Source organism: Coturnix japonica, chromosome 1, assembly GCF_001577835.2.
Source record: "Coturnix japonica isolate 7356 chromosome 1, Coturnix japonica 2.1, whole genome shotgun sequence".
Taxonomy (NCBI): Eukaryota; Metazoa; Chordata; class Aves; order Galliformes; family Phasianidae; genus Coturnix; species Coturnix japonica.
Genome location: NC_029516.1, coordinates 121,817,659 through 121,961,837, shown reverse-complemented (window position 1 = coordinate 121,961,837; position 144,179 = coordinate 121,817,659). Strand labels below are relative to the sequence as shown.

The window sequence follows — 144,179 nt, the reverse complement described above, 5'->3', positions numbered from 1 at the left end:
GAGACTAAGGGAACTGGGTCTGTTTAGCCTTGAGAAAAGAAGGCTGAGAGGGGACTTGATCCAGGTTTATAAATACCTGAGGTGTGGGGGCCATAGTGGCGAGGCTGGTCTCTTTTCAGTAGTGTGTGGGGATAGGACTAGGGGTAATGGAGAACGTACAGCATAGGAAGTTCCGCATGAATGTGCGCAAGAACTTCTTTACAGTGAGGGTGATGGAGCACTGGAACAGGCTGCCCAGGGAGGTGGTGGAGTCTCCTTCTCTGGAGATATTAAAGACCCGCCTGGATGCCTACCTGTGTGATGTGGTGTAGGGAACCTGCTTTGGCAGGGATTGGACTAGATGATCTCTAGAGGTCCTTTCCAACCCTACAATTCTGTGATTCGTGATTATACACTTCTTTGGCACTGAAAGCTTTGTTCATAAAATGCAGTTTGATTTCCATTGCCCACGCCCTTTGCAGCAGGTAAGCTGCGATACTATTTGTGGCCATGCCCATCTGTAGGCAAGGCAGAATCCGGCCATCCTTAGGTTAACTAATCTGCAGAACCACAGTGAAGTGTGTACACACAAAATCTGCAATCATTAAGTACGTATAAATATTAACTGCGCATTACAGAGGAGGAAGTTGTGGAGAATGGAAACCAGGTATTGTGCACACATTTGCATAACAAAGCCAGAGCTGGGTATAGGAAAAGATTTCTTGCAATCTACTCCTGTCTTCAGCCAGCTGTCTGGGAAAAGCAGCAACCAAGGAGTTTCACTGCCTAGTATCAGCCATAGCTGCTGCCCTGCTCCTGCCCAGGCTCTGAGGTTTGGCTTCCCAAGCTTTCATCAGTGCAACAACATCCTTTCTCTATGATGTCTGATGTGGGAGCCCTGGAATTAATGTAATGGAAGGGAGGGGACGAGTTGCAAGAGCGTACGTTTCCCCTGCAGAGGCCTGCAAAGAAATTGGGTCACCTGGTTGGGCCTGGCAGCAGGGCTTCATCCTGCCAAAGCACCTCAGCCTGTTTTTAGCAGCCTCAGACTGAAGCCTGTCGACCTCCACAGGATCTTTCCTTGGCTTAAATTTCTGGGTTTTTGAGCTGGGTCAGTGAGGGTGGCCTTTTCAAGCTTTCTGGGTTTCAATTCATGAGAATGGATGGTTTAGAAGCAGCCTCTTCACAAGCTGCTTTACAAATCTTTATTACTCGTGCCCTGAGAAGGTAAACAAAGCTTTTAGTGAAATGTGGTCTCAAGAAGCATCACTGCACAGCCACAAATAGATCCATTCTCTTCTCTGAGAACTCAGAGAATATGTAGTTCATTGCAATTAAATTGTGGTTGGGAAGAGATTCATTGTGGATAAACGGTACTTCCCACAGATGGATATGAAGCCACCACCGTATTTCTCACATCTGCTTGAAGGCAGTCCAAATCTGAAGTCACTATTATGTGTGTATAAATATATATATATATATATTGCTTTTTGTACCATACGTGCCCCAGTGGCCCTTTACAGCAAGTGGTATGGACTTCCAGTGACCACAAATGGAGATGCTGAGAGGGATGAGCCATTTATCAGCCACTTCAGTTTCATACACAAAGTTAAGGAGGATGAATACAGACAAAAGAATTTATAGCAGGCTGCAGAGAAGTCCTGAGCTGTTTTAAGCCTGAGGTGCTGGAGGGTCTGAGGACTCACCCAACCATGCACAGTGGTCTGGTTGGGAGCCAGGGATGAGTGTGCAGCTCAATGCCTTGTCCCAACCCCTGCCTCAGAGAGCTGTGAAGTGGGGAGCTGCAGCCTGACAGCTCTCCTCGGGTCTGGCAGTGAGAAGTGGATACAGAGATAGGGCTCAGAGAAGTGGGTATGCTCAGCCAAGTGCCTGGCTTTCCACTGGCTCACACTTCCAAAGCCACATTGCTCTGTGACTGCATAGTGTCATCAGGCAGATTTGGCCTCATTTCTAGCTAACCAGGAATAGTGGAAGAAGACAAGAAGCCCTGAAGCTGTTTCAGCCCCTCCAAACCATTTTCAACGCAAATAGGAGGGCCATGAAAAGAGTTCACACTTTATGGTGTGAAAAACTTACCTTGTCCTGAAACAAAGACACTCAGCTTTCTTCAACTTCATTGCTTTTTTTAAAAAAAGGAGTTTGAAAAACAGAGGTCTGGTTGGAATCTGGAATACGAAATCAAAGTGTTTTAGTGTGGGCAGTTACTTCCAGCTCTGCCTTCTCTCACCCCACCTGCAGATGGGCAACACAGTGAGGTGGGAGTGCAGTAAATGCTTTGGTATTACTGTGTTCAGATTTGGCACCTGGCAAGAGCTTTAAAGGTGAGAAAAGGAGAGATGGAGGGGGGGGAGGGGGAGGAGTGCCTGTCATGGTTTAATAATTTTGTAATTTTTGCTATCAGTATTCCACATCATAACATCATACAAAGCATGAATAATTTTACTGAATCTGCAACTTACAGAAGAAGACTACATCTCCCAGGGAACAACACGATTCATGGTCACGGGACCTGGACTCTATATTAACTCTGTCACAGAACAGACTGACGTCTTTCGAGTTCTTGCGTTCAGGGGAGTGTGTGGGAGCCTTCAGCCGTTCGCCTAGATTCACAGTAGGCCTCTCGTTACGGGACTCATTCTCTCTCCTATTTTGCTTGATTCGTTAGCTCAATTTCAATTATATTGTATGTATTATTTGTTATCCGTATTTTCGATATAGTATTTAGTAAATAAGTGTCCTCCTTAGATCGTTGCCGCTGTTTTCTTTTCCTAATTAACTTTTTCCCTTCGGCCTAGGGCCCGCCCGGGGCCTACGGCCCCCTGTCACGGACGCAGGTGGGATTCTTCTTAGTTCAAAACCGTGCACAGATGCAATTTCATTCGTCTCTCCCTGTAGCGCAATATGGAAGATATACAGGAAAGTCAAAATCCAAAGACCATCATCAGGTGTCAGGTATTCACCAGACAGCAAAACAGGAGGGGAACCAATTTCGGCAAGGAGAAATTGTGTGCTGACCTTGGGGCCACAAAGAGAGACAGAGACAGGCAGCAAACTGAACAAGAAAGCAGGCAAACCAACCCAAACCTGCACAGGCCCTGTGTTAGCAATCCCTGAGTGCCATCTCAGCCTGGGAAGCACAGAGAAGGCTCAGAAAAGGGAGTGAGAAGCCAAGGACAAACAGAAGGAGGGGGAGAGCAGTATGTGTCTCCCAGTGGAAACCTGCTTTCCTTTGCTCTGTGTGCTTTTCCCATCTCACTGTACCAAGCTCGCAGCCAGTCGATTAGATCGCTCTCTCCTCCTTGCCATTTGTATGTCACTTCTCCGCTTATCTCGGATCTTCCCCAGGGCTGGGAGCATATCTGCATGTACACAGCCTAGCCACATTGCAGCACAGAGGTTAAGAAGAATAGAGGAGTGCTCACAGAGAGAAAACAGAGCAAGTAGTGAATTATTTTTATTTTTTTTTTCCCTTTTGAGCAATGAAAAAAAAAATGTGTGTGTCTGAACTTGTTACATTCATCTGTATAAGTGAATTGAAAGTCTGCTGCCCTCGGTGCTGTCATTATTCCCATGTACCTATTTCTCTAACCTCACTTACCCTGTGTAGCTAAGTATGATGCCCTTTTACTGGAAATAAGCCCTGTCCCTGTCAGCTTTGAGAAAGATCATTGTAATTTTTGCTGTAGGGGAAAGAAAGAGGGAAATCTGTGCCTGATGTGTTAGCAGACAGTAAAACTTAAGGGTCATAGGAAGCCACAAAACTGTCAGAGATGATTAATTCAGTGGAGAAAGTAGAAGCCTGAAAGTTTTCCTGTTTCCTCTGTGCTGTCAACTTTCTTTTTGCTTGATGCAAGGGACAGCACGTGATTAGGAAAGAAATCTGACATGCGAGGTCCCAGGGCATGGAGACAACTGGGATGCTGGGCTGTGGTAGGGCAGCGTGCTGCCGATCAGGACCCATCAGAACATGTATGACATGTGCCTGCCCGACATGTCCCATCCTGTGAAGTGACATGCTGGATGATGGTATATGTAGCCTTTTGGCTGGTCAGAAAGGATCCTATTTACATATTGTGTCCAATTTACAATAGGATACAAGCTGTGGCACCGCCATCTCACCTCTCAGTTCATGATTTTGGCTCTCTTCGGGGCAGCACCAAGATTAGTTGCATGAACTGTGCAACAAGGACAGAGACTTATGGCAAATATAAATGAAGCTGCAAGAAGGAAATCTTAATAATCCCATAGACAGTGGGATTTCTCAGCAGCATATTTGATAGAAAGAAAGGAACGTGCACATTTGGATCAAAATAATTTCTCAGTTGCTGACCCTGCTCTGGGGAAGGAATAGATTCCATTAGACTGAATACACCACGTCTGCCTCCTCTTGCTTCCACCCTCTATTCCCTCCAGCACACAGCTTAAAAATCAAACATCTCCATTTCTCTATCAAGACCTTGTGCAGCCCTGCTCCTGAAAATACCTTTCCGGTCTCCCCTTTCCAGCACTTTATCCAAATAAAGCCATCAGCATCTTTTAATTCTGTTTCTCACTCTCTATCTGCTGCCATCCATTTTGTAGCTCACCATGCATGAAAAAGCTTATCCTCTCTCCTCTGAAGCTCACACCTGTCATGGGCCTGACAGCTATTGCAGTAATATGGCAGCAATAATACACCAGATCTTAAAGATGTCCATGATGTGCAGGTGTACAGAAGAATGCTGTCAAGAGAATGCAACCACAGGGCTGTGGGGTATTCTCCTTCCTCTCAATTCACCCTTTTTTTTCCTAGTTTCTGTATTGCTTCTTCATTCTTTCAGTGAACTCTTTGAACCAGGGACCCTGTCACTGAAGAGGGCTTAAAAAGAAAATAATAATGGAGCAAAAAACCCCAAAACCCAACAAACAAGAGTGTCAAGATTTGGTCTTACTTGGTGATAGAGCAGAAGTTATTGTGTGAGAAACTAGGGCAAGGATTCTCAATGCTATGTCTGTGCTCAACACAAAATGGAGAAGAGGCTGGTTCCAGCTTGGAAGCAAAGTAGAAATGTTCATATCCAAGCAGCTGAAAACCATGACCTCTCCTTCGCCTTTGCAAAAATCCCCTGTGTAGCCAAGTCCACATTTCCACTGGGATTGTCCCTGAACATTCCAACCTCTGAACTGTGTCCAGACACTGTATAGGGGTCTGACTTGGCCAAACATCTTTATGGAAAATGCTACTGATAAGTTGCATGGGTAACTGGAAGAACAGTGCTCAAGCCCATGGCCTGCTGCTGTTCATTTTACCAGTGCAACCATGACTATATTGCAGCCATTTCTCAGGATTTATTTTCCTTGTCTTTACTTTTTCTTGACAGACTCACACAGTATTTTGTTGTACATCAAAACGTAGACACTCACATACCAGTGTCCAAAGGAATCATAGAATCATAGAATGGCCTGGGTTGAAAAGGACCACAATGATCATCTGGTTTCAACCCCCCCACCATATGCAGGGCTGCCAACCACCAGACCAGGCTGCCCAGAGCCACATCCAGCCTGGCCTTGAATGCCTCCAGGGATGGGGCATCCACAGCCTCCTTGAGCAACCTGTTTAATTGTGTCACCACCCTCTGTGTGAAAAATTTTCTCCTCATCTCTAACCTAAACCTCCCGTGTCTCAGTTTAAAACCATTCCTCCTTGTCCTATCACTGTCCACCTCCTCCTTTTTAAACGCTCCCTTCAAGAACTGGAAGACCGCAATGAGGTCTCCCCAGAGCCTTCTCTTCTCTAAGCTAAACAAGTCCAGTTCCCTCAACCTTTCCTCACAGGAGAGGTGCTCCAGCCCTCTGCTCATCTTGGTGGCACTCCTCTGGACCTGCTCCAAGAGCTCCATGTCCTTCCTGTATTGAGGGCCCCAGGCCTGGACTCAGTACTCCAGATGGGGCCTCACAAGTGCCAAGCAGAGGGGGACAATCACCTCCCTCTCCCTGCTGGCCACCCCTTTTTTAATGCAGCCCAAAACACAGTTGGCCTTCTGGGCTGCAAGCACACACTGCCAGCTCATATCCAGCTTCTCATCCACCAGGACCCCCAGGTCCCTCTCCACAGGGCTGCTCTCAAGGAGGAGTCTGAAAGAAGTGCTATACTTAGAAGCAAACCTGTGCTAACATGAAATCCTACAGAACACCACATGCATGGCAGCTTCCTCTCCGACCATCTAAGGTGCTCTCATGCACATGAGACTTATTTCCCCAAAAGACAAAAAGAAGCATCCTTTGACAACAGGCTCTACGACATATCACACGTTAACTCATGGCTTCTGTGACTTTACATAGATACATAAACAGGAACAGAGACACATACTCAAAACACTGTTCATAAAAGAAGCAGCTGAAGAGACAGTGACCATCATTTTAATCAGATAGAAAGATTTCCTAAGCCAAGATCTTGGTCTGCCAATCTGCATTTGGCAGAAGAGCTGTCGGATGAGAGGCATAAAGAACTATCATCTGTGTTTGCTAGTGAATGAATGTAAGCAAAATACTTTATAACGGACAATTTCAACACCTACACATGATCAGAGTAAGCTTCAGGAATCTGAGCATGCACTGGGATATGAAAATCAGCTGATGAGAAGTGATCTTTAAGGCAGTATATCAAAACCTTGGATACAAACCTCCCTGCACCCCTGACTGTGAGCTGTCTTACTTGGACTGGCTTCAGGTGCCTGTCAGAGCACCCCATGGCTGGGGTCTGGAAAGCAGAGCTATGCCATACTCTGCATCTGCTCGGTGGCTTAGATGTAGCTCTTCCTATAAGTTCATTTTCATTCATTTTTTTCCTGCCATGACTGATTTCTGTCGTTATTCGTTCAGTCATGCAACAATAACTGAACGTAAGCTGGTTATTTGTCTGTTCTATATGCTATCCCATACATAAGAAATGTCTTTACCTTTATGAAAGCTCAAAAGGCATGAAGCAGCATCTATTAAATTGGTGACAAAAATAATATATAGAATGTGGGGGGAATAAAAAAGAGAATTCTCCATTTATGAAGACTGAAGTCCTAGCATTGATATTACTCATTTCATCTGAATAATTAAGCAGTAATGACAATGGCATAGGCTATTTCAGGCAATTAATTATCAGCTCTAGGGGTTGATGGCCTGTGAGGAAGCTAAGGGACATTAACCTCTGCTGGCTATTAGTCATTCTGATATTGCCATGTGCTGACTCTATTGCAAATTCCTCTCATTTTTTAAATACACAAGTTCAAAGTTACACTAAAAGCATCCGCAATGTAATTATGGTAAGGGAGCCAGATATCTCTGCAGCAATAGCAAGCAGCAGCATCAGCGCTGTGATGGCACAAAGGTCTCCTGAGGATATCTTGACTCCTCCATAATCCCTGGGGCTATGGAGTTGCTGAGGAAGGACTAGAAGGCTTTCTGTTATCTAGGATTCAAGTTAGACCCCTTCCTTGCAGCAACTTTATATACATCCTGTGCCTGCCATTTCAAAGTGCCCTGAGAAACAACTAGAAGGGGAAAAGTGAGTGCTTTTCTTAGCCTGTGCATGAGTTTCAGCCCTTCAGGAATGAAAGAAATAGGGGGAGGATGGAAGACACTCGAGAGGTTTAACTGTTAGCCCAGTCATCAGGGCAAGGGCCACAGGAGTTCATTAGACATCTTAGGTGAGAGCCTAGGAGGTGGCTTAGGACAGGGCTGGGAGAATTAACATCCAAAATGTGAAACAGAGTAAAATAGACTAAAGGCAAGCATTGCTGTCTGCTGGACAGGGACTCCCTCCTGAACCAAACAATAAGAGTCACAGTGGTTGCAATGTGTTACGAACAAGTTCACTCCTTCCATCCAGTCTGGCTGATGTGTTTCTCCTCTGGAATTCCCATTCTAAGATACATATGCATATGTATGTATATATAAATGTATCAGATAACCAAATGTTTAAATAGCTTTTGTAAAGGGCGTTTGTGAGGCAATTATTTAGTTATTTGTTTTAATTATAACTGGTTAACTGGGAACATCTGATCTGTCCTTCTCACAGTGTTCCCAGACATGTCCCTTTGCAGCCTGTAAAACTGCCCCTACTCTGGCCATTCAGCACAGGTGAGACAGAGCTTCAAGATCATTTCTGTTTCAAAGTGCAACCTCAGAAGTCAGACAGAGGCTAATTACACCATTCAGTAACACAAACAAGCATAAAAAGACACAGTCGCCCAAGTCTGCAATAATCAATTTAACATGGGTCAGTTGGCCATTAACAAAGAAGGAACCAGAATAGTAATTTTTCTCTTACTGGCAGAAAGTTTACTTGATTCATTTTTGTATTCATGTTTGGCCTTGGGAAGGTGGCCAGGGTTTCTTATAATGGAATGATACTGCATGTACCTGTGGTCGGTGGAGTCACATTTTTTACTGGTGCAATTTTGCTGCAGAGAAAAGTAGTCCAGTTCACATGAGATTGCTTTATTGCTTTTTTCACTTTACATGGACTCTGTTGAAATGAGAGTGTGAGAACATGCATACTAACCTGCGTGTATCACTCCTATGTATGATGAAATTCTTATATGGTGCAGAGTTTACTCATTTTGTTGCATCTTGCTTTATCTATAGGCCAAAACTATAATTGTTTTCTCATTGTTAAGAAGAGAACAAGGGATGCCATCAGACGTACTGTACTGATGGAGCACTAGAGACAAATTGCAAATAAACATTTCTCTGCAGCCCATGTTCTAAAAGTGTGTGCAGTTTTCACACCAAATTGCTCTACTGGGCTGTAAGTCTGTGATCTACTCTATGATTCCTCTTTAGTGCTGCAGAATGCAAGCAGTGAGTTGTAAGGCCACCAACCACTCAACCTGCCAGTACTAGAGTGGAGCAAGACCAAGCCGTGCCCTGAAAACACTCCATGCTGCACTATCATTTCTTTGCCAAGAGTGTTGTCTTTTAATATTGTTGACAAGCTTTCCAGGCTTATCATTTCATTTTTCTCTACTATATGGCATTTGGGGAGGTATGGGACTAAGGGAGCTGGCCATGAGTTTTCAGAAGGAAACAGAGAGAGTGGAGGACATGAAAGCTCAGCCTGACCTTACCAGCCCTGTGAAGTCAGCTGCCCTGTGTCCCTTTCAGCTTTAATTGAGGCTAGCAATATATGCTTACCTCAGCCCAAATCTTCTCTCAATCCTTTACTGCTGTGATGAGTGCAATGAAAGTGCTCAAGCTATTATGTTCATCCATTAAAAAAGGAAAAGGAAGGGAAGGGAAGGGAAGGAGGAAGGAAGGAAGGAAGGAAGGGAAGGAAGGGAAGGGAAGGAAGGGAAGGGAAGGAAAGGGAAGGGAAGGGAAGGGACGGAAGGGAGGGAAGAAGGAAGGGAAGGAAGGGAAGGAAGGAAGGGAAGGGAAGAAGAAGGAAGAAGGAAGGGAAGGGAAGGGAAGGAAGGGAAGGGAAGGGAAGGAAGGGAAGGGAAGGGAGGAAGGGGAAAGAAAAGAAAAAGAAAAGAAAGAAAAAGAAAGAAAAGAAAAGAAAAGAAAAGAAAAGAAAGAAAGAAAAAGAAAAGAAAGAAAAAGAAAAGAAAAGAAAGAAAAGAAAAGAAAAGAAAAAGAAAAAGGCTCCACTTTTAATGGGAAATATTTTTGCAGCTGGTTGGGTTTCCCTGGCACTTAGATTTATGTAGAGGTTTCTGTACTACTTATATTTTCTTATCCTGAAGTTTGATGGCCTTGATATTCAGAACAGCTTCACCTGTCCATACTACTCTCATTAGTCTACTGCCTTCAGACTTACCAACTAGTTCATCAGAAGAAATCCCCTTTAAATCTTGGATGACAGCCTTCACTCCTTCTTTTCTTGTTTTTCATTTCATGTTAATGTTATAACACTGATATGTCTTCCTCTTTTATTGCTACATAGAGTAAATTCAGATTCATTTCAGAAAAAGATGCAGTAGATGCCTTGCACACAAGAGGGCAGATCTGCTTCTCCTTTCATACTTAGTAGTTCCCATTCACCTGTAACTTCACATTCACCCTCGTCTGGAGCCGAGTACTGCAGAGAAAGCGCTGCAGTAAAGATGGGGTTTGGTCTCAATAGACACTGCCATTGAGGGGTGGTCTAAAGGCCTTTCATTCTGCTAAAGCAGTGCCCTTAGAGTATAAGCACTCAATATTAAATGCTTCTTTATGTTATTATCACAATGGTTATCTCGCCTAACCCCTGGATTTACAAACTTTAAGAAAAATAGGCAGGGTTTGCACTTGGGTTTTCCATGCCAGCCACCACCTACAACCTCCCCCTTCCCCAGTACAACTTTAGGGGCTCAGACCAAAGGGACAAGTTTACGACCACTTGGCTGAGTGAAACCTTCTGACAGGGAGTAAATAGCCCCAGCCCAGAGATGGGCTGAGCACTCTGCAGTTCCCTCACTGCCTGGGGTGTCAGGCCAGTTTCTGAGATACCCCTGAGGCTGTATGCAACCCAGCAGAAAGAAAGAAGCCTACTTCTTCTCCTATGAAGTTACCTTAAACAAAAGGCCCTACACGATGATGCTAAGCCACAAAGCTACATTGGCTTCACCATGTGGTACAAAGAAAGCCTATAAAAAGAAGTAAATTTTGAAGAGCAAGAGCTTATTTTTTAAAAGAGAGAATGCATTCTATAGCAAACACTTTTATTGCAGCACATAGAGTCTTCTAGTGGAAAGAATTAACACAGTGTTTGCCTCCTGAATGCCCTTGGACTAAATCTGAAGTCAGTGAGTGGGTAAATCTGGGCTTTTCAAGAGAAGAGCAGAGGTCAGATAAGTTCATCTTTAAAAAGAATAAGAAAACTGGAACAAAAAGAGAACTGACCACAGCTTATCTGGATACATTTCCCTTGCACTATATGTTGCCTTTTGATTCTGTCACATCTCATATATTTCATCTGCAGAAGCAGATTTTTGCTGTCACCAGTGTCACTTGGTAGCTGTCCAGGGAAAGGCCACCTGTTGGAGACCATCTCAACACGAGATCCAAATGCCAGCTTTAAAAAATAACACAGGGATATGGGTAAAACCACTCATGTCAGACGTAATTAGAGATTGACTGGGATATTGCTGGAAGAGCCTCTGGAACTTTCCAAAATGCTGGACTGCTGATTGCCAAACGTGTTTGCTTTTCCATTTAAACAGTCAATGAAGCTGCATATGTGGAAAGACTGATGAGCTACTTCTCCTGTCAATCACAATTAGAGAAGTGCCAATCATGTTAAGGAGTAATTAATCATACATTAAATTAAATGAATGACACATGGTCTCATACAGTGCACTCTCCAATTGGCAAAGCCATCTAAAGACACTCTCCTTTGCTCTCTACAGTATGCTTGTTTGGCCCATAAGTACATACTAATTGATGAAATTAATTAAATTATGGCAGTGCACTAAAGTAAACAGTATTCTTGTTATCTGCTAGATATCTTACAGATCCTTCTGCATAGTCAGGGCATTAATTCATCTATCTTGTAATTATTTCATATTTATACATATTCTAATATCGGTAAGTATATATGTGAAAAGCTGCTGAAAAATCACTCTATGGGCTCACAACTATTCAATGGGGAGGAAAAAAGGAGTTTGTGTAAATGTGTTCCCTGAGCAAGCCAGCAATGGAAGACAGCTAATCAGTAGAGCTTCAATGGGGTTTTCATTCCATTAGATAAGGAATATGCATCAACAGGTACTGAAGTGAAATATCCAAAAGTTTTCTTAGCCAGGGCTATAAGGTGCCTCTCCTGCAATCATGAGAGTTTTGAATAATGTGTATGTAATTTTTTTAACATTTTAATAACAATAGTGGAACTTGTGAGATTGCATACACCTCTGGACGTGTATATAATAGTGAATGTAGGGAATGTAAAAGCAAGTAATACAAATTAGAACATATACTGTGTAGCAAAACGAGAGAAAATATGGGTATCGTGGCTAGCTGTTGGCAGAGCACTTGGGGCTGTTCACCTGTGCTTACCAGCTTATCAGCTTTCCTCAGCAATTGCTTTTGTGCACTGTTGGGTGCTGTGCTGGCTGGCTCTGCTGAGAAGCAGGACAGCCTGTTTTCCATCTACCAGGAGCAAAATACTGTGATACCATCCAATTGCTAGAGGGAGATGGCAAACTAGTCAAGATGAGTGAGAATTCTTATTAGTGTTAGCAAAAAAGAAAAATGACCTTTTCTGATAGTAATTTTGTAGAGATCTCAGAGCACCATGCAGATCCCAGAAGCGTGGGAAACATGCTGGTTCTGTGTCAGCAGCAGCCTAACTTGAGCTATTGAGCCTGACATTACACATTAGCAAATAGAAAATAACAAAAGGCCTTGAAAATGGAAGAAGAAGCAGAGTCAGAGAGTTTAATTAATGCTGATCCACAGAGCTTTATGGAAAATCAATCTGTTTGTAAAAAAGAAGTCTGATTTCCTTTCTTGACAAGATTACCAGTTCGCATGATAAAGAAGCTTGACAGAAGAAGAAATATGCTTGGATTCTCCTTAAAGGAGCTCTGTGTGACACATGGGCTAGTGCTACCAATACAACACACTAAATGCCTTAAACTATTAAATTATTTGTCAAGGGGTCATTTCTTGTATTGTTCTGCAGGGATTTATATTAGAGTTGAACTTTCTCAGTTGAGAAGCATATAACATTTCTAGCAACATGGATGAATGATGAAGAGATGCACAATGATGAGGAAGGGACAGTAATGCAGAACGACTCCCATCTGGGCTTCAACCCTTATCTCCAGACTGGGGCATCCATGAGCAGTTCTGGGTGTGCCCTCCATCAGATGCAGGGTTACAGACAAAATGTGGTGTGATGCCATGGCCAAATGGGGTTGCACATCAAAGAACCACAACAAGACAAAATCCAGACCATCATCATGAGTTGGGCAACAGCATCTTCAAGAACAACACCTCCCTTATGGCAGCTTGAGAGGTGACACCAGACAAGGAGCAGCAGTTACCTGGGGCAGTGCCAGCAGCCTAGATCCTGGGTATATAATCAGAGGTGCAGAGAATTAAATTTAGCTCCGGTGTCAACATAGATACCAGCAAGTAATTTTGGTGTCCTGATTTTCACAGGGACTTGAAAGGGTACAGAGCTCACAGCAAAGACCCACCAAGATGAACGGAAGGCTGGAAAAACTGCCTTGTTCTCTGAGACAGGAAGAATCTGCTAATTCTTCAAAAGAACAGGCTGAATGTTAAATCCAAGTGAATTCAGATCTTCAGATCAGTGACAGATATTTTCAGCTGCAAGACTTACTTGCTGGAACAAGTAACAAAGGAAAATGCTGTACTTGACATCATTATGTGTCTCTGAGTAAGGGCAAATCCTTCTGGAGAACCTGTACTTCTTTTTTTTTTTTTTTTCCCTGGGTAGATTATGGCCTTTGTTGTGGAGCAGATGAGATGTGCGTTATCATCAAGAAGTTGCCTCAACACATCAGGTTGGAACAAAGGTCATGTTCCTACCAAGGCAATGTGGGTCACAGCCACATAGTGAAGTTCATTATATGTCACTGTAGTGCCTACTGCTGAGTCCCTGGGGCCAGTAGTTCATTTAAATAGTTGGCTGGATTTCTTCCCGCTGGTGGCTGTGTCACAGTGGCTGCAGAAAGTTTGCTCATATGCCTGAATTAGACCCAGGTGTGGGAGAGGGGGTGGCTGTAAGAGCATGTGCTGGAGATTTGTTTAGATATCTCGGATCACACTCTGCAGTGCAGAACAGACACACATCTCCATCCAGCCCAGTGCTCTTACCTGTTTACTTTAGTGCTGCTATAAGCCAAACATGCTCCTGCTTCTCATCAGTTGCCTCATAACAGCCCCTCCTGTTGTCAGAACCCAGCTCTTGTACTTGATCAAGAGAACGTGGTTGGTTTGGGCTGCTCTCAGTTGGTTTTCCCTCTCATTTGTCAGACATGAAGTTTCAAGAGACTCAGTAGGACCCTTCTGATAAAGGTGAATTTGCTCAAATGAAATAATTTCTGTAAGTATCTTTATCTTTAAGCTGCAAATGTCTTTTTACCCAAAGTGATTGTTTAGTGTTTGCACAGTCAGCTTCATACACACTGAGGAGCGTTTCAGACCTGTTGTCTTTAACTGTTGATGGGATTTGCAGTGATGTTTGTGAATTCCAGCTTCCCAATTTACCTCACTGAGCTCCAAGTTTAAACACTGTAAATAACTGAAATAAAATATCAACATCACACAGCTAAACAGAGAAAGTTTGCAGGGTATCCTGCACTACATTCTTCTCCACTTTCCACTGGAAAAAGAACAAGTAGGGTAAAATATATAGCAATATATTGGTCTAGAAAACATTTGCTTTGCCTTGACTCACATATAACTTATGTAGAGCATGCAGTTGATTCAGAGAAGGCCTTAAAATGACCCATTAATCCAAATTCACTTGGAACTAGAATAGCTGTAACTGATCTGCTGTCACAACAGCAGTACACAGAAGTCATAGGAACAGACAGAGAAGATAACACTGCTAAAAAGTAGCTGTTTTCCCACAGAGTCCTCGGGCAGCTACAAATGTTTTCATAGCTTTCAAAGAGATATTGGCAAGATAAAAAAAGTATAATAGACAAAATAGAAAAGACAAGGTTTCCTTATCTCTGGTAGCTTTTGCCACCATGAAGAATTTCCTCACTAATTACGGGGTACCAGTACTGAAGTCTGGTGTGGAGCCCTCAGTACAGGAAAGACTTAGAGATTTTGGAAAAGGTCCAGAGGAGGGCTACGAAGAATGATCAGGGGGCTGCACCTCCCCTATGAGGACAGGCTGAGGAGTTGGCTTGTTCAGGCCTGGAGAAGAGAAGGCTGCAGGGTGACCTCATTGCAGCCTTTCAATACCTGAAGGAACTTACTCCCAGGAGGGGAGTAAACTCTTCGAAAGGGCTGACAATAGCAGGACTAGGGGAAATGGTTTTAAGTTGAAGGAGGGAAGATTTAGGTTGATGTTAGGGGAAGTTCTTTACTAGGAGAGTGGTTAGGCCCTGGAACAGGCTGCCCAGGGAGGTTGTGGATCCCCGTCCTTGGAGGTGTTCAAGGCCAGGTTGGCGGGGCCCTGGGCAACCTGATCTGAGTAAATGTGTATGTTTGGTGGCCCTGCCAGGCAGGGGGGTTGGAACTACATGATCCTTGAGGTCCCTTCCAACCCGGGTCATTCTGTGATTCTGTGATTCTGTGATTCTGTGATTCTGTGAAGCAGAAAACAGGGATTATTAACTTGAAGTTTGTTAGCCTTGACCAAAGTTAATATAGAAATATTTTCTTTTATACCAGAGGGGTTTTTTAATCCCCAAAATATTAGTTCATATCAGCCATCAGTCCCAGAAGTATCTGCAGCCATAAGATTGCTGGAGATGCTTGGTCTACTGGGGTCCTGCGTCTTCTGGTCTTGGTATGAGGCTGGGAAACTCTCCCTCAAAGTGACTGCAGCATGTACAGAGCTCTCTGTCTTTGTCACACTCTTTCAGTGGGGGAATTCACATGTGGTGGCCTGAGTGTCCTGTTACCATTTGCTCTTCTGTATGGGTTGCTCTCATGGCTCACCTACACTGAGGCTCTCCAGGGGTTTTCTCATCTTCACTTGTATGACTTTTCTGCTACAGGCCAGGGTTTCTGTGCTGTCTGAGAAAGCCCTCTGTGAAAAGAATAAAGGAACACACAAACCATCAGCACAATAAGAATGTGCAGCTTGCAGTCATCACCAGGGTTTTTAATTGTTTCATAGATCTCCTCCCTACTGCACAACTTGCTTGGATGAAAAGGGCTACCCTTGTCTGGGCTGCTCACATGGAAGCTTCTTTGTTTGTAAGACCCAACCCCTCTCGAAGTCAAAATAAAGACAGTACATTCAGTCATTAAAATTATATTCCATTCCCCAGGGCAACAACCCAAGACTACAAAAATTCACACAAAGCCTTCAAAAAAGAAGAACAAAAAACAGCAGCCTCATTACTTGTCAAGTAAGAGCTATGATTTTGTTGAGACTTGCTTAAGAGAAACATTATCAGATCTTGTTTTGTTCTCTCACCAAGGAATGAATGCATAAATATAGGCATAAATTATCCAAGTATTCGGTATTTAGGATATGCCAGATCAGAAGTGTCCATTACTGCACTTTTCACTCTGTTCCTCAAAACAATGCTCCTATGCTGGGCTGCCTAATGATCTACAGAGTGCTGGCCTGCTGGTCACATGAAGGGACTTTCTTTTCCATCATGAAAGATGTTTCATGTCACAGCTATGAACCGCAAAAGTGAGAGCTAGGAAAGCTCTTCAGAAAGCTCTCTCAGTTGAGATGGGAGACATCTGGATGTTTACAGCTCTTGAAAAACTCAGCAATAAGCTTCAGAAAAAAGGCCAAAGGATGGTGGATACATTAATAAAGATGTTTTTCCTGGAAATATACTTGCTGGCTTGAAACTACCCTCTCTGCAGGCAGAGATGCTCAGTGTGCAGCATTCAACAGGCGCTTGGGCATCACCTTCTGATTGTTGAAGTGAGTTATAGGACAGAGGGCTGTAGGGGAGATGTGCCTATGGAGATCCTATAGATACCTAATCCCAAGTGGGCTTCCTCCAACCATATCCCTTATTATTTTAATTTTTTTTTGGCTTCTTCAAACGTGCAACCAGAAGTATAGGGATGTAGATCAAAATGCTATTTCCTTCCCATTTGCCATTCTTTCTGCTGCTCATACTGCATAGCACATCCAAACCTAGCTAACTGTGACCTTTTATAATATTCCTGAATTTCTCACTCAGGCATACCACACTTTTCTTTCTTTAGATCAACATGATAGTGGTTTTTGGAGGTTGGGGAATGCATACCTGTTCTTATGGCAACATGTATCTTTTCAGCCACTTTGGAAGACAGGTAACTGAAATGATTGGACTTTTGGTCATATGTCATTATAGTTTCCTCCACATGAAAAAGGAAATTGTTTTCTAGAATAACAGCATACGTGGACAGGCCATGATTATGAACCATTTCATGACTCTATTTTCCAAATCTGCTATAGTTTATGGTTTAGACAGATTATGTTTGTAGTGCAGAAGCCTTGTTCCCTTGATACCTTTCCCAGGCAGATAACCTGCAGTAAGAAATAACACAGCGGGTGGAGCAAACTCATTTTATTTCACAAGGACTAATGAACAGCCATGGTACAGCACGAATCTTTGTGGCCTCCATTTAGCTTATATGCAGCCAAATGCCATTTCTTAAGGGAAATTTCAGACTAAAAATCAGTCCTATGGACCATTCAAAAACAGTGAATGCACAGAACACTGATCACTTTCCTTCTGGACTGCGTGTTGGCCTTTTTGTGCATTCTCTCTAATTTACTGGTGAAGATTTAAAAGCAGTCAACAGAAATATCAAAGCAGAAAGCTGTCACCATGTCATTTAATCCTCATCTAATGTCTCAGAGCACTGTGGTGTAATTAGCTGAGACGGTGCAGACGATTGCTGTGCAGGTATTGGATTACGACTTTATGGAAGAAGCAAGCAGGAGGAAAAGATGAATTAGTAGAAATGTACGAAGTAAAGCAGCTTAGTTACCATGCTTTGTAACCAGAAAAAAAGAAAATCCAATAAAAGCAGAAAACAAAACATACAACTCAACCGTTCAGTAAAGCCAACATTAAATAGGATTTTTTTTTTTCAGTATATTAATTTAAATCACTTCTTCAGCTGAAGAAAATAATCTGTGTCCTCCAATATTAATATTTAAAGAGAAAAGCCCAAGAACAGTTCCCTCATTCACTTCCATGGCACAGCAAAGGTCTGAACAATGATCAAATTCATACGCTAACTTGTATATTCCATGCAACCTTTCATGTATTTGTTCCTAATGTCTATCCAAAATGCTATATGACTAAGTGCCAAAGCCTTTATTTTTCTGAAGTCAAAGAGGCTGGGATCTTCTTCCTTCTGCACTGACTGAGTTTATCCTGGAAGATCAGAACTGAGTTCAGGGGTATATAGGTCTTTTGCTCTACCGTTGTCTAACCAGGTAAGAGATATGGGGTTTGTTGATGATGATGAGTGTTTGATCACACTGATGTCTGACTCATCACCATGTAGCCCTTCCCCTCTTGACTCTTTCTTACACAAGGACCAGAGACAACCATTTCATATTAATCATCTCTTACTTTCCCTTCTATCTCTCTGTTCTTCTGTCTTGAATATGATGTGGCATTCCTGCCTGGATTTGACATAATGTTTGCCTGTGAAGACCATTAATCCAAGAGACAGGACAATCTCCCATCTCATTTTTTCTTCTGCTTGAAGACTATTCTGCTGCTCCCAGCCTCTCCCCTAACCCCATCTCAGAGATAACAGCCTCTCCCTGGGGGCTGCGTGGACTGGCTAGGCCCCCAGAGGGAGACACCCTGACTCCATTTGGCGGGTCAGACGCTGTGCAGGTATGAACTTGGCACAGGCAAGAACTGATCCACCCACCCTTCCTTTTCTCCTCCTGAGGTCACTGTGCTTGTTTTGCTTGCAGCTCCTGAGTGACAAAACTAACATGGCTCTAGAGATAAGGCAGAAAATTACTGAGTAATTGAGGACTGAGAAAATCCAGGGGTGAGATGGAGAACCAGGCAAGAAACTCCAGAGCTAGCAGCCAGCAGGGAATTTTGGCAATAAAACTCCACAGTTCTCCTTGGGTTTGTATAAACTTTCTACTTTTATATCCATGAAAGTGACTCACAGCTCCCGCAGAACTGGATTTCAGGATGACGAGGCAGAACCTGGCAGATAGCCATCTTGTGCTGCTCCTGTTCTTGCTCAGCACTATTGCTCTCCTCTCTCATGGCACTTGCTTTAAAACACTAGAGCTGGTTCCGGGGAAAGTTTGGAAATGCTAACATGAAGGTAAAACTGGGAACATACCTCTAAAACAAATTTCCTAATTAATTTGATATAGAGGAGTTTAGTAAGGTTTTTGGGCCCTGGGCTCAGCAGAATGCTGCAAGACTTGTAGGAGTGAGCTGAGAGTTAGCTACATAGATGTTGTTTATCACGCAACCACTAGGAGCCTTTGATCACTTTCATATACATTGGAAGAGGGGTAGTGCTCTTAAATATCTGTGGGTTCTACTTTCCTACAAGAATCAAGAAAATAAGCAGCTAGTTGGAGAGAAAACAAAAAAACCCTAGAAGCACGTAGAGTTGAGGCTGTCACCAGGATAGGTGTCAGAGAATGCACTCATATGCCTCAGACAAAGGGGAGGTGGCAATTTGAAACTGTCCGTTATTTGAGATTGCTGAGTCTAAAGAAAAGACATAAAAGTACTTATCCACTGTATGTTTGATAGAGTAGAAGGATCTAGTTCTTGTTTTTAACTTCTAAAAGGCCTCTGCTTGTTGTATTTGGTGTATGAGTATATATTCCAGCATTTTTTTAGATTTAATATCTTATAGAATATTAACCTCAACATATCCTTACTGTAACTCATCTATATTCTAATATTTAACATGGTCGGAAAGGTACTAAAGGATGTGTCAAACAAATGTAAAGATTTATTATTAGCTTCAAATCTGTTACTCACCTGCAAGACAGAAACACTGTTCTTTATTGTGTGTTTCTGGTCTCTGTCGGGGTTCCCAGGCACCGTGGCAATACAGATAAATAATAACTGCATCAAGTGACAAATGGTACAAGTGCCAAAATAGTTTGTACCAGCTGAGTAATGCTTTTCCCTCGTTTTGCAAAATTTTTTATTCTTTTTTTAAGAAAAATAAATGGAAAAAGGTAATAGAAACATCCAGGTTATTACTTTGGTTTAAAAAGTCTTTTTAAAGTAATAATTAAGATATAGAACAAATGTGTTTTAGGAAACCCTCTGAAATGGCTGATGAGAACTGTGCAGCTGTGCTGCCCTGCTGAGGAGCAGAGCTCCCCTAGATGCAGTGCTAAGGGTGAGGAATCAAGTCAAGAGAAAACGGCCTCTGGGTCAGCTGAACCACAGCTCTGGTAAGGTCCTAGTTGTCGAAGCCTCCATTCACTCCAGTTGTTTTCCCAAGAAACTAAACATTCATTTCAATAATCAAATATTTCAAATATATCAACCAATATATCAAATATATGGATGGTTGGTGTTGATTCCCAGTGTCTGGACAAAGGAAGTGAGGATTTACACAGTCACAAAATCAAATAAAGTCTTTCCTTTATAAGTGCATACCCATATCCCAGTTCTTTGTTGTGGTAGAGGATTACTCTATGATGTTTTCATCAGAAACTCAGATGGCTTAAAGAGAAGGCAGCCAGATGTGCTGCATGCACTTTGACAACGTTGCTCATTCACCATTTCATCCAGTGGTTAAATAATCTTTAAATCTTTTACTCCAGGTCCTGAACGCATGGGACCAAACAAGACCATCAGCTTCCAGTTTTCAAATTAATGCTTTCAGTCCTTGTGATAGATAAAGAAAGCCATTAAAGGCAACAACTTGTCCATCCCTTCTCCCACAGCTCCAGCCCTTCCCTACACAGCAAACTGAAGCAGCAGGAGGCCATTAACACAATCCAGAGGCACGCTTTTAATCTCTAGTTTGTTGAAATCTGCCTTGTTGTTTGTCTTTTTCTTAACAGTTGGCATTGGCAATAATTAATGCTGCCAATGATTTCCTTATCAGGACAGATGTTTCTTTCTTCTCTGGAGCTCCATCAAGGCCCAGAGAAACCTTCCCCTATGGCTCTGCCTCTCACTCCTCACTCATAGGAAGAGCAGCTTAGGTAAGTGAAGGAAATGTTACATCCCTCTCAGGAGCAGAGAGGGATTTCCACGTGGGAAGGACAGAAAACAAGCAGTTTGGGTCAACTGCAAATAAGGAGTCGAGGAACTCCAAACACCTTTCTTCTCCATTCCCAAAGAAATTTGGCTCAGATGTTGCTGATAAACTCTCCTACAAACAAATGCTGATGGCAGACAACTGGTGGCAGAACTCAGAGCAATCTAATGTAAGCTGAGCCACAGCCTACAGAGGCTATCAGAATCAGGTCTTTCTCAGTAGAGTATATCCTGCCTATGGGTTAAAACTCCTCACTTACACTGATACAGTAATTGGGGTTAAGGTGGGCCCTACATGGGGCAGATCTCCACCTGCTTCTTATATTTTTGCCTGCAAGGTGGGGTGTCCAAGAGAGGTATTTCTGACTGTCCATTTGCAGCAGGATGGTTGCTAGCTCCTTTTTGCCTCCCAAGCTCTTCAGAAGTGCCAGATCAGATTAGAGGATCTGGCCTATTATTTTTTGATTACTGTCCCAAGGATAGAAGAGCACCCTCTTCACCTGTCAGCAACTATCAGGTCACAAGTTGGCCAGTTTACCAAACACGAAAACAATTTGCCAACAGCGAGGACTTAAACCCTAAAAGGAGAGGACCTGCTTTAGTTGGCAACCTCATCATCGCCCTGAACAAAGGAGAGATATAGGGTATCAGTGCTTGCTTTTAAGTTGTCCTGAGTGCTAACTTGTTTCTGATTCCTGGCCGTCTGTCTTTTGAATCTTACTTGCCTACTGCTAACAACTGCTCGGTGAGTTAATACTTCTTAAGAGCTGCTATCAGTCATCCACACCACCCAATCTGGAAAGCACATATGAAGTTTCTGATAGCTCAATCCTTATCCAGATGAATCAGTGGAATTGTGCCACTGGTAGTAAAGGGCAGAGGGTGAAAGCCAAAATTATTTTGCTTCCCGTTGTCAGGCAATGTCTTAAACATTCAAATGTGCTGAAAGGGCTCAGATTTATTTCATTTCAAATGATGGCAGTGACACAGGGACTAAAATTCCCATTTATCCCTGATAGTATCTTAGTACATTTTCTTCCTTCCTTCATATGGAGAACTCAGAAATGCCAGCAGAAGATTAATAGGGTCTGGAAGTTGCATGGAGGTGTGGGGGTGCAGACAAAAAGTTTAGGAAGGCCAGCAGGGAGCTGCCACTGTTGCCCAGGATGAGTCCCTGGAGCCCTTCTCCTGAACTCTCCCAAACTTGGCAATACTCCTCCACTAAGGAGATGCTTTAAATGAGAAGGGGACTTCTAGGGCATCAAATTTTGCCTTCAGCTGTGATTCATCTGGGAACAGTGCCCTCCATTTGCCCCTACAGCACACTTCAGAAGAGAGGCTGGGCTTGGCTGCCTGAAGTTCACACAGTTATAACAGGAACATTTTTTATTCTTATTAAGGAAATGAGCTGTGTGGTTATTTAGGGTGTTGGTGGGAAAATTCACCAGCCCTGATATAGAGACCTGCAAGTCAGGGAGCTGATTCAATTGCAAACACAGAGGTGACTCACACAGTGTGAGGTGCCAGGGGGTATCCCAATTTAGCCACAACAATACAGTCATCTCAAGCTTCTGTACCATAGAATCACTCATAGATAAATTGCTGGGGTTGGAAGGGAACTCAAGGACCATCCAAATACAACCTGCTGCTGTGGGCAGGGCTGTCCTTCCCCCACCCCCCTTCCCCACCAGCTCTGGCTGCCCAGGTCCCCAACCAACCTGTCCTTGAGTGCCTCCGGGGGTGGAACACCACAGCTTCTCTGAGCAGCATGCTTGTCCTCTCTGCCTGACCCATATGAGAGCAGTAGAGAACCCATTGTATATCAAACAGCACTACGCAAATCAGTGTGGGCAACAGCCTGGAGACCCAAGGGCAGAGGTGACTACTTTGGCCTCTTTTTTCAGAGATGCATAGGTTTCTCCATTGTATTATTATCTAAGGGATGTCAGATGAAGATAAGTTCATTCTTCCCTTCTTTGGTCATGCCCACAAACTTTAGACATAACTTTCTTGTATACTGCATTAAGTGACACAAATCCCACAAAAAATGACGCAAGCAAAACAGATTACCACCATATTTTAGAACTTTCTTATAGGATCAAGTCACGGATCAAAGCTATTTACAAACATCTATTTATCCTCTTTCTCCATCCACCCATTTGCTTTCTATTTTTGTTCTTATCTCTTAATTTTCTCTTCTAATGACTGCCAAAAGGGCAGCTACATACACTCTTCCCTTCACCATAGCAGCCCCTGATGCACCACATTTAGCCCTCAGGTGTGATTTCCAGCAGGTGAAGAGGGAGTAAGCACAGACAGGGACAAGCATACGCTTTGTAGCAATGTGGCAATGCTGAAAAGCAGTATCCGCAGTGTTGATCATATCAAGGCAGTGTTACCAGGAGACATGCACACACGCTGTTAAAGTCTCCTCATCCTTGGAGAAGTGGTGGGCGTAACACTCTACATCACTCTCACTCACACATGAAGGATGAGCAGCCTAACAAGGTCACATTTCTTAGAGGCACGCATATTTCCATCTGCTCGGGCTGGTGGCAAGCAAAGTGCCTGGCATGCTGCGAGGCATTCTAATAAGGAATTGTTTAGGAGGGAGCAGCTAGGCAAAACTGAAGAGACAAGTGGTGGTTATACACTGCACAGTTGGATAGTCAGAAATACATTAAATCAAAACGCCACGTATTTACCAAGCAAACCAGTAAAGGCTCCTTTCGGTTTTCAAGATCTTAGGCTGCAGAACTGTTTGTGCTTACTGTTGAGACTTTTCTAGACTTGTAAAACCTTGACTTTATGAATGCAGTTCTATCTGGAGAGTCTCAAATAGGAGAAGCAAAGAAACACAATGATGGTTTGGGCTAAGGCTTGAACTTCTTTCATAGTAACCAAAGATAGAGAAGACCTCTTTGATGAAAAAAATGGATATTGTTATTAGGTGAGAAGTCATATGAAAATTTAACTGTAACCACTTTTTTACTCTAAAGTCATTTGAGATGAAGCTTTAGTTCCACTTGTTTCACATCCTAGTCTCAAGGATCTCCAGAGTACCACTGGTTCAAAACCTGTTATCCTGTAAGTTCTGATTTCTTGAATCTACCGTGATACTGGAAATGAAGATATTCATTAGGTTCAATGTTAAAAACATTTTCTTAATTTTGGCTACATAAAACAACTGACTTTTAGACATAGATGAGGTATGGTGGATTGCAAAGGAATAAATGATAATAGTCTGTATAAATCATGACATTGTCTTCTAAAGTTTTACTTTTTTGGCTTCTAGAAATATTGACTAACTAATATGAAACGGATATGAGAGTAGATAATGAGGAATGTAAAGATGAAACTTAATCAAATGATTAGTTTTCCTTTTGGGCATCATTAGGATATATTTTGTGATATTTGGTTAGAAGTAAACCTTACTTCACCCTCTTTCAGGATAACAAAGTTTTAAGGAAATGGCATTCTTCTCAGTTACTTCCTGAGAAGTGCAGCTCTTGTTTTAACACATACTGACATTTTCAATCAACAGTTATTTTTTATCCATATAAAGCTTTCTTCAGGATTTGTGGATTTGGAATGTTCCAAGAATGCATCTATCAAAAACACATGTTGAGCTCAACTAAGTTTTGCTGAGACTGCCATCTGAACTTTAGTCTGCAGGAGATGTTTCTGCTTTTGGGGCTAGGGTTCCCTCCTCCCTGCCTGCCTTCGACACTGGTGTGAATTGACAAGGAATGGTATGGCCCAAAAGACAAGCTGGACATGAGAGTAATAGTTGGTGGTGCCAGAGGAGAGCCCACCAACACAGCATCAGAGAGCCTGAGAAAGCCACATCCCCTGCAAGGGGCTGACTAATTGTCCATCTGCATGGCTGGACATAAGTCACGGATGGACCATGTAATAATGTAGTTCTTCCAAAAATCACTCAGCCATCCTCCAGCCCCTGGGCTGTATGGACATTTATCATAGAATTGTATAGTCATATAATCATTAAGCTTGGAAAAGACCCCTAAGATCACCTAGACCAACTGTCCTACTAGTGCAATAGCAGAGGTTAGAATGAGGCCAGGCTGGTGAGCATGTCTAGGCAGTGGCAATATCTGTCATCATAGGCACTTCTGAAATCGGGAACTGGAGACAATGGGCAAGGATCGGTCCAGAATTCTGTATGCCAACTTGATCACCTGTGCATGCCCAGTGAGTCTCCACAGCTCGGGGACTGCAGCAGGAAGACTGAGGAGTAATGACTGTGGGGAAGCCCCATGCCAGCCAAAAATACACATTTTGTTCAGAGCCAATGATATTGGCCAACACTGACTCCAGTAATGCACTGTATCATCCCACCAAGGGTCTTCCTGGAAATCCTTTTCATTCTCCCAGATGAGGCTTATAGATAGCATGAGTTGTCGTCATTGGTGTGCACTGACAGTACACAGGTTGCTGTAAGTTGGACATGGCATAAAATTTCAACCATGCCAGAAGCAAGATGACAGTGTCTAAAATTAGGAGCAAATACAGACAGAAAAGAACTACCTAACTCATTTTCTGCCAATGCTAGCATATAAACATGTATTAAGAATATGTCTGAGGATGGTTTTTAAAGCTAGTGTTGGTCTTTTACTTTGCTTAATTAACAGATAATGACAGACACATGCCAGTGGATAACCACGGAGTACCTTAATCAACACCAAAGCCTTACACAGTTCCTAATGGTGTAGTTGACTCACATGAAGAGAACTATCAGCAGCAATTCAGCACCTCTGAAGAGGGCTTGATAAGCACGAGAGAGCTTTCTCAGAAACTCCACTCCTGGGGAGGGACAGCAAAGTTTGGCTCTGCAAGAGCAACCCCAAGGTCAGCAGCAGCAGTCTGTGCCAAACTGTGGGGTGCTTTGCGTGGCTTTTCAGCATTCTTTTTGTTCGGTTTGGTTTGCTTTGGTTTCACAATTTGCAAAGACCTGGGTTTCTGATTCTCTGGAAGGCTTCAGAAGACCCAACCTCAGGAACAAATCATGTCAGGCTGCTCAGAAACCTTAGTGGCAACTAGGAAGATAGGCTACTCCTGAGGCAGTAGGCTTCCCTGGACTGAACTCACCAGGAAGGGAAAGGGGTAAAAAGTCCCTGGTGCCAGAGGTCCTGAATGGCAGACTCTGACCTGTGTGAAGCCATTTCACAATTTAATAGCAGCCCTCTACTTCTGCCTTTTTACAGAAACATGAGATATAGAAGGTGCCAATATGTAACATCATCATCCTTTAACTTGCTAACAGTGAGTTGCTAACGTGAGTTCATTAGCAGGTCTTACAAAAAGTCCTTATTTTACACAGAACATGAGACTTTGCTGATAGAATCTACGCTAACTGGAATCTTTTTAAAAGCAATGGCCACATCTATTTTTCAACAAATATTTTTAATTACTATAGAAATACAAAGCCAGTGAGGTCCACGGCTCAATTGCGTGAGGTGCTGCACAAAAACAACAGAAAAAGGAATGCTTGCAGCCCCACTGCACAGTTAAATACCAGCCTGCTCTACATTTAAGCTGGGGATAACCATCCCCCTGCAGTAATCCTCCTCTGTGGATGCCTTTAAAAATATGTCCTGTTATGTGCTTCGGTTACAGTTATGAGGGAAAGACTTCAGAGGAAAAACTCCTACAGTTTTTCTCCTTAGTGTGAGATGTCCTCCTTCCATAAACACCTCCTAAGCCTCTCTAGAAGTACAGATCAGTACATCATCTGAACATTATAAACTGACCAATGGTCTGTTCATCCGAACAAGGACTCTCCCAGGCTGTGCTCAGAATAATGTCACTCCCCATGCAGACGGCATTCTCAGTATGTTGTTCCCTTACTAATGAGATGGAATGCTTCCTGTTATTTGAATCTCTCAGGCAGACTGCATGTCATCTTATCAAGAGAAAAAAAGTGAAATCATGCTATGGCCCAAATGTAGCAGAAGATTTCTGCTGAGCTCCTTCTCCCAGTTCTCTTGCACTGCTACCACTGTTTGTGGGGGCTACTGAACCAACTGGAGAAATAGTTGAGTTATATTCTTTTTTCTTCTTTCGTAAGAGTATTTTTAGGGGTGGTTTGGTCCTTCCACCACAGACCCACATAGAACTGTAGCAGCCACACCAATCCAGCTGCACTCAGGGATGTGGTGGCAGGGGTGAGCACCAAGGGAAATAGCAGGGAAAAAGAAAGATTGAGTTTTTCTGAATTTATTACCTGTGTAGTGATGGGAAAGGAGCCTTTGAATGAACAATGTATGCAGGAGACTGGAAAAGGGCAAACAAATAACCCCATGAAAATCTCCTGAAAGCTTTCCTTTTGGGAAAGTTTGGATGCACCAAACACAGAAGAGAAGGCCTGAACAAATAAGCAATTCAAACTTTTGAGGCAGCAATCGCAAAAAGATATCCTTGTGAAAGAGGAAGATGTGATGTTTATAGGGCCCACCCCCGGAGAAGCTAAGCATTGGCGGCCTATCTGATCTTCAGGTTGCCCTATGCTACTTCTAATCTCCATGTGAGATAGACTGAGATAACAAATGCCACTAACACACCTTCAGTGAAATATATATATGTATACATATATATACATACATATATATGTGTGTGTATGTGTGTGTGTGTGTATATATATATATATATATATATATATAATGACAGCTTAATTCATCCCTTTTTCTTTATTTTCTAGCCACTGAAAAAGTTTGATATCTCAGGCTCATCCTCACAGTGCTCACAAGGTAAATGGGACAGGCCAGAGGGTGATGGGTTGCTGTAGACAGACTAGGTTACAGCTGCCACTTTAAGAGTCAGTACTTGTTGGCCCAAAATGAGATAAATGCAACCTGACAGCTTTGTTCAAGGCCACAAGTAGCCTGCCACAAACCCTTCCTATGGAGATGTCCCATGGAGGTACTGTTGCTTCAATGCAGTTTACAAATCCTGTACATGACCTGCTATACTTCTCAGGTCTCCTCACACTCTTGCTCCTGGTCATGTGCCTGTAGCTTTAACTTCAGTTCTGAAGTGCTAAAGAGCTGTAACAGGCATTTCTGTGACATATACATGTGTCTGGAAGTCTGGGTCCCAGAGCTGATTATTTATAGGCTGCTTGACATGCCCAGCTCCTATTTCTGAAGCAGGCACTTAACATTTGTAACCACTGTGACCCATATACATCTCATGCTGCTTAGGTTTTCAGTTCTCTTGTGCTGACTCTGCATGGAAGATATCACGTAGAACCAAAATGTGTTTTTGTAGCAGCAATGAGCCATGAGCAGAGGGTTAATTATTGTTAGTGACAGATCTGCAAGGCCGCAGCTAGGTGGCTGACCCTAACAGCCCTTGGAAAGAGGGGGCTCTGTAAGCAGAAGCAGAACTGTACTGGGAAAGTGTGTAGACCAAGGAGATATATATAAGGCAGACCCCAAGAAGGAACTTTGGGGTATTTTTGCATGACCGTTTTGGACTGAGATTCCAAAATTCCCATCTGGACCTACCCAAGTCATTCCCACAACAGGTGAAAGCAAGGCATGAGGACAAAGTCAGCAACTAACAGTTTTTGGAGAGGGCTCTGAAGATTTTGGAGAGTGCACTCCAGGTGATACAGGTCATATGCTCTTCACATGAACACTATATCTCCAGGTCAAAAGGGACTGAAAAACAACCAAAAACCAACACCAAGTCTCCCTCACCTATTTCAGTCTGCTTAGTGGATTTGGCCTTTGAGATAAAGAAAAGAGCAAGAAGAAAACAGTGAAAGCCAAAACAAGAAAGCTCGCTTAATTCTCCAAATATGGGTTGCTTCATAGCTGAAATTCCCCAAGCAAACCAATGTTTCACTAACAAACAAACAAACGGGGAACATCAGTCTTCCTGAAAGCACGTGGATGAAAATCCCATTGCTTCTTCTCTCCCCTTGTAGCAGGCTGAACAGAATGATCATTTTTTGTGAATACTGGAGTCACCTCACCTAGCCACGATGCATGGGAATGCCAAGGAGCTACCAAAGAGAAAGGGGGTTCAGCCAGCTCCCTGCGCAATGACTGTGCCAAAACCTCAGCAGTTCCCCACAGTTCCATGTTTTGGTCCTGCCCCACCAAACCTGTATCTGAGAGCTCTCACCAGATAACTCAAATAAAGTGAGAATTCAAATTGTGCAGAAGGTCTCCTGATTTACCTGGAACAGATCACTGAGCACATGATCATGACCCCTGGCTTCAGGAAAACATTCAGACGTGCACCACCATCCATACTATCCAAGGTAAGTCATCACTTCCCAGAACTGAGCATAAGTGTCTTCCTCAAGCTGTGAGCTCAATATCCAAGGCTTGGAGGTTACCTTAGAGGTAAGGTGTGGGATGGACATATGCTCAGGTACCACGAATTTTTCTTCCCTCTCCTTCACTCATCTAGGCCAACTCCTGGAGGAAGAGGCAAGTCTAACCTTGAAGAGATGCTGGAGAAGGTGATAGACTCGTGAGATAGACTCAATGATTTCCATGGGAAAGTGTCTATCCCCATGGCAGCCTGCCCATTTGATAGCTACATTGCTCATTTAGCAAAATCCCACTGCACACAGCTGCACAACATGAAGCCTAGTCACAGATGGAGGAAAATGAAGTGAAGAACAGTGAGGCACTCATGGAAATTGGTGGACAAGGTGATGGGCCTGATCTCCATTTGGACTCAGCCTTAAGGTCTGTTCTTCTCAGCTGCAAGGCCTCCTCCTTCCCCTAAGATTGGGCTGAGACTTTCCTTGTGTTAGAGGCCACAAAGAAAAATGATGGGCCTCCAAAGGGCATCTGGGGAGTGAGTGGTTCCTTGGGGAATGAGGTCACCACCATCTGCAAGGACAGCAGTGACACACAAGATGAAAACTGTCCTACAGTGAGTCTGTAGCAGTGTTTGCCTCTTAAATACCTATTAATTCATCCTTAAAGGCTCAAACCAGGCAAGCATGTGATATACAAGGACTCCTCCTGGCAGTTCAGGTAAACTATGTGCATATAACCTTTATTTTAGTGTCTTATTTTACGAGTCTATTGACTTAGCATATAAATCACAACTTTTAGTAACATAAAGTGAATTTTCAGGCATTAGAATGCAATCCTGATTACTGTTCATCTTCAGTACTTCAAATTAAGAGGCCAAACTGACATTCACAAATAATACTGTTTTAGCTGGACGAATATTTAAACATAAAGATTCTGATTCTCCTTTATATGAGGATCCTAAAGTGATAGGAAAAACAACAACAACAACAAAAACCAGCATTTAAATCCATCTCAACACCTAAACATTGTAATTAAGAGTATTTTTTATAACATATCTAATCTTGCAAAAGATGGTTTAGTGGATTTAGTTAAAAATATCTAAGAGATAAAGTGAATATAGTTTGCCTGTTCTTAAAATGCAGTTCATAATTCCTGTTCAAGCACTCATCTGTAAAAGCTGCTTTCCATTTCAGTGAACTTTCTACTACAGAGAGGAAATAAATGATTTCTCCGCATGGCTGAGCATCAGGTTTCTTTGAGCAGGAGAGGAGGCTTGTAAATGCTTAGTGTTTATGATTGCTCGTCTCCATCAGGTGTATTTCTGACATGCAAATAACCTGCCATCCACTGGCATTCTTTAAGTAGCTCTGCTTAAAACCTTCTTCTGCAACCCTGTGTCTGCCCAGCCCATTGTGTGCACGTATTTGCTTCATTTCAGGAGGCTGTGCAATTTGTTTGGTGCTGCACAGCTATTTGAGTAAGAAAATTACGATGGCCAAATAAAAGCTCACTGCTTAACTCAGTTGGATTGCAAGAAGTTTGAAGGACAGGGACAGAAAAGCAAAGCTAAGCTAACTAATTGCCCCCAACAGTGGGAGGTAAGGGGGTTATTGTGTGTATGAAGAGTGACAAAACAGATGAAAAAGGTATCTGTGGATCCTTTTCCTCGTTTGAAGATAACTTGGAAGAGCACTGGGGCAGATTTTGGACTGAATGTTGACTTGGAGCAAATCATGTTCTTCACTAGTTCCTACAGTTAATAGCTGGTGGGTTTTGTCTTGTTTTATTTTAGTGGTGTTCACTGTTTAAACAAGTGAGGATGTTTAAACAAGTGAGTTTTAAACAAATGAGGATGTCCTCATACTTGTGGGTCAACTGGATTGTGCCTGGGGCTCCACAGACTGTGCATGGCGCCTGAGGATCTCACTCCAATGCTGATTTAGGTTGCAGTGTCTACATGAACTCAGATGGTACCTTCCCCTTTGTACATTTGACTTTGCAGCAAAGAAAGTAAAAGCACTGCATTGTGCAACCAGATTTACACCATGAAAATTCCACATTCCCGTCTGGCAGCTCAGGAACAATTTCAAGCTGAAGCTGGGGGCTATTCTCTATTTGAAATACTTCAGGGCTACACCGCTTCTAATCCTCACTCAGCAGAGAGAGGCCCTGCATGTAGCTTTCCTCATGTGGCAGCCCTGACTGTTGGGCCTCCCTTATAAAGTCACCCCATCTCAGAGCCACAAGATGGCTGAGGCTGGTGGGGCCCTCTGGATCCTCCTTGTTCAACTCCTGCTCCAGTAGGGCCACCCAGGGCAGGGTGTTCAGGCCCACGGCCTGGTGGTTCATGGAGGTCTCCCTGTTGTCCATGGCTGTGCTGTTGTGCCAGATCTAGGCGGGAAAAAAAATGTAAGGAAGGAAGGAAGGAAATTAACAAGAACAAAAAAAGGTTGCCAGTTTCTCCTGAGTGTCCTTGGGGTCCATGGAGGATCTAGGGTTAAACAAGACCCACACTGGAAGCAAGGGGTGCAACTCCCTGGGTTGGCCAGGTCAGAGCAGCACAACCAGCAGTACTTCTGGCATGTCACTATTCATCCATGCAAAAATAACTGAGTTCAGTTAATATTACAGTGCAGCCAGTATTACCGCACTTTTCTGAAAGGCAATCCAGCCATGGCAGCTCTGCACAGCTCAACACGGGGCTCCCATAAATAATTTGTATTGCAAACCTTCACCTCGCTTTTTATCTTTGTCACGGTGACTGGAATGCAACCCACTACCATCTGCAATTACACTTCACGCGTCACTAAAACCACAAGGTATGCTTTTTACACCACTGATGTCCACCTCTCCGCCCAGCAGCTCTGCTCATAAATCTCACTTCTTTCCAAAGATGTTAAGACCCGTTGGCAACATCTGAAGACCTGCCAAACGTTTGCCTGAAATATTAATATATTGTTGAAAACAGAAGCCCTTGACAAAAGACATATCTGATGTTTCCAAGGAGTGTCTGGTGAGTTAAGAGTATCTGGAACGTGTCTGTTGTGAGCATGGTTGGAAGAAGTGGTTCGGAAGAATCTTTTGCAGCAGGAAGCAGTTTTTGCAAGGACCTCACTTCACTGAAAGGAAGCTGCTGAGAGAAACTGTCCTTAAATAGCTGTTATGTTTATTGCCATTGCGTTGATTATAATAATATCAATCTGAGTTACCACATTCAAGCAAGATGTGGTGTATTCCAAAGAATGCAGAGTGAGCTGCCCTCAGCAGGCTGATGGCCCCATAGCTTTATCAGCTCCTTTACCACACTGTGTGCTGCATGATCCCTAGCACTGACTGCATAATAAAAGCAAAACAAAAAGAAACAAACAGCTGTACATATTTCTAAGATCCACTGCAAGCTCTGTATAAGCTATGAAAACAAGTACAGCCCAAACAGTGAAATAAAAATAGTGACAAAAATAATCCCAATCAGACAACCCAAACCAACAGCCTTTTCTTGGGCACACAGCAGTGATCCCAACCAAAGCCAGGGACATCGCTTAGGGCAGGGGCTTCCTGTGGAGAAAAAGCCCATTCCCCAAGGGATCCTTGCTCATCTCAGTACGCCCACAGACTGACCTAGAGTTTTTATTCTGAAGATTATATATACCCAAAATGTAGTTACTGAATTGCTGCCTTTCCCTCAGTCACACAGCTGACCCCAGGGTGTTCATGGTTTCTTATCAATGGACTGAACTAATGGCTCGAGTAAAAAGACAGAAACACTTCAGCTGAACTGATGAATATTGCATGGGCGCTACAGGTGTTTAAGAGGGGGTTTCCTTACAGCTCTGATTTTTATTTTCACTATAAAATGGTGCTGTGAACAGTAGCATGTGTCTTTTTGCTAAATGATTCAGTGCCTTTGTGAAAAGGCCCAGTGAGCAGCTTTGGTAAACCTCATCCAGAGTGGTGACAGACACAAACTGTACCAAATGGATCTTGCTGAGTCAATATTGTCTCTAAGTTTCACCTCAGCCATTGGCAAAGCAAACTCTGGGGAGCATATCTGGTCTAACTCACAGGAGCTCAAATGAATCAGAGAGTTTAAAACAGCTCCCATTATCTGAGTCTCTACGGCTTTGTTCCACAGGGATCAGTTCTGGGTCCAGTCTTGTTCAACATCTTCATCAGTAACCTGGATGAAGGGATAGAGTTCACCCTCAGCAAGTTTGCTGATGATACAAAGCTGGAAGGAATGGCTGACACACCTGCAGGAAATGCTACCATTCATCAAGACCTGGACAGACTGGAGAGCTGGGCAGGGAGGAACCTGATGAAGCAAGAACAAGTGTAGAGTCTTGTACTTGGGGAGGAATAACTGCATGCATCAGTACAGATTAGGTGCTGACCTGCTGGAGAGGAGCTCTGTGGAGAAGGATCTGGGGGTCCTGGTGGACAACAGGTTGGCCATGAGCCAGAAGTGTGCCCTGGTGGCCAAGAAGGCCAATGGGATCCTGGGTTACATCAAAAAGAGACTGGCCTACAGGTCAAGGGAGGTGATCTTCTCACTCTACTCTGCCCTGGTTAGGCCACATTTAGACTACTGTGTCTAGTTCTGGACTCCTCATTCCAAAAACTACAGGCATCTATTAGAAGTCCAGCAGAAGGCAACAAAGATTATAAAGGGCCTGGAACATCTCCCACATAAGGAAAGGCTGCACAACCTGTGTCTGTTCAGCCTGAGGAAAAGAAGACTCAGAGGGGATCTGATTAATGTTTATAAACATCTGAAGGGAGATGAGAGGCAAATGGATGAGGCCAGGCTCTTCTCAGTGGTGTGTAGTGATAGGACAAGGAGCAATGGCCTAAAACTTGAACATAGGAAGTTCCATACAAACATGCAGAAGAACTTCAATATAGTAAGGGTGACAGAGCACTGGAACAGGCTGCCCAGAGAGATTGTAGAGTCTCCGTCTATGGAGATATTCAAGAGCCAACTGGATGCCTACCTGTGCAACCTATTGTAGGGTTCCTACTTTAGCAGGGGGTTGGATTCAGTGATCTCTTGAGATCCCTTCCAACCTCTGTGATTCTGTGTCTGCCTGCGTGTGGGCTTGTTTTTATGGCCAAATCTTTATCCAACCACTTTAATAGTTGTGGTGCTAGGGCTCACATCTTATAGGCATGGTGAGATTTATTGATCTGAGGTGTCAACCAGTGTCTCATCTATTAGACAGACACTGAAAAATTGCTAGCAGACATTATTTACATATTGGAGAATCATATCTGAAGGTTGGCAGTTTGAAACACAAATGGTTTGTGCCAGATGGACAGTTTGGTGACTCTCTGGAGAAATCATACTGAGTTTTTCAGCTAGATCTGGAAAAGACAACTCATTATCTAAAGTCATATGATGTTAACAGGTAAAGCATCATGCAGCTAGGGAGTCAAAGAAACACAGAATGATAGAATCATAGGATGACTTACATTGGAAAGGACCTTAGAGATCATCTACTCCCAAAGTCCTGCTGCAGGCACAGTTGCTGACCTCAAGGCTCTGAGTGAAGTTGTACAGTCAAGGACCAGGAGAAGGATCACTCCTGTGACATACAGTTCTACTGGCAATTGTGACATAGTTCTAATGACAATTGCCAGGAGAGAGCCCAACTCATTCTCCTTTCTGCTGATTGGCTCCTCTTTAGAAAGGAAAAGGTTCAGCCACTGTGGCACCGGAGGAACCTGCTCATGGTCTGGGAGAACAGGGAAAAGAAGATAAATACTTACATAGCACTAACATGCAACACTACTAGGACATGTCTAGTTTCACCCTGAGGATAAGGCAGAATACTCACACTTTTTACCCCTTGCATTCAAGACCTGATTTGCAGACCTTGAAAACTTTCCGCTGAAATCCATGGAGTTTGGATCACACCTTTGATCTACTCAGTAGCCTGGAAGGGGGAAAAGTTACACAGACTTTTCTTCCTAAAAAAAGATCCAGGAAAATTGCTCAGGCAGGAAGAAGAAGGATATTGTTGTGTGGAAGATGTTTTATGTATTTTTGTTTTGTTTTGTTTTTCCACAGCAGCTCATGCCTGGATTATTTTTAATGTTACATTCCTCTGTATGTTGTGATTTCCAAGGAGAACAGCCTGTGGCCTGTTGGACCCACAGATCATTAATGGAGCAGCAGTATCTTCTGCAGACCAGTGCAGCTCGTGGCCATGCTCCCAGCAGAATGGAGAATGAAGGGGTCATCAGGGAGGGAAAGCATAGAGCCCTGTGCACACACCTCTCATGTCTCTGCTGAACAAATGCCACTGTTCATGGTTGGAGGAGTTTGATAGCAGAGCTTGCAAACTCCTCATGGTCCATGGACCATCCCAGTGGCTTGTGAGAAAGCTCAGACAAAGAGAGTGGTTTGTGGCTCCTGATTTTGGCTAACAGGAACCACACTGCTGTCTGGTTGGATCCTGGTCCAAAGTCAGCCTCATTGTTCTGTTTTGTGTCCTGGCTGAATTAATTTGCTACTCAGTTTTTGAGAAACCCAAGAGAATTGGCTCTTGGTGTGAGAGTCCTACCAGCCAGGATGCTGACATCTCTTAAGCACCACATTTGTTTCTTTTTTCATCCTTATGTGCTTAGGAGCACATAAATACATTTAACAGGAGCTGTCCTAAAAATAACACCTTTGAAACAGTTGGAAAATCAGGATTTGTATTTTTTAATGATTATCTTAAGCAGCCCTGTTTTATGATCTGGTCTTGGGAAACAAGGTAGGCAATCAGGCAAATGAAAAGAGTTTTTACACCATGTTGCTTCTAAGATAAGAAACCTTTTAATGACATTTTTATTAATTACCTACCATAACTTCCAATCTCTTGGCAGAGCCTCAGTAAAACCACTTCTCATTATGGTCTTTTATTCAAAATACATCGTTAAGGGATAAGGAAGCATGAAGTTGCTGCTTTCTCCCCACTAGCAGCCACTCCAGCAGTGTCCCCCTGGACACCAGGTCTGCTGTGTCAACAACTAGCCAGGAGAGGCTGGGGATGGGGATATGCCACAGCAGCACTGAAGGGGCTAGGAGGACAGAGCAGAAAGCTGTCACTCTCACTGCTGCTGGTAACCACTATCTGCAGTCTCCTGGGATACAGGGGACTTATAAAGCCTGCGGCTCTTCTGAGATCACGGTGCAGCTGTCATGAAGCTCCCTTACAGCTCTCCTCTTTCTCACAGGAGAGATCTTTAGGGAGAGCAATGTGCCAGTAAACACAATGTCAGTAAAGAAAAAGACCATCTGAGTGCAAATAAGAAGAGTCAATGCTTCTTTAGCTGTGGTCAATCTCTAAGCATCTCCATGAGCTAGATGTTGCCAACACTAAGCCCAGCTCTTGTGCTCTGCCTCTCACAAATAGGTTTGCTCATGCAGAATCAAGCACTGGCAGGAATAATATCAATAGTGGATATTAGAGGAATACACACAGACACACTAGGAAACAGCAAATGGTCTGGAGCATGCCCTTGGGTGCCCATTTAAAAATGAAAATTCAGAGTCTCAGTCCTTCAGCAGCCATCAGCTGAATCAGCCTAATACCATATCCTCAGGATATGTCAGCATGGATCACACTGAACATCGACCTTTCTAGTCTCACACTGTAAGCTGGCTCATTATTCCCAGCTAATACAATTATCTCTGCTCCTATTTTCTACACAGTCTCAATACTACACACAGACATTTCAAACTGATAGTTCAATTAAATTTTGGCAGACGAGGTTATTTCAGTTCCTGGATTATCCAAGGATAAATCTGGCACTTGTGCTTTCAGAGAAGGGAATAGATTCAACTGATTTTTGTGGGTCCCTTCCAATTCAGGATATTCTACAATTCTACGCTCTATGTGGGGATTAATATTTCACATAAATGAAATTCATCAGCATCTGAAACCCTGAAAAATCATGATCCTTTCATGCATTTTGAGTTGGACATTCCAGAATAAAAGCCATCAAATCATTTGTGGGAACCTTCTTTTAGGAACATGAGGAGACCTGGAAATTCAGCTGTTCCTCTGTGCTAAGGGAAGATCATTGAGAAGTTAACACAGTACCAATGCAGCCAGGATCTGCTTGGCTACAACTTTTACTAGACAACCAAAGAGCACTATTTCTGTGCGTTATATTGTGTGACTAGAGGTCAACCACAGCCACTAGTAGGACTGGCATGGATCAGATGACAGACAAGGACACACTAGTGACCTGACCAGTGCAAATCAGGCCCAATGAATACGTTGCTCCCTGCAAAGAGGATGGATTAGACCATCCCCACCATTAACGCTCCCACAATGGGACACCCAAATTAGTCAGTCAGCCATGCAAGCTGACTGAGAGGGAGATACTGCTGAACAGAATACAGGACTTTGTACAGTATGCATGGGACAGAGAATTTAAGGACTGTATAAAACTTCCTACCAATTTTCAGGGGGCTGTGGAAATGTATGAGTTTCAATAAGGGATGCCAAGAGGAGAAATGAGGCATCAATGTGACTCGGGAAAAGAAAACATGAGGAAGTGGAAAAGACCACTTTCCAGAGATATTCTGACCCTGAAAATTATCCCTTCCAAGTTCAGAAGCGTCATTATCATCATTTAAAATGACCCATGAAGCTCACAGAGGCTTTGAATCTTTTATAGAATGGTCCAGCACTTGCATTTTTACTGAATCATAGCCTCTTTGAGAATGGAATGATGGTGGTTTGCCAGTTATCCTTAAATCAATCCTCCAGCCAGACAGGCTTGAAGATAAAGTAAGGAATGAATTTATTCAGGAATCCAAAGATCAACAGTGCAATCTCCTTATTTAGAGGCAGCTGTACAGAAACAAAAGAGGACTTTGCTTACAGCTGCAGACAGATTATTCTGTTTTCTGTTTAATCAGTTAAAAAGCTCTCATCATGCTTGCACAACTTTCTGCTAGAAACTCATATTTAAGCAAAATCTGATCCAGAGCAAGTATTTCATTGGAGGGACTCTTGTTCACGGACATGCATATCCTTGCATATCTCTCATGTCTGATCATACATCTTGTATTTGATGCCATCACCTAATCTATGAAGCACTGATGTTACCCACTGGATAAGTGGGATCTCCTCCTCCAAGTCGTTTCAGGATGACAATAAGATGAGTATGCTTGGCATGAACTATGTCCTTGCAATACCCTGTGAGGACATTTTCTTACCTTTTTTTTCCCCTAAGTTTTGGTCTCCAGAAGGCAAAGCCAACTACAGAGCTCTTTCAGCGCTGGGACCTAGTGTTGTTTTAGGATTTACTATGATGATGCATAGAGTTGAACATTACCTTTTCCCTACAAGCACTTCAGTGTGCAAGGCAGAGATAACAACTTCTCCTTCATTCTACTTGCTTGTCTCCCTCTGCTTCCAGGCTCTGCAATGCCAGGAGACCTTTCTTTTTGTATTTCTCTAGGTTTGGAAGCTATCAAACATGTTCAGGCCCATGAACTGCATATCACAAGCAATACCTGCTGCTTGCACAGGGGCTAAGAAAAACATCTTCTTTTTTTTATATGCACGGGAGCACATTCTTTCTGAAAGCCAGAAAGAAGCACTGCTGTCAGCTGAGCAGAAGCCAAGTTTAGTGCAAGCACAGAGTAAGGAGAGGCACGAACCTCTGGAATCCATCCCGGCAGGGTGCTCTGTGGAATATTTAATGCCCGTGCCCAAATGTTAAATGGCAGGTTGGTTTACAGAAGAGCTGTCCAAGTGATGTTTGGGCTATGCTCGACAGCTGCCCTTTTCTCCAGCTGCTGGCATACCTGGTAGTTGATTTATCGATTGGAGTTGCTTTCCCCAAGCCTTCTGCTTTCAGAACACGGCTGTGCTCCAGCAGCTGTGGAACAATGGCTGCAGCTCACTACTCAGTGCACAGCCCCTGACAAAACTGTGCCAGGCACATGCTGTTGTGCACAGCTTCGTGAATGAGGAATGAAGCAAGAACATTCGTCTACCAAAAATGAAAAGGAGCCTTAGGGAGCCCAGGCTGAACAGGGAAGTGTGAGGGTGATGTGAAAGGGGAAAACTGGCGAGATGAAAGTAGTGCCAGAGTGCACTGAAGACATGGGTGTTAAACATGCCAAAGGATCTGTGGGTTGCATGGTTTGAGCAGAAGGGGGTGGCTGGCAGACTGGTACCCAGGGCAGAAGAGGAGTAAGAGGTATAGACAGTAAAAGCTAAGATAAAAAGAGGTGGTGGAACTTGAGAAAATAAAACAAAAAGTCTGCAATGCTAAATATTACATTGGATGATGGGTCTGTGAAGCACACAGCTGACAATTAGAAAAGGATCGCAAAATTCATAGTCAGGATAGATGCAAAAACAGAACTCAGAATTTGCAGGATGGATACATGTCACTGTCCTCCCATTATATTTTATGTAGGCATATCTTTTTTGCAGTATAAAAATGGCACTACAGTGTGTTTTCTTCCTATCAGAAAATCAGAGCACACTTTGCGTATTGTGATCAGTGTGCAGCTAACAACTAAACTGCTTCAGCTGACAGGGCATACATAGCAATGATGTGTCACTTCCCTGCTCAGCATGCTTTGAGTTTGGTTTCTGTGCTCGGACACTTAATAGCTAAACATGCCTGTCAAAGCCTGTAAATTAACACTTGGCCATATAACTAATTATTTACGTTTGAATCCCTTTTGGAAAACCTGAGCAGCTCTGATCACTATACACATAGTTCTGTTCAACTGAGGAGCATGAAATGCTGCCATCAGGTTAAATGTCAGCTTCTCTGTGCAACCTGAGAAACAATCTTGGCCATAAAAGCGGGGTGCAAATTTTAATATGCGTAGTTCCTTTCAGCAATGCGAGTTGTCACAAAAGGCAACACCGGAACAGCTCAATTATTAACATGACCTGTTAAAAACTTCCTGTGTGATGGGTGAGAAAAGGTGCAAAGTTTTGACTTGACAAAGAGCAAAAACAAGCGTTTGAGGCTTATTATAGTCACAAGATCTGGAGAAGGGGAACCAGTGAGTGTCAGGTTTAATACTCGCTTTGGCACATATGCCCAGACTAATCAAGACCCTCCAGAAAAATTCTTCACATTGTGCTAAGTGGCCTAAAAGTTATGTGGTCCCCTTGGGCCGTGCTTCTATCAGCATTGCAATGAACAGCTAGCAAAGATTGAATTACCAGTTACCCAGCTGGGTAGGTCTCCAGGGGAAGCTTGTACACTACAGAGCCAGCACCTGCTGTTTATAAACAAAATTTGTTAGCACTGCTATGCTTGTTTCCAGTTTCACCAAGGCAGTGTCAAAGAGTGAGGCCACCTGCCCTGCTCCCTGCTGTGCGAAGATGATACAAGGTTTGGACATTTTGTGAAAGATGTTAGATTTTTCACCATTGCCAGCTATCTCATCACAGTGTCTTCTATTTTTTGAGCTGTTTTGGGAAGTGTCTTTGAAGGTAATACAGTGGTCATACTAACTTTATAGCTGAATTCCTATCTAATATGTTCTAAGAACAGCCTAGGGAGTGTGACGTAGTTCACAGTTTGGCTGTGAGGTGAGCAGAACTGTTAATGAAATTGGAAAAATCCCCTCCCCTCCCTTCACCTCCTATCCCCTCCCCTCCCCTCCCATCAACTACCCCTTCCCTTTCCTTCTTTCCTTCCTTCCTTCCTTCCTTCCGTCCTTCTTCCTTCCTCCTTCCTTCCTTCCTTTCCTTCTTCCTCTTCCTTCCTTCCTTCCTTCCTTCCTTCCTTTCCTTCCTTCCTCCTTCCTTCCTGTCCTTCCTTCCTTCCTCCTTCCTTCCTTCCTTCTTCCTTCTTCCTTCTTCCTTCTTCCTTCTTCCTTCTTCCTTCTTCCTTCTTCTTCCTTCCTTTCCTTCCTTCCTTCCTTCCTTCCTTCCTTCCTTCCTTCCTTCCTTCCTTCCTTCCTTCCTTCCTTCCATTTTTGAGATCTTAGTGTATTCTTCAGATCATGTTCTCAGCAGCAATCTCTCATAGCTTCCCTTAGAAGCGGGAAATCTGAGACTCTGGGAACTTAATATGATTTTTCAAAGTGCTCAGCACTTGCAGCTCCCCTGCCCTTCAGTGGGACCTGCATGCACTTGCCAGTTTTGATAACATGGATGTGTCATGGCCAAGGTCACACCGTGAGTTAATGCCAGAACTGGGACTGCTATTACTTACTAGGGGCACGCTGGTATTATACCTATGCTTAAGGCAATTCCTACCTTCTATTACAAAAGTCTGCTTTAGTCTCTTCTATATACCAAAATAAAACTGCTTAGGCTGAAATGCCTTATCCATGCAAGCAAGTGTGCACCACAAGCAGGTAAAGCAGGGCTTTTGCTTGCTTCATTTGCTTGTGGCAATTCCCAGTTTTCAATGCTAGCTTCACAAAGCTGTACTTCTCTCAGATAAGTTATCTCATGGGAAAATGCCTCTCTTCTGAAAGATATCCTGAAAGTTTCTTCTGCATGTGTACTTGTACTCAGCAGCAGAGTGAGGTGCAGGGTGATAAAGATGTTAATTCAGACAGGTGAGTTTGCGAATAGGGCATGGAAATTGAATGTTACTGGAACTGCTTTCCCCATCTGCTCTGAAGTCAGGTAATCCCTCGGATCATTTTGTCCCTGCCACCCACACATAGTCATATCTCTGCCTGTAGCTAAGTGAAACCTGCTGAGATTTATTAGGACTTAGGTTGGTGGCTTATGAGGGTAGATTTAGTTTTGGACTGAAGAAGTCTTAGTGTGATCCAAAAACAGCAGCTAGCGCAGAGTGAATAACTATTTCAGCCAAAATGGGAAAGGGCAGACGTGGGAGCCATGAAACAGCTGCGAAGAGCAGTGGCCTTTTGTGAGCTGTAATGTTTGCTGGGCACATAAATGGAGGAGTAGTGAAGAAATGAGGTCTTCTTTTCCAATTATGTTTGCACTCTGAATATACAACTACAGCTCCCTTTGTCTATTGAGGCACAGTCCTGTCCTCCCTTTACTCATTGTTGTCAATAGATTTGCAAAGTGTAGCCTCAAACAGCGCCATTACAGAGGGTCAGGAAGGCAGCAGTGTAGACTGAGGATGGATCAGCCCATCTTGGTGTGAGTGGAAAAGAGGACGGAGAAGGGACAAACAGGAAGGTTCTGTGGGTTTTCCAAGAAAAGTTTGGATTTAGAGGTGTTGGGTGTTGAATGTTGTGTTGAATTTTCAAGCTGAGGCTCATCTGCATCATTGACTGTAGAGGGGTGTGAGGTGCTCTGACTAGGCATGGTAAGTTTTAAGCTCCCCAAGCATTTGGGTTCAAAATCAGATCAGAAATTCATTGAAAATAAAAAAAAAAAACAAAAACCAATCATCAAGGTCATTGAACACAGTTTGCTTCAGTCTCTGGCAGTCCCCAGGTCAAAACATGTAAAAATTCAGTAGTAGAATTCTGGGAAATATATGTTCTCAAGTGAGAACTACTTGATTGGAAGCAAGAAAATGGTCTAGGCCCAGCACAGGCATTTTTGTGTCACACTACAAGAAGGACATCTCACACTGCATGCAAAGTATTTCCCAGAGCTCAAGTAATAGAAGTTAACTGCCTGCTGTGAGCTATCTAACTCCCTCTGCAATCAGCAGCATGGGCACCTCCACCAAACTGAAAGCACACAGATAACTTACCTTGCACAAGATGTCAGCTTTGGATGGCAAAAAGTGGGTGAGCTGAACTGCTGCTGATAGTGGGCATAGAGAACAAGAAGTCACAGGGCTCCAAACATTTCATCTTGCACTTAGCTTTGCAGAGATGACATCCTCTTGGAGCTCAAACTATAGGGCAGAAGGGGAAGCCAGGCAGAAACTAGATCTTTGGAAATCATACACATTGGGCTGCTTTCTATGCTCAAATTTAGGTCCTCCTTTGTGCATGTGCTAAAATGTCTCATGTCAAGAGGAGCAGAGATGACTTCTGGGTGCAAAGGGGGAGAACAAGCAAACAAGCTCAGTAGAACATCTGAATCCCTCCTTCCTAATGACAAATGCTAATCCCATCTTCCTCACCACGTGTTCTCAAAATGTTGGCCACTGGCAACATCTCTGCAGGCTCTCTCTTCCACTCTGGCTCTGCTGTTATGTCTCTGGAAGTCAATATCAAATGCACATATCTCTAAACCCTCCAAATTAGATTAAAGGTTCAAAGGCATCGTAGGCATCCCTGCACTACCTGCTATGAACACAAATGTCAGAACAGCAAGGTCAGATTCCCATGGCTGTCTTTCAGCAGAGATCTTCTTGTAGAAAAGACAGTACCAGGACAAGCCACTGAGATTTTCATGTTAAAGCTATGCTGAAGATTTACATCCTTCTCAGCTGCCCAGGCACTGGCATCTCCTGTGATTTCCAAGGAATAGCAGGATGAGTCCTCACAGTGAGAATCAGTGATACAGCTTCTAACCCCAGTAATGTAATCCGTTAATGACTGGATTACAGGACCTTGATGAAATTCCCACAGTGGGGGTGCTTTAAAGCTTGCAGCATTTCCTTTGTGTTTAAAAGGCATAGAAAACAGCTGTCCCAGCACAGTCACCCTCCCTTGCCTCAGGACAGAGGATCAGCTGAAATTGTTGCTCCATGTCCTCCTTTCAGCCCAGTGGGCAGTGGGACTGGCTCTGGCACTACTGATTCTTGTAGACGGCAAAAGGGGTACAGAGTGGCTGCCTCACCGTCTGTCATCAAGGAGTAAAGCAGTGCCCCAATAAAAATGAAACAGTTTAAATAGGGTGCTATTCATATCAGAAATAGTGTTGCCAGCAGGAGCAGGGAGGTGATCATCAACACTGGTGAGGCTGCACCTTGAGTACAGTGTTCAGCTTTGGACCCCTCACTACAAGAAAGACATAGAGGCTGTGAAGCATGTCTAGAGAAGCATCTATTGGGGGGCCATGTTCACCCTAATATCATCCCCAGTTTCTTGATGTTTGCAGCAGATCCAAATGCTCTCTGTAATCAAGCTGACACCTGGAGATTAAACTGTCATCAGTGATCAGAGTGCCTAGAGGGGGCTGGGGACCACTGTCTTTTCTATAGGGTAATCTTACAGATTGTCCCAAATCTTTGAATCATACAAAAGAATAAATTGGCTAACGTGAAAAGGCTGAGGCTATCCAGAGCTGTCCAAACATATGTCCTAACTACAACATTTTTTTCTGATTATACAGCTTTTCATAACTGTTTATTGTTCTGGGAAATGAGAAGGGACTGTTTACACAGTAGCTACAGGAACATGTGGCAAAAGGCTGCTAACTCTTGGATGAACAGTATTTTCATCAAGAAACGGTAGGACATTTCTCATATCTCCCTAAGCTGAGTCTCTAGGCAGTGCTCCTAGGCCATGGTGCTTGGAAGCTGGGAGGTTTTGTATGGACAAAGGCAGATGTCATCTGTTCCAGGAGACTTGAACTCATGCTGTCAAATTATGTTGCTTGGCAGGGGTTGAGGACATTTTGCTATGAGCTTTTTTATGTCAGGATGAACCCTTCAGATGCCTACTTCTGATTGGTTTGGCGCTAAAACCATAAAACCTGACTGGGCTCCAAATCAAGCCATAAATCCATTTGTCATGTCAAAAACCCTGGCACAAATTTTGTGTCCGTATCCAGTCTCCACAGCTTGACCAAACAAAGTGTTCAGAGAAGAACTGGGAGGTGACACGACCTCCTAAAAACTATTGAACTACCAACAATTTGAGGAGAAGGGGATGTAGAGAACGGGGCATTCTTTGGGACCGTGGAAGTAATAGATAAATCCAACAGAGAGATTGATGGCAGATAATCCTGCTTCAGGCAGGAGAAGAAACAACAGATAATCTCAGTTTAAAAGCGTAGTATTTCTTCTAAGACATATGTTGCCGTGTAAGGGAGAGTCATTTTTCTGCACCTAGAGGTTGCCCAATGCTCTTTCTTCATCTGTGTGTTGAAGAGGATTACCTTTTCTTCTTCTAAAAAGCAAATTAAAATAGTACAACATTCTGATCAAGGACCACAACTGTGCTGCATCTTGCTCTGTAGAAACACATCAAAATATAGAGATGGATCCATTATGGGCAAAGAGCTAGGATGCAGTCCTGATTCTGCACTGAGCCTTGTTTGGGCAGTTTCATCTCTGCAGCCAGAAGGGCAGTGCCCACAGGATCTGCTGGAAGACCTCTCTTTTACCTCTAATCTCTCACTCCTTATATGTATGAGTGTCCCCTACACCTCTGCTCTACACCTCCCTTGCAGAGAGCAGGGGCCCAGCAGGGAAAGCAGGCTCCTGAGCTTTGAGGCCTCTGCCCATACCCACTGATTTGTGACCACTGATTTGTGCTGCCACTGTCTTCCCCTGGGATCAAATAGAGCACAATGAGGCAGACAGACCACCCTGCAGTGAGGCTGTATGCCTGGGATGGACAGACAAACAGATGAAGGGGAGTTGGAGTTCACCGCATCCACAGAGCAGCTGGCATTTCTGTTAATCCCAGAGCCTTGGGGAATAATCTGATGGAGAAGTTAGAGTTGCTTATAGCTCAGTGAAAATATCAAATCATATAATAGTTCTGGCGTTCTGAGGAACACTCGCAGGAACTCCTGAAAGTAGGTGAGTGTATTTTGAGATCCAGCACTCTGAAATGGAGCAGGTCAGGAGGACAGCAGCCCTTTCCATTGGGGGCCTTGTGTTGCTATATCTGTGATGCCTTAAAAGGCCGGTGGCACAGAGGTACTGCAGTCCTTATCTCCTCTGGGTGCCTGGGGCTCTGGAGATATTATATTTATAGCTCATCTGAAGTACAAATGTCTGTCTAATTACTAAATACATAGTGTGGGTAATCCAATGAAGCCACGAGTCCCTGTGTTTGCTCCCATCCTTCGCGCTCTCACAAACAGAGGCACCACCGAGCTGCAGCAAGGTAAGACAGTGACCAGTCTGGATTATACCATCCTTTGGCCCCTTTTCTTCTTTTCACCTTCCCTCTGTAACAGGGGCTGGAAGTTTCTTAAGGCTTTGGGCAGATATCACAAGGGGAGGGCTTCTTTCTTACCAGAAAAGGGGATTTTCGGTTGTTTGTTCGTTCCTTGTTGCCAGGGCACATACAGAGCATCTGACTTTGTATTTCCAGCCTGTTGTTGGGAACCAGGTGCTAAATAGCAGCTGTTCTTTAGTTTCTGCACTAATAATATGCTGTCGTTTCCATGTTCTCAAGGAATACAACCATGTCTAACTATAGACACTTTCCTGGTTTGAATAGAAAACTGAATGACTTCAGGCGGAAAGTGTGTGATTAGTGTTCTTTTTTCCTCTCCATCAGCATTTTCTTCTTTATGAAAGTGGGGAAAAATAGAGGGCAGAAGGAACATTTTATTTTTTTCCCTCTTTGAGACCATTTCCTAACAGCCTGCAAGGAAAGAAAGCCAAATCACAAGCGATGCTTGTTGATTTCTTGTTTAAACAATTGCTTGATATGGGTTACAGCAGCTGTGTGAAGAGGGAAAAGAAAGAAAAGCACTAAAACATGTCTGCGTATGAAAGCACAAATTCTTCAGAACCAGACTATAAAATAGCATTAGCAATAACTGCCAAATGCCAATTATCAGGCCATTGTTACATTAAATTACTTTTAACCTCATCTCATGAGAGCATTAATTTTCAAATGAAGCCAATAAAAGAAGACCTCTTGGGAAAAATAAGATTGTTTGTGCGTACGCATATATGTGTTTGGATGAATTTGTGCACACATTTTTAATATAAAAATCCTTATAAGGAAAATCTCTTTCATCCAGCGACCATGAAGAGTGATACAAAGGTGATATTTACTTTTAGTCCAAGAACTAAAACTATCACATTTTAAGCTAGAATTTGTTTATTGTGTTAGGAAATGAAATGAAAGGAGTTATTTTGTGGTGGCTTATTTTTCCAAAATACTGAGCAGCCATTGTTCAGTAGGCTTTGACAGGACCTCAGGCCCCTATCAACCCCAGTTGAGCCAAACCTAAGGCTCATGTAAATTGTCACCTCACTTCAAAGCTCTAGGAATTGACCTCAATCCCTAAGTGGAGATTTAAAAGGCAAAAGGATAGGCCGTTAGCTGATCCCAAACTGCTGGAGATCTGCTGACTTTAGCTGGGACGTGGATTTTCACATCAAATGTTGACTGAACACATCAGCATGAAGAAGTTGAATCCAGTCTCAGGGCTGTCTCTGCCCCCATTACAGCAGTACATGCAATACCCTCTGCAATGCTCTGAATCCAGAATCTGAATATCCGTGCCATTACATGCTTCTTGTATCAAAAATACAATTACCAAAATAGCCACATAGATGGGACTCACTCCCAAATGGGAGAGCCCAAGCTGATGTTTGCTCAGCTGGCTAGAGAGATCATTGAGTTGCAGTACCTGGGAGTACCCTGAGGTCTTCTCTGATTCATGACATAGATGTGGCTTATCAGTCTGCTCCCATGTTTCCATCTTCCACTGAGTAGGATATCACTGACAGTGTGTTTGACCTCATTTAGCTTGTCTTGTCTGGGATGTGCTCTCCAGGCTTCCTCTGGCAGGGGGTGATGACCATTAGTGTAGACTGTGTTGAGACAGTGAGCTTAAGAACAAGCTTGTTCCATCTTTTATGTGAAGAACAGAACATAATTTCATCAGAAATAAAAGAAAAAAAGTGATAAATACCAAATAGTCTGCACATGTCTATCTTATCTAAAGGCTTACTATCCCCTCAAGAATGCTTTGGAAGGCTTAACTTCTTCAAACACCACAGCTGATACTTCTGCACATCCCTATGTTCTACTGCACTTATGGTCTGTCCTGCTCAGTTCCATACACGGCTCTGATCTACTTGTCCCTAGTGCTGATGAAATGAGTTTTGTAAATTGGCTACAGACCAAAGGTAGCACTTCCTACCAACGATTGCAACATTGGCTCTGCGTGGGCCACCAGCACATGTTGGGAGCTACCCTAGCCAGATTTGCTGCTCCCCTTGGCCATTTTTTTCCCAGGATCCTGCAGTTATGTTCAACTGATGTGCAGAGTGTAGTAAATTGAGCACCGAAGAAGTTGTGTGTGAAAATAACATTTTCATGTCCTCAAATTCTTTGCCTATCATTCAGGTCTAAGACTAAAACAATAGGAATAAAACAACTATTCTGGTTGGATTCTTAGTGTTAAATTATCGTTGTTGCTACACAGACAGTGTTCCCCCTTAAAAACAAAACAAAACAGAACAAAACAAGAAAAGCAAAAGTAGCATTCCAATCATGTGCAGCAAAACATCAGTGTTGCTTGTTGTTTTTTTCTAAACACTAGCCCAAGATATTTAGCTTGAAAAAATGCAGGAACATGCATACGAGTGCAGATTTTTCACCAGATTTGAATTTAAAAGTGAAATAAAACAAAAAGGCCAAAAGCTTGTTCCCAAAGCGAACCCATGCTGAAGGCAGTCTTTCCAACAATAATACTTTGTTCTTACCTAGCATTTTAATATATGATTAATGGGTGAATATCTTTACTTATTCCTTTCCAAACAGCAAACCATCAGAACAATGCAGACTTTTGATTGCAGCTGGCAGGAGGCTGGGAGTGGGAAGACTCATTCAAACCCTTCCTTAATACAGAAAATATAAAAGGGCATTTTTACAAGGAAGAAAGATAGAGAAGAAAGGGTATGTAAATACAGGCTTGGGAGTGAAATACTCACACCACTGAAAGCTATGGGAATTTTCTCAGAAACCTTCACCGTTTTTTTAAAATCTCAGATTTTCTCCTTCTCTTTCTAATTTTTATAGTGTTACATTTGTGTAGATTTGCCTAAGCAAATGGTTTTCACATTCTTTTCTTACAAGTTTTCCTTGTTTCATATCTGTGTATTGTCTAACCGGAGCAGAGGCAATCTGAATGCTTCAGACACTGTTGTTTTTCACTTAGATGAATTATTACTGGCCTCAATATTTTAACTCTGGCTTTATGTCTCAGTAAGTACAGCTTCACACTGACAAATATCAGGCAGTTTCAACAACGTTCATCACCTAACACCGATTAGCTCAGAGAAGCATAGGTCGTATTACACCGAGTCCTCATTTTTCTGAAAGTTGTTTGAGCAATCCTGCCTGGCTTTGCTCAGCTCGTTCTGACACAAACATGGAAGGAACACTCACAGTACACATTTTAAAGGGATCCGTCAACTTCTCAAAATGTTTCTGCTGATTTACTGGCCACCACTACAAATGCCTCTGAGAAGCAGTGAAAATGAAGGAGCTGGAAGATACTTCTCATATATTCTGTGTTATATTTTCAGTGGTGTTTTGCGTGAAGCTACAAGTAAAGGTTTACTTTTATGGTTATTTTTTCCTACTGTCTTGGTGAAGTTTTCATATCACAAAAAAACAAACAAAAAAAAAAACAAACAAGAGGGAAAGCTCTGTAAAAAAAGAGTAGAATGGGTAAAGTTGTGGGGACAGGAATTGTTTCAAGCACACAGGAAACAAAGCCAGTGAGATTTCAAATCAGTGTGTTCCCCTGTCAAGCTTAACAGATTTTCTCTGAAGACTTACTAGGAATTTGCATACTTTCTGTTGGAGGAAAACAGGTAACTGCATCCCTTTCTAGTAGTCTGCAGCTAAGGAAGCAAAGCCCTGTCTGCATGGAGATTACCATACGAAAACAAGGATAACTACTGTCCTCAGATACCACCGCACAGAAGCCCATTATTCTGTCACTTATCCCAGTTTTTAAATACTGAGTGTCCTGATTTCCTATGCATAAAGTCCATTGACTATCTCAGTGAAACACTCCCCACTGCCCCCAGTGCTGGTAGTGTTTGGAAATACAGGCACAGAAGGTAACATGCTACTCCACCAGCTCAGGCACAGTTTACAAGAAGAAAGAGGTGCTAACACTGGCACAGCACTCCTGGTACAGAATGATAGAATATAGGAAGCTGTTAGAATTATTCCTGTCTGTGGTAGTTTTCAAATTCTATGTTTAAAGTTCAGGTCGGGAGTTCTGAATGAACACAGGACAAATGCTTTCTCTGCTGGGTACCCATTTGGCTTGCTTTCATAATGTCAAGTTGCTTTACAGTTTATTTCTTCTCACAACATTCTTTTAGAGGAGAAAAGTAGCATCTTTCCCTAATATAGAAATGAGAAGAAAGGGCCAGGTCCAAGAGCAGACTAGTGTGGTGAGGATCAGCAGGCTGTGAGACCCAACTCAGGGCTGCAGTGACCTAAGGCTCCAAGATTAATGTCTTGGTGAAAGATTTTGTCTTTCCTTCCTTTCAGCTGAATAAAAGTCCTCAAGACAGCGTGAGCATTGTTCATAGAATAATAGAATCATAGAATGGCTTGGGTTGGAAAGGACTTCAAATGTCATCCAGTGGAATTCAGGTGTATAAATTCCAGTCCTGGACAAGGCTGTCCTACTTTGGCTACCAAAGGTTAAATGTTTAAGCCAGGCATCTAAGTTCACTCTAGAATCAGTGGGGAAAGAAAATCAAATCTACATGGCAGTTAATTTCTTTTTCAGTAAGTGTCTAATGAACCATCTCTTTCCCTGTCCCCTACAGTGGGATCAGGATGGATCATTTTGTTTGCTAGCATTTGGTCAGTTAAAATTAGATGAAATGGATATTACCATAAACTATTTGCATGAGTTATACATCTTCTTTATCAAGAAGTGGACAGTGTTATCACAAGTCCCTGACTACTCTACAGCATCTCTCTCTTTTTCTACTTATACAGCCCAATGTGCTTTAGTAACTTAGATTCTCCGTAGTAAGATCTGTGTCAGTCTTACTTTCCATCTTTCCCCTTCATTCTTTTCACGTTTTGTACTGGTTTCCTTGTAAACTGGTGAATGCTTGGATACTGAAGAGTCGTGAACCAAATCATGGCTATCCTTGTACTGTAAGAACTCCTGAAAATACACTTCCAGGTAGACTTCTCATCAGACTTGCATTCCTGACTATTTTAACTGAACTTCCCAAAACACCCTTGTGACTATGGTTACCACTGAGTTTTGGTCAGCTTGGAGTTTCTCATTTTGGACTGTCCATCATCTACCACCTTTGGGCCAGCAAGGTCTACTGATATGGATGAAGGCAGGGAGAGCAGAAGGGTGGAGGGTTGGGTAATCTCCCTGTCATTTGCACAGGTAGAAGGTTTCAGAATGCAAGAACAATTTGTGCATCCATCCTTTATTTCATTTTAGCCAGAACATTTGAATTTCATTCACATTAATAAGGTAAGTCCTCCAGAAAACCATGTGCATACAAACTTGCCAGGGACAAACACAATCCATCTGTCTATCAGGCTGGCAATGCATAGTTTTGGTTTTTTTTTTCAGTTCTGTGTGAAGCATTATATGTAAAATTCACATCAGCAACCAAGCGATTGCTTTAATCCTGTTATTTAAAGAGCCTGAGTACTTATAGGGTTCAAAGTAAGCACAGACCTACAGTGATCAACAGCAAGGACTCCACTTCAAAGTGCACAATCTAAGCTCATATTTTGAAGCATAATACATGTCTGAGGCTACACCTCCAACCCCCTCGGAACGTGTGCAGAATGTACAAATGGTGTTGAGCAGAAAAATAACTGTTGCCATGCAGAAGCATCTATCTGAAAAACAGATTATCCTTAGTCATACTCAAATCAAAGAAGGGAACTCTTTCTACTTACGTCAAAATATTATGATTCAGAAGTAATCTGGGAAGTGATTTGCAACTGTATGCTCCTTTTGAATTTCAAGGCAAGTTGAACGTCATGGAGAATGACAGGACAAACTGATAAGCAGAGCGTAAAAGGAGACCTCAGGAAACAGAAAGCTGTAGCAGAATAAAATAAATGATTTTATTTATTTATTTTGCTCTGGAGAGTTTCCTGCAGCAGAAAACTTCCATATTTCAAGCTCAACTGTCCATAGAAGAGAAATGGAGCAAATAAACAAAACGTATAGGAAGAAAATGTTAGAACCAGATGGCGTTCACCTAAGACATCTAATGGGACTCAGTGATGAAACAGCTGAAATAAATATACTGCATGCCCTCTTATTTAAAACAGGCTTAGATTTGAACACCTGAAAGTAGCTATTGCAATGCCAGCTTTTAAAAATACTTCCAAGACTAAGTGGAAAAATCAGATCCTGGCGAAGATGAGAAGATAAGTGTAGCAAAAATGAATCGGCAGGATAGAGAGAAAGGTAAATATGAAACACTGGGAGAAATTCAGTACAGCTTTATAAAAGGAAGTCTAGTTTTACAAATCCATTGAGTTCCTGTAAGATGACAAGAAGCATGCAGATGAAGGAAATCTTTGATTGACACTATCTACTTACTTGTGCTTTTCCACATATTCAAGAAGGCCTGTCACCAAATGTGCTTAAAAAACACAGAAGTAGTCATGGAATAAGAAGGAAGATGTCTACGTAGATTACATTAAGTTGACTGAAAGATGTATAGGCAAATCTTGCAGTAAAGGGAGATCAATAATGGAATTCTACCAAGACTGAGGATCTGAGGGAACAGAGTGATCTGGTATTGCGGTAGCATCTTAAACTGAAAGCAGATGTGCGTAAAGCAGTGCATGTGAGGAAAAACAGAACTTTATAGATAAAGTAATGATTCTGAGCTGACTACCTGGGTAGGAAAGCTGGGAGTTATGTAGATTTATGAAAATAATTGCTTAGTGATCAAAAATAGCCAACAAGCTATTTGAATGTTAATGTCCTGTCATTTAATCTGAGAAAGCAAATTACCATATTGGAAACAGTTGGGGGAAGGAAGCACAGGAAGTAGATTTCATACAGAGTAGACTCTCCAGTCTAGGAGAGAATTGGCTGACAGTAGATATGATAAAGCTGAATAAAGACATGAACAGCATGTAAAGTGTGAGTAGAAATCTGTTACTAATTAGTTCTTCAAATGTAAGATCTAGGAAGCTAATGGTTAATATGTCCAAAATAAACATAAGGAAGTGGTTCTTCAGCAACATAGAGTAGATCTACCCATTACAGTAAACTGTGAATATTGAATTTTTCATGGGATTGGTAGTTTATGGAAGTGATGTTCAGTACAGATACTGCCTTTCAGTTGAGAAAGTCCTGACCCAAATGTTGTAGGAAGCTGGGGGAGTATTAAGAGGAGATATCACTTCAAGCTATTCTTAATTTCTTCACAAGGCATTTCTTAGACCAATAGGATGGGTTAATGAGTTGGAGGAATCCTGTTCAGCAATTTTCATATTACTATGGCATGATCTGAATATGTACAACTTGCCTGTTCTGTCTGACACCAGTTATGCTTTACAAGCATTCTAGTTAGACTGCAAACTACAGAAACAGAATGCTGTTTCTTTCTTTTTACATCTGTGCTAGACTGTCAAAACTTATTCACATTAGACACTGGAGGTTATAGAAGTTACTGAGTCAAGCCTTAATCTGTGAGAAACTGTGGGTAGTGGAGCAGCGAGTGGGGGAGGATTCTGGAAAGGGGCTTTGCCTAAAAATGCTGGAGCTCAGTGGGAACACTGAGGGAAGCGCCTAGGTATGTGAGCTATTTTATATTGAATTGCATGTCTCGTGTGCTATCAAAAATACAAAGTGATTAGGCTTTTGGAACAATCACAATGTGCTTGTTTCATATGTCTAAAACAGGGAACTGTAAATCATGATTATACCAAAATGAATAAAGCCTTAATTAAGGGGTAGCGTTCGCCAGTTCGGAAGACCAGCAATTACTGTGAGCTCTGTAGTAAACTGACAGCCCAGGTTCTATCTGCAAAGGTAGGAAGCCCAAAAGCTTCTTCTCATCTGTCATAAGCAGGGCTACTGTTGTAGGCTACTCATGGAAATCAAGCTGAATCCAGAGGAAAGGAAAAAAAAGCAAAAGTTCCTCCACATAGGGCTCTGCTCTACAACATACAGAGAAAATACTTTTGAGCAACAAAGCAGAGAAGAAATGCTTTCTCATCCTCATTTTTAAGATTATTTTAATAAAGCTCTGTGTCCAGGTGCATAATGAAAATTAGCACTTCTAAAGGCCACTCAGCTCTTGCCAGAAGTTCTAGTGTCTTGATCCTGTGGCACTTCCAAAGGTGTAAAACTGGGTTCTCTGTCCCTGGTGGTCATAGATAAACTAACTACAGAGCTGAGGGGCTTAGGGAATGCTTAGAGACCAAGGAGGTGTGAGGATGGCAGAAAACAAAATATTTCATTCTAATTTCCTTAGAAAATCTGTTCATTATAAGGGGGAAAGAAGAAGGAACATTGGTAGAGGAAGCAGGGAAGGAAAGAACTGCACTCCATAACAAGAATTCCTACCCTCCACTCTCTTTGATGTCTTTGATACCATTCTTCATGGTTTCTTCTTCACTTGGCCAGCAGCCTGGTGATGGCTCTCCAGGATGGCTGGTCTGCACAACACATCTGTGTCTTGGGGGCTTGTTCAATTGGCTTCCATTACCCTGAGGTGGTTTTTATGGGCTTTTAAACCATGAGGACACAGGGTGTCTCTTCAGACAAGGCTGCTTATCTAGTGAAGGACTTGACGGACATATGACATGATGCAATATGGATAACTGCACATTTTCCTTCTGAAGACAATGTCTTCTATACAAAAACAGATCTTCGGTGCTACTGAGTCATGGCATCTTACTCTAAATTCACTGAAGAATATTGTTAAAACTGTTGGTGAAAAATATGTTAAGAAAGAAAATGCTGAAAATACTTTTTTTCTATATTAGATTGGAGCTTCTAAAATACTAAGCTTTTCACATTGATTTAGGTTAAACATCCTTCTAAAAGCTGTGCATTAACCTAAATAAGGCAGACTTCCAGTGCTTGTAAGGTACTCTTCTTTGGTTGCAATGGGTTTAAAGGATTGTCCCATGGGATCTGTACTTTGTTCAGAGTTTGTGAAACCCTGATACTTCTCACTTATTCTACAAATTTATGATTATTTCTGCTTGACTTTAGTCACTCAGTTGAAAAAAATTAAAAGATCAGAATACTGCAAAAAGACTTAAGACCAGGAGACTGAATGGGGAGATAAAATATAGACTAAAAACCAACCATTTACCATTTGCATATTCTTCATATGCTTGAGGAAAATGACATATATAAGAATAGATAAGATTTAATACTGCCTGGTTGTTATTTCAGGTTTTACAAACTAAAATGCAATGTCTGCATAAACCTACACTATTTCCTAAGCAGTACTGCTAAAAACAGCAGTTCACCCTCTTATGTCCAACAGAAGCTTGTATTACATGTAATACAGCATCAGAAAGGGATTTGGTGAATGTTGATAAAGTAACATAACAATTTCCCAGATAAAATTGTGATGGAAGGAATCAGTCAGTAGCTGAGTTATTTTCCAACTTTGACACACTATTTTTCACTAAGTTTCTATGTGGCTCAAGTTGGGGGAAATGGAAATATTCCACTTCTAGATAGCTTTTTTCCACTATTTTTGTTTGTTCGATCTTTTCAGCCAGAAAAAGAAGATAAGTGTTGAAATGGTAGTTACCGAGGCATCAGACTAGTAGCTAAAGCAAGATTTCTGAAGGACTGGTGAAGCCACTCAGAAATCTCAGAGTATGAATGATATTTTTCCCATCTCATTTCCTATTTGTGAGGTACTGTCTTCTCCATACCAGATTTAAACCTCTTAAGGCACATAGACCACTGAAGAACAAAAAATAAATGCAGCATAGGTGAGAAATGCATAAGCCATAGGCTATGTTTCTGAATCACAAAATGGAACAGAAATGTATTTCAGCCCTACAGAATCACAGGATCATAGAATTACAAAATTAGGAAGGACGTACAAGATCATCTAGTCCAACCATCCTCCCATCACCTTTGCTACTACAAGCCACTAATCCACATGTTGTAGCTCCTCATCCAGACAAAAAGAAGAGTTGTGTTTGATGGAGTGCTCTCGCCACATCATGGTATGAGGAAAGGTGCTGCCTGGTAACTCTCCCGCTTTCCTTTCAGGCTCCATGCAGGCTTAATGCTGAGCCTTAGGATCAATAATGAGTCCACAGCCCCACAGGGCATTATAAATCTGGGTTATAAATCAGCAGAGTTTCTTCTGCCTTCAGGGACTAAGAGATTTTTGGATAAATCAGACAAAAATAATCTTATCTTCCCAAAGTCAACCCATGGCCTGCAACAGTTATGCTAAACAATTTCAGCTAGAGCCAGCATGTATTTTTAACTCGTAATTGGGGAAAATGCTGTAGTGTGTTCCAGCAGCTCACATCAAAAAATCTTTGGCAGAGCTGTTGCCTTGGCTGTCAATAGACAGATAGAGAAGTGAATATGATGGAAATAGAAAAAAATCAAATAACATATTCAGAATATTTAATTTCTTTTGGAAAGGCCTGGAAATAAACAACTCAAATAGTCCAATTCTAATCACCTTCAGGGCTTCTTTTTCTTTTTTACGCACTTCATGCACTCCTAAATCAGAGCTGAGCTAAGAACTGTAGCTCAGATTGAAAGTAACACATCGTTGTCATTGCAAAATAATCTAATGTAAAAGAAAGAAGAATTATTATTGTTGTTATTCTACGTGAACCAATCCCGTCTTGGCATCAGATAAGCCAATGATAGGAGTGGACACCCAGCCAGCAGCCCTCCCAAGACAGGTGTGCAGCCCTATGGAAGCTTAAGGGCTCACTGAGAATTGCTCACTGTCTGGTGTAACTCATCTGCCATTGCCAGTGCCAATGTCAGGGAGCAGCCAGCAACACATGGCTGGGGAGTGCAGCAGCTTGGAATTAAAGGAGCTTTAATTACCACAGAACCAAACTCCACAGTCTCATACATCCGTGGTTGGTTCTCTAGGGCAAAATGCCTGCGCTTTGAAAATGTGATTATAAGGGCTACAGCATCAGACAGACCCATGGCTACTGTTGGACACCAGAACTCGTATCTGCAGAGAAGAAGAAATGGCCCTTTCTTGTCATTTTATTCTGTCAGTGCTTTGGGTAGATTTTGAGTAGAGCTAATGCTTAATTCCCATTCAAAATCTAACTACCTTTCAGGTATGCAAGAGGATGAGTGAGTGCAAGTCAGGGTTCTGGTACTTTGTTTTGTTGTTTCTGTGTGTCTGTTGTTGTTCGTTTGTTTGTTCAAGGACAAACCCATGGCAAACTCATTTCAGGCAGCACTTCTGTGCTATGTGAGTGATGGAGCACTGGCACAGGCTGCCCAGAGGCTGTGGGGTCTCCTCCTTGGAGATCTCCAGAAGCCACCTGGCCATGGGCCTGGGCACCCTGCTCTGGGTGCCCTGCTGGAGAGGGGGTGGGCCTGAGGGACCCAGAGGGCTCTTCCTCAGCCATCCTGTGGTCCTGTTGTGGTCTGTGATCTGCGTACCAGCACCACTGCCCAAGCACAAGCCAGAATGAACACAAAGGACACTGGTCTACCTTGCAAAACAACAGCAGGCTACTGGGCTTTACTTTTTTATCCTACTAGTTTCCTGATGGTCAATTTAAAGCACTTCCTCCCATCAGGCACCAGACAGGTGTTATCTTGAATTGTCTTCCCATTCTGCCCCTCCACTGGCAGAGAACAGGCACCCCCATCGCTTATGATCCAAATTCTTCCCTTGAGGAAGTTTCCCAGGATCCTCACTGTTTTGATTAACAGAATGTGTTTCTGCTAGAACGTCTAATAAATGAAACTGGATCCTGTAGCAGAAAAATTCATTCCTGGTTATAGGAGGATTAATGGCTCACCCTCATGTGCCCACTGGCAGGGCTCTCTGCTGGGTCCCAAGCACGTGCTGAGGCAATCTGCTCCCTTGGCTCACTCCTGCACAAGGGGGCTTTTTGCCTTCATTGATTTCCCATGCTTTTCTTCCCCCCGCCTCATTTTGGGAAGACCTGGAAGAAAGAAAGAAGGGGGGAAACAAGGGGCTCTGACTGCTCACAAAGACAAGTCTGCAGACTTGCTCTTCATAAAGATATGCACCTCTCCACCAAGGGAGAGTCAGCTTTTTTCACTCATCTCTGGGCAAGGCTCTGTCACAGAGGCAAAGCAGCCAAGTGACCGACCTTAACCAGATGCTTTTATTCTCTCAGCCAGGTGAAGAGACATACAAGCGTTTGGCTTTGCAAAACCCTTTCCTTCCGTAAAGCAAGACCCCTCAGCTTTAGCAGAGCTGTGTTATTAATAAGCATCAGGGGTTTAAAGAAACAAAGGCTAGAGGAGGAGGGGGGAGGCTTATTTTAGGAAGGGGGCCAACAAAGCCAAGATGTTTAGGAGGAGGAAGTACTGACACCCTTGGAAGAGAGCAAGTGCCGGGTGCCAGCTGCAGAGAGCCTACAAGAATGAATGTCTCCGATGCTTTTGTCTCCTTATATGGTAAAATGATACCGAGGGGTTTCGCTGGGCTGGGGAAGGCAGCAGGCTGTTTCCACACCACGCTGCCTGCAGAGCTGAAATGAGAAGAGCTGCTCTCAGCAGGCAGGAGAGAGCCTCGGCTGGTTGCACCTCAGCAAGCAGGCCAGTGTGCTCGTGGCACAGCTGTTAATGGATGTGACTCTCTGCCCCTGGTCCAGGAGGTGACACTAGCTGCCTGCCACTGCACTGTAAGTAAATATCTCTTTTTCCCCCCTCCTTCCCCACGGACTGTGCCTTAGGAGGTGCCACTTTAAACAAAGGGTGCAGGGAGATGGAGAGGGATGTGTGGTACCCAGAGCATTGTTGGGTAAGGATGCAAGGAGAAAGACCACAGGTCCCCTTCCTCCTCAGCACACAGCCAGGGCTGTGAAGAGGAAGAAAAGACAAATTCCTCATCAGAGCAATTACTGCTGCTTGTCTGTACATACGGTGACATATAACGAGCCGATGAGGCACCGGGTCATTTCACGTGTAACTGTTTTTAATGACCGTATTGTGTTGTGTGTGTAATCCACTGGGGAGGTCAGAACAAGCAGAAGCCAGGCTCTGGATTTCTTACACCTCTGTGCACACCTCCCGCTTCCCAGCACAACAAAGGATGGTTTTACACTGTAGCAAGAGCAGATGCATGTGAAACAAAGGTAGCTTCTCCTGTTCTCCGGCAAAAGCTGCAAGCAGATCATGTACAGGGAAAACAGAAACCACGAGCATTATATTTATTCTTTGTACATGGTGAGAATAAATTAGAATGCAAATCCCAATTAATAGCTCTGAATCCCTTCCTTTCACGCGTCTCTCTTTGTGCATGTGTGTGCAGCTCCGATAACTTGGATGCTTACTGTATGCCATCTCACATGGTTATCTCTGTGTACATAATAAAGGAAATACTAACTTTCATTGTCTGTGTTAATGGCTGTTCTAAACTTATGACTTCCCTAAGGGGATATGGCTTTTGTGTAGTCCACTTGATACCTACGTACTGTAACTTTGTTGTGTACAGGACGAGAAAGCAAACCTTGTAAAATATACACACCAGCTGCTGTTGTTACTCCCCTGACACCCGTTTAGAGGTGTATTAACTACGACTGCTGATTGATCATTCGGTCCAAGGTCAATTGCTGTAATGTATATTGTTGGCTATACATATTTGTCCAATGTCTTAAATAAGAATCATGCCAACACAAAGGAGTGTGTTATTAGGCACTTTACACACATTCCAGTGTGAAGGAATTTTCTAGCTAAGGTTGCGGTTTCTGTTATGAACCCTATTTTCATCTGTTTATACATTTACAGATCTCCCTACTTTTTCCTTAAAGTCTTCTGTGCCTCCTGTCAGCCTGACATTCTCAGGTAAACTGAAAACAGTTGTTTCAGGCTTTTGGATTTGAAAGGCAGAAAAAGAGTTTAAATATATATATATATTCTCATAAGATTTTTCATTCTTTTCTGCATCATCATTTAACTGTGAACAGGTGGACTCTAAATGCTGCTCTAACAAAGCCCATGCATATTATAGGTCATATTTGGGGATTATTTTTTATTATTATTTCAAAAAAGGATATGAGGTTCTGTATCTACTGAAAACTCAGCTCCAAATACTACCATAGTAGTACTACCATGTCCAAAGCACTACTGGCCAGAGTACTAATAAATCTGTATTTTACACTAGCCATAGCATAGATAGTGATCTTTGGGGCTATCCTTTGGCTTCCAAACCAACACGTGGATAAGGTGAATCCAGCTTACAGCTAGAAGGTCAAAAGACTGCTTCTGCTGAGAAACCATGTTTGTGAAAGTTGCCTGGCTGGTCCCAGGTGACAGTTTCACTTGACTTGCAGGCCTGAGGCTGGGAGATGAACCAGCACTTAAAGTATTTTGAGAAAATGTAGGAGAATCCAAGACAGCAGAAGTCTTGGGGTAGAATTTACGTACATTTGGTTCTCACCATTCTGCCATGAAGACCATGAAATGGCAATCTAGTCTTTAGTCTGTATATGACCTAAGTACTCAGATAAAGATAACTTCTAGTTTCCTATATATATAGGAAGATAATAGAGTTACATGTAGGTGAAGCCCCATGGGGCCCATATGCCCCTCTCTATAAAGAATGCAGGAGCCTAGACATATGTTCTGATTTTTGGGTGGTCTTGTGTGGACCCAGGAGTTGGACTGGATGATCTTTATGGGTCCTTTCCAACTCCGGATATTCTATGATTCCATGATACTGGGATAGTTTCTTAAAGATATCCCTTTCCCTAAAATCAGATCTTTGCTATCCATACAGACATCAGCACTTCCAGTGGGCACACTTGGCACCACCTTCAGCTGCACACAATACAGTTCTGCAAGATCCCACAATGCTTTTAATATTAGGATACAAAAAAAAAAAATCAGTGGCAAAGTACAGATGCTGCAATTGTAAGAGCTGGTGACACACTGTACTTTAAATTCATAGTTTCACTCCAAAAGAAAACAGTGGGAGTGGGCAGTAAAGACCTATACTCATATAAGTGACCCTGGCTCAGCTCTTCAGGGTACTGAGTTTTAAGCCTGAGAGCTGAGCAATGTCTTATCTGTTGCCATCCTCACCTCCTTGCCTTGCAGGGCACTGAACATTCAGAGCTTAAGGAGGAACTGGATAAATGTTAATGCTGTCAGCCAGAGGAGATGGCTTCTTTGAAATCAGGCTGAGAACTGAATGAGTGCCTGCTGCTACTGGCCAGTACACTGCAGGTCTGAAGCTCATTCGTACTTTTCTGATGGATAAATGGATCCTGAGTATCTTCAAAGAAACTGGATGGTGTGGTGATGTAGACAATCACCTTCTCTCATTTGGGTATTGCTTCAGAGGTTGGGGAATTCATAATTTTCATTTTAGATTGATTAATTTAAATCATGCAATTTTAATGCTTCATTTATTTATGCGCACACTTGTGATGCAGATTCTGCCCAAGTGAGGGTGTTAAATGGCAGAGTAATGACAGGTTTCATTGAAATAAATCTTGGATAAATCGACAGCCAATGAAACATTAACATTTACACAATACTAGTTGGCTACATAGAGAATCACAGAATCATAGGTTGGTTTGTGTTAGAAGGGACCTCAAAGGTCACCTAGTTCCAACCCGCTGTCATAGACATGGACACTTTTCACTAGATCAGGCTGCCCAAGGCCCCAGTCAACCTGGCCTTTAACAGTTCCAGGGTGTGGGCATAAATATAATTGATTAGTAAATACTAGAGTCTTCTTTTAAGGCTGAATGCCATATTGCTTATGTTAAGCTGCAGTCTTCTATTTATTTTTATTTTTTTTTCCTTTTTACATACCGTTCTACATTATATTGTCCAATATTAATCAAAAGACTAAATGTTTATCATATGCACAGTAATACACCGTTAAGAGGAAAGTAGATGAGCGTAACACTGATATAAGAATATTCATCTCTCCCTTTCACAGCAGATTTTCAACTTCAAAGTTGTAAATATATCAGCAACGGAACAGCAATCTTTAGGGTTGCATATTTAGAGGCAGGAAATAGCTATAGACTATTGGCAAACACAGGCAAGGGGTTCAAAACCCACCAGTCTTTCCTTCATCTTGCATAAGAAATGCAATGAGTTGCCTAAAGAAAAAATACATCTATAAGCATTTCCCTAGCTCTATTATGTCACTGCTTTGAAGCATTCTTGGGATGAATCCTTCATCTACTTTGTAGGATTCTTGTTCAAGTACCTCTAAAGACTAAAAGTATCTTCAGAGACTAGGATCCTACTGCTGCTGAATTCCTCCTCCACACTACTTTAGTATCTCTCCATGGTCCACCCAACATCTTCCCTCTCCTGTTAGAAAGGATCTTGCTCACAAAAGGGTCACCTGCCTCCTTGTCTCCACGCTCCCTTTGTCTTTCTGTGCTTGCTTCTAAGTCTTTTGTGCACCATGGTCACTTTGGCTCAACATTAACAGCTCGTCTCTGCTCGCTGTGTTTGGCCAAACTCCAGTCGACAAATTGGACACAACTGATTTTGCCCAGCTGCAGTCCACCTCTTTTTCTAAGATGTGCCCAGCTGAATGGGCACCACTAAGACTTACACAGGGCTTTTTTATGCCACATTTTGGAAAGCCAAAAGCACAGAAGCTTAACAGGGAAGTATGGATGCTTCAACGCCAAGGCATTCACTGCTACAGTAGTTTTGCACAGCAGCTGAAAGACATGTATTAACAGATCCTCCCAGCCATCACATGTGCCAGTTATCTTAGATAGAAAGGGCTTTGTGGTCTTGCCTCTGTACACGGAGCCAGAGAGAAAGCCAGGACTGTTTTGCTAAAGGCCATGACAAATAACAAAGCATTCTTCCTCCATAGGATCCTTCCAGTGTTGTTTCTGCCCTTTGTAGAAAGAAGCAAACATTGAATATTTGGGACAGTGTTTTATTTTTGTGTCCTAGATTGTATTGTATGGGATATCAAAAGTGTAGAAGAACTCAGAAATCTCACTGCATGGCAGCACAGTATACTTTTTGGAAGACTTTATCTTAGGGACAGACTTTCCTGGGGTTAGTATTGTTCTTGTCAATAAGCAACCCTTCTCTGGAAATACATGCCTCTGTTGAAGTCTAGCATCTGCAGTCATTTAATTAAATATTATTACCATAGCATAGAGCCAATAGGTTTTATTAATCTTATTTAGCTAACAGTAGGTTTATTAGATAACAGTAGGATTTATTAATCTTATTTAGATTACAGTAGGTTTATTAGATAACAGTGGGTTTTATTAATCTTATACTATCACTTTCTGTTATCTGCTTAAATACTCTTATTAGAAATATGAATTTATATGCTTAAGTAATGCCAAGTATATGGTCTCTCTCTTTTGAGTAAGCCTTTGTTTATAGCTCAAGAGAAAGAAAGCAGAGAGCAGTTTAAAAAGACTTTGAAATAGAACATAATGGCAAGCCTTTCCTCTTGAGCTGCACTCTTCCTTGCTGTGGTGGGTTTTAGAGTCATCCTCTGTGTCATTTAAATAGGCTCCTTTTGCAAATGATATGTATTAAGGAATGTTCTAAATCCATATATCCTCTTCTCATTTCAGTGTCAACCTTAGCTTATCACTGTAAATTGTGTGCAGTACACATTCAGAGTATCAGTGCTCACTTCTTCAGTGCCATCTGTAGTTACCAATGCTGGTGCTCACTCTACAGCTGTAGAAATGACTAAGTTGGAGCAGATCCTTACTGAATGCCAAACACAACAAGCCACACAGAAACCTCAGCTGGAGTCTTCCTTCTCCACTGCTGACAACAGGATTACTTTAGGCAGCCATGCTGGAAACCTTCCCACTCAAGGAACATTTTCTGTTCTTTAGCATTGTTATTTTAAGGAAAACAATCTTGGATAGCAGACTTTCCAGTTTCTGATAGGCTGACCACGATCCAGACAGGAATCGGATATACTTTTGTTATCTGCACAAGTTAATGTGGTCAGTCTACTCAGAAAATTGCTCTAAAGTACTTATAAAGAGACACTGGAATGTTACACTATAGGTAAAATAAGTGCCCCATGTAGAAGGAAGTTGAGTCACTGGAATGAATTAATTGTTACTCTGAAGAATGTTTTAAGGTAACTTTAAACGGTCTGTTACAAATGTAACATTTTTAAAAGTACATTTTGAAGTCTAGCATGGGTACAGAATAGACTGGGTGGGATATTTAAGATATGTGTGTGTTTTCTCTTCATTTTGTTATTATGTTCAAATATCAAGTTAAGTTTTCTCTGCTTTTGCAAGGAGCTTCTATGAGATCTACAAATGCCTACTCTGAGCTTAAAAATTTCAGAAGCAATGAGGAATACCTCTGTAGTTAGATACCTCTGACATCTTAACCTTGATTTGGATACTGGTAAAGCTATCTAAACACTGTTAACAGGGCTGATCGGGGACAGCAGTGATATTATACTACGAGGCTTTGATTTCTTGAAGACAGGGTGCCAAATTCTACTGATGGGCTTACAAGGATTTGTCTTCCACAGCAACAGCAAGAGAAAGATGTTTCTACTTTCTCCTCAGCTTAAAAATAACAAGAGAAAGAAAGACTGCAGACAGATCTATCTGGGCATCCCTGCCTCATTTACAAATTTAGCATAAGCTACCCCAGATTATGGGATATAAGGATACCCAGCAACTCATTCTCTACAGTAATCATGCCTCCCCTTTTCAGTGACGTGAACAAAGAATCATAGAATCAAAGAATCACTAAGGTTTGAAAAAAACACTAAGATGATTTAGTCCAACCATCAAACCATCACCACCATGCCCACTAACAACATCCTTGAGTACCATATATACCCTTTCCTTGAACACCTCCAGGTACAGTGACTCTACTACCTCCCTGGACAGCCTGTGCCAATGCCACACCACTCTTTCAAAGAAGAAATCTTTCCTCATATCCAACCCAAACTTCCCCTGGTGCAGCTGGAGGTCATTCCCTCTTGTCCTATCAGCGTTACCTGGGAGAAAAGTCCAACCCTCATTTCACCACCACCTCCTTTCAGGTCTCTGTAGAGAGTGATAAGGTCTCCCCTGAGTGTTACCTCCTCCAGATTAAACAAGCCCAGTTCTCCTAGATGATTGTGTATGAGCACATGTCATAGTAATAAGCTTCATTGTCTCAATAATTTTGCGAAATTATACCCTTTTTCTTCTCTTTGATCATGAAATACACTTCACTGAATGGTACTCCCGCAAACTGTGGCAGAAACAGAGTCTATGGCTAGGGAAGAGCACATCTGGGGTTTTTTTTGATCATTTACATCTCAATATTTGGCCTGGCATTAGGAAGCTTAGGAAATAAATGTTCCTTGGTGGCCCACTGAGAGATGCTTGGTTGTTCTGCATATGCTGTCTTGGCTCTCCATGGCCAGAAGCCTGATGCCAGAGGGTCAGGGATGCAAGCAGCACAAGGAGGCAGCCCATGCATTGCAGACAGCTAGAGCTCCAAGCACCAAGGCTCCCTTTGCTGAAGTTCAGGTGGATTCCCCATGTTAAATCATAATTTCTTTTCTTCCTGAAGTAAATTAAAAAGAAAAAAATAGCTCCTCTCCCTTGGTACAGCATTATAACCTGGTTTTGAAAAATGATTAGGTCTTAGAAGAGTGGCTTGCAATAGCTGCATCAAGATGGTAGGTAATGAATATGGCAATAGCAGCTAAGTAGAGAAAAATAACCACCTCTTGCCAGAAATCCAGCACAGTTTGAACTGCTAGTTCACAGTTGCAAAGGATATCATAAATCTTTGCATTTTAGCTTTTGGAACATTAACATAAATTGTTTCCAAATGCTCTGAACCTGCATGGCTTATGTCACTGAAGTTGCCAGACACAGATCTTCCTTTTGCAGGGAAAGCAAAATAAACAGATCAAAAAAACTCCAAACTTCTGGGGGGAAAAAAATGAAAGACAGGTGGGAGGAATGTGTGAACATGTTGGAAGAAGATGGGCATCTCCAAAGGCCTTTTATTTCCTGTACAGTTGGCTAAAGAACTTCTACCTCTGAAGGCACAGGTAAAGCCATAGCTCTACTGACTTGGCTGAGATCAATAGCAAATCCTCCTTTGGCATCTACAGGGCTTTATTTTGGTATCTCCAAATACTATTACAAGGGATCACATCTTCACTTGAACAGCAAATCATGACAGGGGATGGGAAAATGCCACATGAACATGGTGGTGATGTGCTGACAGTTGGACTAGATGATCTTAGTTGTCTTTTTCAACCCTAATAATTCTATGATTCCTTAATAAGCCTTTAACAACAGCTTCTATAATGATGAGGCTGTAGGAGCAGAAAGAGGAAGACTATAGAAACAGAGTTTTTAAGTCAGCCTACTACTTAATTTCTGGTAATTTTCATGCCAATTTGTACTGCCTGAGAGACACAGTCTGGCTAGTGCTAACATTTGGCATAAGTTGGAACTCTCTTCTGGGCATGCAGTAGAAAGCTGTTTTCCTTTTGGAGATGTACTTGTTATTCCTAATGTTGTAGGAGGGAAACTGTGTGACAGAAAAATCATTTTCTCCCTTATGATAATGTTGAGAGCAATCTGGAATATCGTAAGTATAAAATAGCAACCCCATTGTACCACTGAGAGGCATAATAAAGATAAGCCTCTGGCCTGTAGAGCTTTACAGTCAACAAGCACTAGCACAAGAGAAAGGCATTGGTCAGTGGCAAGGAGGCTGAGCAGCAGTTCATGCACATCTACAATTGTGAAAGCATTTGTTTGCTCTTACAGCTTAAAGCAGTGCCTAAAAAACTGCACTAAGCTCAGTGTGACTTTTTATAGATGGCAGGAACCTTGTGACAGGCAGTGTAAATGACAACGTGCATTAATAGGCATAAGCATGCTTGGTGTGATTTTACATTTGTTTGTAAGACTGCAATGATTTGTATGACTTTCCTGATAATATTTAGTAGATATGCCTTCTGATTACTTTAATTACTGCTCTCCAGAGAAGAATACAACAGCCAAATACCATCAAAGTATTGCATAGTAGATCTTGAGATCCAGCCCAAGATTCCAATCTGAACAGTGTGGAGCTCAGGATGCTTCACTCCAAATTGCAGCTTTCTGAAAGAAACCACACAAACCTGAACTCCTAACATGAAGAGATACTGGGTCTGAAATCAGTGCTAAATCCAAATAGGGAGTCATGTAACCAAAACCAAAATGCAGATCTTGGAATTTTTCCTTTTTTCTCTTAATTTCTCAGACCTCTGAACAGTGCCTCTAACTCCATCCAAAGTCTTCTCAGAGTGGAGCTCACCTCAGATCTGTGGGGGACACAGAAGTTAAGTCTGCATCACCCTGCTCTGTGAGAGGCCCAATCCACAGTGCCAACCTTGGAGCACCATTAACAAAATAGTCATCCTTTCAGGATAGGGAAGAAAATACCCAGGTGTTTTCCAGCGTAATGGCAGTGACTCTTACATTAAGTGAGTAATAATACTTCCCTCTGTTCTTGTGAAAAACACCCAGAAAACAACACAGCACTGAAGAAGAACCACCCTGGAACAAAGTCATCAATGAAAACACCCAGTTTAGACAGGATAATCATTTCTTCTAGTCCCAATCCAATTCTATATTTTATATTGCGAACTTTGGATGAAGGACAGAAACTGTATAAACGCTCAGAGGAATTATACTCTATATTTGTTTGTTTGTTTGTTTGTTTTGAAGAGAAATGTTTTGCTCTTTGGTATCACACATCTAATTCAGGGCTAGAAGAAAACAGCTCTGAAGTAAGGTGAAAAATGCATGTCCATACACAGCTCCTGCTCAGATTTCAGCCTTACAGTAACACAAATTGACTGTGGGACCAAATCTTACCATGTAATATATGCTAGGGTCTACATAAAAAGCTACAGCTTTCTGTCCTAAACACCTACCACTTGGACAAACTGTCCCTCCTATCAGACTCAGACATACATACATAAACCAGTGTACACTGTTCTGACTCCATTCGTTTTGCTGAAAATCTTTTCATGAAGGAAGTTAGTTCATCTCTACCTCCTTCGCTGGAAATACAAATACACATCCACTGTCATCTATTAATTGTCGTGGTAACAATTGCACCTTGACTTCAAGAGAAGACTAAGTTGCTGGAAGCAGATAGATAGGAAAGATAACCCTACACTAGCTCTGTGTCTCACTCTCCTCCCTTACACTGTCGTTGCCAGCTGCTGCTGCTGGCTTCAGGCAAACTCTGGGTAGCCTGCACTTCTCTCTTCATCACACCTTCCATCTTTTTCTTTATACCTTCCATCTTTTTGTTCTCAATCTCTATTATCCTCTCTGCTCTACTGAGAACAACTATGTACAATTAGATCTCTTCTGGAATAAGAAAGTTAGTTCCTTCATATATTGTCTGTACAAAACAGCTGGACCACTGCTCCATTTGGGTTGGCCATAGCCCAGCTGACCAGCTGTCAGAATTTGTCTTCCAAGCACAAATTCTTTTTTCTTTAGCAGTTATTCGGAGCTCTAAAGACTTCTCAGCATCTGAGCCATCATGTACTTGCTTCGCACATGCAAAAGCTCTCCCGTTTTAACCTGTACAAGTCAGCACACAATTCAGCAGATGAAAGAGCATCAAAAAGAGAAAGTCTTGTAGCCACCAAGACAACCTTTGTTCATTCAGACCACTTTAAAACATTACTCAAACCCCAGTGAGAAGGGATACAAGATAATACAAACTGAAATCTTGGAAGAGAACTGAGAATTTCCGAATGCCCTATGGGTGGCTCCTCCAGCCAAAAGGACAAACTCCAGAGTCAAGGAATCTGCGCCAAGAACACGAAGCAAGTAACAACTTTTTGTTTAAAACTGAGAGTTGAAGTTGGCAAAAGGACTGCAGCTGCTGTAAATGCCGCTTATGTGTGAAAGACAGAGATAGCCGCTTATGCCATTAGTACCCAAAACATTTCTGGCTTTATAGATGAACTCTGACTTAGAGGAGAGCAGGCCTGGCAAGCAGTGAAGCTCGTGTAGTGTAGGTGGAATGTTCTTCCCCTTCCTCAGCAAACAGCAATGCCCTGCTTCATCTGTGACCCCTGAACAGACCTCAGGTGTAAGTGAGCCTCAGGCTAAGAAAGAAGCTGATGACTGCAGTGAAATTCAGACCCAAAACAAATTGTGCTGGGCAACCGTGCTGGGCAACAGTGAACATTTATGCAACTAATCAAAGGCATTTGTGTCAGCGTTGTTTGTGTGCACATCCAAAGGATGCTGGAGACATAACAAGACAAGCAGAGGAAATAACATGTCCTTCATTCCTTTGCTTAATCTTTACTTGACATTTGCCTGAACCAGAATAGCTATCACTCATTTGTGTCCCAGTACATGACAGCTGCTGGATGAGTTGTCCAAACTCATTCAGCTACATCAGAGAGGAATCAGATATGCAATCACTGCCCCCTACTTCCTGCTGTGAACGGTGCCTATTGTCCCTTCTGTGGGCAGGAAGAGAGAGGCACTGGCTCACTGCAGTGCAACTACTGACAGCCACTGGCTTATTGAGAATGTAGAGCAGGAAGGAGCAGAAGTGCACAGCAATGATGTTTGATAGCCTGTACACAACTATAGTCTACCAGCAATGCAAACTTGCTTCTTGCCTTACAGAAGCGGTGCTGGTCTTTCTGAAGATTAGTTGACTCATTCATGGTTCCCTCCATGCCCTATAGACTCAGCATTTTGCACTGGGCTTGACAGTCAAACATATCTGGCGTTCTTTAAGCATCCCGTGTGAATTCTTCACACATTGGATTTACTCATATTCCACTCTCTCTGGTCTCTAACACTAGCTCTGGTCAAAGGTAAGTCAGTGGGTGGTTAAAACAAGTGGGCTACTGCCTTCACTGAGCAAGCACGTTGAGCTTTATAGTTTGTTTTCTTCTTTTTTGTTGATTTATCTGAATAAAATTTGAATTCGATAAACTGGAATTGATAACAAACCCTTCTTGGGGTATCTGATCAACTGCGGCTCAATCCAACATGCCCATTTCTGTCTTTGTGGCAGGACAGCTGGACTCCAGGCATCAACATGACTGAGCGTTTTGACTGCCACTACTGCAAAGAATCCCTGTTTGGTAAGAAGTACATCCTGAGGGAGGACAGCCCCTACTGCGTGAAATGCTATGAAAACCTCTATTCAAACACCTGTGAGGAATGCAAGAAACCTATTGGAGCTGACTGCAAGGTATGGCAGGCTGTGTCTCATTATCTTGGTAGGGTTGTCTAGATACATTGCTTGTAGTTCTGAATAAAACCTATGCTCCAAGGTACAAAGACTGTGCACAAAAATGGGCTGATCCCTGAGCATCTACAAGAAGGGGACAAACTCATTAGCTGGGTCTGTGGCAATAAGACAAGGGAAAATGGTTTCAAACTGAGAGAGAGGAGATTTAGGTTAGATAAAAGGAAAAAGCAATTTACAGTGAGGGTGGTGAGGCACTGGCACAGGTTGCCCAGAGAGGTGGTGAATGCCCTGTCCCTGGAGACATTCAAAGCCAGGCTGAATGGGGCTCTGAGCAACCTGACTGAGCTGTGGGTGTCCCTGTTCATTGCAGGGGACTTGGACAGGATGACCTTAAAAGGTCCCTTCTGACTCTAAGGATTCTGTGATTCTATGATCTTATTCGGTGATGTGATGAATAAATTATTTGGTCTTATCAACATGCTAGACATGGAGCCATTGGCAATGCCCAGAAAATGTACCTGGAAAGCATGATGCACAGACAACCCCTCACTATAGCTGAGAAGAATAGGTGCTCTGCAGCGGCAACAGAAATAATCCAGAACACAGAAAAAGTTTTCAGGAGAAAATACTTGATATTAAATAAACAGCTGATCCTTCAGTCTTCCACAAAGATACTGGGTTAAATTTGGAGAGCTTTTTCCAGAGGTAATAAGCACTGACGTTTTAATATCATTTAATACAGAAAACACTGTATTTGTGTGGGAGCCTTTAAAGGTGTCTGAGACACAATGCTATCAGCTGGATGAGTCTATAAGTATAGCTTAATGGCTAAAAAGGGCTGATGAGAGAAAATGCTTTCTGGACCCCTGTGCCTGCTTTTCACCACTTCCCGTTGCAAGCCTTGGCTTAACAAGCATAAGAGAAATGGAAAAGCACCCTTTTCTTCCTGTAAGACAAAAGGTGATCTGGTCTTAAAAAGTCTCACTATATCACTATATCAGCTGTCATTGGGGCCAGCTGGGATCTGGAAAGGTGGCAGAAGCTAGTATTGCCTACTTTTGAATCAGAGAGAGCTAAGCCACTGTTAGCTCTTTACTAACTATAATTCGTTGTCATCAATAGACAAGATGCTCAGGAGACGCTGCCAACTCATAGACAACAAAAAAAATGGCTAATGCTGAAAGAAGTAATACATCAGTTATAACACAATTAGCCTTTGAATGGAGAATAATGATAGTGGGATCTAACTAAAGATGACAAAGGAAGAACAGATGCCTTGCTTGCTTTAGCTATGCACTGCTGCACTGCATGGCAACATCTACCTGCTCTAAATGAGGTGGCACCACCTGCATTCCTTTCAAATTAACCAAAACAACCAGAGTTCATGACAGCTTTACTCTGGGTGAATGAAGAAAGATGGTATTTGAGGAATTCAATTGGAGGTGCTTGTTAGACTCATATGAATAGATTTCATCCAGTATACACCTTTTTTACCCAAAATCAACATGTTAAATTTAGCCGAGAGCGTCACTGGCAGAGCGAGTTCATGTGGCCATCAGACTCTTGATCTGTTTGTGGAGGTTTCCTACAGTGTTGGCTCACACACCTTGAAACAGCAATTGCAAGCACCATATTGGTATTCCAAAGACTCCGAAATATTAAATCATATGCTTACACATATAGGAAAAAATTGAAATCTTGTGCCTTCCATTCTGATCTATTCTACCCTATTGGAAAATGGGTAGGAAAGCCTCTTTTGGAAGCCTTAAAAAGGTGAACGTGTTTCACCATCATGACAGAGAACTGGCAATAATCTGTAAGAGCTATAAAACTGCCAGCTTTCCTACAGCTCATAAATATGCAGATTAGAGAAGAGATACAGCTGGCCTGACCTGGAAAAGCAAAATATTTCTGCCCCAATTCTAGAATATGCTTTTGTTTTAAGGTCTCTTTCTAATCCCCCGAGAAGTTATTTCCATGTGTTGATATTCAAGAATTTCCAAACTTGGACTGCCTTCAACAAATCTTGGACAAAGTATTCAGGAATTAATCAGTCTGAACTTTTCAACTCAGATTTATGGATTTAGGGAGTGTGGGTGTTATCCAATATACTTCTGTACTTTTAAGAGAGACCTACGCTAAAGCATAACAAAAAAAAAGCCCAAATTTTCTGCATATTTTCATATGTTATATATATATGTGTGTGTGTGTGTGGACAACACAACTATAAGATAGATAGCAAATAAAAAATTCTTAAAGAGCTGTAAAGTGAACCAGACACAAATGAGCCCTTGTTTCTGTGCCTGCTGCTTGTGCCTACAAACAGCCCTTTATGCTATAGTTTTTAAGCACATTTTTACGGATGAAGAAAACTTCCAAACTTAGCAAGCTCCTGCAAGTCTTCTGCAAATAAAATATGTGGTGAGTAGTAAAAAGGGGTTCGATTAATGTTCCCACTGACAGGCAAACTAGAGTCATTTTTCTATTACAGTAATAGACACTCGAGAACGCATTTGAGAGAGTGGTTGTAAGTGCCTCAGCCACAAGTTTCAGTCAAAGCCTGAGCACTGTGACTGAGCATAATTCAGCCATAAAGCACGGTTGCATTATCATGCTTCTCTTTCTTATCTAACTATACATACACATATGTACAGAAACAGATCAAAACATACATACAGTCATTCATACACGTTGTTAGTATGCACATATCTTAAGCATTACATTTGTAATGCAGTGGCAACATACAGTGCTTGGGAATAAAACCATGCCTACTGCATGTACAAAGTGGACTCCGTATGTATTACTTATTCTGACAATTTTTTTGTACAGCTTTTTACAGAACAGACACCTAATGCAGTAAAAATGTTATCACTCACCCCACATCCACAGGACAACTTGAAAAGCTCCTTTTAGCTCTCAACTCAGATCCACCTTCACGAGTCCCATCTTGGCCACTGCTGTTTCTCTGCACTGAAGAGAGCTGAAATGAGAACTCAGCTGCAGTGGAGACAGAATCATAAAGGTTGGAAAAGACCACTGCGATCATCCAGTCCAACCATAGAAATATATGAACAATGAGGCTGAAAAAAACGATGCTCTTTATTACACTCTGCAATGAATTTCCTTCTTGCAGATGGCTTATTTAGTGTACAGCTGTTTCTTAGAGCTTGCAAAACACAAGACTAAAGAAAGATTAGGTTTAAGATTTGGAGCACCCAATTCCCAGAGTGAACTCTCAGAAGTAGGTGCAAAGCAAGAATTACCTTTGATAGCATCATATAAAACCGAGCAGAACAAAAGTGAGAAGGTTTCTCCCTTAGTGGACAATCCTCCCATAGCTGGAGGGCTTACCTGAGAGTAGACCAGCTGGTGACAAGAGGACAGCTGCTTCTCTATCTCTAACCCCACTGCATTCTCCTTGCTGCGTGTCATCTTACCTGAGTGACATTTCAGCCTGCTCTGGCACTGGTAACATTCAAACTTGGACTGGGCTCTGGGAGAACTGAGCCAAAGTCACATTTTCACCTCACATTTCCAGGACAAGGATCCCATAAATTAGCTACCCTGAAGACAAGCTGTCTTTGAATACAAGGCAGGAGAGAATTTGCTTCACCATCCTTCAATCTTTTTATGGCGATTTCTAAGTAATTGTGTATGTAACTGAGTAATAACATTTTTTATTTATTTTAAATGCTGTCTTTTACAAAAAGGAAAAATAAAAAATGCCTGAATGACAGCATGTGATGTTAATTACACCTTTGGATTTAGGCCATTTTGTAAACAATTCAGATGATGTTTATGAAACTTTCACAGACAGATTAAAAGCTTTGTATGCTGAGTGGTAGGAGATACCAGCAGACAGAAGAAAAACACAGTGCCATTTCTGTCACAGCTATTGCACATTATCCATATGCCAACAGGTCTGGTAGAAATGTGCTTCTTCTAAGAGGGAGAGGCTGGCATTTCAGTGCCTGCGTCTGCTCACTACACCCACTACTTCATGCTTCTTTCTGGAAATCATGGAATCACAGAATTATCAATCACAGAATTATCAAGGTTGGAAAAGACCTAGAAGATCATCTAGTCCAACCATAGATCATCTAGTCCAACCATTGGGAATGGCCTGGGTTGAAAAGGACCACAATGATCATCTGGTTTCAACCCCCTGCTATGTGCAGGGTCACCAGCCAGCAGACCAGGCTGCCCAGAGCCACATCCAGCCTGACCTCGAATGCCTCCAGGGATGGGGCATTCACAGCCTCCTTGGGCAAAAGTCCATTTGTTATGTTCTCATCTGTTTAACTGTTCAAATGTGACTTTGGGCTGATTTTTTCCTTTTTAAAAACAGTTTCTTTGCAGCCCCTCTGGCAAAGGAACCATCACAAATACAGGAAATACCAACAGTGATCAGGTGCTCAGTGTAGACCACAGGCTGGCTTTGGCCAGCAGGAGAGGGTGAAAATTCCCTCTACAAAATGTGAGAACGAAATGAAAAGTGGGTTGTGCGATAAAGCTACTGTGGCAGCATGTAGGTCAAAATGAGTCAAATGGTCAGTCTTGCGTGTAAACTAAATGAGAAATATAGCATCTAACAATGTGGATTGGGAAAAAGGGAAAGGTTGTCCTAATTTTCAACCCCTATTCTGAGTCATAGCGCTTTCTCAGTGCAGTGTCAGATACTGAACCAGCTGTTGTGATGAGGAATGGTGACAGAATGACATCTTCATCTCTCTTCATATCACTATGGCGCTGATTAACATTGCTTAACTTCATCTTCTCTAAACACATTTTTGATAGGGCAGTACCAGTCTAACATAACAAGGGTGATCACAGCCAAAATCTGCACACTGTTTGGTTGTTGTACCCAGTTTCCCAAGCTCATCCTGCCGAAAATAGCATTATGTCAAGCAAAAAGCTTGATGTGCTGTTCATTTGTAAACAAACACATGCTCTTACTCTTCTGGTGCCTCTGGTCTCCTTTTCCCTGTCAAGTCTCCACTGAGAACAACTCCAGGAGAAAAGGTAACACATAGCAACTTCAGGTTATTTCGGCCTATAAAGGTCTGAGACATAATACAGTAGGATATGAGGAGCTGAAAACTGTTACCCTGATGATATTTTCTTTGAAGATGACATCATGAAAATAAGGTAGTTTGAAAAGCACTTCAAGTTTTGCAAATCAGCTATTTCTATCCTCATACAAAAATGATCAGGGAATGATTATTTTCTATACTCGGATGAAATGTAACAGTGTGAAGTGCTAAATATTTCTTCTTGCAGATTCTGCTCCTGGATGTATTGTAACTCTGCAAAGGCAGGCATTACCATTCTTCCCTCCATTCTCACTGCCAGCACATCCAGAACTAGTCTGCAGCTCTCTGCTCTCCAGCAGCAAAACACTGGCACAGGGCAGACCTCATCTTGTGGGCATGCATCTCTACGTACATAGGGGGAAGGACTTCATGAGGGTGGACAGTGATAGAACAAAGAGGAATGGTTTAAACTCCACTTCTGAGTCCACAAAAGCAATTCTCTTTATTAGTTCTTCCTGGAAATCCAAGCAATAAACAGGAATTAACTGTATGTCACTTGTGTGTTCTGCTAGAACAGATTTGCTTTGGTTACAGTCAGCTAGAGTAATTCAAGCTCCTGTGCCTTGAGTAAATCAAATTCTCTTTCAGCTTAACTGAGCACCAAGCTAACAGTCAGACAAGCTTGAAGTCGTGTCTGCGGACGCAGCTGCTGCAGCTTAGAATCTGATCCAGGTCAATACATCTACAACGTGAGCGCAATGGTTCCAGTTAGATGTACAATACACCAACGTAGAAAAAACCTGATACCCAGTGACTTCATTACACTGACCTAAGAACAGCTGTGAAACTGTTTCATCAGTACCTTGGACTTCCTTGCTTCGGTTGATAGATTCAGAGAGAGAAGACAATAACCATTTAATCTGTCCAATACTATGCTGCAGGCACATCAGTGTCAGACATCTTAAACATCCCCTACATTTGATGACAGTATCTGTTATAATCACCCAGGCTGGCTAGAGGTTACTTGCACCAGTATCTATCTTGCTTTCATTGCATTGCAGCTATGATTTCATCATGGCAAAGTGATGAATGTCTGCTACTTTGACCTACTCTGCTGTGGTCTATACAATCTGCCATCATAACTGATTTAAGGATTAAACACCTCATCAGTAAAACCTAACCCTTTTCTTCATTATTGCTCTTCTGTGCTGCATAATTTAATTGACGGAATAAGGCAAAGCAAAAGGAAATATCAGCACGTGAGTCTGGGATATGAAAAGCAGCCTGTAGAATGTTGCAACATGAGGAAAAAGGCAGCATGTGGAAAAAAATGTCCTGTTATAACAGAAAGAAAAACAGATCTGCCATCATTCTGCTTTCCTGCAGGCAAATTTCACATTCAGGAAAGCTGTTGACTGTGAGCTCTGTTTTTCTGTTGACAAAGTTATTCCCCTCTTAGAACAGATTTAGATGAATCAATTTCATCTCAATTGTTTAAAAAGTTTTAAACTTTTATTTTTCATTTTGCTTTTAGGAAAGTCTGAGATTTTATGGTCAGAAATTTGGGTTGTTTCAAAAGGTTTAGCAGATGGGCAGATACTCGTAATGATCTGAGCTCCACTTTGGTCTCCATAAGACTCTGGTAAAACTCTACGTAGCCTAATTGTGGAACATTTGCAAAGACACGATCTATCCCTGTAAGTCACAGGACTGGTTTTCACACGCGTCTTTTTTTGTTGTTATATTTTGTTTTAATTAATACAAGCGTCACTGGGGAGATATTTTAAACACCTATGTGCTCTAAGGTGTTAATTCCTTGGTTAAGAGTGTTTTGGATCAGTGGCTGCAGGTACACTGTGGTCTCTCATCTCCCAGAGTGTTCAGTCACCATCAAGGCATCCAATTCTCTTTTGAAACATACATCCGTAAAATTAAGAACAAAGACTTGGTTAAAAACTAATTTCAACGTGCACACAAAGAAAAAAAGCATCAGGCCAATTTCAACCTTGGTTTAAACCTGGCAAAACATCCATATGAGACTGGAAAAAGGATAAATGCTCAGAAAGAAGAAACTATGAAATGACCTGGAAATTGGCAATAACTGAGAAAAGTATATGAAGTACATTATATCCCTACAGTTAACAAAATCTAATCTGAATCAAAACTAGGACTTCATTCTCGAAGGAAATATCTAAATGAAACTATTTCTTCCTCTGCTGAATCGAAATTGAATTTCAGCTGACCTGGAATTGAAAGAGGACTGATAGTTGTCATCAGCTACTTTTGGCAGCCATGGTAAAATAGACTCACCTGCATCAGAACATGCTATTTTCCTGTGCCATGCAAATTAGCCTTAATTTCTGTCTGATTCAGATCTGCATGTTTGCATTCTCTGAACTTCGAACTGAGCAAGTTATTCATTCTCTTTACTCTGTGGTTTTTAATTCCTGCAGGATCTGTCTTACAAGGAGCGCCACTGGCATGAAACCTGCTTCCACTGCTTCCAGTGCAAGAATTCATTGGTGGACAAACCTTTTGCTGCAAAAGAGGAACATCTACTTTGTACTGAATGCTACTCCAATGAATATTCATCAAAGTGTAATGAGTGCAAGAAGACAATTATGCCAGGTTAGGATACTTAACGTTTGGGGCAGAAGAAAGTTCATGTTTAATATCAAACCTACTCTCAGCAACAATTGTGACCTTAAATTTCTCTGCTGAATCATGGTGAACTTCATAAAGCACAGCTGGTGATACTTTCTGCAATCAGAACCCAGTTTTCAGAATGAACTCAGTCCCGTAAGAGCTCATTTACAGAACAGAACTCTATTATTTGAGTTACAGATTGATAGGTAGTAATGGAGTTGAGATTCAGTGACTAAGAGATCCCCTTCTTCTCTTACAATTCAAAACAGAATAAACCAATTTTTAAAAACCTCTGCAGCAGCTACAGGGTTTTCAGCAGATTACTCAATATACCCTTGATTTAATAAAGCATTTTCATGACAAGCTTATTAAATGCTAAGTAATTACAGGCTTGATCTTTCAGTCCTGCAAACTGAATTCCCACCAGCTTCAAACTAGCAGGTAACAAACGGGATTCCCCATGCCTTGTGTTTTACTGATAACACTATTCCGAAAATAGGGATTAGCTTAAAACATGGAAATACAATTCTAGAGAATCCCAAGAAAATGTGTCCCCATCTTTTCCCAGAACGTCCTTCCTTGGAGGACTGACTCGTGTGCACCATGTGCACACAATTCATAAAGGGTGTCCATTAATAAAATGTCTCACAAACACTTGAGCATGTAAGAAACAAGCAGAGAGATGGTTAATGGTGCACAAGTCGGTCCTTTAAAAATATGTATATATTGGAGTATGCCTTTGGGCAGAACTTAATGAGACCAAAGAAAAAAAATAAAATTATGCTACTAGTAAACGAAGAATTAATATTTGACAAAGGGAGAATGGTAAAACTTCATCCTGCAGAGACAAATTATTACAACTTTTCATAATTAGCCAATACTTTATCACCTTGTCAGCCTTCTAACCACTTAACATCATGTCAGCCTTCTAAAAAGTCACCAAAGCTTTTATTGTTAGCAGAAAATGCCTCTCTTCTTTTTAGGAAAACCACTTACTCTCTAAAAACTCAAAGCAACACCCAATTCCATGCAAAGCCACTCCCTCATAGCTGCACTATTTATTTTCCATCAGCCAGCTGTCATGTAAACAAGAGTTACAAAAAGCATTAGTATCAGCCATAAATTCTACTTACATTCTGGTCTCATTACAGGTACTCGGAAGATGGAATACAAAGGCAACAGCTGGCACGAGACCTGCTTTATCTGCTACCGCTGCCAGCAACCAATTGGGACAAAGAGTTTCATTCCTAAAGACAATCAAAATTTTTGTGTTCCCTGCTACGAAAAACAGTTTGCCATGCAGTGTGTCCAGTGCAAGAAGGTACTGCCTTTGATCTATTTACCTATAATATTGGGGATTTAATTTCATCACATTTAAAGTACAACTATGTACAAAAAGTAAAAATCCCATATTTTTTTTTCTGTGTTAAAAGATTGGAAGACAATTGAGTTTTAGAGATGATAGAGTTGAAACTCCTATTCTGCACAAGGGACAAAAGTTATGTCATTGAGAATTCTTACCCAAGGTTAAAGTTCCCTTTGTATTGAAAACATACAGAGGACATGTTTAAGAAAGAAAACAAGCAATAAAAAACCTGCCTGCACTGGAATAACCTCCTATCTCCATGTAATCCATCATATACCACACACTCAAATGTTTTAGCTGGAAGGGAGATGAGCTAACACTTTTTATTATTTAATATTCTAATGAAGTTGAAGATAGAGAAATAAGCTTCCAGCCATCACTTACGCCCACATTGGTGGAGTCGCCATCACTGGCAGTGTTCAAGAAGCATCTGGATAGGGAGCTAGGAGATATGGTTTAGGGGTTTTCTGTAGGTATGGTAAAGGGAGGACAGTTGGACAAGATGATCTTATAGGTCCTTTCCAACCTTGTGATTCTATGATTACCAGAACTTCCTTTTGTGTTCACCACGTGCCCCAGTTCGCATTACTTTCACAGCAGCCCTCATACAGAGGAAAGAGGTAAAGACAGATGAATACACATATTAGACAGCACACCACAAGACTGACTTCCCAGGGAATCCCCCTTTAGCGAAGACAGGAAGAAAAATTAAACGGATTTATTTTAAAGCTTTCTCAGAACAGTTACAAGACCAAGAAACGTTTCCTTTGTCTAACATCAGAGAACATCATCCCATAAGAGGAAAAAGCCCAAATTCCATAGAAGCAGACAGCAAAGATTTCAGGTAAAATTTGAAATAAAGCAGTTGCTGTCAAAGGAATTAGCAGGAATTGAAGGTGGCTTTTCCATTATGAAGAATGGGACGGGTGAACAAGCAGAGATGTACACCTCATAGCACATGAATATGGAAAAATGACCTACAAAGTCCAGTTTTAAAAATAAAGAGGGTAATTTATAAATAAAAAAATTTATAAAGAATTCAGAAAATAAAGTATCTTTAGTATAGGCCTCCTCTGTATAAATTGGGAAATTACAATGAATCACTTGCAGGCTCTTCTCAAGGTTAAATCCAAATAACATGATCAGTCTTCTTTCCCTCCTCCTACCCACAAAAACCTCATCAACCTTCCTCTCTACCAAATGAAGATGAAAATCTGCCACTCTCAGAAAAAACACTTTCTGTCTTACTTTCCATCAAACAGGCTATCACTACAGGAGGTGTGACTTACCGGGAGCAGCCTTGGCATAAGGAGTGCTTTGTGTGTACCGGATGTAAAACTCAGCTGTCTGGGCAACGCTTTACCTCCCGGGATGAGTTTGCATATTGCCTGAATTGCTTCTGCAATCTCTACGCCAAGAAGTGTGCTGGATGCACAAACCCAATCAGTGGTAGGTCTCTCATGGCGAGTCACTTTATTTTTGTTTTCTCCATTGAACTGCATCTAATATTAATAAGGGTTCAGCAATTCATTCTTACTAGCTTGAGAGAACAGAGATACTACACAGTTCAGGAACCGTGAACTTAAATACTTATGATGCCATCCAAGTGCATAACAAAAAGACGTGAAAGAAGTCCTTAAACTGAAGTTTATTCCATTTCACCTGACTTGTATGAAACACAGTGGACACACAGTGACATTTATGCATGTGGTGGGATGCAGCCATGTCCTTTAAGTCATTTGTGCTCATGAGGGGGAACACTGACTTCAGTAACAAAAGTCTCTCAGCCAGCAACATTTAACCAGCGTACACCTAACACTGCAGCATATTTCTTCCCTGATTTTTCAGGACAGTGACTGAGAATCTCAATGCTTTTACATACTGCTTTCCAGTATAACAGTACTCTAAAGCTGTAAGCAGTTATTCTCTACATTTGAAATACTCTTAAAAAAAAAATCCCATATCTGAATTAATCAGCATTTAACACCAAGACTGCAGATCTGAGTTGATTCCGAACCATTCTCTCTCCTGTTAACTCAGCTAACTCAGCTATAAAAGCAGCAGAACTACTTAACGATGAAAACCCTACTTGTTCAAGAATAAGGTGACAATATTTACATAGCAACAAACAGAAAAATATTTGATACAACAGTATTTTCTCACTACAATGTCAGATGCCCACAGCCATCCAGAAGTAGAATCTGAAGTAGCACCATGTAATGGCTCTTCTCTTCTGATAACAGATCTTCTGTTTTCAAACAGGTCTCGGAGGAACCAAGTACATCTCATTCGAAGAGCGGCAGTGGCACAATGATTGCTTTAATTGTAAGAAGTGTTCTCTCTCACTAGTAGGTCGTGGCTTCCTTACAGAAAGGGATGACATCCTCTGCCCTGAATGTGGAAAGGATATCTAAAACTCAGAATAAGAAACAGGGAAGAGAGGAAGAATGCTGTGCTTGCAGTTTATAACCTGAAACACACAAAACTAGCTTTGCCCTTCTGTGTTTTGCTGTACTATTAACATCACTTAACCTTCTTATGAATTTCAAACCCTACAAGTATAGAGGGAAAACAACTTTGGAAACACTACTATAGCAGGGACGGTGTTTAAGGTTTCTATAGCTAACCAAAACTAATGCAAAACCTGAGCTGTAAAGCCATTTGGGTGTTACTGACATAATACACTTTTTTTTTTTCCTCCACTAAATATTCCAGTTTAAACATTTGATTTAAGTTATGAGCAAGTGATACAGTTCAAGGATTACAGTGGCCACAGGCAATAAATTCATAGATGGATATTCAGGGTGAAGTCCCTAGCCTATTGAAATCAGTGGCAAACAGCATTCAATTTCAATAAGGCTGTGGTCTCACCTCAGTGTTCTTGAGTTATGTGTCTAGCATGTGCTGTCAAGTATGTAGAAAGACTACAGACGTAGAGGATGTTTTTTAAAGTACAAGGATTTGTGCAATGTCAAAGAGACAATGATAAAACAGTTGAAGTGGGAGTGCTTCATAACAGGTACACATTTTATTGCATGACTAGCTGATCATTGTGTGAAGTACAGTTCTGATCGACAGTGTCAGTATTACATTTAGTCAACGTTACACTGCACATTGTATTTTTAAAAATAAAAGTCAATTAAAACAAAACTGTTATCGTGATTTAACTGCATTTACATGATGGATATTTACAAATAAGATGCTTTCACAGTCTTTCAAAACACAATGTAAGAGCCATACAAACACAAACCTTTTTTGCACACCCAACTTGCTAGGAAATTGTGGCACTAAGCAATCCTCACACAGGCCTTTCTGATACATCAGTCTTCTAATTGCAGTCACTGGGAGAGTTATTAGCAAAACTAAACTGTGTGAAAATATTGATTCGATTTCAGCTGATTAAGGCATGTCCATAGGCTCTAAACTCAAAATCAAAATACTCTTTTCAGCAACCAAGGTTAAAACAATTAAAACAACACTGATCTTTGTGAAAGTCACAAGTTTAACTTCTACATTAGGATTTGCTTGAATTTTATTATTGTATTGTGATAGGTAGCATCCTCTCCTATAGCATCATTTCTACTACATACGTGCTACAAAGGCAATAAAATTAAGAGGAAATAAGTCATTGGATGATAACCATCTTCCCAAAGCATACTTCAAGGAACATGGCCATGTTATGCATAGTACAAACCCAGTACACCTTTTGCATGGAATTTATATCACAGAAGAGGAGGAAAGTAACGCCACTCTTCCAACAGGAATATTTCCTTCCTATGAGGGTGGTGAATCACTGAACATATTGCACAAAGAAGCTTTGTTTGAGGTGGAGGTGTTCAAAGCCAAGCCGGACAGGGCCACAGGTACCTGATCTGAATGAAGATGTCCCTGTCCATGGCAGGGGGTTGAAACTGTATGGTCTTTAAGGGTCCATCCTTCCAACCCAAACCATTCTGTGATTCTATGATCTTCAGATGTGGAAAGCAGAATTAGACCTGTACTTACTCAGTATCTAACTGTGCAAGGCAAGTTTGCTTCTAATTCTTACCACAACTCTTGAATTTAAGGGTTTTCTTTCATAGTATCAAGCAGTCATAGGCCATTCCCTCAATATTTCAATCAGATAAATAGATGTTTTGGATCAGATTTAGTTTACTGTATAATCTGAAGAACTTTGCTATCCGACATTTTTGAAGTGCATATCCTGCCAATCCAATCTCATTAAGTAATTACTACAATCTGTCCTTCCGTCATTTCCTTCTACAATTAAGGATGCAGTAAAGAACAGACAAAAATCCTTTTTATATCCATACCTTCCAAAGCATGAGACCACCTACCTCAATTACTCTCCTCTGGGGTCCTGGCAATCCCCAGCACACTGCAGCTCTGCTCTAGTACTTTGCTAAGAGAAGGACTGCTATTAACCAGGGAAGCAGTGCAGGAAAGTCAGAAAAGCATGGTTTTCACCCTGAATCCCCATATATTACTACAGAATGATCTTGGCTTTAAGGAAAGGCAGGTGAAACATGGCAAGGCTGGAAAGCATTTTAGCTTTAAAGATGACTATGACCATGCACTAACAGCATCAGGATACCATTCCACTACAGTTCTGCAAATCGCTCCTTAACACACACACTCTTCTAGCAACTGGAACTATGACAAAATATAATCTAGGCTCTAATTCACTAAGAAGAAGCCACCTACAAAAGAGAACTCCTCTCCGTTACATTAGTGAAAGGATCAGCACTTCACACGATACTAACTGCTGCTAAAATTCCAGCAAAGCTACTGAGCCTTCAACAGTGTAAGCTTCAAGTTCTAGTCATCTGAAGTCTACTGAAATATAACTGTATAAAATGAAGTGGCCTAATTGCTTCATAAAAACAAGTCAGAACTGCTTAGTTTGCTTTTAATTGAATTTATTTAAATAGGATAAGGCTACTTAAAAGACAACTCTTTACATACAAAATGTACATTACGTTAAAGTTTGCTGTACTCAAGTACAAAAAAATGCACAAGTGTTTAGTAAAAGGGAAACAGCACACAATTTCAAAACACACACACTCTTACCATTTTACAGCATTCAAGAAGTGCCTTTTATGTCGTAACAGTGAATGGAGAACTGTCAGTACTGAATTAAGCTACAGGTTTTGGTTTTAACACTAACCAATCTTAAAAAAAAAAAATGTAAACAAGTTCTCAGATCACTACTGACAGCTTCTTTTAGTGAGTTAAGTGGATTCAGAAGTGGACACTAAGTCTGGAAGCATTAATGTTATTTACCGTCCATATCTAAAATGGATCTAGATGGGCTTCACCCTGAGCCACAGAGATTTAATTAAAAAGTTGCCAACAACTTGATTCCTGTCTTATAAGAGAACTCTCAATTGATCCAGATGAAACATCAAGTTTCACAGAAAACCAGTATCCACCTTAACCAACCACAGGAAGGAAAAGGAATAAAAGAATTAGGAAGAAAATTGTGTACCTACATACACTAATGCTCTCAAGGTACTTCTTTTGTCTTCTTGATTTATCCATCTCCAACTGTTAGTTAAGTTGAGAAAGCACTGGCATGCATTCCATAAGCTTTCCCCATATTTTATCAGTATGATTGTAACCAGGAAAACAAGCGTATTTGCTACATCGGCACATTTTTATACTCTTGCACGTGTAAAATACGCCTTTGTGTATAAGACAACATGGCACTAATCCACTCACTACTTCCTCTCAAAGACTCCTATTAGACAGTTTAATATCATACTACCATCTGTGCATTTATCTCATAAGTCAGTAAGAGAAACTTCAATTTGAAGTAATGCTGTTAAATAGTTCATCTCTTATTACCAACCTAACTTGCACCGTGAATTCTACACTCATATATTCTATACAACAAAAAGGAAACAAAGTTGACTCAAACTATCTTATTAGTAGAATGGTCAGTTTTTTTCATCTAAATGAATTATCTTTTTTGTAATTAAGAACACTCATGGGATCCCTTTGAATCTCAATAACTATTTTAACTACTTACCCAGATCTGGAACAAAAAGCGAATCTTACTGAAAACCAAATAAAACAAGAAAGAGCATTTATGCATGTGACCTGTAGGGATGTGCAGGAGATGAACTATAATAATCTTGAAAAACAAAAGCAGAGGGTTTAGTATATCGTAATATTACCATATTTTAAAGAGAAAATAAATTACTTGGTTTAAAATAGTAGATGCTCTTAAGGTGACTGGTGATAATGACTTCAGATTTAGAACGGGGAACTTTTAAATGTGTTAAAACTTCACAGCAATCTGAATCCCCGCAAGTTTTAAAAAGACGTGTACCTAAACTGCTCAAATATGTTTGAAAATATGGAAGTAACATTTATGTTTTGAGCACCACTAGCAGCTTCACGGCCATGTAACATGCTGGATTTTCTTTTTTGCTTCTGTAGGCTTCAGGTCATTCTGGAAAAGAAGAAAATACACAAGTATTCTTAGACATGTTGCACTAAGTAAACATTAGTGATTAATCTGCAATGTGTAGGTTCTTTACTAGGAGAGTGGTGAGGTCATGGAACAGGCTGCCCAGGGAAGTTGTGGATGCCCCATCCCTGGAGGTGTTCAAGGCCAGGTTGGATGGGGCCCTCGGCAGCCTGGTCTAGTAAACATGGAAATTTGGTAGCCCTGCCAGGCAGGGGGGTTGGGACTAGATGATCCTTGAGGTCCCTTCCAACCCGGGTCATTCTGTGATTCTGTGTGTGTAAAATGAGACTAATTATTAAGGTACTCAGATTTTTGTTACTTAAGCAGCTTTCTACTGCCATCTTGTGGAGAAAGTCAATATTACATTTCCTCCAGAGGAGACAGAACTAACACCAATGAATTTAACTTCATGCAAATCATGTACACCTTCTGCTTTCCCTTAATCCTTAAATTAATTATGCAAAAAATACCTCGTTCAGAAAATTATGCATCTTAGTAACAGGTACAAATTAGAGCTTTAAAACATACAGCTGAAGTTATTTCAAACTGCCACCTTAAAACACCTAAGAAAGTACGATTTTATAAAAGGGGAAATAAATCAACACAGAACTAGAAAATCAATTTGCTTCTGTCAAATAGTAAACATCAGGAAAAGAAGCATGTTTGTAATCCTTTGTGACAATCTGCCTAAGAGCATGAAGTAATTGCCAAAGCCTGAGATGAATTCATCTTACAACAGCCACTCCTCTACTTCAAGAAACCAGAAGACATTAACCCCAAAGTAGAAAAACTGGAGATTTAAGTGCTGAAACAAATACCCTCCACCATCTAAAAGAAGAAAGAAGTCTGAGAAATTACAGTTTTAATAGTTCTAACAACAAGAGTAAAGACAGCCATTTATTCAGAACATCCTGAAACACACCAGTCTTGGCATGATCCTGAGATCTCTCTTCTCCTTAAGAGTTTACAGCTATAACGAGTCTCAAACCCTGAGAGGTTGTAGATAATTAGACCATCTACCTATCATCAGTAGTCCCAAGTATATCATGTCCCTTAGTACAACATCTAAACATTTCTTGAACACCTCCAGGGATGGTGATCCCACCACCTCCCTGGGCAGCTCATCCCAGTGCCTGATCACTCTTCCTGGAGAATAAGTATTTCCTGAAGTCCAACCCAAATTTCCACTGGCACAACTTGAGGCCATTCCTTCTAGTCTTATCACTAGCTACATGAGAGAAGAGCATAACTCCCACCTCACGACATCCCTTCACGCTGCTGTAGAGAGCAGTAAGATCTCCCTTGAACCCACTTCTCCAGACTAAAGAATCCCACTTCCCTCAGCCACTCCTCACAAGGCCTGTGCTCCAGACCCCCTCACACCTCTCACTGGACACACTCCAGGGTCTTGATTCTTTCTTGTAGTGAGGGGCCCACCAGGGCTGAGTACAGAGGGAAGATCACTTCCCTGTTCCTGCTGGCAACACTAATTCTGATTCAAGCCAGGATGCCTTTGGCCTTCCTAGTTACACTACTGGTTTACGTTCAGACAAGCACTGACCAGTATCCCAAGGTCCATTTCCGATACACAGTCATCCAGCCACTCTGCCCCAAGCCTGCAGAGTTGCCTGGGGTTGTTGTGGCCAAAGCAGAGGTGACAGCAGTGTGTTTACATACTCACATTTAACAGAAGTCTAGTGGAACCTATCAAATTATGCAGCAAATGTATTTCCTGCATTCCTTCACAGAAGAATTCAAACATGAACAGAAATCTTTGCACAGTGCAATAATGGGGAAACAGTCAGTGGAACTGTACACTGTATTTCTAAAGCTCCCTCTGCAGTTCAACTGAGATCAGATACCTCAAAGCCTGCACTTATTCCAAGTATTCCTTCTTTCAGCAGACTGTGAAAAATCCCTTGCATTAATTTGTTTGCATCATGAAGTGATACAAATAGAAGACTCATCCCTAACTTGCAGCACATCTCAAAAGGCACTGGCCTGTTATTTCGCTTTGCTCCTTGCTCACCAACAGGCTCTTAGACTGATAACAGTTACTCCAAAATAAAAGACTACTGCTGCATCTTCCCAACTTACAGCCACGTTCAGCACCAATCCTTACATTTTCAAAAGTATGCCCTTCTGAAGTCGCATACCCTGCCTTAGTTCTTCTCTCATCTCTTCAGCTTATTAGCTTCATTCTGCTCCACCCATAGCACAGATTTATTCTCTACTTCAAAATTCTTTGCAGATAAATGTAACATTCAGAATCAAGGTAACTTTTACCTTTATGATTAACAGCTCAGTCTCTTACTCCAGAACAGCATCCTTTCGTTCAAGATCTCAACACGCCTTTCTCATCATCTTACAGGAGATCAGGCACCCAATTAAGACCACCAAGGCCCCAAATGAACACTCAGTTTCTGACTTCTCACTCAACTAACATGGTTTGTTGTTCTTATCCCACAATCTAGGCAACTCTCCAGATTTTCTTCTCTAATTCCTGCCTCTCACTTGCCAATTCCTATGTGAGATTTAAAACAGATGGCCTTCTTCCTCTAAGGATACACTCTACAGCTTGTAGCATCTCACTTCAGTTCCTGCAACATCTCCTCCTTCACTCTGAAAAATTAAAGCTTGTCCTACTCAGTCATTCAAGTGTGATTTTTACAAATGTTATCATTACATTTTTTTCTTCCCAACTACAAAAAACAGACCAGCATGTTCATGCCATTCTGTAATACTTACAATACGGTTATTTTGTTTGCTTTGTTCAACTCTGTCATCAGCAACGCCTTGCATATTACCTATTCATTTTACAAAGACATGCATGCTTTCCACATACCTGTCTCTTAGAATCACAGAATCACAACGTAGGAAAGAACCTACACGATCATCTAGTCCAACTGTCCTCCCATTACTGTTGCTACAACAAACCACTAAACCATATCTCATAGCTCCTCATCCAGATGCCTCTTGAACACTGCCAAGGACGGCGACTCCAACACCTCCCTGGGCAGCCACTCCAGTGCCTGACCACTGTCTGACAGAAAAAGTTCTTTCTTATGTCTAGTTTAAACCTCTTCCGCAATGTTATACAGAAGCTTCCCATAAACAAAAACTTCATTTCCTTTTCCTTCCATCTCTCCCAAACCAGCTACTCCTTTGCCTGCTTGTAAATATTCTACCATTATATAATATAACCTTGGAAGCTTTTGCAAGGGGCTACCTTTAGATCCTTCAAGTTTTGATAAACTGAAACAAGACATTGACCATACATACCGGCAAATCAGGTTCATCTTTTGGAACAGATCTCTTTAACTTCACAACAGTAGATCCCGCTACTGAAGATAAAGGGTGTGTCTTCAGACTAACCAATACACTACTATTAGTCTTTGAAATATTGTTCTGCTTTGCCTCGTTATTCCTCACTTCCAGCTTAGCGTCCTCTGGTAAACTGGAGGCTGAAATGTATGTTGAGGCATTTGAAGGAGCCGATAATCTCCTTACAGTATTAGCGATGCTTCCAGCTGGGGGAGGTTTTAGGCGATCAGTAGCTCCATTCTCTGTCTTCTTCACCTTTATGCTTGTGCTTGTTGAACTGCCATCAAAAACAATTAATGGCCGTTTCCTTAATCCTTCCACCGCTGCAACACTGTAAACGCAAGTTGGAGAACTATCAGAAACACAAGACAGATGTTTCAAAAATAGCAGACCCAAGACAAGAGCAGTAAAAAGCATCTGGCCTAAAGTAATGATGCATCCCAAAATACTGATCTTAAACACTTAGTTGCTTCACATTCAAGGCCAGGTTGGATGGGGCCCTGGGCAGCCTAGTCTAGTATTAAATGTGGAGGCTGGCAGCCCCACCTGGCAGGGGGTTGGAGATTAATGATCCTTGAGGTCCCTTCCAACACAAGCCATTCTGTGATTCTATCAAATACTAGCAATAGGAATTGCTTCTAAAATAGAAAGGAATGGGGGGTGGAGGGGATAGAACACAAAGGAGGTCAAAGAGAGTTGTGCAAGAAACTTCCTAATTAGACAACTACAGTAGTACACTGTAATGGTGTACCCCTATACCACTGTAGCTATTCTAGAATAACAAGAGATAATATGTGTTAAGTAATGCCTCAAAAGGTATTTGAGAAAGTGTGAGCCACCTTACAAGAACAGGGTTTAATATTCTGATACTTATAAATCTTTCTGATTCCTCAATCGGTCGATATCAGTGTTAAGACAGACAAAAGAAAAACAAAACAAAAAACTACGAGATAAAGAACAAAATCATTAAGATAAAAAAAAGCATACATCTTTTTGAAATAAATTGTTGAACCCTAAGCTTACTTAATGCCTTTTGAATAATCTGTGTCCTTAAGTCCACATCTAGCCAGAACTGCCCAATTTAGTAAAAACGAATTTAAGGAAAAGAAATATTATCAAACTAATATCAAAACTGTAGTTAATATCACAAAACATCCTGATGGGCAAAAAAGAAAAGCCAACAACCCACAATTCTATCATACTAACTCTACCTGTATGTAAATTCAGAGATTTAAAAATGCATTGCTTTAGAACAGCAAAGATAAACTGCATATCTAATAAATTACAAAAAACACAAACAATACTATTAAGTTATAACGTTCCTATGCAGAAGCTTCAGTTTTCAGTGTATGCACTTAGTGTTTAGTCATCTCACATTACACAGAAGGATAAAACTTGAACTACAGCATTTTCAGCAATGGAGTACATTCATGAGTTTGTACCTTTGACAACATCAACATTAGAAATCTCAACAGACTTTAAAAGAAGCCAGAAGAGGAGGCCTGTTTGATTTGAAATGTTGGATCGGTACCTACGGATCAATCTCACATCAAAATAAGATATTATACATCCCTTGTACAATTTCTACCATGACCAACAGTTTCTTAAAAAAAAGAAAGGATTAACACTTCAGGGTCTCAAAGCCCAAATCTCTAGATATGCTTCTACATTACTATGTCTTCACAACGATACACATCACACAATCCTCTTCTATTCATCAGGTTCCCAGAATTGACACAAAGAGAGACCTTAATTTCATTTGGTACATTTGTCAAGAGATCAGACAACACTCTGCTAAATGTGCTATCCATGCTAAATGTGGTTTCTAGGAGTGCTTCTAAAGAACGTGATTAGCTTCCAAGGCCAGGAGCATTAACTACCCACAGATAAGGTTTCACTGAAACAGCAGCAGCAGTTAACTCATCTGTTAAATTAAGGAGCATGATTTCACTCAAGTCTAAAAAGCTGATGTATACTTCAAAAATGAAACACGGTACTTTTTGCTCAATTTGGCTTTGTCCAAGAATTTGCTACAACCTATGTGAAATATGGGATGTTTTACCTTTTTCGGCCACCTTTCTTAACTTAAAACCACCTTCCCTACTGAGCTGTTCTTTGTCATTTCTTAGTTATTTAAGCTTGAATACCAATAAGTCAGGAACTAACTGCAATTGTTATTGTTTCTAAACCAAATTTTAAAATTGTAGAAATAAGGCGTATAAGCTGTGATCTCAGATATCTGATTATGTTATTGGGATACAACGTGATACTGTAGCTCAGATGATAAGCAGAAAATCTTCTAGGATGCATCATCACCATCAAGATAACTAAATTCAACACATTATAAAGTTTCAGTTAAAACTATTAATGTTTTGGCCTCCCATCCACCACAACTAACACACACACTGAACTCTGCTGATCAAATCCTCAAGCCCCATATTAATCCTAGCACACTATGAAAAGCAGTACTTTCCACAGAAGAATGCAACAGAAAGCTCCTGTTATTTAGTCATCTTATCTGTGTTTCAAATTGAGCTAACAGCACATTTAGTTAGTATATTTGACTTACACTTAACTTACAGCCTCAGAGTATCTAGGGATTTTGTTTTGTATTTAAAAACAAGAATGCCAAGGTCTACTTGGCACGTCATATCAATTCTCCTTAAACTATGAACGTAACTATGAGAAAAAGCCTATCCTACATCTCGTAGCATCCAAAAAGATGACTGGACTTACTTGATTCTTGCCATGTATACAGCAGAACTGAAGCTTTCTCTGGGCAGCTTTAATTTACTTTAAGTGTTGATATTCTATTATCTGCTTCCATTTCTCTGAAATTAGTAACAGTAGCAGTAAAATCTGCTTAACTATTCTAGGTAGTGCTTCGCCAATATATTTTCAAGTAAGAAAGACACAATACAAGCAAAAGTAGCAACTGCCAGAAAATCTTAATGTCTAACATCAAAGCAAAAGATTAAGCTTGGAAATCTAGATGTTAAGTATTAATGGCCATTAGTGAAGAAAAGCAGACCAATAGATTAAATAAAGCTACTTTCACAGATTATTTTCCCAGAAAATACTGAATTAGTTTTAGTGTACTGAAATAATAGTGTCTAAACTTACTCTACATAAGACATAAGGAAGAATGCATTGCTCCCATCTAAAAATAAGCACGGCCTCCGTCTCTCAAAAACACCCAGGCTGCTATCTTTACTGCTTTGATAAAAAAATTCTTCTCCACCTATTTTAGCACACAAATGGTGTCTTGCTATTTGAGACGTCACTTCACGCTTTTATCTTCAAATCACACAGACCAAGCTACAAACAGACCTTTTATGCACGTTGTGGGGGGAGGAGGGTGTAAAAAAGGAAAAAATACCAAAAGACAATTTAGTATCCTAACCATTGGTTTAGAAAATATATATATTCACTTGCCAGAATTTGTCTAGCTCTTCCTTATTAGAAACCTCAGTAAGGATAAAGCAGACTCATGAATTTAACAAGCTGTAACACTACAAAAACATATTATGAGAACTTATGTCCACCTTTCCTTTGGCATTTATTGATAGAATTAAATCAAACTCCCACCCATACATATCACATCTAAGTTAAAGTCTTGGACAGGCAAAAAGCTGTGGGGAGAAAAAAAAAAAAATTAGTTAAACTCCTGAGAAGATTTTGCTTTCTGATCAGATATAAACAATGGTTTTAGATGTAAGGCAGAATAGTTCTTTCAGGAAGATGATGTTCATTTTGAACTGGACACATAGAACTGCTGCAGCACACTCTCCTGACTCAGCAGACTAATTCTGTTCAGTGTGCAGTCATAGTTAATACACTTCTGGTATATCTTTCTTAAACGCCATTAACAAGATTCATCTTAAAAGACGAAGGAAATAACATACTTTATTTTTCTTTCCTTCAGAAAGCATTTTGAAACATACCCATAAAAAGCAAGTTCTGTTATCTAGATACCATAAATAACATTTAGGTGACATAAGAAGACTCTTTCCCTTTTCCTCAGTATCACAGTAGCAGAATCTAACATTTCTGACAAAGAAGATCTAACAGCATTCTTTATAAACTGTAACAACATTCAAAACCTGTACAAGTTGTAATAATTAGACTGATAAAAATCATTTAATTTGCTCTTTATAAGTTCTCCAATTTATCCCACTGAATGTTAAATTACCTTTTATTCCCACTTTTCGGCTCATTTTGCTGTCTTTTCTTTTCCATCATTTTCCCCCATCTACTTTTTGGTAAGTCACGCTGAGGCAGGGGAATGGCATGTTGAATATAGAGATCCGTAAGCCCATCTTTGTCCATCTTCACATCATTTCTGACCAATATATTCTTCTGTGGGGAACAGGGAAAAACAAACAAACAACTGTTATTACGACAAATTCAAAGCACTAACAATTTAATGGCAAAATGTCATCATTCAAAAGTCTTTCTGAAGTAGAGTTTAAGACCAATACACCGGGTTCTAGAAGTGAGAGCTCCAAGGTTGAACTATGTGGGAGGCCATGAACTGCCCTGTGCCATTTCCAGACAACTCTGAAAATAATGAAAACAACCCACTGCACACTAAAGCTTCAGAAAAGAACACAGCACCTCTACTCAAATACCTCTAACAAAGAGAAGCAGCCATCAGGGACTGAGGACACAAAAGGAGCCAGAGAAGAACACACAAGAGGAGTTAAGTGAAAAGATGACCTAATAGCTAACTTTCATAAAAAGAAACCCTTACGTGCTAATCCCCATGTCCTGCATTTCCCACTGACTCATGGAAAGAACCAGGAGGGTCAAAGTGTAATCCACACTGGAAACAAGTAAAGTTCAAACTAGGAAAGAAGCCTCTGTCTAATGGCCATTATCATTATGCACATCCCACTGCCCTAGTATGGATTTTTTCTATAGGACACAATTTACCTGGAACATGAGAGTGGTTAGGTCCTGGAACAGGCTGCCCAGGGAGGTTGTGGATGCCCCGTCCTTGGAGGTGTTCAAGAACAGGTTGGACGGGGCCCTGGGCAACCTGATCTAGTAAATATGTATGTTTGGTGGCCCTGCCAGGCAGGGGGGTTGGAACTACATGATCCTTGAGGTCCCTTCCAACCCGGGTCATTCTGTGATTCCCTGCTCCCATCTTGGTTCTCCATAGGTTGGAGCCCACTCAGAGGCACATCTACTCTGTGTGCAGTGCCTCTTTTTAAGAGTGGTTCTCTAGTCACATCCCCAACAACTTCAGTTTTTCATGGAAAAGCAGGATTCATTTTCCTCTATGTGCTCATCTGCCATGATCCCTGTGCCTTCTGCTTCCCTAGACACTGTCACCCACTGTGAAGAACATCTGAGCAGCATCACATGCTACTGATTAAGTTTTGGTGTGTGATGTGTTGTCTTCACCACTGTCAGACAAAGGGACCCAACTGTGACCAGCACTGGGCAGTTCAGAACCGTCCCCCAAACAGGTCATCCCCACAGACCACCATTATATGAACTCTACAGGTTTTTTTCTCCAGTGAAAATAGTAATACAAGAAAAAGTGACAGACCTAGTATTAATAACTGAGATTTTTACACACACCCTTAAATGCACTGCCCTGAATCCAACTACAGCACTGGAGCTCTTTTTACTACTTCCAAAAACCAGGCAACTGAAACATAATGCAGTTCCAACTCCCAGATGGAGAGCTTTGCTTTCCCAGTTCCCCACATATAAGGTGATAAGAGAGATTCCTAGTACCTATCAGTTATAAGAGAACACCAATTTTTCCCTCTACTGATATACAAGGTTGTGAAAACAAGCTTTTGGTACCTCCTACCAAAGTTATTAAGAGAAAAAAACCCACAGACTTCATACACACTTGGCATCATCAGGAACAGATGAGATCTCTGCTACCACTGGTTTTAATAATGTTTTATGATTCCTAATGTGGACCTAAAATCTCTGCACATAAAGTACATGTTCAAGAACATGTTCAGCCTGGAGAAGAGGAGGCTCAGGGGAGACCTTATAGCTCTCTATAACTTCCTGAAGGGAGGTTGTAGTGAGCTGGGATTGGCCTCTTCTCTCGTGTAATCAGTGATAGAACTAGAGGGAATGGCTTTAAGCTGCGCCAGGGGAGATTCAGGCTGAACATTAGGAAGTATTACTTCACAGAAAGGGTAGTCAGGCATTGCAATGCACTGCCCAGGGAGGTGGTGGAGTCACCGACCATGGGAGTGTTCAAGAAATGTCTGGATGTTGTGTTGAGGAATATGATTTAGCTGGGAAGTATTGGTAATGGTTGGACTAGGTGATCTTCTAGGTCTTTTCCAACCTTGATAATTCCGTGATTCTGTGAAGAACCAGGAGTCAGACTCAATGATCCTGGTGGATCACTTCCAACTCATGATATTCTAAGACTCTAAGAGCAGGCAAAAATTCAGCAAGCTCACATAAAAGCCTTAGATGACTATTGCTTCACTCACCTCAAACCTGTACAACTCCAAATTACATCCAGTGTAACCACATGCATTCAAAATAGGCTGTAGCTCAATTTCAAACTCAGATTTTTCAATTAGGTACACTTAAAAATTAACTTCACTCATTACATCGTGTACACGTTCCAATTTTAAGAGAGAAAAATAAAGAGTTTAGCTGCAGAATACAAGGGGGAAATAAAAGGGACAGACACAACTCGCATGGCCGAAGGCCTCCCCCTCCCCCCCCCCTCCAAAGAAGGTTCAGGGCTACCTTCCACTTCACTTCATTTCACCCCCCCGCCCCCCGCTCCGCACTCAGGCGATACTCAGGCACACCTGCTCCAACGTAAGCAGCAGGAACTCCTCCGAGAGCAGCTCCGGGTGCAGCAGCAGCTCCGAATCCGACCGTCCCGACACACGCTCCTCTTTACCACCACCACCCACCCGACCCCCTCTCTGCGCCGCCATCTTCTTCCCCTGGCGACCCGCTTCCGCTCTCCCACAAGGCAGCCGGGCGCGGGGGGGGCGGGTCTAAAAGCGGATGTGACGCAATGTGCGTGACGTCATATCACATGGGCTGTATAAATAGGAGGCGAGTGGGCTGCACCCACCAGATCAACTGCCCAGGGTCCCATCCAACCTGGCCTTGAGTGTCTCCAGTGATGGGGTAACACAGCTTCTTTGGGCACCTCACTGCCCTCTGAGTAAAGAGTTAATTCACAGAATGACCCAGGTTGTGAAGGGTGGGCAAAGCCCCAAAATGGAGGCAGGGTAACACTTTGCTATAGAAAGGGGAACTTCACAGAAACCAAGAGTAAAGGGTAACTGTAGATAGTTTACATTTAAGAGAGCAGGGAAAAGGGGGATTACAGACACTTAGTCAAAAGAAAACCAGAGAAGAGGGCAATAAAGATAAGAAGAAATTGTCCGGAGACCTCTGACAAGAAGAAGGATTAGATACCCCTGGGCAAGATGATGCCAACATGGGAGAACGATAGCAGCAGATAACACCAAGAAGAAAACAGAAGAAGAATTTCACCCCAAAACAACGGCAAGGGTCACGGGGAATGAGGGAATGGGGTTGTGGGGAATGGGGCCATAGGAAATGTAATGAATATGTAATCAAACTGAGGAGGAGACTATTGATTATGTATTAGCTTGACCTATATCTGTAACACACTTTTCTCCTTACGGTGTGCAAGTTTGGAGGAGCTATCCCCCTTGCACCAGGGTGTATGCGCATCACTCATTAAACATACCTGCTTTATAACTACTTGGTGGTTATGGAGTTTGATTCCGCAAGTCAGTTGGAAGGGACCTCAAGGATCATGTAGTTCCAACCCCCCTGCCTAGCAGGGCCACCAAACATACACATTTACTAGATCAGGTTGCCCAGGGCCCCGTCCAACCTGGCCTTGAACACCTCCAAGCACGGGGCATCCACAACCTCCCTGGGCAGCCTGTTCCAGGACCTAACCACTCTCCTAGTGATAATTCCTGCCACCTTATTTAAGTCTCTCTTTTACTTTAAAGCCATTCCACCGTGCCCTATCGCTATCAGATGTCATAAAAAATCACTCTCCCTCCTGTTCATTAAGAATTGAAAGCAGCGTTGGAAAAGATCACTCAGATCACCCAGTCCAACCATCAGCCCACCCCCACCATGCCCACTGCCCACATCCCTCATAGCCACAACCATACAGCTCACGAACACCCCCATGGGCAGTGACTGCACCACCCCACACCCCCAGCCCCGCCCTAAGCGGGTGTATCCCCTATAGGTCCCGCCCTCCACGTGACGGGAAGGCTCCTCTCGGTGCCTGCCCCGCTTTCACCCCGCTGTAAGCGGTGACGGTGAGGCCGGGCGGGGCCTTCGGCGGCCCCGGAAGCAGAGCACCGGTCAGGCTCGGCCGCTGACAGGGCCCGGCGCGGCCCTGGCTCTGGCTGCCGGTGCCGCGTTGCGAGGCTTCGCTACGGCGGGTTTGATTCTTAGTGTGGCGGCGCCCGGCGCTCGCAGGTACCGCAGGACGCGGGGTGGTGGTGGGGGGGCGTGGAATTGAGGCTGTGGCCTGCGGCTGGGAGCGAGCAGGGAGCGGGTGGGGGGCGAGGAGACTGAGGCACGGTCCCTGCGTCCGGGGAAGCCAGGAGTAATGAGCTGGTAGTTTGTTTTGCTGCTGAGAAGTGAATGCTGAGGGGAGGCCTCGTGAGTGGGTGATTCAGGCTGGATGTGGCTCTGTGCTGTTTGGCGACCCTGCACGTAGCAGGGGGGAGTGAAACTGGATTGTTATTGTGGTCCTTTTCAACACAGGTCCTTTTCAACTCAAGGTTCTGCACCTGGAGAGGAATAACTGCGGGCATTAGTACAGGTTAGGGGCTGACCAGCTGGAAAAGGAGCCCTGTGGAGAAAGACTTGGTTGTCCTAGTGGACAATATGTTGGCCATGAGATAGCAGTGTGCCAACAAGGCAGATGCTGTCTTGGAATGCATCAAGAATAATACAACCAGCACATTGAGGGGGGTTGTCCTCCCCCTCTCCTCTTCCCTGGGGAGACCACATCTGGAGTACTGTGTCTAGTTTTGGGTTCCTCAGTTCAAGAAAGATAAGGATCTTTGCAAGTTCAGTGGCAGACCACAAAGTTTATTAAGGGCCTGCAGCATCTGTCTTACCTGGGAAGTCTGAGACACCTGTGACTGTTTAGGCTGAAGAAGAAAAGACTGAGAGGTGATCTCATCAATGCTTATAAATACCTGAAGTGTAGAATTCAAGTGGATGATGCCAGGCTCTTTTCAGTGGTATACAGTGACAGGACAAGGGGCAATGGACAAAAACTGCAGTACAGAAAATTCCCTACCAACACAAAGAACAACTTGTTTACTGTGAAAGTGGCAGAGCAGTGGAACCGGCTGCCCAGAGAGATTGTGGAGTCTCCTTTTCTGGGGATATTCAAGACCTGGATGCTTTCCCATGCAATTCACTGTAGGGAACCTGCTTGAGCAGCAGGGTTGAACTTGATTCCAGGAGGTCCCTTACGATCTTTATGACTCTATGATTGTGTGAGGCTTGCCAATACATGTAGTCTGATATAGAGATTGTGTGAGTAGCACTGAGTAAAGCTGACGCTGATATTTAAAGAAACAATAAATAACTTTTTGGTGAGTTGAGTGATGCATTGCATACCTTATAATAAAGTAGATGAAAAGTAATTTGCGGCTTTTACTACTGAAGAGTATGGAATAGGAAATGGGGTAAATGGAATCTGCATATGATGTTTCACTATAAGTTCTATTAGGCCTGAATTTTGTCAGATTTAAAAAAAGGTTAAAAAAATAGATAAAGTGACTTGAGGTGTTAACTCATGGCTTCTCTAGAAGTCTGAGAGCCAAAGTTTGTATCTTTTCATGAGCAGGTGATCAGAGAATTGCAGGAGTGGGAAGGGACCTCAAGAGGTAGCGTCCAACCTCCCTGCTAAAGCAGGTACTCTACAATAGGTTGCACAGGCAGGTGTCCAGGCTGGTCTTGAGTATTTCTGTAGAAGGAGACTCCCCAACTGCTCTGGGCAACCTGTTCCAGTGCTCTGTCACCATATAGAAGTTCTTCTGCATGTTTGTATGGAGCTTTTTTGGCCTATTTCTGTGTACCAGCAAGAAGAGTCTGGCCTCATCCATTTCCCTCCCACCTCCCTTTAGATACTGAAAAACACTAATTAGATCCCCTCACAATCTTCTTTTCTCCATACTGAAGAGACCCAGGTTGCTCAGCCTTTTCTCATACAGGAGGTACTTTGGGTCCTTTATAATCTTTGTGACCCTCCTAGGAGTTCCCTGTCTTTTTTGAGGTGATCTTTGTAAAACCCTTATAGTGCTCCAGTGTCTGAAAGAGCCAGCAATGTGGTGCTTTCTGCGTGGAGAAAGCATCTTTTAACATAGCTGGTGTTGTGTTGGATCTACTTCAGAATAGATGTATAGTGAAATTTGGATAGATTTCTGTGGTTGTTAATTTGCTCACTGTGGCTTGGGTAATCTGGTTGGAAATAAGAGCACAGATAGGTTGGATCATGGCCGGAGAAGGGGCACTAAAATGCCCCTTGTGGGATGGAACATTTACCCTACAAATGCAGGCTGAAAGAGCTGGCATTATTCAGCCTGGAGAAGAGAGGACTCCAGGGAGGAACTGGGTGTAGCCTTTCAGTATCTAAAGGGGGACTATAAGGAAGAAGGGGACAGACTCTTTAGAGAGGTCTGTTGTAATAGGACAAGGGGAAATGGTTTCAAACTAAAACAGGGGAGGTTTAGACTGGATGTAACTAACTATTATTATTTTTAAACAGTAAGGCTGGCAAGGCACTGGCACAGGTTGCCTTGAGAAGTGGTGAATTTCCTGTCCCTAAAGACATCCAAGGTCAAGCTGGACGGGGCTCTGAGCACCGTGATTCAGATGTGGGTGTACCTGTTCATTGCAGGGCAGCTGGACTAGATGGCCTCTGAAGGTCCTGTGTAACTCAGACAATTGTATGACCATTAAAGATACAACAATACAGTTTTTGTACAGGTGAATGTTAAATTTCTTTTGCTGGTGTACATGGAGGTCAATAACTTTTTTCCTTTTTAATCAGACCACCCAGAAGACACGATGAGTGTTAAAGCTTTCAAGCTCGTCTCTGCTGTTGAGCGGGAGATGTTAATGGGAGACAAAAATCACATCAACATCGAATGCATTGAGTGTTGTGGAAAGAACCTCTATATTGGAACCAACGACTGCTTTATCTATCACTTTATATTGGATGAGAAGGTATCGACATCTGGAAAAATAACTTTTGCAGCCACCAAGCAACTGCATAAATACCTGGGCTTCAAGAAGCCCGTGAGTGAGTTGAAAGCAGCCTCTGCACTCACCAGGCTTCTTGTGCTTTGTGATAACACAATAACACTAGTTAATATGATGAACTTGGAACCTGTTCCCACTGGCGCTAGAATCAAAGGAGCTGTGACATTCACATTAAATGAGAATCCTGTGAGTGGGGACCCTTTCTGCGTTGAAGTCTGCATTATCTCAGTCAAGCGACGGACCATTCAAATGTTCATGGTGTTTGAAGACAGGGTCCAGATAGTGAAGGAAGTGGTTACCCCGGAGCAACCCTGTGCTGTGGCTGTAGATGGTTACTACTTATGTCTTGCACTTACTACACAGTATATAATATTGAATTATAATACTGGAATCTCCCAGGATCTGTTTCCCTACTGCAGCGATGAGAAACGGCCCATTGTGAAAAGAATAGGCAGACAAGAGTTCCTGTTGGCTGGTCCTGGAGGGCTAGGTGAGACTAAGCTTACTCTTTTCTTCCAGTTTTTGAACTTTTGAGTCAAAGCTTAAATAACAGTATTTTACAGAATAATGACGCCTTTCTTTGCAGGTCTGTGCTGGAATGCTGAGATAAAAAGTTCAATGGTAAATCTTCAGTAGTGCGTGGGGACAGGACTAGGGGTAATGGGATGAAAGTACAGCATAGGAAGTTCCGCACGATTGTGTGGAAGAACTTCTTTGCATTGAGGGTGACGGAGCACTGGAACAGGCTGCCCAGGGAGGTGGTGGACTCTCCTTCTCTGGAAGGAGAAGCTCTCTGGAAGAGCTGTGTGACGCGGTGTAGGGAACCTGCTTTGGCAGGGGGGGTTGGACTCGGTGATCTCTAGAGGTCCCTTCCAACCCCTGCAATTCTGTGATTCTGTGAAATTGTTGGTACTGAATATTTTTATTACTCTCCTGTCTTAATGCCCACACCAAAAAAAAAAATCTGTTTTTTTTTTTTTGTCATGTCAGTAAAAAGCTTTATGTCTACATAGACACCTATCAGGGTAAGTAGTAGAAGACTAGCATATAGGTGTGTCTTACTACAACACTAAAAAGAACTATTAGGGGGAACTTCATCCTAAATCCTGCAGAAGTAAACTGTCGGAATTGTAGATGTATCTAGATCATGAGGAATAGCACTCTCCTCTAATAGATAACTTCAAGGATTAACACTGCTGCAATTTGTCTATACCAACAAATGCTGTGAGTTCAGTAATCTTGAGCTTTTTTTGGAAAAGCTGCAATATCCTGGGGTTGACGGGCCAACGTCAAAATACTTGCGTGCTGTTTGCCATATAATGCTACGTTTAGGAGATGCGGTTTGTATATCATTCCTAGCGTACTGGGAATAGCGTAATACAAATAGATCTCACGTATTTAGGTGCTTCATTTGTTGTTGTTTAATAAATTTCAGGGGAAAGCATGAGTGTAATCAATTGTCTATACTGAATTTGCAGTTTGTGACCAGGATGCAAGAGATATATCAACTTACCAGATTTTCCTGATGGAAGTGAAGGTTAATTAGAATATCTCCTTATGCAAATGAAGGATGTTCTGCGATGTACTTATTTCTTCAGACTTGAGACTTTTCTTAGTTATATTGGTTATACAGTCTGTATTAGAACTATTTTTGCTTTAGATGTGGACAAAAATTTATGGGCATTAGGCAGTGTAGAAGATTAAATTTGTGAATTGACTGTTTGGAAGCATTCTTTTTTGGCATGTTTCTTAGGAGATCCCATTCTTTAGTATTTTTTTGTGAATGAAACCAGATTCTGTTCAACTGCTTTGCCTTTATCCTTTTACTGCTTTGTTTATTTTTAGAAGAATGGATGTGTTTTCAAATAATAGGAAGAACTGCTTGTAGTTAGGTTTTTACTTCTATCTGTTTTCCTAGAAGAGAGCTATACAGTAAAGACCCTAGAGAAACCAGTATTCCTGTATAAGTAGATTGTCCTGTGCTGGAAATATCAGATGTATGGTATCTTAAGCAAATCTACTTCTACATCTCTAGGCATAATTGAAGCTTTGTTATTTCTCCATAGTACAGGCAAATCTTAAGCTCAGACTTAGTAAGACTGCTGCTTACTATATAGCTTTTCCTTGCTAAACTCGGCTTCTTATCATCTGTTTCCTGTTGTACTCCTGCTGTAGTTTTGTATGGTACTGTCTACCTAGCTGTTGTTCTTCAGTAGAATTCTTGGTGAATTTAGCCTTTTCTGAAGTTGAGAAACTAGTTGAGCAACTTCATAATACAAACACTGTATCTTAGCATTTGAGGTAAGCTGCTGCTGTAAAGTGAATGGACTTAGAAAGGCTTAATATGAATCTTTATTTCTAATTTTGTTTCACTTTTGCACATCTCATCAATTGAGATGTTCATTCGGCACTTTGTAGTGCATCTGTGTTGAATTCAGACTCTTGTTACTGAAATGGAAGTATTCTACATTGGTATATTTGGGCTTATAGGATTTAAAGGAACATTTGCCTACTAGATTAACTTGATTTTGAGTTAAGACAAAGAGAAATTTAGAGTTGCTCATGGTTGATCTATAAACTTAACAGTTCAGTACTTTGGTTCTACTTGCAGCTACTGTAGACAAAGCAAGAGCAACTATTATCATCTGCCTTGACTTCTGCAAGTCCAGTCAACTTTGTTAGGGTTCCACAAGAGGTGGCAGCAGGGACTGTGACCTGGAGAAATATGGAGACATCATCCATACATGTGGTGATGATATTGTGCAAGCTAATGTCCCATTGGCATTGAATCTGATTGACACCGTGTATGACAACAAAAAGAGCTTCTATGAGTATATTAACAGGAAAGGAAGGCCAGGGGAAATGTGTGCCCACCATTGAATGGGGCAGGCAACCACATGCCAGAGGATGCAGAAAAGGAAAAGTCTGAGGGGTTTAATTGTGATTAATCGACGTGGTTTTACTAAAGGATAATTGTCTGACCTGCCTTCTAGTCTTGGTGGGTGAGGAGAGAGCAGTAATGTTGACTTCAGCAAGGCTTTCAGTGCTACCTCCCGTAACACTGAAACAAACAGATGAAGAACAAGCTGGATAGTGACATAGATTGAAATCTTGGCTCAGTGGGTTGCAGGCAGCAGCACAAAGCCCAGCTTCGGTTCAACCACAAGCTGTGTACCCCAGTGGGCCAATAGTGAGGGCAATACTGATATTAATGACATGGACAGTGGTATGCATTGCACCCACAGTAAGCTTGTATGTGATACCGCAAGTGGGAAGAGGAGCTGATACAAAAGTGATTGCTGCATTTTTTTTAAGGAGAGGCTGAGCAACCTTAGGACTAGTCAGTCTGAAGAAGACAGAGCTTATATAGATTGTACCAGAATTCAAGAAGAAACTTCATTATGATGGTGGCCAAAGGATGGAACCTGAAAAGGGAGTAAGTCTGTTCTCAAAGATACCTAAAAACTGACTGGATCAGGTTTTGGAGCAAGTGAATTGAACCCGAGATAGTAAGTTCCTTCCCAATTTCATCTAATCAACTTCAGTGCTTATATAAATTCTATATCATTAATTATAGTTTATTCTTTTTCCAGCACTAACTCTTCTCAATGGCATGTGGTTTTGAACAGTTGCATGGTGATCGAGTAGCCTACAAATGGACAGCTGCACCCTATAACGTGCAACAAGCGTCTGTGCTAAGCAGAATGATTCACGAAAGGTTTTGCAAGTCATTTTCTCAGAGCTGGTGATATTGCACAAAGCATAGTAGTCAGTAGCAACCAACGTGTTCCCTATTTTCACCCACTTGTAGTATTCCTCATGCTGTCAGCTTTTATGATAACTAAAAGTTTCTGTGTTTCTAAGGCAAGTAAATAATCGTGCTTTTTCTTACTGTGCTTTTTCCCAGATATTTTCACTAAGACTTTTGTTTGGAAACAAACAAAAACACTACAGAGTCCATCAGATAAGTATCTAAGTTGGTCCTTTGTTGAGTGTAGAGGGTTGGACTGGATGTCTTCTGGTAGCCCTTAAACTCTGGAGTTCTACAGATTTGTAGATCTCTGAGCGCTGAGTATTGTTATGTGTCGAGTCACTTTTTGTAACTGGATAGCATATGCATTTCTAATATGAAATCTATCCGTGATTTCATCTATATCAGTTTAGGGTACTGGTTAGGCTGCGGTTGGACTTGATGATCTTCAAGGTCTTTTCCAACCTGAGTAATTCTATGATTCTATGATTCTATATCATAAAGCACATTCCTATACTTAACCAGGAACCGTGGCCTTCCTGCTGTTGCTGTTATCCCTGTGTGAAAGTTTGATGAAGACTAGAAATGACATTGTTCTACCTCAGAAGCCTCAGCTGTTGAGAGCTGAGGGCTGTAGACAGATATTGAGTTGTTTAGCACCCTTAATCAAAGGAAAGGGTTGATAATATTGAACCTGCTTTAAGGGATCCAGAAATTTAGCTTCTGCACCATGGTTCTGTAAAAATCTACAGCCATCTGTTTTATTCACTTTTTTATTTAGGTCAGGGAGGGAGAGGTGTTAGGTTTTAGTCTGTTTGTTTCCCTTCAGGGTGGCACTGCTAACCAGCTACCCGTACTTCACCCTTACATCATTATTCTCTGTTTGGAAGAGCTTTTGTAAATCGAATAACATAATCTTTTAATCTCCTCTATCCTTTAGAGCTCAGACTCATTCTACCAGCTGCCAAGTGGCTCATTCTTGCTGAAGAGCAATATTCATAGGCATGTCTTTTTAGTGGAGTGAGAATTCTGATATCAAGTGGTACGTGTTCATGTTTTTAACAGAAATTTACATTGTGCTCCATTGTCAAAGAATTATTGAACAACATCTGCAAGTCTAGACTGCAGTTTTCCATCAGTTAATAGTAGAAAAGTCTCAGGAAGTAGAACTGTTGAATACTAAGAAATGGAAGCAAAGGCAAGTCATATTTGTAAGCTAGGAGGAAGAAGAATAGAATAGTGGCAGCAGAAAAAAAGTACATATTAACTGAAGGTACTGGATTTAATATCACTGATTTAGTAAGATAGTGTAGATATCCTTGAGATATTTAAGATTGTTTTTAAAACTATGCTTGGCTTGTGTTAAGATATTCAGCAGTGATGTATTTTTTTTAAGAGGTTTGAAAACTGCCACCTTTCAGGAAGTGAAAATTTAGCCACGGCAAAGTGGAGAAGTAAAAAGCTGCATACAGACTGGCATCCTCTTAGGGCGTGTGATACTGCAAGGACCAAATACACCTCTAACGTGGGATAGGTTGGGCTGTGCAGGCCTACTGCTCTTCCGAAGTCTGTATTGTTTGAATATCCAATCTCACTAGATATTTATGGTTTGGAATGAATTTGAACAACATAATAATCGATAACATTACTTTCATAAAAACATTTGTATTATATTTTAGTTTTTTTTTTTTTTCAATATTTTTCATTCTTCGTGGTATTTGTGGGTGCTGGAAAAAGAACAACTTCAAACTGAACAAACCAACAGGTTTGTAAGATCCGGAGAAGTGTGATGTGCTGCCATTGTGCCATCTGATGCTGCATCTGTTCTTCTGAGACCTGCTATTCCTATACCTTAGTATCAATATTGATGGGGGAAAATGCTCTTCAATTAATGTGAGCCTCAGGCTTCTTTCTTTTTCTAGGCATGTTTGCAACTGTAGATGGCATTTCACAGCGTGCTCCCGTGCACTGGTCGGAGAACGTGATTGGAGCTGCTTTGTGCTTTCCCTATGTGGTTGCTCTGGATGAGGAGTTCATTACTGTGCACAGCATGCTGGACCAGCAGCAAAAGCAAACCCTGCCATTTAAAGAAGGTCATATTCTACAGGACTTTGAAGGTATTAAAGAACACTTTTTCTTTTTTTTTTTCTTTAATACCAGTAATTCTGGAACAGACACCACTGTGAGCACAGTCACCTCATTTGGTTGTTGGGTTGTGTTTTTTTCTTTGGGTAGGGGGTTGTTTACTTAAACAAAGATCTAGCAAGCCTGTTAACTATTGTAACTTCATAGCAAATATTTTTGTCATTTGGGTTCCTGCAGCCTGTGATAGGAAAAAATTGTTACCTAGAATTCAGTTCTTCCAACAATGTGTTGAATGTACTTTAATCAAGTTAGTTGTTGTGTGTGGGCCTAGAGTTTTTTCTTGTAACTTAATACCGTTCTTTTAAAAGAAGCTGATGTGATGTTACGAGTCCATAACTGTGGGCTACAGATAGGTGACCATTTGTAAACTTTGCCAAGAGAACATATCTTAAAATTGTTCTTTTGGATGCCTTTCTATAACAGCTGATAAAGCTTCATAGAATCATAGAATGGCCTGGGTTGGAAGGGACATCAGTGTTTCAACCCCCCTGCCATGGGCAGGGCTGCCAACCGCTAGAGCTTCAAAAGTAGGTATTCCATAGCAAGTTGTTAAACACAAATACACATTTATTATTTTTAATGATCTAGCCTGCAATTACAGACTAGCTGTGCAGTACATTTCATATTTGTTTTGGTTTCCTTCTTTTCCCAAGTGAGCTACAAACTGTAGTACTATGAATTGCATGTTACTTTTCACTTTTTGTGTACAGCTGTACGATTTCCTCATGCAAGCCTGAGGAATCATAGAATCACCAATGTTGGAAAAGACCTAAAAGATCATCCAGTCCAACCGTTCACCTATTACTAATAGCTCCCACTAAACCATGTCCCCCAATACAACATCCAGTCTTTCCTTGAACACTCCCATGGTCGGTGACTCCACCACCTCCCTGGGCAATGCATTCCAATGCCTGACCACCCTTTCTGAGAAGTAATACTTCCTAATGTTCAGCCTGAATCTCCCCTGCCATAGCTTGAAACCATTCCCTCTTGTCCTATCACTAATGACATGAGAGAAGAGGCCAACCCCCAGCTCACTACAACCTCCCTTCAGGAAGTTATAGAGAGCAATAAGGTCTCCCCTGAGCCTCCTCTTCTCCAGGCTGAACATTCCCAGCTCCTTCAGCTGCTCCTCATAAGGCCTGTGCTCCAGACCCCTCACCAGCTTTGTTGCCTTCCTCTGAACACGTTCCAGGGTCTCAATGTCTTTCTTGCAGTGAGGGGCCCAAAACTGGAGAATAGGTTGGCAGTTAAAAGTCTGTTCTCTTGAATCATTAGCTTTGAGGGCAATTTATTGGTAAACTGTGCAGTCTGAAGAATACAGTAACAACAAAGATAAGTTTTATAATTTCAACCTTGTTTAGATTCTTATATCATAAATGTTAAAGCTTATTTCTGAATACTGCTATTTTCTCTAAAAAGAGTATGAACTCAATCTCTGTTTGTGTTCTCCAGGCAAAGTGATTGTTGCTACTAATAAGGGCGTGTATATCATGGTACCGCTGCCTTTGGAAAAGCAGATTCAGGATCTTCTAGCTAGCCACAGGGTGGAAGAAGCCCTCGTTCTAGCAAAAGGAGCTCGAAGGAATATTCCAAAAGAGAAATTTCAGGTCTGTGCTTACTTGAATTTTCATGATAATGTAAATTTACACGTTTATGCCAGTGTCAAGTGATCACTGGGCAGGATGGGAGAGAAATTTGCACTGAAGAGAAATCTACTAATATGTTGTATTATTTCAGCCTGAAGAAACAAACGTGCTACTGAATTGATTTGTGTTGTTAACAGGTGTGATGTTTGCAGCGCCGAGTGTTGCTGTTCTGCTGTTTTTTTGGTATTCTTATTTTCCCCCCTTGTTTGTAACTTAAAACCAGAAAACTAGTGATGGGGAAAAGAAACACTGCAGTACTTACTGTAGCTCCCTGTTAACTTGTTGGATATTATTGCTGATTAAAAAAAGTATACTTGATTTCCATTCAGAGTTGGTTTTATTGGGCATTTTCACTGTACCTTAAACTCCATAGTATGCAACTTTAAATACTGTGGTAGAAAGTGTATAACAAACACATCCTAGTTCCAGACTTGTACTGGTATATAACAGAATGGTTAAGATTTCTATGGAGTAAAAAAAAGGCATCTCAGTAGCTGTTTGAGTACAAATCTCTAGCACTTGTTTCCTTCTCCCTCTGGTTTATCGTATGATACACATGCTTCTTAATTTACTCCTATCTCTGATCTGGAGTCTGAAACTTGGATAAAATAACATGAAATCTCTCGTAATATAAAGAAATAACCAGCTTATTCTGGAGCAGTATTTTAGAAAGTGAACTTGAAACTATTCACCAAGTATGTGAAGGTGTTTGATGCTTTCTTTCCTTTTGATCTGTAGTCTGCATTAAATCTATATGCAGAGTTGAAATTAATATTTACTTCTTTTTTTTCGATGTACTTTGGAGTAGTACACGGCCATTAAAATGGCATCTTTCAGTTTGCTTAGAAAACATTAAGAATTTGGTACCTGACTGTGGAAATTTTAAAATTTCTGTGGGCCAAAATGAATTTAGTCTATCAGGAAACATGTAAATGTTGTTCAAGGCCCTTGGAAAGAAAACATTGAATGAAATGGAGATTTTTAACAGCTTTCACTTTGATCCTTAGTTCCTCTGTAGAATGAGTGGCTGGGAGATGCTGGATGTAAAAATGTTGGCAGAAAAGCGTTTCCATCCTTTTAGGAAGGCACAACTATCTGGAAGTACTTGAAAACTTGAAAAGTATTGGAAAATATCTAAGCAAATTCAGAATTCAGTTTGCATTTTGTTTTAATGCCTAACTTTTCCTTTGGGATCTACAGAGGCAAACTAAAATCCTTCTGTGAGGACAGAATGTGTGATTGAAATGTCTTCTGTGTATTATGGCCTCTAATTTTCCAAGTATTTCCAGTTTCTGAGGATTTAGAAAGGGAGATGTCTTAATGGCTTTTTTTCCACAGATTTAATTGCAATTCATTCTATAAGATTTGTGATTAAATCCTCTGAGGTTTTCTTCCTTTTAGGATTTTTCTGCCTTTAGGGTAAGTTGCCTTCTGTTTACAAGTGCCTTGTGTGCACTTATATGTCTATCTTACTTCCCCAAATTACTGTTTCCAATACAATTGTTAGGTTCTTTCTGACTTTGTTTTTCAAGGGTATTCAGTCGCTTTGGGTCAGCGCTATGGCTGGAAAGCAGAAAATTTATGTGTAAGCGAAACCTCTTGAGGTTTTGAGTTCTAACTACAGACTGATGTTAACTACAGCTTAAATTGATGAAGACTCCCATTGACTTGTTAAAATTATTCAACTTGAATTCGTTGTTGACATGCCAGTCCAACTTTTTTAGAATGCATCAGTAGCTGGAAACATAACACATTGAACTTGCTTTCTAATATGTCTCTGATAATTAATGCTGTCATTACAGTTTTGGTACGAGCATTTTGGTACGAGTCTTTCCTTTGCTGTAGTCTCCCATAATATAAACCTGATGGATTGCATCCAAACTGTGTGCCTCATGTGCATCTCTTGCATCACTTCTTGGGCATTCTTTAATTGGTCACGTAATCTCTCCCTTCTAACTCATATCTAATAAATATCTTCATGTATCTATTTTGCAAGCTCTACTGATCCATGTGTAGCTGACACATTCAAGGCCTTAATTTACCATTTTATAGTAGCAGGAGTAGGAGGAGAAAGTTATTGAATTCAGGTGCTTGATCCAGTACCTGTAGGGGTGACTGCAATTTTTTGATACAGTTAGTATACTGCCTTTACTTTCAGTAAAGCTGTTTTAACTTCTTCAGTTTGGAATGGCTTTTGCCATTGCATATGTGACTTGAACTCAGTCAAGGGAGTTCTTGAGGACGCAGGGTTTTTTCTACAGTTCAATACTGCATTGTTGCATGCATACACAGTTGCACACTCTGTTTACTTATATCTACATAAATATGTGTATATATACCAATAATGCAGAATGATATTTGGGTTTGAAACAGTAAAGTACTGCATTCTTAGAATTATTTGTACAGCAAATTCTTAGTTTATGGGAAGAAGGTCTTGTGTTAGTAGCTCTAACATTATTTAACACGTGCTCCTGCAGAGTGCAAATTTCTGTTGTGTTACATGAATATGTATTTGAGCATCAAGAATTATCGTTAAGTAAAAACTGCTAAACAAGAGAGGTGCAAAGGAAACGGCTTTGCTGAATATCATTTTTTGTAGAAGAATAGGAAGGCCTTTCTACCATGCTACCATGAAATGACTGAACACTACTTATTAATTTTTCAGGACAGCTGAAGTTTGCAGAAATCATGGTTGATGGTAGTGAAGACCTTGGTTAGATTGACACACCTCTTGCATAGGTATCTCTTTTTTTGCCTCTCATTTCTCTCTAGTTTCAAAAAACTTGTTAACTGCACACAAACCTGATGAAAACTGAGGTAATTTTCAAGAAAGAATCATTATGGCAGTCTTGTTGGGAATTTTTATAATACTAGAAAGGCTTTTCCAAGCTGCTGGTCGAATTAAGGCTTTGCTATAGCTAGTATAGCTTCAACAATCAGCTGTGTTTACTAGTTCTTTTTCAAATAGGAATTAATAAAAATCTTCATTTTTCTGTAGCTGAACTTCTGTCCTTGCTATTTTTTTAATGTGAATTCAGTCAACAATATGGAATTCACCTAAGGTACTTTGAGTCCTCTAATTGCTCTTCAAAAATGCTGGGAGTGTAAATAAGGCATTGAATTCTGACAGACTGTAACTTAGTACCTTCTTAAATCTGCCAGTTACACTATTCTGGCAAACGAGTCTGGAAGAACTCAGGATCACTTCTATATCATAAACAAAAATAAGCTGTAGTTGGCACATAGATCTGCCTTATTTTTAAAACCCTGCAAAGTATTGCCATACTTTCCAGATCTGCTGCTTCCGTAGTCCTGAGGCATTTTAATGTTTGATGCTTACCTTGTTGGCTTAAGATATGGATCACTCTGGTTGATTTTATCAGTGTATCTTTTAAAGTCGGAAAAGCATCTGCCTGGAGATGTTCTTTGAAATTGGGTAACAAAGGAACAAGTGAGGATACATCAGTGTTTAAATGAAACTGAATGCCACTTAATCAGTTTTAAATTTAACACTGATTTCTTAGGTCTATACTTGAACTATATACAAGCTCTTTTGAAGATTGCTGTAAAGGGTAAGCCATACAATTAAGGCAGTGTCTTCAGTGTGTTAGATCATTGCAAACTTAACTCTGATGCCCTAATTCCTAATGTGTAAATATTAGTGGTCCATCGACTGAAAAAATTGAAAGTGGACATCAGAAAAACTGTAATGTTGGTTTCTCTCTATGGCGTTTGTCCTTCGGCCCTTTGTAGCAAGCCTGAGGTCAGATTTTGAAGATTTTTGGCACAATTGGATGCAGGTTGAAATCCTTTACCAGCACCTCTCTGCATCCCATCCTCAGACAGTTACCAGGCAGCCATTCATAAGCTCACAGGTTTCAATTCACTGGTATAATAACACAATTGTAAATCTAAGATAGTTGGGGTATTTGATGTATGTGTTATCATCTGAGGTAGTTTCACTTTATTGCTCTAATTAAGTTCCCTTCTAGCATAGCATTTTTCTGAGAAGGTGTGCAAGGTATCATGTCCCTCTGCTTATCCTTTTATCTCCAACACCAGGGAGGCAAGAGAAGTCCTACTGTTCTACAAATCAATAGTTTATAATGGTTTACTAATGATCACAGATAAGTATTTTTGTAGGATAATTCATTAGTAAAATATGCACAAACTAAAATGGACTCAAGAATTTCTCTTGGTACATCCACAATCTTTAATCAAGATGAAAAAATCAGTGATGAGAATATCAGTCTACTCTGCTTGAAATATGCCTGAATTGTGTGCCTGAATGTACTGGAATTTCTCTGGCTGTTCTCATTGAAAATAGAAGTCTTATTAATAACAGCATTCATGTACTCTGCTTGATATAAGAAAGCTGCATATTCATGATAAAGGGGAAGGGTAAAGTTGAGAGCATGTGGAAGTGGTTAGTTGTATTCACATAACACTTGTGCTGTCTCAAGCGGTGGATGCTTTGCAAATCACAGTTCAGGTTCCTTGCAGTAATTTTCCTTTTGCTGTTGGAAATATTTGAACTACAATGAATTTAATGGTAACCAATTCACCGTTCTGATTAAAAACATATATAAAAATATATATTTAAAGCAGATTTGTTCATTTGCTAATGATTTTTTTTCTTTGGGAAACTTTTTTTCTGTCTAGGCATGATCTTAACAACAAAACTCTATAACACATTGCTTCCCTTGTGCTTTACTTGTGCTTTTTCTAACCGTGTTTTACATGCATTTCATGATGTATTCTGTATTTGATAAATTGAACTGTTTTAAAAGCATTTGTTTATTAAAAACAACAACAAAAACACCTGTTAGAAAATCAGAAATATTGACATCAACTGGGAAAAGAGGCTGTGAAGATCTCCATCTAAGCAGCAGAAGTATGGTCAGAAGAGGAGGAAGTTGGCTATTTGTTTTCAGCTCAGACCCTTTTGTTTGTCTTTTCTTGTCTGGTGAATTACAAGAACTTTAAAGATCATAGTATCACAGTATCACAGTCTCGTGCGGGTTGGAAGGGACCTTAGAGATCATCAAGTCCAACCCCCGGGATTCGAGCCTCCTGTGTAGCAGAGCAGCACTTCTACCACTTGCGCCACAGGGGGGATTCGAACCCAGGCCTCCGGTGTTGCAACGCGGCATTCCTACCACTGCGCCACCGGGGCACACAAGATAATCATTGGCCTTCACATATGCAAATACCTTAAAGGAAAATTGGAGGCAGGTCAGACTGGTGTTAGATGAGTCAGTGTCTGGATGAGAGAACTTGAATTTGCTGTTCATTGATGTAAATTTTTGTGGATAGTGTTGCATTTCCACACATTTGTGAAAGTAACTCAGCCTGGGCAGCAGATTCAGAGTATATGTGGGTACATACAATTTAATATCATGATATTATTTTTGCATGCTACGTAATGGTTCCAGTTGAAAGTCATGTCTTCAGTGTTTTTATGATGTACTTTTTACAGCTCTGACTAAACTCTTTAGAAATATAATAGTTTTTCCCCCTTCTCTTTTACAGGTAATGTACAAACGAATCTTGCAGCAAGCAGGTTTTATACAGTTTGCACAGCTTCAGTTCCTTGAAGCAAAAGAACTCTTCAGGTAATTGTGACAAGAAATTTAGTAATTTATCTTTAAATAAGGAGTTGGTGTAATTGGCTTTAAAAACACTTGGTTTCTTGAATCGTTTTTTGATGCTGATGTGTGTTCGGTGGCCAGGATTCTATAGCAGTGCAGCTGTCTTGACTATGGTTTGGCCCTTCAACCTCAACTCTTTTATTCCTTTGCCCCCAGATTCCTGGCAGCAATTGCCTGTAGTCTATTCTGGGAGTCCTGCCTTGCTAGTAGTGGTTTAAAGGTCTTTAAAAGCAATTAAACAGAAAATGCATCCTTCAGTGAGCTCCAGCACCTTGTGAGTGGAAGGGAGATGGAATAGCCAAGTTCAGTTCAGCTGCATCTATCCAGATGGCAGTCCATCTGACAAGTGAGTTTCAGTGAACAGTATTATGCAAGATCCTTTATAGAGAAGGTGTTCCATGAGAAAACTTGCTGTCCAAGCATGAATTTTGAAGCTGGGTCAGCATCCTAGGGTGTTTCTTTTTCAGCCTCAGCCATCATACCCAGTGCAAGTGATACCTGATTGTCTCAGTGTATATCGGGGCATAATCTTGTTCATTCTAAGTTTATTGGTATTTGAAGGAAAAATGAGAAAGATAATGTCAATACTTCCCGATCTGCATGTATTGTTCTGCTGGTGGTGTAAGTTAGTGTTAGTCAGAGATAATTCACTTTAAAATGCCAAAGGGCCACTTTATACATGTCTGAGGAGAAGGTGATCAATGAATCGGTAGCAGCAGAAGCTTCAAGGAACTGATAAGATGTGGATCTGCTGCTGGCCAAATCTGTAGCAAGACTGGCTCATTTCTCAGAAAATATCTATGAGTTACAGATTAGACAGATAATAATTGCATTGGACTAAGTCTCATTTTTGTATATCAATAATCCTTGGCTAACCTTGTCCAAATAGTTATTCTTAAAGTCATAGTTCGTAGAGGCTGAAGCTTTTAAGAGGAATACTTTACTACTAAGTTCCTTCTGGTTATGCTGATGCTTCCAAATACTGGCTAACGCTGACAAAAAGGAAGGAAGTAGTAGCCAGATTTAAACACTTAGTAGCTAAACAGAAGGAGGGAAGAACTTCTTTAGCTGAATCTGTTAACCTTAAAATGAGCTGTCACAGCAGGATTTGTTTGATTTGACAGACTGTTATTGCTAGCATCGTATAATCCATTATAACCTACAATTTGTGCTTTTTCATGTTGCTACCATTGGGGATTTACACATACATAAAGCAAACAGTGTGTTTAGCAGGCTGTTGGTGAATTCGTCATAGTGGGGTGAAGTCATCATAATGTGGAATATCAAAACTAAATGCAAAATCCAAAAAGGGGAAATAAAGGAAATTTCAGCTGCAGGAATCAGCAAAATGGATGTGAACATCTATTTTATTAGAGGCTGACCTTTCTAGTGAGAGAGATTAAGCTTTTTAGGCAGTAGAGTGTGAATCATTTCATTCAAGGCCAGGCTGGATGCGGCTCTGAGCAGCCTGGTCTAGTGGTTTGTGATCCTGCACATAGCAGGGGGTTTGAAACCAGATGATCATTGTGGTCCTTTTCAACCCAGGCCGTTCTATGGTTCTGTGATTCTCTGAAGCCTCTTTTTCCAGGACTCTCTTTGCTTGCTTACTGCTCTTAAATTTCTTGCTATTGCTGCTGTCTTCCAGAATTTTACTCTTCTGGTAGATTCAATAGCCTGTGGACATCCTTAAGTCATACTTTTAAAGTTCTAAGTAGTTGTCAACAATGAGGTGCTTCTTACTAGTTTGTGTTTTCTGGGTGGTTTGGAGATTATTTTTCTGGCATGACATGAACAACTTGGAGCATGCCTTCAGTGCTTTAATTACTTCAGAACAATAGATGATTAACCCATTTTGTAGACCAATGAACAGCAGAAGAGTTGAGGTTGGAAGGAGCCTTTGGAGGTTCCTGCTCTAGCAAGGCCACTGAGAGCAGATTACTTGGATCTTTATGTGGAAAGATAACGATAGGACAAAGGGCAATGGTTCTAAACTGAAAGAAGGGTGAATAATATTAGATCAGGGAGAAGATCTTTACTCCGAGGGAGCCCAGAGAAGCTGTGGTGCCCCATCCCTGGAGGTGCTCAAGGCCGGGTTGGATGGGGCCCTGGGCAGCCTGAGCTGGTGGGAGGTAGCCCTGCCCATGGCAGTGGTTTGGGGCTGGATGGGCTATGAGGTCCCTTCCAACCTAAGTCATTCTGCAATTTCATGATCATTTACAGTTATTGCCTATGGGATGAAAAAATGTTCCTGCTCTATTTAGTTCCATGGCTATAAAAAGTTTTGAGAATTTTCCAGTCAGTTTTGTGAATAGGCAAGTCTTTCTGAGGTTGCTGATGGTTGTATAGAGTAATATACTTGTGTTACAATGTGCTACATAGTCTTTTTGGCTTCCTGGAAGGTTTCACTGTCTGTCTTGTTGGGTTTCTTTGCCTCAGTCAGCTACCATTACATATTGATAAAGTCTAGGACAGTCCCAGGATCTTCCCTGGAGCTGTTCAGCTGATGTTTGTTTGCTTGTTTTTCCCTGTATGCCACCAAGAAGCTGTAAAATGTCAGAGGCAAAAGATGGGACAGTCTCTGCATTCTCAGTAATCTACTGGAGATTTAAAAATATATAGAAATATTAAAAGAAAATCCAAATTTGTTCTGACAATACTTGATGCAGCAGGCAATAGCTTTCAGAATCTCATGACATACTAGTGTCCTGCCTCTAGCATGTGTGCACACATTCCCAGAATGTTATTTTTTTGTGCCTATGTATACTTTTTCTTTCTTTTTTGCTTCATCTAGTTTGACACTGTAATTGCAGAAGCGGCCAGCTTGATGTCCGGGAGCTGATCTCTCTCTACCCCTTCCTGTTGCCTACTTCCTCTTCATTTATACGGTCTCATCCTCCGCTGCATGAATATGCTGACCTAAACCAGCTGACGCAAGGGGACCAGGAGAAGATGATCAAATGCAAACGATTCCTCATGAGTTACTTGAATGAAGTCCGCAGCACTGAGGTTGCAAATGGCTACAAGGAAGATATCGACACGGCCTTACTTAAGTTATATGCAGAGGCAAATCATGAAAGTCTGCTGGATCTGCTGGTTTCAGAGAACTTTTGTCTTCTAACAGATAGCGCTGCCTGGCTGGAAAAGCACAAAAAGTGAGTGGATTTTTAGAGTATGGAACCTTTCAGTTCAGGAAGTAAAACGTTTGACCTAAAAAGCTGTTGACTTCTAGAGTGATGCATTTCTGACTTAATGTCCAAAAGCCAATTTTACCTAAAAATCCCCAAATTTGGGGAGAAAGGCCTTAATTGACAATCAGAGGTGAAAGAAAACTTTTCTAGTGGAATACAGATTTTTCCCCTTGAAACTGTGTCCAGTGCAAAAATTAGTACTGGTGTGGATTTCAGTGGGCAAAAAGCAGTTTATTTGTCCTTGTGGTAGTGTGAGAGCAGAATGGATGCAGCAGCAGCGGTAGTACTAAATGTTTAGGACATAATGAAAGGATGCCTCAAAACATGCTAGGTAGAAGCTGTTAAATAACAAGTAGCTTTTAAATTGTAGCTGCGTATTTGAGGCAAGAAGGAAAAGCTGCTTTTGAATTTTGAACTCGCTGTGCTCCCACTGATTTGCCAAAGGGACACTGCTTAGGATTACAGAATGCCCCAGATTAGAAGGGACCTCAAGAATCACAGATCTCCAACTCCCACCCCCCACCCCACCACAGGCAGGGCCACCAACCTCCACAAAAGACTGAATTACTTCAATTTAGAAATGCCGATGGATAGAAAGAGAAAATTAATTGGAAAAACATAGAAATTAGAATCACTCCAGTCGTAGGTAACCTTTCTCTTTGATTTCATTTCTTCAGTCTTTAAAGTGTGTGGTGCAGTAGTAGCAACTACAGTTATGGAGAGCAGACTTTAATTGTGATTAGATTTAGTGCAGCGGTTTTATTGAGTACTCTTGGTATGTGTGCTTTGTGGATTTGAAATGCATAACATAGTTTGTGAGAGCAGTCATTAGAGAACTTGAGCTTCATTTGTATTACAATACACACAAAAAACAATCAGTGATGGTACCATATGAAGCTCTTCCTTACTGTAGCATGAAATCAAGTTAGGTAAAGAAAAATATATTTCTGATAGCAAAACAAAGTTTTAAAGAAAAGCAGCATATACATTTGATTTTAATTGCACATGATTAACTGTTGGCAGAATGCTTATTCTTTAGAGCTGTGTTACATCTGTATGTGAAATACAGATAACAGCATGAGAATCATCTCTGAATTGACCGATGATTTGTAAACATTTAAATTAGAGTTAGTAACTTCTAACTATTTTAAGAGAAAGGAGAGACATGGTTGCTTTTCTAGGAAAAGACTTCTTTCCTTTGAATGTAGACATGACTGTGTGCATGTCACCTAGAAATCCCACTGTAAGCAACTATTTGTTAGGTTCTAAACTAATCAAACCATAGTGAAGTTGATAGGAAAGTTGTGTCAATTTTAGTACTGTTTTCTATTTTCATACAGGTATTTTGCCCTTGGTCTTCTGTATCACTACAATGGTCAAGATGCCGCAGCACTTCAGGTTAGTATAAAGCTTTTAGTATGAGTAATTATAAAATCCTACCTGTTGTACCTAAGTGTTCTCAGATGGTGAAACCACACATTGTGGGTACTGAATTAGTTGAATCTTGCAGGTACAAGAAAAGCATGTGATGGAGAGGAAGTGTGAATTCTGTAATCAGTGAGGTCCCTCACAATTGGTGTTCATATAAGCTTTTTAACTGCATGCATACCATGGCTAATGCTAAGTGTTATTATAGGCTGTATACTTTCTGAGTTGTAAGAATGTTTAAATACTTTCTAATCTTTGTTGGTTGTTTGTTCTTTTTCCAGTTATGGGTGCAAATAGTTGATGGAGACATCGAAGACTCTACACGTTCAGATCTGTATGAATATGTAGTAGACTTCCTGACATTCTGCTCAGACCAGGATCTGGTGTGGAAATACTCTGAATGGGTTTTACAAAAAAATGAAGAGGTTTGTGATTGGTGTACTTGTTTTGTTGGTTTTTTTTTTCACATTTCTAAGATAATTTTCAGGTCTTTCATTCATAAAAGTTCATTTAAAAGGTTAGCTGCTGCTGCTTTTTCTTATAAGCAAACTCCAGTGAAGAGTGGTGTTTACGCTGGGCTGTGGAATAAACAGCCTTCATTCTACACGACATCTCATTGCTTATAAACAACAACATCAAAAGCCTTATTCCAGCAGAAGTAAAAATGCAATTTTGTAATACCTTTTATACTTTATTAGCCTGTACTGGTGGAATAGGTCATTACCTTAGCAGTATTGATATAAAGTTCAGTTTCTGTGTGACAGATTTAATTCATGCATATTCAGATCTCCAGCTTACACTTCAGTCCTTAGCAGTAAATTGTCCCACTGTTATGCTGATCTGTTCAGTACCTCTTGTAGCTGGTGTAGAGTATATTGAACAGAAGGTTTATAGTCATGGCAGTGTGTAGACTGCTTATTGAGGTAAGGGAGATAGAAGTGGGTATGATTACATTAAGCAGAAAGTAGTGTATTCTTAATAGTCCAAGAGGCAGTTTTGTGTTGTCTTCTGAATAATGTACCAACTGATCTGGTAGTGCTGTTAAACAAATATTGAAATGATAAAAAAATGGTTGACATTGAGTTCCTAAAAGCAATTACCTATTTCTAGGTTGGAGTGCAGATTTTCACTAAAAGACCTTTGGAAGAACAAGAGAAAAACAACATTGATCCAGATGATATCATCAGTTGCCTTAACAAATATCCTAAAGCACGTATTAAGTATCTAGAGCATCTTGTATTGGAAAGAAAAATAGAGGTGAGTCCTGCAGGAATACCAAAAGTAGACTGCATGCTAAATCCTATTATGTGCAATGAGCAACTCTGAAGCAAGCCAAAATCTAGAAGAAGTGAGCATTATTTAAGGAATTTAGATATTAAGCTTTCCATGCTCTCTGTATTTTATGGTTAGACTAGGAGATAAGAAACTGTGATCTATATTCTGTTGTCTTCATCTTTTCAGCTCTCACTGTGGCAAAACAATTGCTTAACTTTGCATCTGATTATCACATGCTTGTCTGCCTCGCTGGTGAGGCTCATTCCATAAACAGTGATTTAGGATTTTTTGATGAAAATGTCCTTGGTATGTTTGCTACTATTTGGTATGGCATTCATTTAGACTAAAAAGTACATCCTGGAAGGGTCATACACATGAAACTTTGAGATACCTGCAAAGTGTACAGGAGAAGGTGAAACAAGGATGTGTTCAATCTATCAGAGTTGACTGCATATCAATTGCTGGAAACCTTTTTATTTATTTAATTATTTATTTTCCTGTTGTGTGCCATTTGTCATTTTCAAACATCCAAACTTACTGTCGTATAGATACATAGATATATTCTACCTTGTCCTTTTGGAGAGAGAGAAGTAAACATGCACCTCTAACTCTAAAATTCCAAGCATCTCCTATGTTTATCCTATCTTGTGAAGCTGGTCTGAATAAGTTCACTATTTGCATGAACTAAAGATTTCTGACTAATTTGAATTAAATGAATGAACTTGAACATCTTCCTAGAATTACATAAATATCAATTGAAATGTTACTGATGGGGCGAAGGGATTGTCTTTGTAAACTTGAGCTAACATCATTTATTGCATCTGTAGAAAGAAAAGTACCACACTCATCTAGCTGCCTTGTATTTGGAGGCGATACTTCATCTAAAATCTGGGACCACAGATAACTGTATGGAAACAATTGAACTGCTGTTGAAACTACGCAGCCTTCTTCAGAAATCTGATCTTTATAGGATTCACTTTATTTTGGGTAAGATACGTTTCTCTGTAGTTCTGCTTTCTACTGGGACCAACATATAGTATTTACTAAGTCCAATAGTCTAAGTCTGAGATATCGTAGATCCATAGGATGGTTTGGGTTGGAAGGGACCTTTAAGATAACCTAGTTCCAACCCCCCTGCTATAGGCAGGGACACCGTCCACTAGACTGGGTTGCTCAAAGCCCCATCCGACCTAGCCTTGAATGTTTCCATGGAGTGAACATCCACGTCCTCACACTGGGCCACTTGTTCCAGTGTCTGGTAGGGTGCTATGTTTTTGTTCTAGGTGAAAAACACAGCTGATAACACCCCAGTGGTTATTTTTGTTGTACAGCAGTGTTGTACAGAACCAAGGCCGTTCCAGTTTCTCAGCAAAAGGCTGGGAGGAAACAGAATCAGGATAGCTGACCTTCACTGGCTAAAGGGATATTCCATACCATATGGCATCATGCAGAGAGTCTTGAAGGGTGTGGGAGCACATCTCTCTCTTCTGCTTGCTGTGGAGCTAGCTGGGTTGCCAGCTTCTCTGCAAAATGAGTAGAAATTGAGCTCTGTGGACTTGATGAATTGGGAAGAGAAAGTAGCAGTCTTTTCCACCTTGTTTCTCACTTAACAGACAAAATCCGTGGCACAGACCTTCACATGGAAAGTGCAATTTTATATGGAAAACTAGAAGAACACGAGAAGGCTTTGCATATCCTTGTTCATGAGTTAAAGGACTTCCGTGCTGCTGAAGAATACTGTATATGGAACTCTGAGAACAGAGATCTACCGTACAGACGGAGGCTCTTCCATATGCTGCTGTCAGTATATCTGAATCCAGACACTTCGGATTGTGCACTCGTCACGGCTGCTGTAGATCTCTTGAATAACCACGCTGCTGAGTTTGATGCAGCTCTGGTTTTGCAGCTGGTGCCTGACAGCTGGTCAGTGCAGCTCCTCTCCCCATTCCTGGCTGGAGCGGTGAGGCAAAGCATTCATACAAAAAGAATGACTCAGGTTGCACTTGGGTTAGCACAAGCCGAAAACTTGATCTACAAATATGAGAAGGTAGGGTTTTGTTATGTTTTGTTTATAATAGAGGCACTTTGAAGTTTTAATACGAGTCTGAGGATTTAATTATAATCAGACACCTTAAGAGTGAGGGCAAAATTGACTTCAGGTCCTTGGCAATTCTAATTGCTACATTTATTACATTTTTGTGATGGCTACTATAGTCAATGTTATGCTCCTATTACACAAAAGGGGAGGTGGGGCTTTGAAAAAGGAACAGCTTTGAACTGAATGGAATGATGGAAATACATTTGGGATTTCCAGATTAATGAATTTCTTCCACAATTTTTTACCAACTGAGTTTTGTTTTCGTTTGTTTGTTTGCTGGGACTGAAGCATGTCAGAAGTTGCAAGAAAGCTTGCACAACACTTGGCATTAAAGCTTATTAATAGCTTTTGATTTTGTTAAATCCACTTGAGGAGTTTTTTTGTTATTATGTGGAGCAGTGTTAAAGATTTTTTGAGTATGATTAGATCTGTTTCCTTCTAATGAAGGTTTATCCAGCAAAATCTGTCTGCAGTAAGAACTCAGCAGTGCTCTGTTTGCTGTGGAGTTGTGTTCTTGTTTAGCAAGCTGTACCAGGTTTTCAGTTGCATTGAATGTGCCTTTCTGTGTGAAGCACAGAAACAATCTGGTATGGATACAGAGACTGAATTTCATGTTAAATAGTTCAAGCTACTTTTGCCATCAATTTGGTACATTTGAAATAATTCACAGGTGTAACCAGTGAAGTGTTGCTTTTTTTCTGCTGTATCTTAATTTGACTTCATTCATTAGTAAATACGTATTTGGATTTTTTTTCCTCCTTAGGTCAAACATAAAGGAACTCCAATTCTCCTTTCGGACAAAAAGGTCTGTCAGGTGTGCCAAAATCCTTTCTGTGAGCCCGCATTTGTAAGATACCCAAATGGGGGTATGGTCCACACACACTGTGCTGCAAACAGACATCTGAACTCAAATGTGACTCCTTGCTCTTCCAGCTCCAGCAGTGAGACTTGAAATATGTTCCAGGTTCCAGAGGTTCCCATGACTTATATCACACTGAAAGTGGACTGAAAAATTGAAAGAAACCAAGTGCAGCTACTTTAAGCATAAATCAAGATGAACAGATAGTTATTGGGTTAATGGGAAGACTTAAGTATAAAATATGGCCAATTGCCTCTCGGTTTCTAATGAATGTAAATAGAGGGGAAAAAAAATCACTACCAGAAATGGAGAGGTGCAAATATAGACTTCTGTATATAGTAATAAGCAGTCAAAGAAAGTGAGCCTTTTTTTCCACAGTGAGGACTAATGTTACGGAGACAAGGTAAACCATTATTTTCAGAAATGTCACTTTGCACTGAATGTGGTGTTGATACATTTGTAGAGGTGGAGATGGTATCTATTGGAGTAGGAATTCTTGGAGCATTGCACAAGACTGCCAACGTGCAGCTGACTGTCAGGACAGAAACACTTTGCTCATGATGTTTGCTGCAGCACATCCTCATTTGGGCTGGATTCTCTTCCCCAGGATCAATAATGAACGTGTTCTTTGCTCTACAAGTTGTTGGCTTTTGCACTTTTTCGTACTCTTATTTCCTTCCTCTCTCCTCTGCTGTATAGAATTTAAACTTAAGCGCTAGCCCGATAATTTTCTGCTCCTATCGTTACTGTAGTAAACTGAGTGGAAACTGATAGACTTGGTCACACAGCTGCGCGTGGATGAAGAAATGAAGTCAGATTACCTGGTCAGACTGTAGTCACTTTTTTATGGGAAAAGAAACTTTTAATATTGGTTTATTTATTAATATGCAAATATACTGTACATACAGTTGAATACATTTATCTTATATCATCATGGAGGATAAAGGATGTAGCTGATGTGGGAGTGTGTAGGTTATGTGCTTAAATGTTTGTTATAACTTAAGCAGACTGAAACTCAACAAGAATGGGTATTAATACCTGTGGATTACTTAGTGCAATCATGGGAAGGTGGCATAACTGGGAAGAAATCTTCTAAGGTGCACTACAGAGATATTGGATTTGTTGTGTTCTACAAAATGTTCTGTAAACTACAGTTTTCCAGACAGCAGCAAAACTTGTACTGAATAAGCACGATAAATCATTCAACCATTTTAAAGCAGTTGATGGGCTGCTTCCCACAAGAGAGGCTCAAAAACAGTAGCTCAAATAAAATAGTATTTCAAAGTGAAAGCTCAATGCAGCTGAGAGTGCCAGTAGAGCTGATTACTGCTTTAGTGTTCCAAACCAGAGCTGAGTCTTTCAGCAGGGCAGGTTATTTGCGTGGTAGCATCTGGATGTGGGCTTGGAAGAGATCTCCTGTTACAGAAACATCGGCTTATGGAACAGCTTTTTCAACACCAGAAATGGGCAACCAAGACTACATGTGGGGGGGTTGGAGGGGAGTATCCATTTCTTTGTCTTGAAAGTAAAAGTCATTTGGATCTTTGCTGAGTCAGAATTCAGTAGTGCTGTTGTATTGAGTTTTAAAGAAAGTAATTAAGTTTTGCAGCTCCTTCTGCTCAGACATGAAAGACAAACTTAATGAAAAGCACCTTCCGAAAGGCGTTCTCTCATTTCTGAGTTGTGGTACGAGTGATCCTCCTGTGTAGCCTTGGTATGAGCAGGTTCTGTGTCTCATATTTCTGATTTCTGAGCAACCTGTGTACAAACAGCAATGAGAAATTTCTAGTTCCACGTCTTCAAAACAGTTGCAGGTAGGGGCGGAGGCTTTACAAAGATTGGAGAAGCCAGTTGTGTTCATTGGCGTGCTGCTTATAGATACTTCCTTTTGCTGTGAGCATCCTCAGTGTGCTCTTTGTTTCTGTCTTATAGGGAGGTAATGAAGCAGACGTCACTCTCTGAGCTTAAGGTGTTCAGACCATGAGGTAGTGATGAGCTCTGTCAACTCGTGTTGCAATGGAATAGAGATCATATTATTCGGATTACATCAAAACAATTAATTATTATGGTGTGAAAAGATACATCAGTAAAATACGTAAGGATTATTAATAAAGATTTTCTTCAGGGTTTTACTTTTGATTTAAAATATAGCAGAAACAAATACATGAATAGGAGCAATGCTAAGGTAGCAGATTTGCAATCACAGATGACCAAGAAGGCAATTAATGTTTAATTTGGGAGATTGGATCCTTTTAGTTCTCCAGGAACGTGGAGTGGAAAAACACTAACATTTGTTTATGCATTTTCACCTGTTGGGTTTTTTTTTCTTCTTTCAGTAAAATTGTGTGTTATGACTCGTGTGGATGAGTTAATGTGTAAGTCCCTCAGAAGTAAAATGAAAAAGCAAAAGCAGAGTTATGAGGCTGAGGTAGGGCCTTAGGAGCGCTGTGGCGGGTGAGCGGTGCTGTTGTAGCGAGTGTACAGCACTTCAGCACCAGGGATAACGCTCAACCAGGGGAGATGGTAGCCCGTGTCAGGGTGGTGTGTGTTATCCTCTGTTTTATAGCCAGGAAATACATGAAAGTGTGTGCACTGAAGTGCCCTTTGGCAGGGCAACCACTACACCTGTCAGGCTCTGGAAGGTTAAGCTTGATGTGATCTTTAGGAGTTCTTAGACCTGCCCTTGGAGAAGAGAGATTCAGTCAGAATATTTTTTCTTTATGCAGCTGTTGATAAGGTTAAAAAGAAGTGTGTGTGTGTGTGTTATATACATATGTATGTGTTTATATATACATATATTGTGGGTCATCATGTGATGTTTTTTTCCCTCCCTAAGGCAGAAAAGAGAGGAGAAAAAAAAGAAGTGCCTATAATCTGATGCTCTGTTCAGATGAATAGCCGTGTGCTTATGACTAGAGAGAATTTCAGATAGGTCTTAATTTCTGTGATTTAAAGAAGAAAAATAATCATGTCACTAGTAGTACAAGAATAATGGGCTGAAAGTGTGGAGAAAACAAATCTTGTTATACAGAGCACATTACATGTTACCTATGGGCTGACAGCTTCAGGCAGCATTGTGGCTTCTTGGTTACAAGAGGAAATTGTATTTAGTGCCAACCTCCAAAAGCTCTTAACTTGCGTCACAGTTCTAACACTAAATTGTAGGTATAAGTCTGAAGAGTTCTGGATGTTCCTTGGCATCACTTAAGCACATCAACAACACAAAACCTGAGTAATGTCGGCTGTGGGAAGGTAGCGGTAGGGGTGGGTAGTATGTATGTTTTAAGACCTCTGTTATATTCTGGAAAACACAAGCATTATCCTAACTGTCTACTTAGTCTTTATAACAGAATCTCCTGTTTGCTGGACTCCTATCCCAAATGACATTAAAAGTGTTATTTTCTACAGTTATAAGAGATAAATTCATTTTACTACACTTCTCAGTTTGCTTAGATCTAACTCTACCTTAACCAGTACCTATCCATTGAGTTGCCCTCCTATTGCCTCTACTGTTTTGTTTTCTCCTGCTGTACAAAACTTCAGAGCTTGTGCCCTGTGAGCACTGATAATTAAACGTGCTGCTATTTTTAAAGGGAAAAAGAAAGAGGAATAATGTTCTGTAATGTTCGATTAAAAAGCTAAAAGTCCCTTGCATTAAATTGGTCCGATGGAAATTGATACTGTTCGTGCTTTCTGAACTAACGATTATGTTGGTGAACGTATACAGCAGTATGTGAGATGTACAAATGTATAAATATGTTGATTTGTAATAAAACTTCTTTTAATTACACTTGTTCATTCCTGGATGCAATGGGATGTGAACAGCTGAGTGAAGGACACATTCAGTGACTGGCAGATGAAGATGATCAAATAGAAAGGCTGAATTTCAGCAGCTACAGGGTCTTCATGAGTGAAGACAAATGGCTGTTTCAGCACTGGTGTTCATGAAGCAGAGGATAGAGTAGGCAGCAGCCTGGGGCAAGTTCTGCTAGGGAATGTGGTCCTAGTGATGCTATGCCACATCCACAAGGTTCTTGAACACTTCCAGGGACAGTGACTGCACCACCTCCCTGGGCAGCCTGTGCCACTACAGCACTGCTCTTGAGAAGAAATTGTTCCTACTATCCAACCTGAACCTCCCCCAGCACAACCTCAGGCTATTACCTCATTGCGTTACCGCAACAAAAATGGCAATGCAAAAAGGCAGCATAAAAAAAGCACAGTGGAAGTTCAGCCTGTTTTGCCCCTGGACAGTGGTTAGAAAATAGCCTGTGCTAATCACCCAGTTGGCATCTCCTTCCAAGGCAATCAATAGGGCACTGCCGTTCTGGCAGCAATGGGCCCCAGGGGCCCAGTCCAAAACTAACATCCATAGCTGCAGGACAGCACAAGGTCAGGAAGGCCAATGCTGCCAATGGGACGCTGATGGCTAAACACCAGCAGGTTTTCAGTAGGTAATGATCCTGATGATAACATCGCCTCAAAAGCTGATAGCAGTCAGAAGCAATGCTATTATTGTCAGTAACACCCTGTAGACACTGCCATGTCAATGTGTAGCTGTCTGTCCCTACTGTGTGTTAAAATCAGAGAAACTTGAGCTGTTTGGGTTCTTCAAATATGGTACGGACCAGGCCTGACTCAAAGCAGGGTCAGCCTGGGTCGGGTTGGTTGTATGGTTTCAGGCCATTGCTGACAAGATTGGGCCTAGAGTGGGATCAGCTCTTTTCCAGAGGAAAGCAATACTTAAGCATCCAAAGGAGTCTGTGGCCAATAAAAGGTAATTTCTGGAAAAGAACAAGGCTCTTGGAGATTTGCAGAAACCATAGCTGACAGCAGCCTCAGGAGTGTCTGTCTGGATCCAACCTGGCCTTGAGCACCTCCAGGGATGGGGCACCACAGCTTCTCTAGGCAGCTGTGTCAGCACCTCGCTGCCCTCTGAGTAAAGAATTTCCTCCTAGCATCTAACCTAAACCTCCCCTCTTTTAGTTTAAAACCATTCCCTCTTGCCCTATCACTATTGGACCGTATAAAAGGCCAGTTCCCCCTCCCACCTGTGAGCTCCCTTTAGGTACTTGAAGGCTGCAATCAGGTCTCCTCACAGCCTTCTCTTCTCCAAGCTAAACAATCCCGACTCCCTCAATCTTCCTTCACAGGAGAGGTGCTCCAGACCTCTGATCATCTTAGTGGCCCTCCTCTGGACCCATTCCAAGAGCTCCATGTCTTTCTTGTGCTGGGGGCCCCAGGTCTGGATGCAGTACTCCAGATGGGGCCTCACAAGGGCACAGTAGAGAGGAATAGTTCCTTCCCTTGCTCTGCTGGCTTTCTCTTTTAATATAGCCCAGGATACTCTTGGCCTTCCAGGCTATGAGCACGCACTGATGGTGCTCTTAAAGCATCATTATTTTGTACAAATGCTTTGCTAAGCTGCCAACTTTCCTCCCTGTGGGAGGACAAATGGGAAGACCTCCTTGGTTTAAACCATGCTGTGACAGGATTCAAAGCCAGCTAAAAACAGTTTTGCCAGAGCCCTTTTTCAAAGGGCACAGCCCAATGAGCTCCAAGAGGACTCTGAATTAAAAGCCAGACATCAGTGAACCATGAAGGAACAACAAGGTTTCTAGAACAGAGAAACTTCTGAGCTGGGTATAGAGAAAGGAGTCTTAGAAATCTGACAGCAAATCTATCCTGTTGTGTCTTTCCAGGTTCTGACTTTATGCTAGGCTTCAGAACAGATTTCAGTGGCTAAGCTGCAAAATGTCTTCCACCCACCCCATCCTGCTCCACTGGGAGAAACCCTGCTGGTTTTATCCCACTAATTCTTCTTAGGGTCTGCAAGATCTCCATTGTGCCTGCAGGTTCCTAGTAACCTAGTTAATGGCTGCTAAACTGTTCTTACAGGGATGATGTCTATGAGAGAGCTTCAACTTCATTTTCTTTCTTCATTTTCTCCAAAGCCCAAAGTCATAAATAAAAGATAGGTAGATAGGTAGATAGATAGATAGATAGATAGATAGATAGATAGATAGATAGATAGATAGATAGATAGATAGATAGATAGATAGATATCCCTAGCATTTGAGGGGGTAAAGTTCATTCCAGCTGCAAGCAAAAAGTTTTGTGGACTGTGAGTATCTTGACCTCTGACTTCAGCAGAGGAGAAGCTCAGAGCTATCAGAAGTTTCCTATCACATGATGACATCTTGCTTAGACATTCTACCAGCACTAAAATATCGAAGTGTTGTTGTTTGCTCTCAGCAGTGTGGGGACTTACAAGAAAACTTTTATATATGCTTAGGGCTACCTTCCAAAAATGAACACATAATTCCTCTAGCGTAATAACGGAGAATAAACTTCCAGCCCTCGCTAGTGCTGGACAGAGCACTGACACAGTGGAATGCTATCAAGAGTCTTCTTTCCTTCTCCACTCCTTGCCCTCTACTCCTTGCTCACCTCTATAGCATCTCCACTGTGTTTACCATCTCCATTATCAGTACTTTGAAGCATGTGGTCTGTGTTCATGCAAGGTCTTCATGTGCACACCTTGTAATATAAGCTCATTAACTTGTCCTTTCCAAAGATACCGAGTGTGTTTCCCATGTTCCACCTCATCTAGTGTTTTAGAAAACATCACATTACCTCCTTTTATTAACTCAGAAACAGTGAGAAAAATCCCACTCCCACATAAAATGTCAAGGATCTTATCCAATGCACCTACGTTCAAAACCAAAGCCATCCATCAATTATTTCATTGCTTTAATTATTCATATTTGATATTTAAGGTTCAGCACAATTTGGATTTGCTTTTGAAGAGCTGATTCAAGAGAACAAATACAAGAACATGAGACCTGGGAGGTCTATGCACAACCATGCAGGGAGAGAGTGGGAGCACTTGGAAAGAAAACAGAAGAAGGGATCAGCATTCTGTGTCTTAACAGGGCAGAAGTTGCAGAAATGGCACTAGAAATCCAGAGGAAGGTGTGAGCGAGTGGCAGGATGAGGAAAGGAATGGAAGTAAAGCAGAAGAAGGGAAGAGGTGAAAGAAAAATAGGATGATGCTGCCAGTGTCCACCTAGATTTTAGGGCAGAATTTCCAGCTGGAGACACTCACAAATGCTGTGGCTTTGTCATCACTGCCCTACGAATCAGATGCAATAATCTCCATCCTCTTCCCACTCCCCTTTCTCCTTTCTCTGCTGTTCCCTGTGCCTCTCTCAGACTGCAAGACCTATGCTGTTATCTGAAATGCAGCACTGCTCTTTTTGCTCCCCCTTCTCAGTTCTGGTGGCTAGAAGGGGCTGGGCATATACTCAACAACCTCAAGACATTTATTGGTACAGATATATACAAAAGAGATAATAACAAGCCTGCTTAATAAATGTGAAATGGACTTAATACCATCTAATTACTGCACCTGTACCAAAAGGCAGAAGGGAAAATGTAATTAGACTCCTGAATTAGATGGGGGGCAAGAACAGTCTAGTAACAGCTACCTCATCAATAAGCGTGGAGGTTATAACTGGCAAATTAAGTGTGACTGCACTGGTGGAAGCAATGTGAGCAGCAAGTATTAACTGACCTTGTAACAACCTGCATAACAGCTTCTCTTCATTGCTCATCTCTTTCAATTTCCTTCTTTCAAAAGACTGGCAGGATTCTTCCATGGCTTCATGTTGGGGTTAGCAGTTTAAGGCAGCTTGTGTCATTCCATATGGATAAGTTTGGTTTTTAGATCTATGCAGGCAACAGATGACCAAAATTCCCATAGTTCTTCAGTGTGACTGAGCCACGACCTGCTATCAGTGTGCATTTTCACTCAACAAGCATCCTATCTGAGAGATGGTGTGGGCTCCTGGGCTTTGGGAACTGCTGCTAACCAGGCAGGGCTTGGAGCTTGTCTTTGTCTGGAGACTGGTGTTGGGACATAGGAATCTGCCAGCAGCTTATGCACAGGTAAGGACATTTCCTTTTACTGCCTTTAGACAATATTCCCTTCCCCTCTATTCTTTGGTGGTTGCTTATAAGATGAAGGGTGTCCTGGTAGACATATTTTATCTACCAGGACAGTTGCTGTGGAAATCCTTCTGTTGTCTTCAGTAGAACTCACTGCTTGTTGCGGTTTAACCCAGCAGGTGGCTGAGCACAACACAATTGTTTGCTTGTTCCCCCCTTCCCAGTGGGGTGAGGAGAAAGAATCAGGAAAACAAAGTGGAGCTTGTGGTTTGAGGTAAAATTATTTACTAAGATAGGGGAAAGGGAAAAGGTAATGGTTATGACTATATGTATCTATATATGAAATATGAGAGTGACAGTGGACAACAGTGGCGTGTTCTGTCATGATAACAACCAATTGAGCAAACCCCTCCCTCTGTCCACACATAGATATCATAGCAATTACCCAGGTTTGCAAAAAGACCTTGAAGATCCATCTCAAGTCCAACCTCAGACGCGTACACGCATAAGCACCCTAACTCTAACAACACCCTCTGCTAAATCATAATCCCTGACCGAAACCACATCAAACGCTCTTAAACACATCACAGAATTGTGCGATTCATCACAAATACATACTTATATAGATAAGTGAATGCCTAACATCCACCTAAACTTACCTTGTGCGCAACTTGAGGCCACTTCCCCTCATCCTGTCAAATGCTGGAGTTTGCCGGTGGGCAAACATTTTATCAGATCTGTGGAGCAGATAGATTCCAGCTCTTCTCCAGATGTCAGTGAAGCATTCTCTGACTGCCCACTGCACATTAGGACGTTCTCCCATACTTCGCTGTCAGCATACTGGAACATCTGCTGCCCCGGTGGGTGCACTTCTGCATCCCTGAGCACACAATTTGCCATCCTCCATTACACAGCCTCCATGCCATGCATTAATCCATGAGCTTCCACACTGGTGAGCTGAAATACAGCCAGGAATGATGCACAGACTATTATTTACCTCATCTCTAGCATCTTTAGTTTCAATAAACAGAAGGCTGGATACAGCATTTTTCTTTTAAGTTCCTCAAGCATCTGGTCATACTCTGCCTTTCAAGGCGTCTATCAAAATGAATCATTTCAACCATTTCCACATATCCAACTCTCCACATAACCTTTTGCATGCAGAAGAAGGGTAAGGCTGTGCCCTATGTGTCCCTTTGGGCCCCCAAGACCCTTTCATGGTGTCTGCAAAAATGGTACTGAGGGTGTGAAGAACCACTACTCTCCATGCATTTAAATACAACACAGGGCCTTGTCTCAAGATGTGCACTCACTATTGCGTTCAAAACAGATTTCTTTGTTTTGGATGTGCACACTTTGTCTGGTGGCCTAACATATTCAGCACTAGCAAAGTAGCGAAGTGGCCTTTTTCTTATGGGAAAAGATATTCTCCATTTTTTTGACCACATAACGAGTTTGTATCATTCATATCAGTGTAGCAGAAACTCATTTCCATGTGCTTTACTCAGCCTGTTTTATATTTAACAATATGTAGCCTTCTCTCTACACATGTGAATATATTAGCAAGCCTCCGCTGGTAGCTCCATTAACCTCTTCTGGCTCCATTAATTTTACCCACTTTTTTTTTTATCACTTCCTCCAGAGTCCTTTGCCTCAGATACAAATAACTCCCAGTGGAAGATGGCCTATGCTCAAAACTGGCTTTTCATCCCTGAATGAGGGTCCATGCAAATTAGCTGCTCAGCTAAAATCCAGCTTGCTAAATACCGGTGAAATTATGTCATGGAAACAGATCCCCATAACCTGCCTTCACTTCTAGCCAGCACTTGTCAGACATGATCACAACAATAGCAAATTAACTTCAGGGGAAAAAAAACACAAAAAACACCCTGACAGGGCAAAGATACTCGGGCAATATTCAAATGAACCACTTAACCTTTTGATACTAAAAGCTTCCTGCAATAATGAAACATTAGTCATTAACTAAATGTGCTTTGTTAAATATTAGACAAGAGAGCACATTCAATTTAGATCTCACATACACTTAGCAATAAAGAGCCATCTGTGTTGAACACAATCTCCAGGACAGGAAGTGCACTGTGGATGGCACTCCAGTCTATAAAGCTTTGATGTGTTGGGAAAAAGACACGGCAACCAGCATCATGGGAAAAAAAAGCAACGCAGAGGGGAGAATAAGCCTATGGGATTATTCCTCCTCCCCAGAATTATCCATCTGGACCAAACACAAGGGAGAACTGAAGTTAACTGATGGGCAGACAAGGAAAACACTGCCCAATGCAGGGTGTTACCTTTGCAAAACCCAGCTACGAAAAGTTGTATCATGGAATCATTAAGGCTGGAAAAGACCTCTCAGATCATCCAGTCCAACCATCATCCTGCCCCCACCATGCCCACTGACCACATCCCTCAGTGCCACATCTACACTGTTCTTGAACACCTCCAGGGACGGTGATTGCACCACCTCCCTGTGCAGGAGGGGAAAAACGAGAAAGCAAATATCTGAGATGTACAGCATTTTATTTCTTCCTCTTTAACGTGCACACTGATTGACCTATGTATTCACAATAGAACAAGAAGCGTTATTTGGCTGTCATCGCATTTTCTTCAATTGCCTTTTTCTTAATGCTCCACAGTATTTCAGAAAGCTCCTCGGACAGCTCCTGACCAGCACCCAGTACAAGTGCCATCTTGTTAAGCTTTAATGAAATTTCTCTGGGCAAGGTCAACTGTTTCGTATTGTTCTGTCAAGACAAGAAAATGCATAAGCAATAAGATTTGAAAGGTTTCAACCCATTTGGGAACCCTCTCTATAAGGATCACAACAGTCAGATGTCTCAGCAGGAACAGCAAGAAAAATATGTGCCCCAGTGGCGCAAGTGGTAGGAATGCCACATTGCAACACTGGAGGCCTGGGTTCAAATCCCCCCTGTGGCACAAGTGGTAGAAGTGCTGCTCTGCTACACAGAGGCTCGAATCCCGGGGGGTTGGACTCGATGATCTCTAAGGTCCCTTCCAACCTGCACGAGACTATGGTACTATGATACTATGAATATGTAGCAAAAGGAACAAGGTCCTACAGCATACAGATGTTTTCTTAACTATATTAAGGCCTTTGGACTCAGAAAAAAAAATGCCTTTCCATTCAGTGCTTTTCAATTTCTATTGAGTCCTTTAGAGGGCTCCTCGTCAGCACTTGATAATTTAGGATGTTCCTTAGTTCTCTCCAAGGACAGAGATAATCTCTATTAAATCTTGGGAAGTCTATGGAAATTTTGCCAAGGTGAATCACAGGAGACTTCAGCTGGAAGATGCCAGACAGAAACCTGTGTGTCTTAAAGACAGGTGGAATACAGCAAGATAGGATTTAGTACAATTCGTCCTGAGTACTTTTTCCTTTCATCTACTTAAGTCACCATTGCCATCCACAGTGAAGAGCTGAGAACACATTAAACACCAAAACGTAAAGCTGAGCGGTCCTTGTCACAGTACATGATGACGTGATGATGGTGCTTCTTTCTGAATTGTTCCATTAGAAAAGCTATTCTGAAGGGAAAAAAAAATGGTTAGCAGTCAAAATATTAGGAAGAATTCTTTGTAAATGCCACCTTTAAAAGTCTACCAGAAGAGCTATTGAGAATGTATGTATATAGAATAACAGTGCAGATTAAAAAAATGAATATTTTTATTCTGATATCTATCTTTAGCTGGATTTAAGTGAAAAATTCAATCCATTTTAGTCATTAATAGGTCATCAGGGCTAAGGATAAAAAGATATATTTCTAGAAGTATTCAAGTTTTTGGCCAGATATAAGCGGTTGTGTTGAAGGAATAACTGAGGACATACACATACACCCAGAAATACAGATGGGAAATAACCTGAAGAATGAAGACCTGTGAGAACACCCACCCAATTGCAGCCATAGAGATACAACTGCATAATGCAGATGCAGGATTTCAGTCCTTAAGTTCTAACTCTAAAGGGTTCACTGCTTCTAAAGGGTTCACTTGATCACTCTAAAGGGTGATCAATGAACAAAGCTGGTTTTAGGATCTCATACAACACAAGTTATTTGCATGATGGCAACTGCTCTTACAGATGTGCAAGTCTCTTCATTCCATGGGCAACAGCACTCAGCGTAGAGAGCTCAGAATCCCAGATACTGAAGATCACCCCATGAAGGCCACTCTTACTTCAGATCACTTTCAGAAAGTGCCCTTTTTTATCTACTTTTATTAAATCAACAGCTTTTCACTTTTTCCCAGGTCCACTCTATTCAGCACATAAGGACTCTTTGTCCAGCCTTTCCTGGCTTCCTTTTGAAATTCCTGTTCACAACAGCAGGCTAACATTAGATGCTGGCAATTGTTACCAACAAATGCTCCTAATGTTAATGATACCATCACAACCTTGCTGCTGCACAGAAATAGTACACCTCAGAGAAACCAGGACAGCTGGGCTGAGGAAGCGTTGCTGTATTTCCCTTCAGAGGCAAAGAGGAGTCCAGGCAGACGTGGTCAGCATGTATTTGCAGAGGTCAAGAGTCATCTCCTGTGATCCTTCTCCAGGGAGATCTCAATTGCAGACAGATGAATGGCTGATAGAGCCGGAGGGCCCTTTTCGCAGCGTGTTTGTCTGTGGGCGTAGATAGATGCAGAAACATGCACGTTAAATTTGTCAAGGTGTTTACACCTAACTTGGGTCAATTGTTGCCAGATTTTGAATTAAAACAAGTGGGAAACCTCTGCTTTGAAGAGCTGAGATTGGCTTACACTTTGCTTAGAGCAGCTGCAGGTGCCCCATCCCTGGAGGCACCCAAGGCCAGGTTGGATGGGGCCCTGGTCAGCCTGAGCTGGTGGGGGGCAGCCCTGCCCATGGCAGGGAGTTGGAACTGGGTGATCTTTAAGGTCCCTTCCAACCCAAACCATTCTGTGATTCTCTGTATGATACACACATAGGGTACCTATTTTTTTGTTTGCATTTCTGCATGATTTACACACACACACCTATATGTATCTGCACTATTCTTACAAAGTTCTAGATTTTGGAGTTGGAAGGGTGGGGAGAAGAGAGGAAAGCAAGAGAAGAACTGTGTGTGAACATTTTTGTTTGGGGGGAATTGAAGGCATTTGAGGGACCTTTACAAAAATCACATTTAAAAGACCTCTTGTTCATCTTGCAAACAGCACAACAACAGCTTGCAGGAAATGATAATTATCTCCTACTACCACTCGCTGGTATCCTCTAAAATATTCTTTTAAAATATCTAGTGCGTTGAGGTGTGTCAAGTAGCTTTTTCACCATGCAAAGTGTGATAAACAGGATATCTCTCGTAATCAGAAATCTAAAGTATAGGGAATGTAAAGATTAAAAGAGCAGTGCTTTTCTTTAAATGAATGTAATCAATGTGCTTATTAGTTTGCCGCGGCAGAAGGAGAGAGTGGGTGGGTGTTTCAGAGTTGGCACATGTCTATTTGGCACCAGTGAATAGCCTGAGTGTTTATAGAGAAAGCTCTGTGGAATCCCTAGATTCTGCAGATTTCCTTACCAATTTTGTCTCAGATAATTAAGGATTTTAAATAATAAAAGAAAAAAAAAAAGTTAAAGAAGTACAAGCTCCAGCTGGATCGAATTAGAAAAAAAAGAAAAGAAGGGTTTTTAAATTCTCAATATTGCCTTAAAACTAAAAATCAGCAGCCGAGCACAATTTGGCTTTTAAAAGTAACTATGGAAAATCAGCACCTGCTTCCTCAACAGATCCACTCCCTGGATGTATCTAAAGCTACATCTTAAACTTGTGATTAAAGTGTTTCTACAGCTGTTGGACCTGCAAGACACAACCCATAACAGAGCTGAAGCTGAACTAGAGACTTTCTGGTCTGCACCTGGTTGAACTGACCTGAGGCCCTGGCAGAGGTTAAGATAAGGCTACAGTTTGCCATGGCCTTATGTGAGAAACAACTCCAATGCCTTCAGGTTCCACTTATTCCTTCAAAGGAAGATGAAATGTTATAGTACCCCTCCTTGTCTGAGATATGTAAAAAAGTACATTTGCACAGACACGGTCGGTCTACTCATTCTTTAGCCACCCAACTCATATACAGTTGGTGAGCAGGCACAGAAGAATCTCTTGTCTTGAGGGAGGGCTGGTTTCACCACAAAGAAAAAGAGGAAAGCAGTGTTGCTGCTGTGAGCAGCATCTCAAGACATCCAGTGCTACCAGCACTGCTACCGGTGGTGAAGACTTGTCTTGGGATACAGCGTGAGAACAGTAGCATCAGCACAGGCTGCAGGGAAGGACAGACAAGGTCAGGGACAGAGCCAGGCATCAACAGGCATCAACCCAAGGAGGCTGTGGATGCCCCATCCCTGGAGGCATTCAAGGCCAGGCTGGATGTGGCTCTGGGCAGCCTGGTCTGGTGGTTGGCGACCCTGCACATAGCAGGGGGTTGAAACCAGATGATTTTGTGGTCCTTTTCAACCCAGGTCATTCTATGATTCTATGATACTCTTATTTGGATTTGCTATAGGAAGCTTGGACACTGTCATAGAATCATAGAATCATTAAGGCTGGAAAAGATCACTCAGATCATCATGTCCAACACCAGCCCATCTCCGCCATCCCCACTGATCACAGTTCTTGAACACTTCCAGAGACAATGACTCTACCACCTCCCTGAGCAGCTTGTGCCACAGCTCACAATCAGGCTGTGAGCAGTTACTCTGTGGTCATACACAAGATCTGTAAAAGAGCAGGACCAGCTGTTTGCAATGTCCTTGTCCAGTGCCATATGAACTTCTTAAATGTAGCTCTGAATTATTTCAGGTTTCACAGCTCTATGGCTTCCCTAAGATGTTCAGATTATCAAAATTATTTACAGTGGGAGAAAATAAACTATCAGTCTTCTTTCCTAGTCCTAATGCATATCATGTATTCATACAAGACCTATATATGTGTATTAATTGTATGTATTGTATGTATATAATACCTCAGTCAAACACTACTTCATCACCAAATGGTAACACTTGGTTGAGCAAAATCTATGTATTTCCTACTTTTACCGTGACTGAAAGAGGTTGGTACTCTTGGCAATGTATTATTTTGAAAGATACATGAAATCAGAAGGCCAGCAGCAATATAGAGAGTTAACTCTGGGGAAAAAAACCCTATATATTGTAGATGAGTTGTGGCTGTCCTTTCTTTTTTCCTTCTCCAGCCATCGCCTTAAGGAGTTAGGTGAAATAATACTGCGAAAACCTTTTGTATTCTTTTTACTTTGTTAAATGTATACCTATTAAGTGCACTCTGCCCTCTTGTATCTTGCAAAGTAATGATTATAGAAAGCTCAGTTGCGCCAACGAAGCCTTGAACAGTAAAGTGCATTATGAGCACAGCTGTAATTCTGGTTCCATATCTGCATCACAACTCTAGTGAGGAAATTTAATTCCTTCAAAGCGTCACCTCAAACACTGGAAACCTCCTCCCACCTCCCCCCTCTACTAAAATAAGAAGGATAATTTCATACTTTATACTTCTATACTCTCTCCGAGAGCCACTTCCACATACCATTATCAGACTGGTAGGCATCTGAAGAGGGGACTAGTCCAACCATCAACCTCATCACCACCATGCCCACTAACCATGACCCCCATCCCACCATTCTCAAGTGCATCGAATGGCTGGATATTATAGGTGTATCAAACCAGAAGAAATGTCATCTGGAAGAATCAGACTCTGGACAGATATTTTACTCATCCTGAGATGTGAGATACATTCAAAACCCCATTCAGTATCCTCTTTTATCCTCTTTTAGTATGCATACTGTCTGGATAGAACACTTTAAATCATATCCTTTAAAGCACTTTCCCAGCTATTCAGATTTGTCAGTGACCATTTTCTCATCCCGTGTTTACTATCCCTAGGGTTTTTAAGACCATACGTTATAAATAGTGGCCATGAACAGCACTTGAGTAGGTGAAACACATTAATGTTGATACCACTCTGCAGACGGGGTGCGCTAAGCTGCTTCTATGGGAAGTTCCCTACCCCCTCCTGTTTTGATTTTTCTGCTCTATACTTGATGACTAGCAATAAAAATGGATAAACAGAGATCCAAGGGAAATGAAACTACATCTGCTGAACATTCAGAGCCAAAATACGCAAGGTGGATAATTTGCATGCTCTATGTAAAAAGTAGTTATGCAGCTTTCTTCCTACCCTTTACATCTCCATAAAACATAATAATGGATTTCTAATTATACATCCAAATAATAGGCAAAGCTGCAAGATGCTGGGAGAAAACTGGAAAGGGGGAAAGAAACGAACGGAAGGTACAGATGTAACGAGGGTAGTGACATTTCTATAAAGATGCTGTGATGGTTGCTAAGTAGTTATTTTGAAACAGAGATTTGTAAGTGTTCTAATAGGAGTTTTCATTTTCTGACAGTTTGCTACACAGTGGAGTGATGTCAGACTACAATCTGTAATCTACCACAATGACCAAAGAGGAGCTGTTTTCATGACCATTAAAATACATAATTGGTTCCTAAATTGGCTGTCTACAAAAGAAGCCAATCAGATTTACGCCAAACCCAGGCAATGGGGTAAAGCTTTGACTGGTTGATTTTGATGATGTTGAACGTTCGAGAGACTTGACGCCGAAGTAACACATTCTGTTTGTAAAATGACAAGTTCCTTGAGGTGAAAAGAAATTTATGGCAGCACATGATTATTCTTTTTACAGGTGGATGACTGCATGTAAAGTGGGCTGTGCTGCTGACTGGAAGAGTCTCAGAATCTCCTGGTGCCAAGTGCAAGGCTTTTTGTGTCTGACCATGGACAGCTCCTCCACATCCTTCCAGACAGAGGTAACCCATGAATCTCCCAGCGGGGAGATGTAAATACTCTGCAAACTCATCCACCAACACCAGATCCACCAGCACACACAAACTCGCCCCAATAAGGCAGAGATCACCTGGTAGTTTGTTACAGAAACAAAGATGTGAATGTTTCTCTAAGGAGATTTTCTAAACATTGCTGTCCTTTCTCATTTTGCCTCAGTCAAATAAAATCGTTAAGCATCCTTCACCACCTGAGCACAAATGAGTTCTCTAGCCTTGAAGCATGTCCTTTGCTTAGCCTCTGAAATCAAATGGAGTTCAGAGGTAACACTGGGAGGAATTTGGAACAGGCCTCAAATTCGCTTTTCTCCAAAGTAAGACACCCTGTGAGGGTGCCCATGGGGGGTATTAAAGCCCACATATCAGTTCTAGCAGACAAAATGGCTACCAGAGAGCTCTGTTGCCACTGCAGTAACCGCTGGTGGAGGTTCCCTCAGCCACTACCAAAGCTTTCTTGTGTGTTTGTGCTCCTCCTGCATAAGCACCCTCAGTGAGGATGTTAGTGGCTAGAGTTAGGGTAGTATGGCTAGGCTGCAGTTGGGCTTGATGATCTTTACCGTCTTTTCCAATCCAAGCTCTTCTATGATTCTATGAGCAGATGAGCACATGGAACTAAGCCTGAAAGTGGTTACAAGGCCCTTTGGAAAGCAATGACCTCTTCTGCATATAACGTTCATACCACTTTAGTGTAGACAATGAATAACTCATACCCTCTTGCTACGCACAATGTTTTAGTCTAAAACTTGTCATGTTATATGAACACACACACAAAAAAGAACCTGTTGATATCCACACCACCTAAAAGGTGCTACAGCTACCACCACTGCCTGTATATGACACAGCATCCAAGAGACGAGAGACGTAAAGTTCAAGAGATGCCACCAACATCAGTCATGCAGGTCCTCTCTGGGACCCGAAATAACTGTACCAAGACAAGGTTCAAGGTTTTGGAATCACTTCTACACTGGTACCAGTGTAAAACAGTCAGCTCTGTCTTGGCATCATCACACATCATCTCGTCTTATAAGAAAGAGCAAATAGCAGGAAAAGTGCTCGTGGGCAACAGTTCTCTTTTGGACTTGACAGTCTGCTTTTGCCTGAAATTGCTTTGGGGATGCTGTAGCTTGTTCAGGATCACACCCAGCCTGTAAGAACACACACCATTCCACTCACATAACTTCTTAGTTTTGTATTGTATATGTATAATAACATATATTATTTTATATACATAAAATAACAGAGGGTACTGTGGAAACGTCTATGGATGTGAGGATTTTATTAAACAAACTGTACAGATGAAACACCAGTTGGTCATTTAAAACTAGTCATATACATAAGAAATATTCAGATAAATTGCCACACATTCGGTACACAACTTTAAAATGCCTGATTTTCTGTCTCTATTTAATTCTGAAACAGGAAAATAATAAGAAATACGTTGCTGATGACTTAAAACAGTATGTATATAGGTCACTGTGTGTCATCATCAAGTACTCCCCAAAGAAAATAAATATTAAATGAAGTGAGATAAAAAGGCTGCTAGCCTCACTTTTCAATGACAGCCCATTTTTCCCTTGCACTATTGCGGCATTCTCTGAACTTTAACCATCATTAGCTGTTCACGGTTTTCAGATAGAAATCTAGAAAGAAAATAGCTAAAGCATTCCCTGCTCTTTTATCATAGAACCACAGAATAGTTGGGTTGGAAGGGACCTCAGGGCCCACCCAACCCCTGCCATGGGAGCGCTGCTACCCAGCAGGTCAGGTTAGAACAGGGCCATCCAACCTGGCCTGGAGCGCCTCCAGGGATGGGGCACCACAGCTTCTCTGGGCAGCTGTGCCAGCACCTCACCAACCTCTGAGTGAAGAATTTCCTCCTAACATTTAACCTACATCTCCCTTCTTTTAGTTTAAAGCCATTTCCCCTTGTGCTATCCTGACAGCCCATGTAAAAAGGTTAGTCTCCCTTCTACCTATAAGCTCCCCTCAAGTACTGGAAGGCCAGAACAAGGTCTCCTCATATTATGGGCTTTGAAGAAGGGGTAGAACCACAACTTAAACACAAACTTTGAGAAAAAAACCTCAAACTAAGTGTTGTTAGTTTGTTTAAGGACAAATTTTCTCAACATTCCTGCTATGCCAGCAGTACGTTAAAATCCCTCTGTTCCACAGCATATCAAGGTTATGGCTGCGCAATACCATCAAAACTCTCCAGTTTTAGTTGCTGAAATTAGACTTCTAAAAAATAGTATTCTCTCACATTGATTGTTTTGCACTCAAATTTATATCCCTTATCAGCAGGAAACAAAGAAAAATCCTTGAAAAGAAAATATGAATCGACACTTTAAAAACTCAATTCCATTGTTTTTATATTAATCTGTAGCTACAGAAGTCAGTATTTATAGGGAAGATGCTCCATCGTTTATTTCCCAAGTGCGAACACAGCGCTTCTGAAAGCAGCTCGTCTCATTAGGTTGCAGACTGCTCCATCTTGTGGTACAACAGCAGCACCGATACAAATCAAACGGCTCAGCTTCTCTGTACTGCGGGAACCAGACAGAAGGTAAACCACAAGAAAACAACAGCACTGATACATTCCATTGGACTTGGAGCCAACTTTGGTCGTTTACCTCAAAGCAAAAGGGTGATGGTGGGGAAAAAACCCAAACAAATCCATATGAACCTCAGCATGTAATGACCAGAAAGTACAGGCTGCTTATTTCCTCCTGATTGCCTGCAGTCAGAGAACAATTTCACATTTCAAGTATGTCACTCTCATAGATTCACTGCCAAATACTTAGGTAGGTAGATGAAAAATGATTTACCATACTCGTCTTTAAAACATAGGATTCTTGACTCTTACCCTAAGTTCACCTGTTTATGCACATGCTTTGTTGCATATGTAAACACACGGTGTGCAGTGTAATAACCCAGTATTCACACCAGAAGAATCCTTACATTCCTGTCTTAGAATGAGTATTTACTGAATGCTTTGAATAGAAGTCACAACTTTTACTGAAACCTCATCATGTTATCATGTGATACATTAACAATTTAGAATTAAATTAAATTTAGAGTGGAAAGGTTACTTAAAGCATTCCCCATTTTCACTAGTGAAAACTACGCCTCATTTAGCCTCAACTTGCATTTCAAAGAATCAGGTGAATTGTCTCAGCTGTTAAATTCAGCTTGAATAAATCACGTACTTTGAATGAGATCAACTACTTTAGTGATGTGAAAGCTATCAGGCACTCTATAGAGAATCATGCCCAAGTTTACTGAGCGTTCTCGATAAACAAATATGAGTCAAGTGGCTCTAGGGAAGCAATCAGAAACACACCTGTCAAGGATGCACCCCGCTCTGTTTTACTCAGTCCAAGAGATCTATGTTTTCTGCTACCTCTTGAATGGCACTTTGGGAAAACAATGGCCCAATACAGATCACTCAGTTATTTATCAGCTTCCGTGCTCAGCTAGGAACTTCTGTCACTAAGGTGTAATATTTTGCTATCTACAGCAAGCATGAGGAAGGGCTGTGTTCTCAGGGCCCTGCTGTTAGAGCTACTGAGAGGTATTTCTTCTTGTCTGCTTTCCCCCGGCTTGACAAACATTGTTTTCCACTGTAGCCCAGTTCCTATGGGAAAGATGAAAGATATGCTCTTCCTGGAAGCTGCATGTGTTTGACCTCTGCCCCAGGAAGGAAGATGGAAACCAACCAAAATGTTGTGCTAATCTATTTTGGCAGGATACAATTATAGATGGGAGGTGGGCCGAACTGTCATCACCTCCTGCTTCTGATTTTAAAATAAGAAAAGTTCTGACTGCATTTGGCAAAGAGTCCGATGCTATCTTTGTGCATTAGCCATATTCAGAACACGCCTCTTTGATCAGATCCCCTGAGATTTGAAAGGGTGGAGAAGATTAACTTCAGCCTAACCCCGCCAGCTCTTCTTTGCGTTTGATGGAAGAAAAAACCCTGACTCCTCCAGAGGGTGATTCAGAGCACCTAAAATTAGATGCTTAATATGAATCACTTCCTCCTTAACCCTGGGGAGGTATCCAGGAGGCAGTTTCCACCGTCAGAAGTTACCCTCTGTGAATGTTTCTCTATCAACATCCCCTCAACAACTGTCAGCATCATTCTAAGTAGCTCCTCAACTCCACCATAGCTTAGGTTGAGTTATGTGGATCACTTATCCTCAGATACCTGAGATGCAAAAAAAGGGAGGCACTTCAACACTCAGCCTATTTAAAACTGTAATAAATCTTTATTAACAAATATACTTATCCAACAGTTTTAAATCATGATTTGCTATGCTTTGAACTTCTTGGAGCATTCTGCCTTTCTTGAAATACTCAGACTTATCGCTTCTTCCAGGTGAACTTCCGTCGTGCTCCCTCTTGACCAGGCTTCTTCCGTTCCCTCGTACGTGGGTCGACTGTCAGCAGCCCGGCTATAAAACAGAGAAGCACCCATCTGTTTACTGTTCCTAGTTTGTACATGAATTACAACATCTAGAAGGATAAAGGTCCTGTGTAAAACAAGCCAGAATGGATTTCATCACCCTATCCAGTTCAGTGTCTTTGGTAACTGAAATTTCTTCACATTTTACTTTATGGACCATTAAGAAATCCCACAATATCCTCTTAACAGATTTTGTTTAAAACTTTAGAGCAATGGACTCTAACATTTTTAATCGCACACTCCTACCTGTTAAAGATTTTTGAGCAAGCACCTCAATTAAATATATTCATTCACTTACAGAT

General features: G+C 41.5%; 4 protein-coding genes and 1 long non-coding RNA gene across 11 annotated transcripts in view; 2 read left to right on the top strand and 3 right to left on the bottom strand.

Annotated features, from left to right (window-relative positions):
• LOC107306581 overlaps positions 1–34,750 on the bottom strand; it is a 63,848-nt gene extending 29,098 nt beyond the window's left edge. For both annotated transcript variants that reach the window (XR_004305874.1, XR_004305875.1), the window contains exons 1-2: positions 34,628–34,750; positions 15,604–15,694 (exon numbers count right to left, since the gene is read on the bottom strand). This is a non-coding gene — a long non-coding RNA (uncharacterized LOC107306581). The remainder of the gene's footprint in view (positions 1–15,603; positions 15,695–34,627) is intronic.
• Positions 34,751–45,970: 11,220 nt separating this feature from the next.
• FHL2 (four and a half LIM domains 2) lies at positions 45,971–82,551 on the top strand. Of its 5 annotated transcripts, XM_015849903.1 has the most exons (7): positions 45,975–46,097; positions 48,723–48,857; positions 70,177–70,356; positions 77,843–78,017; positions 79,187–79,356; positions 80,664–80,850; positions 81,664–82,551. In XM_015849903.1, exons 3-7 carry the CDS (start codon positions 70,201–70,203, stop codon positions 81,813–81,815), a joined length of 840 nt encoding a protein of 279 aa, XP_015705389.1. In that variant the 5' UTR covers positions 45,975–46,097; positions 48,723–48,857; positions 70,177–70,200; the 3' UTR covers positions 81,816–82,551. The 5 variants fall into 5 exon arrangements, with proteins under 5 accessions (XP_015705366.1, XP_015705389.1, XP_015705383.1 ...); XM_015849880.1 differs by lacking the exon at positions 48,723–48,857 and having other exon boundaries at positions 45,971–46,097; XM_015849897.1 differs by lacking the exon at positions 48,723–48,857 and having other exon boundaries at positions 45,977–46,097; positions 70,182–70,356.
• On the bottom strand, positions 82,415–96,178 carry C1H2orf49 (chromosome 1 C2orf49 homolog). Its single transcript, XM_015849909.2, has 4 exons — positions 96,010–96,178; positions 93,393–93,559; positions 89,159–89,531; positions 82,415–85,858 (listed from the first exon to the last, which is right to left on the bottom strand). The coding sequence occupies exons 1-4, from the start codon at positions 96,139–96,141 to the stop codon at positions 85,802–85,804; spliced, it is 729 nt and encodes a 242-aa protein (XP_015705395.1). The 5' UTR covers positions 96,142–96,178; the 3' UTR covers positions 82,415–85,801.
• A 1,299-nt stretch (positions 96,179–97,477) lies between these two features.
• TGFBRAP1 (transforming growth factor beta receptor associated protein 1) lies at positions 97,478–126,332 on the top strand. Of its 2 annotated transcripts, none has more exons than XM_015849926.2 (12): positions 97,478–97,690; positions 100,287–100,988; positions 106,172–106,366; positions 107,850–108,004; positions 113,576–113,658; positions 116,505–116,846; positions 118,223–118,280; positions 118,592–118,735; positions 119,421–119,567; positions 120,413–120,572; positions 121,199–121,632; positions 122,447–126,332. In XM_015849926.2, the coding sequence occupies exons 2-12, from the start codon at positions 100,304–100,306 to the stop codon at positions 122,633–122,635; spliced, it is 2,592 nt and encodes an 863-aa protein (XP_015705412.1). In that variant the 5' UTR covers positions 97,478–97,690; positions 100,287–100,303; the 3' UTR covers positions 122,636–126,332. The 2 variants fall into 2 exon arrangements, with proteins under 2 accessions (XP_015705412.1, XP_015705408.1); XM_015849922.2 differs by having other exon boundaries at positions 106,154–106,366.
• Positions 126,333–143,656: 17,324 nt separating this feature from the next.
• MRPS9 (mitochondrial ribosomal protein S9) overlaps positions 143,657–144,179 on the bottom strand; it is a 35,163-nt gene continuing 34,640 nt past the window's right edge. The window contains exon 11 of the mRNA XM_015849933.2: positions 143,657–143,866. Coding sequence (XP_015705419.1) covers positions 143,775–143,866 — 92 coding nt within the window. The 3' untranslated portion in view covers positions 143,657–143,774. The remainder of the gene's footprint in view (positions 143,867–144,179) is intronic.

Coding starts and splice junctions, on each gene's coding strand:
- FHL2 (XM_015849880.1), top strand. CDS start 70,201: ATGACTGAGCGTTTTGACTGCCACTACTGCAAAGAATCCCTGTTTGGT. Junction 78,018..79,186: donor CAAGAAGACAATTATGCCAG/GTTAGGATACTT, acceptor GTCTCATTACAG/GTACTCGGAAGATGGAATAC. Junction 80,851..81,663: donor ATGCACAAACCCAATCAGTG/GTAGGTCTCTCA, acceptor GTTTTCAAACAG/GTCTCGGAGGAACCAAGTAC.
- C1H2orf49 (XM_015849909.2), bottom strand. CDS start 96,141: ATGGCGGCGCAGAGAGGGGGTCGGGTGGGTGGTGGTGGTAAAGAGGAG. Junction 93,560..96,009: donor TGCTGCTTACGTTGGAGCAG/GTGTGCCTGAGT, acceptor TGTTCCCCACAG/AAGAATATATTGGTCAGAAA. Junction 85,859..89,158: donor AAGATGAACCTGATTTGCCG/GTATGTATGGTC, acceptor CTTCTTTTCCAG/AATGACCTGAAGCCTACAGA.
- TGFBRAP1 (XM_015849922.2), top strand. CDS start 100,304: ATGAGTGTTAAAGCTTTCAAGCTCGTCTCTGCTGTTGAGCGGGAGATG. Junction 113,659..116,504: donor GAAGCAAAAGAACTCTTCAG/GTAATTGTGACA, acceptor CTGTAATTGCAG/AAGCGGCCAGCTTGATGTCC. Junction 118,736..119,420: donor TTTTACAAAAAAATGAAGAG/GTTTGTGATTGG, acceptor ACCTATTTCTAG/GTTGGAGTGCAGATTTTCAC.